The sequence below is a fragment of the Argiope bruennichi genome, chromosome X2 (genome assembly GCF_947563725.1).
Source record: "Argiope bruennichi chromosome X2, qqArgBrue1.1, whole genome shotgun sequence".
Classification (NCBI taxonomy): Eukaryota; Metazoa; Arthropoda; class Arachnida; order Araneae; family Araneidae; genus Argiope; species Argiope bruennichi.
In genome coordinates, this window is record NC_079163.1 from 115,945,915 (window position 1) to 116,065,655 (window position 119,741).

Genomic DNA, 119,741 nt, shown 5'->3' on the forward strand with positions numbered 1-119,741 from the left:
GATCGAAGCAGGTGGGAAACTCAGATAACTGCTTTCGCAAATATTTTATCAATGCAATCCAGTTGTTTTGATGGTCACTGGCGGCAAAATATTCGGATATGGTTGGTAATGTAAAGAAAATGCGCCCCGACCATTTCTAATTGTAATTATAACTGGATATCCAATGATTAAGAATGATTTTCGGCAGAAACTCTGAGTGGACGAATGTTCAGAGAAAACTGTGATATGAATTTTTCTATACATTCAAATCCTTGAATACGATAGACCCATATCGGGGAATTTTAAATAGTATTCGTGTTTTTCATGTAAATATATCTTTGTTCTTGGTTGAATAGCTAAGCATGCTTAATAATTTCCAAATTACTTTAGTACTCTGCATCGTGAGCAGTCCTCCTATAAAGAAGAAAGTTTGATCAGAAGTTGTGAGTATTGGCAAATCAATTTACTCTTTTTCTTTTTTCCCAAATAATATCTTTTATTAAAGTTCAATTCTACCCTTGTTTTACATACGGAAAAAAAACGATAGAAGGTAGTGGCAACAATCAAAGATATTATAAACAAATACTTTTATGTCGGCAATTGCATTACCAGTATGCATTTATTCTATGACCTCTTGATAAAAAAAATGGGAAAACCACAAATTTATTTCCATTATTCCACCATTTATTGTAATAAATTTCTGAGACTATGTCCCAGATAGGCTCCAAAATTTTCTCGATAAAGTTGATCAAGCTTCATTAAAGTTCTTTTCTGAAACCATGCAAGGACTATATTGGAACATATTGCTTTATTTTGAGATTTTTCAGATAACGATGTCAGTAAGTGAGCAAGAAAGTGATTTTCAAGATAAACTGTTGTTTATTTTGTGCAATTAATGAAATCAAGAAAATTGTGTAGAGTTCCAAAAAATTCTTAATGATTTTTCTCTAAATTTTTCTAAAGGACTAATAATATATGACATAAACTTTAGCTGGAAATATTATACAATATCTGTATTGTTTCAAAAGGCTTTATTTTGCGAAATGGCATGTCCATATTTTTATGTTTCCACAATTTTCTTTATTGAAATTATAAAAGGAAGCAAAGCTAAAATAATCTATGTTTTTAAAGGAATCTATATAAATTCCTTTTTCAATAAAATGTAGTGTTTCTTTAAATGTAGTATTAGTCTTGATATAAAGATGTCTGGACAGATAAAAATCTGCAAAATTTCGACAAAAGTATTTTTAAATATACGTATGAAATTCAATAGACTAAACGCTGAAAGAGAATATAAAATAAAAAGAAACAGTAGAATCGTCTGAAGAATTTCTTTTTTACTCCAAAAGTTTACTCTTATCATTAACTTCCAAAACGTTATACATTATAAACAATTATATTTGTAATCTCTTATTAGAATTATTAAATGAAGAATATTAAGATTATTAGATAATTTAATGAAATAAGATTCTGAAAATTAAAGTTACATCATAATTTTAAAACTCATTATCTAATAACCGTTATCTAATTCGTGAATTTTGAGGGGGGGAAGGGAACTACAGGATAGAGAAAATAGAAATCCATTGAGAGAAGCATTATATGCATTAAATTACAAGTGCAATTCAAAAGAAATTTCAACATGCTTTTTATGAAAATTTTTACAATGAATTTCTTAACAGCCACTATCATTTGTAAAAATTATATAACAAAGCAAAATCAGAAAGAAATATTACGAGCTCATTAAAAAAGTAGATTGTGTTGAAAATTTCTCACGGGTTAAGTTTTCGAAACCAAATTCAGTTCAAAGCCTAAATAATTTTTTTTAACATTTTATTACAGTGATCTCAACCACTCCAATTTAATTTTCAATAATATTCTATCAGGCTTAGCGGTCAAAGTGAAATTTATGGAAATAAAACTAACAAATTTCAATAAACATCGATTGGCTAGAACTAAGTTATGTGTCTGAGTCTCATTTTCACAAGCGCAAAAGCAGAAAGATCGAGAAACACGTTGAGCAGATTTGACCCATCTTTTGATACATATCTTCAGTTCAAAGGTGTCCATTTGCCGAATTTCATGTCTAGCTCACTGGGTTTTCGAGTTTTCATACTCACGTTCACGTAAATGAGCAAACAATCATTCTGTTCTAATTCAAAATGTTATACAGATGTTTGTGTAATTTGTTGCGTTTTTAGTTTTGCATTAATTTTACAGACCTTACAGATTTTACAGACCTTAGAATTACAGATTTATCAAAATATCAAGGTTAAGTTTTTAATAATAATAATATTTTCTTCCTGTACTTCATAAAGTAAAGAATATTTCGTAAGAAAATTTTTTAAATTCATAACTTTCGTCAGATATATCTTTTTAACTTTTCTCTTTGCGTCATCTATCTTCCCAATGTCCTAAAATAAATATCATTGAAATTTGATGCTCTCGTTGATACAGTTGTATGTTTGCTTAAAATGCATTGAATAGGAAAGAATAAATCTAAACTTGTACTAAAAAATTTATTTTAAAGTCGATTTTCTGATATTTCTTATGCAATTAAAATTCTTTTTTGTAATTTATTGATAATTTTTTAAATCATCTAATTCTGGTTTAGAAATATTAACAATCAGCACTCAGAAGCTGTTACATTTAGGGCCCCACATTCATATTATAATCCTTAGAAAATTCCCAATTTTGTTTAACTTCATTTTCAATTAAAACTCCCATTTATTACATAAATTAATGGTTCCATGAAGATTAATCATCCATATCATAAGTTATTATAAACAAGCGTATGAATTACAGAGATAAAATAACGGTAAAATATTGCCATATTCATCTATCCACTTCAAACAAATCATTGAGGATGATTACACAAATAAGACGAAACAAAAGAAATAATTAACGATAAAGGAAATCCAAAAGCGTGCTGTGAAACCAAACAACTTTTTAAAAATGCGTGGCAATGCACTTAACCCAGTTTTAAAATTCAACAGGGTAAGAAATTTATTTATTCTGACTTTTAATGAAGGACACTCAGACAATTTAATTGCATCTGTTTTCGAAAACATATTTGATACAAAACAAAATTGTAAAAAAACTCGCAGTTTTTCTTAACTGATGGAAGTTACTTTGGGTTTACTTTTTGGAATAACTTTGACTATGTATTTATTTTAAGGTGAAAAAGAAACATTTACTCAAACTCTAAATCACGTATAGTAACTAAAGGATAAAATTACCCCTAAATTACCTCGCATTCTCTCTAATCAATCTCTTTGTGTATTATCAAACCGAACCATTGCCGAACATCAATAACGAAAGAGTGTGTCATAGTGCGATCATTGGCGGATTTTTTACTTTCTCGGATACGAAATATAGAGGAAGTATTCTAATCGTCAAAAAATTCGAACTCGAGATTTTGTCTAATTTCCTTGTTTTAGACTCCCTGAGCTCAAGAAACACATTTTTGGCATTATGTCTTTCTGTCTGTCTGTGAACACGATAACTCAAATTTTTTTTTAATTACAAGGATGAAATTTGGTATACAGATTTTAGACCAAATTTGTAGATTTCAATCAAAATTTGAACAAAGTAGATTTAGAGCAAGTTTTTCTGTCTGGCCGTTCAAGTGCAAATGTACTCGATAACTACAAAGCTTAATGAGGCAGATTCATAAAAATTGGTATACAGATTTTAGATCAAATCTGTAGATTTCAATCAAAATTTGAACAAAATCCATTTTGAGCAAGTTTTTCTGTCTGGCCGTTCAAGTACAAATGAGCTCGATAACTACAAAGCGTAAAGAGGTAGATACATAAAATTTGGTACACAGTTTCAGAACCTAAAATATAGATTCTTGTCAAACTTTGCACCAAATCTGTCAAACAGATGTCCATCTGTTGATATATATTTTCGCGTGAATATAAACTCAACTTAAGTCAATGAAATTTCGTATGCGATCTTGTGACTACAACTGTAGCTCCGTGTAAAATTTTAATTTTATTCTATAGACAAAAACGAGTCCAAAATACATATTCGCACTATATATTCAGTAAAAATGTTAGATTCTTTTCTATGTTTCGTTACTATTGTTCTCTAATACCAATGCATACCATTTACCCAAGGTCTATATAATTTTATTGGAGTGTATGCGAGAAAATTTCAGGAAGACCACTCCCACTTTGGGATTTTTTCTTATTTTTTTTTCTGTGATTAATTGCTGGGATGCGGCTACATGAGAACCAAAACCACATATATATTTTGGACGCTTTTTTTCCAATCGAATAAAAACAAAATTTGACACAAAATGACAATTGTTGCAAAATCACATACAAAATTTCATATCTTTAAGTCATTGCCTTTTTTTTAGTTATCTCGTTTACATACTTGTGAAACTTCAAGCTGACAAACGATCAGTCCCTTCATGGATTTGTCTCCAAATTTGATAGGTATTTACAATTTAGATATTAACCCTTTGTACTCGGAAAAGTAATTCGGTGCATAATTATTCACCTAATACAAAGACTTATTTATTTCTCCGAAAAATAAATATATATGATTGTTTTAAGTTATTCTCCGGTTTAATTAATTCGCATCTTCTTACTACTCTGCTTGTATTTTTGGATTTTCTTACAAAAATGATTTCTTAATCCATTTGATATGTTATGATGACAGGAAATACAATCATGTCTCGTTTAACGAGCCTCTTCCGTAAACAGTGATTCGCATATCGAGCAAAACAAAGTGTAAAAACAAACTACTGTTTTAATGAAATACGAAATTACCAAAAATTATGAATTCAATTACGAAAAAATAACCAGACATTTGTGTACAATTTAATATATAATAAAATATTTGAAATCCCGGCAAACTATTTGACAGAAAAAAATAATCCGTATGTAAGAATGTATCAAATCAGCTCATTTTTACTTTAATAATTATGCTTTATTATTACAACTAGCCGCCTTTGGCGACCAGCCGGTTCGCCAATCTTAATGTTCGTTTAAATTTTAATAATTAAATAGGTTGAACCGGAGTTTAAGCCCCTTCTTCGCCAAGTTGCGATAACGCGCCAAAGCTGGCAATCTTTATTATGCACTATAATTGAACATCTGCTCCTTTGCTTTTGAACATTTCGCAAGGCCGTTGTTGGCAATTTTTAAAAATTGCGCCAAGCAGGGGGTTAAACTCCGGTCGTACTATTAAATATTTTACGCAATTCCAACTTTAATAGATTCTTCATCAAAACATTTTAAAACAAATTTTGATAGTCATATAATTTACTCATAATATTATAAAGGCCTTCAGTCATAACGTGATATGTATCTCTCTAATTTTCTGTTACCCCTCGTAGAATTTATGCTTTAAATTAAAGTGTAAATGATTAATCTGCAATTAATATAATAATATTTTTTACTGAAACAAAGCATTTTTTTAATAATATGATTACTGATAATAGAGTCACTGAGCTTTTAAACTTTATGGGCACTAAAGAATATCTTTCTTAATTTATGTAATATCTCAAGAATTTGTCAACAAAATTTTCTCAGATTCATCATGAACAGATCGATTCATTAACAATGTTTAATTTTAAATGCATCAAACACTAAGAAAATAAAATGAATCGTTTAAAATAATCGGTCGAAAACAGGTTTAAAAAAATTACTTAAAAAACGATGTACTTAAAACTATAATCATATACAAAAAATATATATAACTAACATAAATACAATTTAATTACAAAGCATGCAACTAACCTAAAAATAATTTAAATCATTGAAAACAGGTTTAAAAAAATTACTTAAAAAACGATGTACTTAAAACTATAAGCATATACAAAAAATATATAACTAACATAAATACAATTTACTTACAAAAGCATGCAACTAACCTAAAAATAATTTAAATCATCCGTTGATAATGGTTGTCATGTCAACAATCAGAACACAATGCGCATGCGTGAATTTTCTTCGCCAGTTACGGTAGCGCAAATGCGTGAATTTTTCTACGCTATGCAGATTATACATTTTTAATTTCCTTTATTCTGTGTTATTTAAATTCAAAAGTACTTCAGAATGAATCTGAAACATGGATTAATTAACAACGTTTAATTTTAAATGCATAAAACATTAAGAAAATAAACAGAATCGTTTGAAATAATCCGCCGAAAAATGTTAACCCTAGCCTCATTACTGTTGGGAGAAAAAAAAACTGAAGTCTTACTCATTTGTTGGTGGGGAAAATGGAAGATTTTTTTGGCGGAAAAGTTGGCAGTGGAGAAAATGGAAGATTTTTTTGGCGGGAAAGTTAATTTTTAATTAATAATTAAAATTCTAATTAAAATTTCAAAAAAGGGACCCCAGGTGCACATTCCCGACCTCTAAGGTATACATGTACCAAATTTGGTAGCTGTGTGTCAAATGACGTGGCCTGTAGAGCGCCAACACACACACACACATTCAGCTTTATTATAAGTATATAGATTACATCTATTGTAACGTGGATAATAAATAATTAATTTGCAGCATGTTTTATTATATTATCTTTAAATGAAACAAAAGTAAACTTGGGTGACAAAAAAAAAATTTGGCTCATTTTTCAAAAATGTATATTTTCTAATTCTAGTTATGAACTTGAGACTCTAACAGTTATTTTAAAAATATAATTCGAAATATAGCGTTTTATGAAAAACAAAAACTTTGTCGATCTCTAAATTAAACTAACGATTAATGTCAAAACTACTTGACGGTTATTTCGTGACAGATTAAAATCTATATATACAGTGGTGAAATGATGACGGTGACACCGCTATCGACGCCCTCCACCTCCACGCCAACGGGTTGGAGTTAAAGAAAGAGCAGTTAAAAGTAAAATTTTATAAGGGCTCATAAAGATTCTAAAATTAATGATTTTATTACAAACTAAATATAAATCGATCCTAAGCTAGTTTTATGCCTATCACCGATTTTCAACGAATTTGCCTTCACATATGTATAAATAATCATTATATGTTATAAAACGTCTCATCAAAATATATCCGTATTATGTGAAGAATAATCATGATGAACATAATTATTTGAAAATCTAGGATTCTTCCATTACGATTATAATTGTTAGGGTATTATATATATATTGACAAATCAATATCTTGAAATAACATTTACAAAGATAGATATTAAAAGGTTCAGAAAATTTCAAAGTTAATAAACAAAAACTTATTTTGTCCTCGCCCTTTGCCACCCTTTCTAAATTGCTTAAGTATTTAAAACATATCACCTTCCTTCAAAACCAATGTATCTCATCACTTATTAACAATAATTAAAGAATATTCAGTTAATAGAAACTGTGAGGATTTCATTATTAGATAAAAGCAGTGTTTTATCATTGATATAAATTTAATGATCTTTTTATAAAGAACTGATGTAACATAAGTTTATTAAATATACAATGATTACTAAATTATTGAGTAGTAATTATAAATTTACTTAATGCACATGTTAAGCATCTTTCCCCAAATTTTAATACAAACAGAAATTCTATTTTAATATAGGAAGTTTTATATGTTTTAAACGTTTTTGCATAAACCTGACCGAATTGTACCTTTTGATAAATCATTTATTGTTTTTGCCATGTGAATGCAGTAAAACTGCCGACTGAAATGTCCGAAAAATATATGGGGTAACTATATTGGCTCTGGCCGTGATAAAAATTTTTGTTCTTGAAGGAGTTTAAACATATAATAATGCTTATCGAAACTTATTTTCAACAACGTATTATATCAATATTTTTGCTTAACAATCGTAATATTATAATTGTAAGATAATAATTATATTTTAAATAAACAGCTATTATTTTGAAGAATGTGTTGCTATCTGTGTCTTGCTGATGATAGGGTAAATGTTCTCTTGTCTATAAGCTAATGTTCATTATCTTTGATTTCCAAAGCTGCTCATCATTGATGTATGTTAATAAAATAAACAGTTTAAAAATAATTCCTCTTTGATAAACATAACTCTTTATTGAAATTATCCCTCTAACATCGTTCTGCCAATGTTATTGTTTACTGCAACAGTGTTTAAAGTAACAACAAACACCTTCTCAACAAGACTTCTCTTTCAAGCGAAGAATCCACTCTAGTTACTCAGTTTACTCCCGAAGCGAAGTCACATTCTTTCGTACAGTATGCTCAGGATTGTTGCTGTCGAAACATATTAATAAATAAATGAAAAATAAATCAAATGAAACGAAAGAGAATTCCACCTCTCCGGATATTGGTTTGAGTCTTAGGACATCCGACAAACAGGGCCAATCACCCGCTTAGGTTGACTTGGAAGAGCCGCGGGCTAATCTCGAAAAGTTTCTTCCTACCGCAGAGTGATTAGCTTCGGAACAAGAAGCAAAACCCGATTCAGAATCAGTTGCTTACATCTTCACACTACTACTAGTGGCTTCTTCCACCTGCTCCGATTCAGTCTTCAGTGGTAGCTGCGCCGTGAAAGGTCCACTCAGGGATATCGCTCAACACGTGCTCGCCCGCTCTTGGGGACAGGAACTATGGAATAGACTGTCACAGCTAGGCGGTTTCCGTACGGTTTTAATCAGGTACGGTTCTCTCTGTTTGTTTATTTTTTATCGCACAAGACAAGAAGTAAATAAGTGACAAAATATTTCATAACTAATTAAATTTTAAATTCAAAAATTAATCTTACTTATCAATAGTGTGTCATTGGCTTTATTATATTTTGCTGCTATTATTTTATTAATTTTTATCAAAATATACAGTAAACCCTCGATTATCAATTTTGCGGATTAGCCAAGTCCGTGACTATTATTCCTAAATTTTGTTATGAAAATTTCAATTACAAATATAAAAGAATGTTTACTATAACAACATTTATTTATTTAGTGTAAAAACCAGCAACTTATAAATACAAAAATCTACTGTTTATCAAGACATAGTTGTATTCGTAAACCCTCAAATGTAAATAAAAAAATTCAAGAACATTTTCGCAATCATTTGCGAAATTTTTTTTCGGTCATTGTGCGGATAAAATTACAGTTAAGGTGCCAATTGAATCCTCTAATTCAATCAATGTAAAAAAATATAAAACTATAAAGTTGCATAAAGCGTTTGTTTAAAAATATTTTATAAGGCAATATCGGCATTGTGATTGAAGATAAGTTGCGGTTTTTACAACAAACGTATCCCACATTCAATCATATTTTTTTGTTTATGAAATATATTTTCAAGCAAAACAAAACAACAAATATAACAACATTTTACAATTCTTCATGACTCTTCTTTCTCATTACAGTGCTCCTTCGTTTATTTTTTCTATAGCTAAATCTATAGTCCGTATAGGTTTTATATCCAACCCAAGAAAGTTTGTAACCTCAATCCTAATTAATTACAACTCTATAGTATCCGAATAAAAATCATTTTTATTATCGACTATTGACGTATGTGTGTAAAGATTTCTTCCTAATGGGCGCATTAAATTTTTAAAATACTAAAATATGAGACAAAATTAGGTAAAAAGTTAGAAAAATTTACAACAATTTTATAGGATAATTTAAAACATTTATCAAAAGGCACTGCATAACCAAATCAATTCAAAAACGTCGTAACGAGAAAAAGGTAAAGTTGCCTGAAGAAACAAACTTAACCTCAACATTAGAAAAGGTGCATGATTGATGTGGACAATAGAGAAATTGAGAAAAATTATTAAATTAATTTGAATTTATTATTATTTGTTTAAATTAATTTGAAAAAATTGATTAAAAATTATAGAAAAACAGTACGATAATGAAATTGATATCACTATAAAGCTAATTTTTTTATGTTTTTAGATAGTGTAAAAATAATTTTTATTCATAGACTATCAGAAGTTAATGTGGAAAAACATTATATCTTCTAATCCCCAATTTCATCCCATCTAAAAGAACGTACCGCGGTTAATCTTTCTAAGTGCTAAGAAACGTGTGTCAAATTTTGTTTGAATCCATGAAGGGATGTAGAATTTTATATAGTTTAAATAAATAGACAAACATACGGAAAGTCAATTTTAAATATATAGTTTCGAAAATCGATAGACCGTAATCTTTTGGCTCTCATCTTTCTGCGGGGATTAAGGATTCCATTCAGAATGCCGCAGATTTGAAGCAAGAATAAAAGAAATTCACATAATATGATTCGAACAAATTATGTCCTAGACAATCAATACAAACTATTGTTAGTTTAAATTTACTTATTAGATTATTTCTGCATGATTTGTGCTGTGGAATATGACTAATTCAAAGAGACCAATATAAAAGTCGGTTCATCCAAGAATTTAATTTAAAAGAACCTGCCTTTAAAATTGTGCACAGTAAGAGAAATTTTTAAGCTCAAATCAGTAGTAAAGATTTATTTTTAATATTTAACAATTTTAATAGTTAATATCTGATGAGTATATAAATAGTAAGTACATTTAATAAATAATGTAATAATAACTACAAAAAATGTAATAATTTCAATAAATAAGTAATTTTAATAAATAAATAGAATACAGTTCTTCGAATACAGTAATTGAATGGTAAAACATAAAAATAAACAATGCAATTCACATCCAGGTTAATTTTTTTTTAATGGGAAGTCTTTGATTGCCCTTTTGATAGAATATATAGTAAGTACAGCAGTAACGTTCTGAACTGAATTAAAGATCTTAAAAAATTATTATTCAGACACAAGGTATGGCAGTAATCAACAAGGGACAGCAATTCAGAAACAAGAATAGATTTTAAATAGTTTAAAAAATAAAACAATTTATAATTTTAATTATGAATTCAAATTTCAGGATTTCCACGAATTGCGACCAAATTCTTTTTCTACTGATAAATCGTAATTCGGACTGGTCATATTTTTCAATGCTATTTTCTTTCAAACGCGCTATAAAAAACTGCTCGCAAATACAAAAATTCGACCTCTGTGCGTATAATTACTCTATATAATGCAAAAATGCATCTTTAAACGAAAATACAACCTGAAAACACGCTTTATTTTGATTTTGGTCGTAAATAAAATCAAGAATGTGATGATGATGATCATCATGTTAATAAGAAATTCAAGAGACAAGAAAAAACTCGAATCACCGACGAATTCGAATAAAAAGTTTCAATTGGCCAAATCCCCCTAAAGATGAAACACATTTCCTGCAACATTCTGCAGGAATGAATAATTACTTTCCTAAATTGAGGGAATTTTGCCAAATAAAATCCATGCTCTTTTTTTCAATACTAGGTCATAAAAGGATATGTTATCTTAATATTTAGCGCGATACGATGGGTTATTACGGTCAGCTGAATAATCTCTTTCTGTTAACTGGAATATTCATCTTTTTATAGCATTGCATGATGCAAAACGAAAACATCCATTAATCCCCAAGAACGACATTGCGAGCTCCGTTATTCAATTCCTATACTTTTTCTAGCAACCATTAAATAAAAACAGTGACGAAAGAAAACGTGCTTGACAATGAGATAAAACGTTGAAAACAAACATAGGCGTGTGACACATCGCGTGTGTATTACGTTTTCACGCAAAATCTTCTTGCCACAAAAGCCGTATTTAGTTCATCAGTCGTATTAATCCGGCAAGTTTTCTCCCCGAGGTCATGAAAAGTATATTTGATTTTACGGCCGAAGTGCAACTTTCCAAGGTACATCATCAGGGAACAATGGCTCTTCGAAAGATGTCATGTTTCGTTGAACAAGTGGGGGAAGGGGGGTAACTCCACCTTTTAATACTCAATGCACTTACTTCCCTGCAGGGCAGTTGCACGGCAGTTACAATAGGGGCTACGAAAAGGGATGGACGAAAAAAACTTCTTTTACACCCTCCAGACACAAATCGTTTTTTTAATTTTGTGTTGTGTTATAACATTGGATTTCAACAAGCGCAGATGAGTCTTTTTACTCGAAGTTGTCATATAAAAGAGATCGTAAAGCTGTAGTGAAAGATCGTGCTGACGGATTATTAGTGGTAAAAACCTGACATTCTTCTTTCTCAGTCACTTAAAAAAGATTGTTAAATTTTTATTCCGTGTTTTGGGCCTTTTCTTCTAAAAATACACTTATAAGTAAACTGCAAATGTTAACAAATAAAGTAATCATTATTATTTGAATGGGATTGTAAAGTTTGCATTTGATAGTCGGGGTGATTAAATAACGGTACCTTTAGGACTGTCGATGTATTCAAAATTTTAAATTATAATGAGATTCGTATATGTAATGATTTATCTATAAAATGTTTCTTAACAAGCGTTTTATTATAAAATTCAAGTAAGCTTTAAGAAAATGGCCCCTGTATATCCGAAGTCATTTTAATAAAATAACTTAACGCTGTTAAATGCAGATAAATGGAAATATGTTGAAAATAGTTTCGATATTTCCATAACAATATTCCGATGTTTTTCGTAACAATATTTCGATAAAAAAGGAATATTTTTATTTATTTATTTTAAGGCTAAGGTATTTACAATTATTATTATTATTTTTTAAACAAATTTTCGTGATTTATTCTTTGACAATCAAGCCTTTAATCTCTTGTCAACTGAAAGTTTTAGTCAGATACCAATGATTTCATAACAATAATGCCAAAAAAAATTTTGTATCATGCATCATCCAGTCAAATTATTGATTGTCAGATTTCTCTCAAATTATTAGGCGTTTTGAAATATTTGTAAATAATCCAAATCAACAATGTGCGTGTAATCAACTTCTATTAAAATATTTCTTACTTAAAATTTTTTTTCTAAACAGTTGTCTTTTTCTTTATTGCTACGAAAAGCAAAAATTTTGAATGAAAATTTTCCTTTTCTTTATATCCATTTGAATTCATATGATTAAATGAGTATCATATAGAAAGATGAGATGATATTTTATGACCAGTCGTTAATTTTTCATCCTTAAAAAATACTTGATCGGGTCATGTGAAAAATAGCAAGTTTTGATAAAATAATCGCATCTAAGAAAAAAATTCTCATCTGTCTCATATCTTTTAATGTATTGCAAATTATGTGTTAAAATCCGACGTCTGACATATCAATGAAAAAATGCTTCATTTGGCAGCTAGACATCTGTACTAATCAAGAGAGGTCATAAACTGCGATTCAACCCATACGTGTTGAAAAGTTAGCTTCCAGTTTCAAAATATAACAGAAAACTAAAAACTTGCTCTCATGGGCTATCGAATCTTGAAGAAATCTTTTTGGATACAGTTAAAAACTAGGAGGATGGTTCTTAGTTACTCTCGTGTACTTGATGATTACTTGATACTGGTACTTTATACTGGCAAATTAAAAAGTAATTTAACAAATTAACCAAAAGAAAGAAAAAGCGTGGCATTCGACGTATTTACAAAATCTTTAACTGCCAATTCGCATTGTTCCATACATAACACTGTGATGTCTATGTCCCACCCCCACCCCCTGAATTTTGCGAACTCGTTGAAAGATCAAAACGAAATGTTGAGTTATCATTCCCAGGCTCACTGAAGAGTTAAACGAAAGCGTGAAAATATCTTCGCCTTTTCTATGAAGAATTTCAGTGAAGGAGAACAAATCCTACGCCTCACCCTTTCATTTTCATGCCGGTCGTCAGAAGTCTGTTATTAACACGTAACATACAGAACTCCGAAGGATATACTTTGTTGCGAGAACGAGGTACATTGACTTGAGAAATTTTGACTTCTCTTCTTTATTCGACAAATTATTTAAATTTTAACATATTATTTTCACATAATTTTATGAAGCGAAATATTTCACTAATTAATAATATTAGAAATACCATTATTAGAATGCTATTCTTTGGAAAAAATATGTTCAGAACCAAGTACGCAGAGGCATATAAAGCTAAAATAGAGACCGCTAATAGAAGAAATAAAAAAATTATTCAGTACAATTATTTTATACATTTTAACTAAAAGTTTTTAGTTAAAATCTGAAAAAAAGGATATCCCATTAAATATAATCGCTTTTCTTCAGTCCTTTGCACTATCCAGTTTAAGAAAAGACTTTCTAAAAAGAATTCATATTTATTTAGCTGTTATTTAAAATAAATTATTCAATAGCTGATTTGTTTTCTACCTATTCCTTGAAATATTCACTTTCTACAACTTACAAAATTTATAATACGATATTAAATAATTTTTAAAGCATGTTTTTAGGATAATGAATTTCAATGGATCACGTTTTAAAAACTACTTAATATCATATTTTATCAAATTTGGAGTATTTTCAAAATTTTATGGATCTAGTTAAAATACAAATCAATAAATACTTATTTAAGATTTGAAAAATCAGAGGAAAAATACTCCCCTAGACATTCTGATCTATTTACACAATATGACATGTTATGAACTTAACTTCGAAATATAGGGAAGAAATTCAAATATAAATTTTGGGTCTTTTCCAGAATGCATACTTGAGTAATAAGGCTCGAGTTTGGACTTGGGTTGTTCTGATAACTGATTCCAAACTTTCATACAAATTTATAATTTTATGTAAAGATGAGAAACCAAACTTCATTTATTTTTGGTCAGAGTGAATTAACACGTTCACAAATAGACGGGTCGGCATATATTTAACCAATTTATGATTCTGACCCAAAATTTGATACGGGACTTGAAATTTGGCCAAAATATCATATGTTTATAAATGTCACATGAAAAAAATTCCTCTTTCTAACCATTGCGATTTTTAATTATCTTATTCGCATGCATAAGAACAGACAGAAGGGGTTTACATTAACGAAATTTATCCTAAAATGGAAACATATCTACATATCCCAAAATTCATTTGTACATCTCTCCCTTTTTAATTATCATGTTATTAGACAAGAAAATTTAATTCCAAAAGTGTGTTTTCCGGATTTTGAAAGGTCTGAAAAATAGAAAATCATCGAATTTCTGATATTGAATTTTTAGACCACAACAACATTTTTTATACTTCGAGTACAATCAAGTAAAGAACACTAATTGTTATATTTTACTATTATTTGTCAAATTTTTGAAATTTAAAGGAACTATTTAAAAAATTGTAAAAATTGGTGAATACTTATTAAAGTTGAAATACCGAACAGAAATTGGAAAAAAATTTTCATTATTATTATATCTTTGAAGTGATACAAAAACCACATACCAAACTTCATTTATTTTAATTACTACCCACCTGCTTTTGCATTTCCTATGAAATAAAATTAGTTTTAAACGTACATTTTACACAGCTCCAAATTGAATTTAATTAACTTCGCAGCATTTTTAAAGTTGGTTTTTGCATCTTTTTCATCTTGTATAATAAAATTGCTTTTATCTCTGTGCATGCGCTTAATCATGCCTTCTTTACAAATTTTGCCAGAATTTTTCTTTACAAATTATACGTGCGTCGAAACTAAAATTGTTTCTCAATATCTTTTGCAATAAAACTACTAAAAAAACAACTAAATCAATAAATAGTATTTAGTTGATAGTATCTAGTATACAATTAAAATTTTTAAAAAAATCTTTTTGAGATATAATTATTTAGAAAATTAAAAAAAAAATGAAAGTACAGTTCTTATTTCATTAACTTTTTAAGTAAACAGAAATATATTGTCTTTTAGGAAGACTCCCTATCCCCATACACTGGAAATAAAGTCAGACTTCCGTACCAGATGACCCCTAGGGGCTCCTAAATCTCTCAGACCAGTAAAAGATATCATGAAATCACATTTCACCTTTATAGCGAGTTTATTGTTCATGGCTAGGCTGTACAAGATAGACCCATTGGAGTTAGTAAACAACAACAATTTTTAAGCTGTAACTTTAATAAATCGTTAATGGGAGAAACTGAAATCATGCTGTTAAGTGTGGATGTAAAAGGATGTAAAATTATTAATATTGATGTGAAAATGCTTTTTTTTTTGTTATGTAATATTATTCCGATACTGAAAAGCCCACATATTCAGTCTGATGGAAAAATTGAATTACTTATTGGTCTTCCTTTAGCAGAAATATTTCATTCTGAATCTTTGTTATCTGTACATAACATCGTTTTTCCCTTTCTTCAGTGTTTCTCCGTGAGATTTTCAGCAGATAATTTCCAACGATTAAATGATTTTTATGTTTAAACCGCTGCTCGATGAGGCATAAAACTGTTCTTTTATATTTCTTTGTGAATAATAAGAAGCTGTTTGTCTGGAAAAACTTTAATAGCTTTCCATATACAGTTTCACGTCTCAGGCTTAAAAAATTCATCGCTCTGTTTTATTTTAATTCACTGTTTGCATTTGTTATTAAGAAGTAAGAAAGAACAAATGCAACTTCAGAATTGTTTGCTTTCATAAGTTTGAAGAAATGTTGCGTTTTGCGGAAATGAAATATGCAACTTTTATAAGCATTATATTTTAAGTTTATTAATTTATATTTTGTTAAATCTGTATCTCTTGGAAAAAAGAAAAAAACTTTTTATTTTATATGCAGTTATAAGGAAAGTAAGATATATTTAAAATATTTTGTTATAAAGCATTAATCTGCATGTAGTTCGTCCTAAAAATTTTAAAACCTTAAGTATATTATTTTTTCAACTCAAAGATATCTTCTCGTTTCTTCGTTTCACAAAAGTAGGATAAATTTTGACATTTTCTTTCTTTTTTTTTTATAGTTGTATTTGTTGATGCATGAAAATAGTGCACATTAAATCTGCTTAGAAAAACTTATGCAGTATTAATCGATTTTTTTTTAATTCCTGGAGAATTTCACACAAATTTTTTCCATTAAAATACAGATTTCTGCTACTCTGTAGGCAGAAGTTAATTCATAAACAGTGGTTAAAACCTATGTTCATAAATCAAGCTGGTGTATTAATTCATTCCTATTAGTTTATTTTTAATGTATACGTAACTTTGTGCTTTATTTCATTATGTTATTTAGTGCGTTATAGTTAACTTTGAGATTGAATGCGCTATTACTATTGAGATTCCTTTTTGTGATTCATGATATTTTTTGCTTCTGAGCTAGTTTTTTCTGTGTCTCTCAGAAAATTACCAAGATCTCACAGCTCAAGACAACTTTTTCTTTCAGAATCCTCAAGATTTGCTAACAAAAATAGGTGTGGATAGAATCTTGAAGGATTTTATTTAATATTTTCAATTTTTGTTTTGTTAGATTAGCGTTCTACTTTGAAGATATTAGAGTATTATTTTGAGAAGGATCTCATAATTTTGAACAATGGTTAGATGACGAGGATCATACCTGCTCCCAAAACTGCCACATCACACCAGCAGTAGAATGTTTGAGCCAGGATAGCTCTAGTTTGCTCAAGGCTCATCGCATGGTTTTTCTGTTGAGATTCCGATATCGAGTTTGCGATCTTCCAACACCAAACTCAGCACAAAATATCCGCGACCTCTAAATTTTTAAATAATAGCATATAATTCAATTTTCTTTCAGTGATAATTAATTAATGCTTCATTTTTTTTTAAATTTATTTTTCAACTTTAGGTTGCACAAATACTCCTCATAGAAATGTGGCCATGAAAGTTTTTTTTTTTCGACAAAGAAAGAATTGCGAGTTATAAAAATAATAACTTAAGTAGCCCTGTTCTCCTTTAAGGTTTTGTATCTACAAACGTTTCGAATGCAGTAAATTAAAGTTACCTTTAGAACTAAATTATGGTTTGGTTTGGTTTGGTTAAATTTTATCTTTTTATTATAGAGTATTTTTTATAACAGTTGAAGATTTATTCAATAAACATGTTTTGTGTTTTCATCATGCTACTTGTAAAAAACGATACAAGACAATATAAACATACTTGTTCATTTCAATAAACTTCCTCTGACAGTGAAGAAATTGAAACTGTTATTGTCTACTATTAATAATTTTAAAGAATTTTCCTCCGCAAATGCGGTTAAAAAGTTCGAGGTCAATTCCTCTACTTTAAGTTATTGGAAAATCGTATAAAGGTCTAACCTATCCGGCATTTGAACATAATTCAAAAGTACCAGATCATTAGCATTTCTGTGATTTCAAAACAGCAATTTAATTCAATAAACACAAATATAAATGCAGAGTATTTCAAATTACTTAAAGAGGATCTCTTAAAACGCTTTAACTATTCCTTCAGTTAAGTGAATTAAGGAATCTAAAAGTGAATAAAAATTGTAGAATTTATATGAAAAAATGCACCAGTGTGGTGGAAGACTACACTATCACTTTTAGTGAAGAATTTCAAATCATAGCAAAATAAGGCAATTTGGATTGAGGACTAACTGTATTTTATAAAATATTTAAATTAAACCAATAGAAAAATACAACTGAAGAAAATGCTTCTACTTTATTTATGATTAAGTATTTTTTTTTCTTTTTAATGACATAGCTCTGTTTTTTGGAAACGAGAACACAATAATTTAGTTTAGTTGGATACATGAAATGCAATTCTCGAACTAGTAAATTATAACAAATAATTCTCTTAATTGCGACATAGTAAAAAATTATAAAAAGCTAGCTAAACTTTTGGATTTCTTAACATATTTTTAACATTAAACAATCATTTTCACTCGCTTTTGTAAAAAAAAGGGGGTACTGTTTAAACACTTTGATTTTACTTGACTTGCATCATATTTGTAAAGAGGGAATTTTGAGATCGACTTTTCATTCACTTCCTGGTGTACTAGAGTTTTGAAATTTTCTGTGCTTATGTATTCTCGATGGCAGTGCGCTGATTTAACAGTTTCAGAACCTAATTATCAATTAAAAGATTAATTATATTACATTATTATTCCTTATGAATCTTGACACTGTAGTCATTTTGAGGGGGAAATGATTCGAATCCATCACGGATCAAATTTTTTTCATTGATGTGGCATGGAAATTTGGAGCCAGATGAAGACGACGAAATGTGAGTCAACCTAACTATAGTTCAAAATTAGATAGAACCTAAAATGATTCTTCTATAATTTTAAAATAGGGCATTAATCTTATAGAACTAAGATAAAAAAAAATTACTATTTTCTTAGAAATCTTTACACGCATATTTTCAATTTGCATAAAATTGAGTCTAAAAAATGTATTGAAGTAAATTGCCTATTGATTTTTAACCTTCAAGTGTCTAAGAATAAGAATGCACCCTGAATACAAAATTTCGAAACACCTATTTGTTCCTAAAACAAATTCCTTTTATTTTTTTATATTTACACAACTTTCATAAATAAAAAAAAACATTTTAAGAAATTGATGTATTAATTCGATTTTTCTCTATAAGCACAGCTCAAAATGGGAAAACGTAATATTCATAACAGAATAATAAAATCAATAAAAGGGAGCTCAAAAATCAATGCTTTTTAGCCTTGAAATTGATAGGCGGAAATGAACTTGAATTCTAACTTTAAATTAATTAAGAAATCATTTATCGACATTTTCAAGGTAACATGCCTGAAATAGCTCCATTCATCAACTGGGAGATGATCTTCTAAGTCCTGAATACCTTTAACTACTTATGTAACAATGGACATCATAATAAGAGATAAGTGAACGGCAACTTCAAAAACTCCATACATCAAACCCAATAAATCATTAATATTCATTAGGTTAGCGTTTGTAAAATAATGATTACTTTGGAGTCGTCGAAAGAATCTATGCCAAAGAAAATCGACTTTTCAATTGGCTGTTGAAAGCAAAATATCTGAATAAAAGCTCATTATCAACATATTTTTCACTCATTTTTAACCTTTATTAGTACCGCTAAATTTAGATGCATTAGGCAATACTTTTTTTTTCTATAATTTACTAGAATTAAATTTGCAGTTAATTCAAACTTTTCCCTTAAATTTATTTTATTTCCAATTGAAAAATGAAATTTATGTATGAGGTCACCAATAAAAAAACTGCAGTTTTCGAAATGATTTACTAACCCTTTCTTTAATGGAATTCGTAACGCCTAATGGAACTTTGGCTAACTTGGAATAACTTTGTCGCAAGGTAGCTCGGAAAACGAATGTGGAGTTAACTTTAGAAATTATCATTCAGGTAATATATTAAAGATTAACAAATAGAAAACAATAAATGCAAACACTTCAATATAAGAGCAAATAATATATATTTTTTTTAAATCTAAAAATTAAAACAAAAATTTGTAAAAGCGTAAAATGCAGAAAATCATAGCAGAAGAATATAAGCTATAATGAGTATCAAAACCACTAAAGACTTATTAGATAAAAATTAAGGTACTTTATAAATGTGGTAGCAACTTAATTTTCTAAAATTTTAAGAATTTATGTCCACGCTTCACGCTTTTGTAATTCCTGCTTTGACTTCAGATCCTGGATAAAAATAATATTTTTCCATATATATTGATTATAGCGTTTTTTATGTTTTGTATTACTAGGCAAGATTTTATTATTTTATGACTCACACGCATTATTAGCGTCCATGCAAATAAAAGAATCATAAGAACATCCAAAAATATAAAATAATAAGAATAAATAAAATATGCATATGACCTTCCATTTGCAAGACATTCAAGTACCATTCATTCCTTTTTTAAGCAAATTTACTTGTAAATTTACTCAAATAATCCAAATTTAAGGAAAACGATATATTTTCAAGAGGATAAGTTTTTCTTAATAACTTATAGTAACATTTTTTAGGATTTAATACATATTCATCATTGATCTGTGTAAGATATACCATTTTAAATCATTTATGTTCAGAATACTAATAAAATGAACTCGTTGAAAGATTGTGTTTCTAGATCTATCAAGTTATTTTTAAGAGAAAATTTAAAAGCTGAATGATTTCCTTATCATTTTTTTCTGGTGATTTTGAAATTTACAATATTATTGACTTTCATTTTATAGAATTTTTAAAAAGAATTGAAGTAATTGCGCAATGTACTGATACATATATGCCCCATTAGGCTCGAAAAGATTAAATTTTTTCATGCGAACATAGTTAATTTAAGAAATTTCATGATGATAGCATTTTGATTTTAAAAGGCTCGTGTTAACATCTTTTATTATAATATGATGTTGTTGGAGTCATTACGTTATAATGCTTGATAGTGAAGGTTGCTTTGGACTCCAATCACATGGCGGTCAGGTAACACGCAATAATTAATATATATATAAAATATAACAATATTAAATTAAGGCCTTCAAGCTGCATCTAGACAAGTACAAAACGCATTGTGGTTACGAGCGAAAGAGGAGACAGAATGCGAAAATACAAAGCCAATTTTTATTCCCTGGATGGATAACAGTGCACCCTGGTTACGTCATACTCAACCACGGCATAACTTGCAAATAACAATTTCTGATGTGCATTCGAATTTTGATTAGTATTCACAATAACTAATTAGAAATCTATGCGCTACTTCAAAAACTTTAATGTAAGTGAACTGCTCAAGCAACATGCAAATAAGCGTTGGGATACTCCCAAAAAATAGACATAAAAGTGAAACCTAAATTGCAACTCTTTACAAGAGTTCATATACAGCAATTTGCATAATAAGTACTCAAAATTGCGTCCACTAAGATTGGAAGCGTCAATGAAGCATGGCGCAAACTATTTGAAGACCCAAAATATTTATCTCAAACATGCAGCCTCAACATATATTCGAGTGGTATACTCAACAACAGAATTCATTCATAAATGTACACCAAGCAATCCACTCATACTTCAAGACTGTTGTATTAATGGTACACGCAATTGAAATAATTACTGTCATTCCGTCCATACATTCATATATAAAAAATGTTTAATTAGCTGTATCCGATATCAAGTATTGTCCCATAATTTTAGTATTACACTGTATTTTCTTGCATTTTTTTTTTTTCGAATATCACTTAAAATTCCAACTATATGTTTTTATATTGTTGGTTTAAAATCTTGTAAAACACAAAGAAATGAACTATAACTGATGGTGCTGAGTTGCTTAGAATCCGAAGATCATTTAAGCCCCTTACAAAGAAGTAGGAACCTGAAAGTCAGGATATACGAAATAGACTTTTCTTCGGATAATCGGCACAAATTATCGTTGTCATAAAGGAACTAAATAAGTTGTTTAGCTGAACCAATTCATGAAAAAGTTATATATAAAGACATTATACGTAACACATGCATGTTAAATGTGTTACGTATATTCCAGATATTTTGAAATTTCTTGATCGTGTATAAATATTCAAGATTTTAATGATTGTCTCATAGTTCCGCTCACAAGCTGATTTTCAATCATTGAAAGGCTTGGTTCATGATAATGTAAGTTTAATTTGAAACTGTTTGTTTATCAAAGGCTTTTATAAAATTCCATATAAATGATATCTTTTTATTTTATTTACTTACTATAAATGCTGGATCCAAGTTAGTGGTTCACGCGCAAATTGTCAAAATGCTTGCAGATGTTCTAATAATTACAATCTTGAGAAAAAAAATAGACATAAAAAATATATCTTTCTATTTGTAGGAACAATATTTGCTAAGCAGTTTGGTTGCTGTTGAGCTAGTGAAAAAGTGGTTTATATTTTATATTCTTAATTTTATTTTTCTTGAATATTTTCAATAATATTGTAAGGATTTTTTTCTTCCTAAAACTTTTTACTATTCTATTTTTTTGTGGATATAGTAGTTGTCTATTATTTACAAAATGATTTTTTTACTAAGAAAAGTTTCATAGTTAATTTCTTAATTTAATTAAATTCAAGAATTTAAATTACATTCAAGATTCAAACTTAAGAGTCACACTACTACATCTGCTAGGATAATTCGATGGATAGGTAATTATTTCGTGATAGGAAGAAACGGGATGATGTATTAATTGCAACAAAAAAAATTAATTGTACTGGTGCTATAGTCATGACTAGCTTTAGCTCGCAATAAACATAAAGCTTTCGATGGCCGCATCGATTACGAATAGCGCAATAATCCTTACTTTAAGTCTTACTGCTATAGAGAAAGCTCTAGAAAATAAAACAATTTTTGTTTTAAATATAATGCATTATACATTGCCGATTTATTATTAGGCTCTAAACCTTAATATGACGGTACCGCAACAATAGAGCACTTTGTCATCAAATGAAATTGTCATTTTGACTCTCATAATGAGCTTTATGTTGCAATTTATATTAACTATAACTGTATTCATGGATACAAGTAAGCACCCTCCTCCCCCAATACTTTCTTGTCAATCAGGGTAATCTGAGCTGAGCTGAGCGGAGCGTCACGCTATGAACATGTAACCTGAAGTCTGGCCTCACCCTCCATGACCAGATCCCTCCAGGTTCATTTGGAATGGAGGTAGCTTGACCTCAAATCATTACTATACTCGCCAGAAGAGCGAACCCATTCATTTATCCGGTGGCATGTCTCCGCGTATTTTCAGTGCCTCCATGACGAAGCTAACTAGATGTTTAAGTATTTTGATAAATTATTAGTGTTAAAATGCAATTTAAGGAATATAAATAAAATTGCTTTACTGTTTTACTATGAAAAAAATTGTTCAAATGTTTTTAATTAAAGAAAACAATATATTTTTATGTCAAATATGTTTTTATTTGGCTTTGTTATTTTTAACTAAATGTGAATATGTAATTAAATTAGTAAGAGATACACAATTTTCTTTGCCCAGGGTAGCCTGATATCTTTGCATTAATCATAGTTATATATACACACAGAGAAAGAGAGAGAGAAAGAGAGAGAGAGAGAGAACATTGATTGTCTGTGTTCAAAATGGAATTCTCTTCCAATATAGAGATTAATTTGAATATAGCAGAAATGCATAGAACTTTTTAACTGGGTATAAGAATGCAAAACACTGACATTCTGGAATTATTAACACATTAAGAACCGCTCACGAGTTTTCTCGTGTTCCGCAAATAACAAAGTTAAAGTTCGTGATCAAAAGTTCAAAGTCAAAGTTTTGATCATTTTAGAACGTACAAGTATTGCTGTACGTTCAAATGTGAGGTGCTGTCCCAGGCGTATGCCTTACAGATTTCTTTGTGGTCCTTAATGTGTTAACCTGAGTTACATAAGCTCAGTTTGATAGTATAATCAGTTGAACAATTATGAAATGGTCAAATGACTCAATGCTAAGGTCATACAGAAATGTAGAAGGTACAGAGATTTTTTAAATCGATCTCGTCATTTCAACATTGTCCACGTTCACTTTTGCTAGGTTATTGAGCTGTACTTTCATTGTATAACGGCTCACTCAAGTATTATTCTAGAACACAAATTTCATCCAAGCTAATTAACCTCAAGGATTCCTTTCTGTTCTAAGCAGCAAGAAACAAAAATACCCTCTTCCGCTCAGACATCAGAGCATAAAAGTACTAAATTATAAATCAGCAATAAAGTATATAAAAATAAAAACTTCTAAAATTCCATTATATTTTAAATTTTACTGAAGAAAAGGTTAATCGCTATTAATGATTTAACTCATGAAATGTCACCATTGTGAAACCACATTAAAGGCAAACGACCTTATGGTTCAAATTGCATAACAGAATGTTCCTTGTTTTTCATGTATTCAAATCTGGATTATACTTTGAAAAACTATCAATTAAGAAAAAATAAATCGTAACCAAGGGTGACGCCGAAGCATCCTTGTTATACCATCCGTAGATAATTTTCACCCTTTCTGGTGCTTCCATAGGAATAACAGAGGGGAATGAATACGTTGGGTTCGGCATTAAATGGCAACAAATTTGTTGCCACGGTTGGGTTCACACCTCAGCAAGTGCCCACATTTTTATTGTGTCTCGCTCGGTCTTGCCGAGAATATTTCTGAAATGGCGTTTAATTACTTCAGGTTATGATACGCACCACTAGTGATGTTTAAGCTATTTCTCGCAGGGAAGGGTGAAAGCAGAATATGAAATTCGTTTTCCCATGTGATACTTGGGCTGGAATGGCTTTTGTGGAAATAAATGGAAGAAAACGTTTTCTTTCTTAAAGAGAAATCGGATTGAATTCCAACCTTACATCTAGAGAAATCGGAAACTTATATTTATGTAATTCCATCCAAATATTCGACCTTTTTGTTATGCTTCTTCCCTTATTCGGCGAAAAAAATACCTAAAAGTAAATTTTTATTGACAATAATTTGTAAGTGTTCGCTGGTTTACCTTAAAAGTAATTCATTTTAATGAAAAGATTTTTGGTCCAGGATATGCGAGACTACAATCAACATGATTGCAGTGTTATTATCGATTATGCTTTTGATATTTAGGATTTGAATTTCTGTTTCTTTCTTTTTTTTTTTTTTTTCTTTTTTTTCGTAGAACACGATTTAAAAGCCAAATAGTAAATACTTATTATTCTTTCATAAAACATCGTCATGGTAAGAAATTGAGAGGTATTTTTATATTTTTACACTTCTAATGGATTGTATCTAGGGTGTTCAAAGTTTTAGAGTTTGGCAAAGTTTGAAAATTTGCGGAAATAAAAAAAAATCTTTCTATGCAAAGATTTAAAAATTGAAACTCCTTCAGAAGGAAAAATCAATCATAAAACTGTAATTAATGTCATTGTATTTCCTTATTCCTACATGGATATGTTTTCAGTCTGATTTTTACTATTATTAATAAGCATAGCTTATAAATAGTAATCAATGTTGTAGATAGTTATCTTGCTAATAAGAAATAGTATTCAAATTGGGCTCGAAAACTTTCTTTTAGGATTTAAACCGCATTCCATATATTTTTCTTGAAACTTATAACTTCAGATTAAATCCACACTTAAATCCAGTTCTTATAAATTGCACTCGAGACAAATGCTTATACTGTTTCGGGAATATATTATTAAATACCGATTTTAGTAATTTTGTAAAATGATATGTAATGTTTGTTTTTTGAAAAGATGTAAAAAATTGCTGTTTTCCAAACAAAATTCTTAATTTATGTTTATCTTGTTAATTTTCTTTACGATTATTAACACCAGTTACATTTCTGTCACAATGTATTTTTAACACTATGAACTTATAACGCTTAAAAATGAAGTGATTTAATCACTATTACCAACGCAAACCTAGTAGTTTTAGTTTTCTAGAATTGAAACCCTTTTTGAAGCAACGCGAGGGCTATTTAAGGTCGGTCCTAATGATTTTTAACCATAATCGGATGGCGTGAACCATATCCGAGGCGTCACTTCTAACTCTAGTCTATCATTTCACATTAGTGAAAGGATGTTTGACCTTATACATCAGAGTTAATTTGCACTAGACGTATAAACATAGCTTCGATAAAATCAAGTTAAATTTGAAACTCAGTGGTCCTAGCATAAAGACATTATGATCAAGTAATTGGTGGCTCTGTACAACCTGGTAATAGTGATAAGACAATCCATTATTCCATATGATAACGCAGTATTTAATTTCCAATTTAATGACTTTTTACTGATTTCATATACTTACAAAACAAGAAAAAATACACTTAAATTAGATATATATCTAGAAAGATTCTCTACCTCAAGAATCACTTATATTTTTAATTTTTCAGAATTATTTGAACCTTAAAATATTAGATACCGATATTTGAAATCTATGATAAGCAAATTTAATTTAACCAAAATACAAAATAAAAAGTAAAAAAAGAATATAAAAAGTACAAAATAAAAAGTAACTTATCTAGGTATTAATAAGCAAATAAATGTGTTTCGAAAGGAAAGTAATCCAATTTACTAAAGACAGAACATTTTTTTTTAAATTCGTCGTATTCTCAAGAATACAAAAAAAGGTATTAACTTTTTGTGTATCGACCTAGAAAACGCATTGTCTTTTGTTTGCGCGAAGAACTTTTAACAACTTGAAATAGGTTTGTTTAATTGCTGCCCAAAATTAACAAGTATCCATTTCTGAATGATCTAAATCATCAAAAGTACGATCACTTCTGTATCTAACCTATTTTTTACAGTCCATTTGTTGCCCAATTATTTTCTACTTTCAAACCTTCTCTTGTTAGGATAAGATACCCCTGAATAACCTTTGAAGGTGATAAGTGTCAAATCTAGAAACACTGTTTCATGTTTAGCAGAATAGTCGTTTAGAATTCTAATCATAAATCTGTTATTGCTTAAAAGAGAACACAGATTTCATATCAAGTGAGGAAGATATGGCCACAGTGTCGTCAGAAAAACTATAGTTAAAATGATTTTTGAGAAGGATGTATTTTTAATGGTCACTTTTTTTTTAACTTGGAAGTGCAAAACAATTAGTTAGTTTTATTCCATTTACAGCTCTCAAAGAAAACCATTTATTAGAACTCACAAAGAGATAAAAATGCTTAAAATGTTTTCATATAATAGAAAAAAACATTGACGAAATGTTTTTTTTTCTTTTAATGACATTAAACCAATTATTTGATTTGTTATTTTTAATAAGTTATTGAAATATTAAAATAGAACTATATCTTTCTTTGCGTTTTTTAGAAGATCTGTTACATTTTATCAGCAATGAAAAAAAAGGAAAAAAATGTATTGTTCCGAAATTGGTATATAATATTATTTTTGCACTCTCTACTGCGATAACCGAAGCTTAAAAACTTGATCAATGTGTAAACTTTCATACAAAACTGTAACGCATCCTAAAAGCATTACAATAGACATAAAAATTGTTTTTATGCTTCAATTTGGAAATTTTAGGTTATATTAAATAAATAATAAAAGTCGTAAGTGCTTTGGTGAATTCCATGCATTTTAAGTTGATATTTAGAAATACGGTTTTTCAATTAATGTGCGTTAGATACAAACACTGAATACGGACTGCATCGTCTCTTCTATCAAATTGCCTGAATTAAATACCAAAAATTATTATTGTAATTTATTGATTATTGTGCTTTACTTTATTATAATGAATATATATAATGTATTTTTGAATACATCAGAATCTATAATTATCTATAAAGATTTTTGGCAGCATTGGCATATAAAATTGAATATTGAACATTCAAATTTATATATATATATATATATATATATATATATATATATATATATATATATATTAAATGATACTTTTTCAATAAAATTAAAACAGCTAATTTTCCTAATTCATCACTCCTTTTTATAATGATGCCAGCTTGAAACATATTATGCTTTAGAAAAACCATTCTTAAAACTGACTTTACATTTGATTTCAGTATAATACATACTGAAAAATCTAAGCAAGTATTCTGTCAACATTTTAATGAATATTTTTTTATATTTATGCTGAACAATATGTTTTATCTCAAACTTACCATTTACCTTTCTTGACATGGACACCTATCGGATTTATAGGATTCAGATTCCCTTTACTTTATACAACACAATATAGAAATTATGGACTTGCTCTATGAACGCTGAGCAAATATCCTCAAATTATTTAGCATGTTTGACCTCTGACTTACCAAGACTCTTTTGGGATTAAAATTTTTGTATACCTCCAAAGTTTTTGGGGCTCAAACTGCCCTCGCTTTGTATAGTATATAAAATGCAAAATTGTGCTGCGATTTATGAACAAACATTATCAGATTATTGAATATATTTGATATTGACTTACCATGTATCGTTCATGACCAAGATACTTGTATGCTTGCAGAGTTTCTTGAGTTCCGGTTGTCCTCTCTTTGTATTCTATAATAAAGAAGATGTGAAATGCAGTGAACAAGTAATCTCATGTTACTGAAAATGAAGCAAGTGTTGTTTCCCTTTATATTTGTGGGAAAATTCTCAATAAAAGCGGAAAAGCAGTAAAATTATCAGTGAAATTTTAAGGAAATAGAGTGAAAAGTTATTTTAACAATGAAGAGTATCATGAATCTAAATTAACTGTTAAAATTTTGGCTTGACAGACTGATTGTAAATTCAGTTGTCGTGCAACTCATCTAATAATCCAGACGAAATAAATTGGTTTAATTATCTCGAAATTTCACTTCAAAGAACTTTCAGACATAAATAGATCTCTGTTCATAAAAACTGAAATTATTTATTTTCAGTAAGACTATGACATAATGAATATAATAGACTGAAAAAGTACTAATGCCAAAAAATTTATTTGGATAAAATTTTATTGAGGGAAAAAAAAAACAAGAAACTACTTCCCTAGCTTGAAAAGTGTAAAACTTATGCCCTGTTAAATACATTACATTAGCATTCTAACTGGAGCACATTTGAATATCTTTATTCAAAAATTGAGTGGGTTTTTAAGCTATAAATTCATATTTAGCTGAAAGATAAATATTTTATACTCTTTCCATTGTCTTCCTGTAAATGTTTAGGACATCTGCCGTTTTATTGGGTGTTTAATAAAAAGAATTTAACTTTCTACTGAAAATGAAACTATGATCTCTGAATGTTTCGAAACAAATGATGGTATTGAGTATACACTCTTCGACATATTTTGCTATTCGTGACTGTTTTTAGATGCATTTAGATCATTCAGTCACCATGATAGTCACACGCAAATACAAAATATTCGCCTTAATCTCAAGTCAAAGAAACTATTCTGCATTATTATCATTCAACTTACGAAAAACATGAATGTTTCGTGTTAATGTTCATAGTATATTAGCAACATTTAACAGTAAGTATAAGGAAATAGTAGTAAGAAATATAAGGATATCGTCTAATGATTTACTTGTTCAACTAATTATTAATAAAATATAATTTTAATATTATTCAGAAGTGTGAGTAAATTGAATAAATATCAATCATAACTTCACAATCATATCTTCACATTCAATCGCGTGGATTAATTCAATCAAGCACCATTTATTTGACTAAAATTAAACTTTAAAAGCTCAATACCATTCGTTTCTAAGGTTAAGATGGTACAAAAAATTTTCCAATAAATAAATCACCGAAATACAACAGTCCGACAAAAAAATATGCCACCTAAAAACGACATATTATTATTAATATAAAAATTAGTATTTTATTCCATTTGCCGATTAGAAGGGAGTTAACTATATGAAATTCGTAACGAGAAATTTTCACTTACAAGAAATATTTATGTAAAATTGATAGAAAAAATAAGACAAAAATCACAGCAATAATTTACTTAGATGTAAAGTTTAAAAGAAGGCAATAAACAAATTGTCATTAAATTCCATTTTAAAATTCACCAATATATAATTAACTAAAAAAATATCCTGAAAAATTTAAAAAGTAGAATTTTTTTTATTTCAAGGATTGCATGTAAAACTAATACCAAAAAAAGAGAGAGAGAGAGAGAGAGAAAGAAGAAGAAAAAAAAATCTAGACATCGTGACAGAAAATTCCCAACTTCATTTAACAGGACTTCATAGAATAAAGATAGAGCACAATTGTGTCGACAATAAGTCACAGGCCGTTAGATAAAGAAGTTTCTGTATCAGTTTCTTTCTTTTGACATCTCTACAATAAAAAATTTTCGAAAGTTAAATTTCTTTAGATAACAGCAATCTTTTACAAGAAAGGACATTAATCTTGTCCATCTTTAAAATTTAAATTCGTCAGAAGGATATTATTAATGGAAATTTTACAAATACTAGTTTACATAACGACATCATTTCATGGGATACAAAAGCAATTGAAACCATGTATAAACATTTAAATCTGTAGAAACTCAATAAATTTCTTCACGCTAGATGATTCAGCATCCGTTCCTTTAGGGTATGCAGACATGGAAATTGTTCAAATCGGTGTGCGTGAGAACATTGTTTTCCGTTCCATATGGTTAAGAATGGATAACTAGTTTCTAACTACACTAGGATTTATTTTAGTTTATTTTTAAGGCGACTTCTGAACAACTATTCATGAAGCAATAAAAATAAAAACAGAATCTTTAAAATCACGAAGTTCTTATATATTAAAAGTAATATTTACAAGCTTATTCCTTAAAAATTCCTTCTTTTTTTTTAAGTGTCATTATCAAAGATTTTTTTTTTAATTTGAAAGATATATTGAAGCTTTTGATATACAAATTTTACAAATCATTCACAAGTCAGAATTCAAGCAAACTGAATTGTCCAGCACTGACATAACTTTCATTAATAAGATTTCGAAACAAACTGAAAAAATGGCATTAGGTTTTCAAACAAATTGTAAAGTATCGTTACATTTTCAAGCAATTTGAAAAGCGTCATTATATTTTCAAACAAATAGAAAAATATCAACACTTTTTCAAACAAAATTATGAAATTTATATTTGTGCTCATTTGAGATGAATTCGCGAAATTCCTTAGAAAAGCACAGTGTCATTCGTGAAACAAGCTCCGAGATTCGTGTGACAAATTTTATGGTAATCATTTATTTTTCTTCAAACTAAAAGACACCATTTTAAGATTTTTGATTAGTATTTAAAGAATTATATTTCAGTCATTAAACTAATTAAATAATTATATTAACTAAATAGTGATTAAAGAAGTTTTGTGATTAAAGATATTTCCTAGCGTGCGAAATAAGATCTATTATTTTTATAGAATAGTGATCACTCGGAAGCTTAAGCGAAGCACCTGTGATAGAAATCAATAACAGATTTTGAAAAGAATGCAGTGATCTGTGATTATGGTATAGCACGTCAACTACTAAATGGTCAATGATATAAGGTTGCGTGAGTTTTCTCAACCTTGAAACCAAACGTGTGCTAAATGGCACTTAGTATTTACAAGGCGTTATTAAAGATCGACGTTTCCCATTGTCTAAAAAAAAAGAAAGAACAATTTCTACATACCCTAAGATGGGGTGCCCAGATAGAAACAAAGGGGAGTAAACTTAAGGATCTTGGAAACATAGAATTTGTTGACTAAAGTGGTCATTGTACTTGCGTGAGGAAACATCCAAAGCGTATGAAGTAAAAAGCTCACTATTTTATCACTTTGTTTCGACATCTTTTCAAATTTTTACTTACATAAATGAAAGTGATTTCAGCTTTCAGATTTGATGTCATAGCGAATATATATATAATTGGAAAAATAGATCCTAGTAAATTATTGACTTTTACTTTGGAACTAGGGTTTGCAATACCGGGATACCGAATACCGGTATTTTGAGCCATTTGTACAATTTTGTAATACCGGTATTCACAAGTTTAAATACCGGTTTTTCGGTATTTACTAGAAATTTTTAAAATTGTCTCCACTGTATGTTCAGAGATCACCAACATAGCAAAATAGTATCCGTTTTTGTTTTTATGTCTCCCTAACGGGCGAAATTAATTTGCTAATTAATGGCTTAATTAATTGCTTAAATCTAAATTAGCGAAACATGGATTATCCCTGAAAGAAAATATTGAATCCATAACGACGGATGGAGCAACAATTGTGAAAAAAGTTGGAAAGTTGATTGGTGCAAATCAGTAGTTGTGCTATACGCATGGAATTCAATTAGGAGTAATAGATGTATTATACCAAAAAAATAAAGAACAGAAGAATCCAAATACTATGGATATAGAAACTTCGGAATCCAACTTCGAAGAGAGTAAGTGTGAGAGTGATATTGACAATGGAGATAATAACAATGTAATTGTTGAAGAAGATATTGCTAATGAGGATGAAATATTAACCTATCAAGAATTGCTTCCTATAATTTATAAAATTGTTAAGATAAATTGTTAAGATATTTAAACGTTCCTCTATAAAAAATTACATATTACTAAAATATATACTAACTGAAAATAAAACAGAATATATGTTAATATTAGATTCTAAAACACGTTGGAACAGTTTACTCCTAATGATGGAATGATTTTTGAAACTGAGAAATCCAATCCAAAAAGCAATAATCGACTTAAACTTGTAAATTATTTTTTCAGATAGTGAATTTGACTTAATATCCAGAACTATATCAGCTCTACTTCCAATAAAACTGACTATTGATGCATTATGTCTGAGAGATTCTAATTTATTAACAGCTAATGCAACAATAAATTTCTTGTTGCAGTCACTGAAAGAACAGCACACATCACTTCTGAAGAAATATATATTACATTGAAAAATCGCACAGAAGAAAGGCATACCGAAATAGAAAATGTCTTATGGTATTTACATAATTATAATGATTTTAAAAATGAAAATGAAAAAGAAGAAAAGAAAATAACCAATTCAAATCTGATTAAGTTTAAAATAAATTTTCTTAAAATTTTTTACCCACAAACCTATCCACATTCAGAAGAATTCGGTTCAATTATCGAAGATTAGGATGTCACTACTGTCGATAGTGAAAAGGAATTGTCTCTTGAACAAAAATTAGAATTAACGATAAATAAAAAAAATTTCAACGAACTAAAATGCAATACAGAAATCAGCTATATCCAAAACCATCCGACGAGAAATCGATTTATTTGAAGATGAGGGATTTAGAGGTAAATACTTGAAAAAAATATATCGCGCATTGCTAACAGTACCACCAGCTAGCGTAGATGTCGAAAGAGCATTTTCGACTGCTGGTAATTTTTACACAAAATTACTTTTCTGGCTTAATGACAGTACAATTGATGCATTATGTTTTTTAAGATCACTTTTCAAAAATTTGTAATAGTACCACAGACTGAATAGTGATATTTACACTTTTTTGGGATTTAAATAAATAAGATGTTCCTTTACTTTTTTGTGATTATATACTGTAATAATTTATAAGTTACAAATTATTTTTTGTGATATTTGCACTCTCTAACAAAACTTGCAAATAAAACAAAGAAACACCTGTGTTTTCTTTCTTTTTTTAAATTTCTAACACCGGTATTAAAACCGGTATCAAGAATTAAAAAATACCGAATACCGGTATTGAAATTTTGGTCCGGTATTGCAATCCCTATTTGGAACTGCATCTTATAGTCGAATTCCATAAATACCGGAACATTTTTTAAACTTTTTCGATATGATTTCAAAAGGAAGGCCGATTTCTTTAAATAATAATGATGATTCGTTAGAATCTTTTCGTATTTTATATTATTACATTATATTATTTTTTACATATCCGAATAAAACTGGTTTCGTTAAATACCAGCTTTTATATTTAATGCAATATTTAAAAAAATTTAGCCGTATGAATAAATACAAATATACTTGTTCTTCAGAGATAAGAAAATCTTGCAGTCCAATCCATGATTATCGAAACATTTCCAACACTTTAATTAGACTTTGTTATCAAAAGATATCTCAAATCTAGCAAATCATTATTATTCAGTTCATCCTTAATCTCATAATATTGTGTACTCAATACCTGTTCTTAATATATGTTATCATAATCTAAGCATCATTTAAGAATTTCAACCTCGTCTAATGTAAAGTAGTAGCTGAGATTCCTCACCTCATAATCGTATGTCAGTAGTTCCTGCTACTGATAACGATGTAGTATTTTTAATCTCTTCCAATTCCTTGAACTACTCTTTTTTTAGATACATTTCTGATAAATTTCTCCGGAGGGATTATATATTCAAAACAACTGTCAGAGTGATTATTAGAATACATAGCAGTTTGAAATTTAGAAATGATAACCAAATAATAAACAGTTTTAAAAAAACTTACAGGAAATGTGTTGTTCGAAAGCAATGCGTACCAATCTAAATATTTCATAAAAAAATGAATTCCAGGATAACATATTTAATAAAAGTGAACTTTATAAGAAAATGGATTGTCTTAGCGTTTTCGAAAATTATGAAAGAAATGCCTGATGTAATAGACTCATAGTCCAAACTAACTCTTAGTCCATGGTTACTTTACTTTATTTTTTTAACTCAATTGCTTCAAATTCATATATTAGGCATCTATATTAATATTCTAGGAATAATTAAGTAATTTTAGTAGGTATTTAGTGAAAATAAAAACTATTAATTGCATTTCACTTTCTTAAATTTATCAACTGCTTGCATTAATATCCTTCTTATAATGAAGTAGATGTAATTAGCACCAAATGCAAATGAGAACTTTTTATTTGTAATTATTTTTCATTAATCAGTTGCATTTGCTTCCCTTTGAATAGTATGCACAGTTCATAGCGATACCTAAAAAATTCAAAAATAAGCGTTAAATGGTGAGATTGGGCCATTTTGAGAATCAGACTGACTAGATCGCCGCGATTAGTAGCATGGTCACTTTTATTTTTTTCCCCCGCTTAAAAAAAATCTCGGGAAATGCACTGTTGGCACTCTTGCAGTGAAAGATTTTTACATTCATTCTTTCATCAGAGATGATACACGCTTGAGTTAAAATGAGAATCTCATCGAATGAATCAAGGGAGAATTGTCATTGTACAAACAAACAATTTTTTGTTCGCTGTCTGCGCTTTCGTATACTTATTCAAGTAAATCAATCCTTTTTTATTGTTATAAGTGCTTTGAAGAGTTTTAAAATTTTATGTTAGGTTTCGAGTGAAAAACTGTTGATTTTTATGGAATTCTGAAATTAGCCTATAGCTCTGAAATAATTCCTATATCTAGTATACAAAATAATACAATTGTTGATGATACTGAAGAGAGATTCTACATTTCTAACGAAAATAAAATTCTATACAGATAAAACTAAGAATAATGAAACGTTATAACACTAACATTTTTTAAAAAAAGTCCTCGTATTTTTCTGTGCACAGAATAAAACAGTATTTCTATTATCTTATTTGAGCATACGAAATCATACTTTCACTAAGTATCTGATCTTGTAGAAGAAAATTTGTTCCTCGTGTCTTTAAAAGTGGATGATTTTTAAGAAATTTCCTCAGCAATTTTCTTTGATATTTTGTGAAGAAAATCATTTCGAGAAAATATGCACTTGACTATTTTTAAAGGGAAACCAAAATTTTCTTTTTTTCTTGGTGTTAAAGATGAATTATCAAGTCTAATTTAAAAAACAAGAATTGAAGTTTGATTTTTTGAAGGTATACGAATTCTTCACAAACACGTATTTCAAATATCTTATTCAAGAGTGGATAAGTAAAACAAACAAAACCATTTAAAAATCTAGTTGTACTATCTCAAAGTGAGTTTGAAAGTTCCGACTAGGAAATAAAAGGACCAATTTGATATCCCCTCCCCTCTAAACTGATTTAAAGAATACGAATTTTTGAAAAGTTTATACCAAGAAACATGTTGCTCAGAAATTCATGAAATAGGTTTTTTTTCCCTGAAAATTGAAATTTTTTAGGTTTGTAATCCTTTGTTTGAAATCTTCAATAATCATCTTAAAATATGTTATTTGATATTTAACTACCATACTTATTGTAGTTGCACATTTGAGTTTGATGAGCAGTTGCTTTTTATACCAGAAAAATTCAAAATTTTTTCACATATTGGTCAAAACATGTGTTTAAAGATATCGTCTGAATACAACTAAAGTAATTATTTTGGTAGTCTCTAATCAAAGTACTACTTTCTAATAATTTGATAGAAAGAAATTTTGATGAATTTGGACTCCCAGTTAATAATTCTTAAACTAACATATCATTATTATTTTGATTTCATTTGTCTTCTATTGAACATGCTTAAGAGCATTTTCACTTAGTTTTTTACTAGTTCCAACATATTTAAAAACTCGTCTTTTAAAAATAGCAGTTTTCAGATACTTCTGTGCAGTTGAATAAAATAATTTTCGAAATGAAATTTTGATTAAAAGAAATTAATACACTTGACTTCTAAGAAAAGTTATTACTCTTAGTATAGAATTATGGAAGAAAACGATTTTTAACGATCAACATTTAGACAAGAGAAATGAAAATAAATTTGATAGAAACAGTTTAGTGATGAACAAATATTAGTGAACTAAAAGATAGACTTTTTTTAATTTTAATCTATTTAGTCTTTATTTTTTTTTAATTCTTTGTTATAAATTTTCTCCAATACCTTATCAAGAATGGATTACTCGTATGGAGTCATAATGAAACGAAATTAATCGCATAACGGATTTCTAATATGTTCTAACATGTGAAAAGTTCTGAAAATATTAAAATAGTGTACGGCCGTCGAGTATTAATTAACTACTCAATTACACAAAATTCCATAATTCTAACACATCTGGAAATTAGCAAAAAATCTATTTCAGGATTCCTTTATAATTATGAAATAAGCTGAATTAAATAAAAATGTATAACAATCAGCATGTGTATTGGCATTGTGTTCTATTATAAACATATCTTTTCACTTACGGTAAAAACTGAATTATATACAATAAGATTCAGAAAGAAAAGATCAAATCAAACAATGAAAGGAAACATCTTAATATACTATCCTATAAAAACAAGAATGAATTATGATGCTCCAGAATCCAAGATTGTGTGAGAAAAGATTTCTTTTTCTAAGACCACACACTGATTCCGAGAGTCAAGTTGAAGGAAACTAGACTTTCTTTGAAACCTTTTGAAACGGATAAACGAGCACAAACAAGTTCCTATACTAAAGCTGTGTATTGAGATGATAATTAACCTTGCAACTCTGACTGCCGATCGGTGTACCCAGTAGTGTTACAAGTTCACAAAAATCCCTGCAGGAGTTCTCCGACAACTGGTGGATAGGTCACGATTTAATTCGCGTTTGTGGGGAAATTTCATAAAACCGGTTCTATTTCGCCAGAGAATTTTATGAATTCGGATGCTCATTTACTCTGCCCCCATGGCCCTTCTAAATGAAATAAACAAAAGGCTTGCTTCCATAAAAACAACATCTTTCTCTTTTTAAATGCTTAAAAAAAGGATTTATTTTTGTTTGGACGAAAGTTCATTATTGAAATACAGGATGACTATGAAATCTTTCCCTGATTACGATATATGTATATATTACGAAAGAACCACTGAATATAATACTATACAATTTGAAATATGGAATGGTTGTGTTTCTATTTTTTTTTCCAGCAGATAGAGCAACGAATGCAGAAATTGTGATTTGACATTCAATTTTTATCAAAATATTGCAGCGAAGGAAAAAATTCGAAGCGTTCTTTGGTTCTAAGAAAATTTAATTATTCAGCCACTACTGTTCAATACCTATTTTGGGATTATATAAGAGACAGAATGTTTGCAAGACAGTTGAAGATGTTCAAAATTAGGATCACAGATATTGTCTACTGCGACAGTCGGAATATTGAATACTTGCCGAGAATCAGAATACAACCTTGACATTCTTCGATTTACCAAGGGTGTTCACATAGAAATTTACTGACATAAGTGACATTAAAAACTTTATAAACGTCTTTACAATATAACAAACAATCATATGCAAAATTATAATAGAATTTTACTTTTTTTTTTTTTTTTTTTTTTTTTTTGTAATTAGGGAAAGACTTTGCGACCATCCTGTATTTAAACTTACTTTTCAAAAAAAAAAAAAAAAAAACATGAAATGCTTTCTGAAATGAATGATTTAATGAGAAATACGACTCATATCATTGGGTATTATGTTATTTGCATTCTTTGCCTATGTTTAAGATTATTTTCCCTTCTCTTACGGCTTAGTATTATTAGAAATTTTTGCTTGGCATTATTCAGTTACTTCTTATCCAATTACTACTCTCTATTATTTATAGTATAGCTACTCATATAATTTTGCGTGTTTTGCCTATTCTATTCTTATTTTTCCGTCTAATACTATTTAATATTATTAAGTATAATTACTTAACATTATTCAATCATTTAGAATATTCGGTTGTTGCTGATCAGTTACTTAATTGTTATAATTCTATCAATTTTCATTTTTTTCTGTTATTTTTCAGTATTATTCTTTTACTTTGCAATATTATTCAATTATATCTCAGTATTGTTGAACACATATTCATTACATCTCTTTATTTTGCATTCATTGTCTCATTTCCTTACTATTATTTTTTGTTTATTATTACTTCTCATTTCTATATCTTCAGGCATCAGACTGTCTTTCAATTAACTCCTTTGGCACAGCTTAGCCATTTTATCTCCAAGAGCTCACAGTAAAAATTTGTGAAGAGACAACTATACATCGAAGCGATTGCCTCATAATTAGCTATTACCCTCTTAATTTTCTACGTTATAATGAAGTGCTATGCACGCTTCTGCCAATTAATTTATAGCCCAAGAGGTTAGTTATGTCAGAAAAATGTAACAGAAAAAAAATCACTTTTTGCATCATGTGAGTTTTCAACAAATTCAGCTGATAATATCCTGCATTTGCATATAATGTTAAACTATGCCTTTTAATTTCTCATGTCTGCTATGAAAAAGTTATCTTTAAAATATTAAGTTTTTTATTATTCTATAATTCAATTACTAGAAAAGTAACTAAAAAATCTATCACGCATAGTTTTATCAGAAATCTCAGATCTAATATATGCTAGTTTTGTATATTTTAGAACAACATAATATTATTCGTATGAATTTATTAAACATATTTTTAGATTTTAAATAATTAGTTACTCTATATAAATTCTATCCAAGAAGAAAAGAAATCATAACTTATTTAGTATTTTCCTTTTTTAAATTTGTTATCCGTCAGTTAACGCAGCATTAAAGCCAGGGAAAAATTAAATTGGATCATAAACTTTTTGATTCATATATGTTCCTCCTCCACCGGCCGTTTTTCAGTAATTCTTGCTACACCTACTTTAATGCCTTCCTTATTGTTCATTTAAATTAGTGTTGTGAAAAACTTAAATTGATACTTAATAAAGTTTCATACCCAGGAAGTAAAAAGGTAGCTTACAGTGATAGAAAGCTATATTTCCGCTGTTTCTACGGAGTGTTTACTGTAAATTCCCATATTTTCTTTCTGAATAGAACGGCCTTGACAGTAAAAAATATTATATATAGAAAAAAAAATGCCAAAATGGAAACTATAAAAAATATTAAAAGGTAAAGTTTAATTAATCCAAAAAAGATTTTATTTTTCACCACCTCACGCAAAATTAAACCTATATTAAAATTTTATCAAAACAAGGAGATATTTCTGTGAATAGCCTTCTGTTTAATCAAAGCAGAATTGAAAGAAAGTTTATTTATAGAATTTGGCGTCAGTAAAAGGATCAGGAATGAAACTTTTAGCCCGAAATGGAAAACAAACGAAAGAAAAGCCGCAAAATCCTTCAAATTAGTATAATCTAATTTTCTGGGAAACCAGAGACCTCAGATACAAATCCATTGTAAAAGAAGATGTTTGCGAATTTCAAGATTTTAGGACGTAATATGGAATTATAAGTTCATTTTATATATTCCAGCAAAAACTATTCTCTTGAAGATACAGATAATACAGAAATTCAGCCAGTGATAACAAAGAGGAAAATTTCATCATGATATTAGGGAAACAAAGATAATTTCAAGAAAAGTGAGATATCATCATGATAACTGATGTAGATTGAAAAGGCATGCTTCTCATCAAATTCATCAAAATAAAAACTGATAAAGAAGTTTTAAGAAATAGGATAAATTCTACTATAAGATTTGCAACATATTTAACAAACTCATTCATCATTTAAACCACAGTAAAGCTAGGATATAAATATGTAACATTTAGGTAGATGGGATAAAATAAAAAAAGTCAAAAATTTTGATTTTAATTATTTCCCCTAAAAATAAAACCGTTTAGTGAAAAAAAAAAAACTTTGCGTGTTAGAAAAAAACATTTAATTTCATTTTTGGAATCAACATTGAATATATAAGAATTACTTACCAAAATACAAACAATTTTTAAAAAAGTATTTTTGTTTGGACCTGTGTATTTAACAAAATGAAGAAAAAAAATCGAAATCATAGCTTTCTTTCCTCCAAGATCAAAATTTTTTTTAAAAAAAGAATCAAAATTTACAACTATTTTTAAATTTCTGATCAAATCTGGAATCATTTTTTTCTTTCATTTAAAATTTATTATTTATACAAACTATAGGCATAATTGATTATTTAAAACTGAATAATTTGTTTCTGGCTTTACAACTTGCCACATCTCAACATTATTTTGCTTTTTAGAAATGTGATAGCACCCTATGTACCAATGAAGACCTTTTCTTCAGTAGTGAATCTGAAATTCGTATATGACAATGAGGAATTTCAAACTGATGATAAGAACATAACGTTTAAATTATCATCAATAAATAATATTGGCTTTACAATTTTTTATTGCCTTCACAGAATTTCACGAGTTAAAATGCGATAAATGTAATAATTATCTCATCTCTTGCGCATCTTATTATAAAGCTGTTTCGGTCATTTTAAAATGAATATTTAATAATAATATCTCAATTTAGTAATAATTATCTCATCTCTTGCGCATCTTATTATAAAGTTCTTTCGGTCATTTTAAAATGTTTACATTTTTTTCAAAGACTTAACGTATTTTAGTTTCTTTAATAGATTCTTACGAGCTCTCATTTTTGAAGAAATGTTACTAATAACTCTATATTTTTATTTGACAGAATTAACTTGACAGGATCTAGGGAAGTTTTAAAAAGCTTATGAGTATTTTTGAGGTTAAAGTGGAATTTATAATTTTATTTTACTTTATTTTTATATTTCCGAAATATGTGAAAACGTATATTTTGAAAATAAATAAACCGATTTATTAGATTACACCTAAGGTTATATTCTTAAAACCGCTTGGTTATGAATATTCCGTAGACCATCATTGTGTATACAAAACATGATGTTTTTATTAATCGACAAAAATTACAGCTCTTAATTTTTTTTCTTGTTGCTATTGTTTACTATAATTTTGATGTTAAAATTAACTTTCTAATGCAAAGGATTTATGTGTAACTCTTTTTCATTTCTAAAAAACGGAGTGGTAACTTTTAAAAAGAAAAAACATCGATTAAGCATGAATTTTCATAAACATTCTCTGCAAATGGTTTCAATGAGAAACTTGACGAATTAAAAAAAATCATTTATTCTATATTGTATTCAAAAACACTACATTTCGGCTTTTGTTTACCTAAAGTAATTATTTTTAGAATTAATTTTGGTTTGTATTCGTTGCCAAATTGTGAAAATTAAAGTTTCAAATAAAATCATTTTTATACGCCAATTTTTTTTCGTAAACAAAATTTCGTAAAGCAAATTAAAACAAGGCCGAAGTGCAAAAGCGATTGGGAAGGCAAAATTAAAAAAACAATAAATATTAATTATTCCGCTATTCGTATCAACACCCAGAAACGTGAGAAGGAAGTAGTGATCTTGAATTAAAATTTGGCCTTGACTTGCTCTTAGGTCGATCTCCGATTCTTCACAAGTAGACTGTGGTTCCTTGACATATATTGTTTTCGTTCCGTTTCCTTCATCTTGCTTCCGAGCAAAATCTATAGAAAGGAGCATTTATAATCCAGTTTTATCGGCTTTAGATTTGTATTTCATTCTCGATTTTTTTAATAATTCCTTATGTAATCATCGAAGTTGTATTTAAAACTTTTCTTGTTTAAAGAGATGCCAAATCCACGGCTTACATCGCATTTATAAAGTATGCTTTCTATAAAAATAATTACGTCTTTTTTTCTATTCTGTATTAGAATCAAACACTCGGATATTGGAATTATTAATGTATGTCCTATATTCTCGATCTGATAATCATCCTTTATGCGATCATGACGTCACATTGAAAGTTGCATCAAGAGACGCCAAATTTAGGTAAAAGCTGATACGTGCTTAAAACTGCAAAAAAATATGCTTATTCACCTAAAGTTCTGTTAACAGCTTCTTCCTATTCCTAGAGAGTACTATACAGAGGCCTTTAATTGCAAGAATTATAATTTGAACACAGTATTAACAAAAAGAAATGAATCGGTGATATGAAGCAGGAAGTTCGCTTTATTCTTTCAATTGCTAATTTTAATACAAACGGCTGACACAAACCAAATCTTTCCTATCTTAACCATGTTGACAGATCAAATTAGTGCAGTGAGATAAAATCATTGGAAAACAATATTTAGTTTAGCTTAGTTATATGAAAGCTCTCTTTTTGGAACGATACGGAGGTTATTTTGGGAGTACCCTCATTATCTAGAATTCTGATCAGATAACAAAGACTACACGTGAGTAGTATCCCCTCCACAAAATTCCACATCATACCAACAGAGGAACGTTTGATCCTCGGTGTCATATTCAGTATGCCACCAGACACCCCCACCCCATACACAGTGGGTTTTGGCGAAATTAGGTTTTGAATCTGGAGTCTTCTGATACCGAAGCTAAGATCTTACTATCAGCTAATGATAAAGATAACAGAGAAAAAAGATTTTCGCTTCATTTGCAAAATTCATAATCATTTAGGTATATATTATTGTATATTCTCACAAAATGTCCTATGTTCCCAATGATTCCAATTTGTACATCAAAATGTCTTATGTTTTGTCATGTTCGGTTTTTTACATGCATTTTGATACAACAGCAACGATACTAAAACTTGGGTCCTCTTAGCGCCCACGCAGCTTTAACCAGGTCAGTAAATTTTAATACTTCGTCAAAGAAAAAACCTGAAATATTTTTAATTCAATGAATTTCTAGAACATAATCTTGCATTGTATATGATTATACTCTCATTAATTATATCTTTAAAAGTTTTTTAGTGTAAACCAGAAATTTTAATAGCTTTTATTCACCTCATTATATTATTTTCAAGTTTTACTACCTCATCAAAGGTGTATATAAAAAATGAAACAGGTTCTATTTATTTTCGAAGGAACTTCTCCTTGCATTAAAATTTTTGGAATGATGATTCTAATGATTGGCTTTTGCCAATAACATAATTGACAAATATCAATTTTTGCAAATCTTTGGAAATTAAAATATTAATTTCTATTTATTCAGCAGATTATCGTCACTAGCAAGAGTCTAAATTGGAAAGGTTGCAGCCAAATTTTAGATTCAATATAACGACATTCAGTATTGAAACTACAGCTTACCATCGAGTTTGCGGAATAGCATAAGTGAAGTAGTAAATGAATGATTACTCATGTAAATTTATAAATGAACTTATATAAAGCGCAAGAAAAATCATAAGCTTAAAATCGCACTATTTTAATGCTCCTCAATTTTGTAACACCAATTTTTTTCGTGGAGAATACAAATGTCTTTAATTGAATACCACGTCATTAAATATTCAGCTGTTTAATATTTTTACCTCGTTGGCAGACAGCAAACGTATGGATAAGCTGAAAAATATAGGAAAACACTTAGTATAACTACGGAATACAAATTTTTTGAAAGTTTTACATTTTTGATTAAGGCTGTGCCATCTAACGGAAATTTTTAAATACACAAAAGAAAAAACAAAATGAAAATACCCAATGAACCAGTTAGCTATTACTCAAGTTATTTCATAAAAATTCTGAAATTGTATAAGTGATAGTGCAGCTTATAAATTTGAATGTTAAAGTATTCATGTCATTTTGAAATAGCATTCACGGCTGCGAACATATAAACTGATAATAAATGATCGGCTTATAGCTGAAGAAGCAGAAATATCTAGATTTTAACAATAACATTTAAATATACATTTCAAAATGTAGAGTTACATTGCTTTATTAAGTAATCAATATTTATTAATATTTATGGAATCATTTAAATCATTTCAAAGAAATTACCCTGTGTTTACAGTTAGACAACTTGTGTATACGTTTACATATATACAATTGAATATTTAAAATAACTAATAGTCCTTAATCAATTGTTTTTAAAGTAAATAGCAAAATATATTATATACATAAAGAAGAAACTTGCTTGGTAAGAATTTAATAATTTTATTAAAATAATTTGAATATAAGGTTAAGATATTTTTCTTGTTGACCAAAAGTGGCTCAGATTGGATCACAAACAATTGTCTAAATAGGAATACTTAAAGTGACTATTGTCCTGAATTATATGAATAGACCAGAAAGAAGCCATCCTCACTAGTAGCTCTCATAAATTAAAGTGGTACAAACCAAGGTAAAAAAAATGAAATTAAAGGGCATTAAAGACGTCAAAAAAGATCAAACATTAAGACTACGTGTTTTGTGTCACATGTGAGGAAACAAAGGATGGGGGAAAATAATATATCACCTTCAATGGCATATTTCGTTCAATATTTTATGAGCTCATGTGAATTTTAGAATCAAATAATTTTGCCTTAATTGGGTTTAAAGAAATTCGTGGTCCAATTTAGGAAACCTCCTTAACTGCGCTGATATCTTAATTTTTATCTGTATTAATATTTTCTTTTTAAAATTAATTGCATTGTTTTGAAAATATAATTATTTTTTATTAAAACTACTATTTTATCACTTACATTAAAAATGTTTAGATGCCCAAATTCTGTAATGTTTCACCACTATAAGGCGGAGACCGATGCATATTGTTTCTGTATCCATTTATATGTATTGCATCTAATTTTGAACAATATTGAGATACTTTGGATCGCTATTTACACCATATTACTACACATGTAATTTCTACAATCGTTTGATAAGACTGAAAACGATCAACAATGCTATATAAAAATCTTTTTATAAACTTTTATAATACAGAATAGATGGGTTATATAAATAAAAACTTTTTTTAAAAAAGATTTTTCAACTTTCAACTGATTGATCCCTTCACAACTTTCAACACGTTGACTGCTGCTGAGGTAATTTGACTTGCTCCTGTGATTCTCACCTACGCCTAATTAGATGACTTCTTCTCTATGTTAAAAGAATAGTGCTATTTTTGGAGTTAAATCTCTATTTTACCTAGGAGATAGAAGAGCAAGAATCATTTAAGTAAAAAGAAGATCCGAATCATAGGCGTGATTCCCTTCCAAAAATGCAGCTGAAATCCCTCCGAAATGACTCAATACACTTTTATAACAATGTTAGAGAATAAAAAATTATTATATTATAATTATAAAAGATATCTTATTCCTCTCTGATTTCATTCCAAGAGATATTTTTTAGTAAATTAAGAGCATAGAAAATTTATATATAATTTTCTATTTTATAGATGCTTGCTATGCATTCCCATCGAAACTTTGTGGAGAGAATTGATGTGATTTGCAGCAGATAAACTGCTTTATATATAAAATTAGTTTCCATTTCAATAATGAAAATCATTTTTTTTTTTTTTTAGATTTCATTTTTGCTTGCGCGTTTACATTTCTGACAATTTTATTGTTCAGTTACCTTCTAAAGAATTTTGATATTAAACTTTTATAAAATTTAATATGAAGCCATCGTGTGAGAATAGTTGCAGCAAATTTCAGAAGATATTAAAAGTTATAATATTGTCATAAGCTCTTTTATTAGCCCGAGTTTAAATGATTGTTCGATTTAAGGCTTAGTAATTTTTTTTTTTAAGTGCGAGGGCTCGTAGCCAAAATTATGTTAATACTTATTTGTAAAGAACAATTTTTGTCTTATTTATGAATATAATCCTAAAAAATTTTATGAACCATATACAAATAATTTTAAAGGTAGTTAATAAAGAAGTGACAAGTTTAGGAAAATATAACTAAAATCTGTTTGCAATACTACAATTATTTTCTTTGTATGGAAAATAATCACGATCATCCAATAGTGATGGGTGTGCAGATAGTAGTTAAATGACTGCTTAACATATTTCAGTTATGTGAAATGAATATATTAAAATTCTTTTTAACGCGGTAAATTTTTTAAAAATACGCTACATAGAATCTGGGAGATTGCAAAAAAAATTAAATCAATTTTTGCATACAATTTTTAATCAAAAACTAGAATGCATATTGTGTGTGTGTATGTGTGTGTAGTATAAATGTAATATATACGGAAAAATACCAACATATGCAATAATATGAGCACAATAAAAAATACATTAATAATTTTTAAAAATAACATTGAACACTTACACGTTAAAAAAGGCAATTAACGAGCTGTCGATTATTTTTGAAATTTTTAAATGAAAAATATTGGCTGAATACATTTTCAAAAGCTGAACGTCGATTGACTTATATTATACCATATATAAGTATGCTTATAGTTATATTATTTAAATTAGATTTTTACACAATAGTGTAATATCAAAATATATCCTACCTTTCTAAAACATATTTTTAAAAAATTTTCATTCCTTTAACATTTTAGGCCCTATTGAACATATACATTTCGAAGATCATTATTTGTTGGGAATTAAATCTTATATGGATTATCATAGAAAGAACCATTTTTAATTTAAAGTTTTAATCATGCCAAAAAAGGGGGTTTAATCATGTTGTTTGTTAGGTCGAAAGGGTTAAAAAACAAAAAAAAATATTTTGTAGTTAGTTTTACAAATTAGATGACTTCTGTATTGAATGCAAACTATTTCTGTGCATTTTAATCTCTTTTTAAGATAAATATTTCTTTATTTTAGGTGTATTTAATTCCTTCTATATAATGGACTTCAAATAAAATGCATCTAAAGGTTTTTCACGAAACTGGATATTTCAAGTTCTCATCAGTTTGAGGTAAGACATCTAACAAATTAAAACAGTTACGTAAAAAATACTTAAGATTTATTGTTTATCTAATATGAAATGAATACTATAAATAAAAATTGTACATAAAACTACAAAACTCTCAAGAATCAAACCATAAAACAATCGAGGTAAAATCGAAATGTACTTACCAAAATGTCGAAGATGCTTCAAAATATTACGAAATAATACAATGGCCTTACTTTCAAAAATCATCCGTGATATTTAATATTTCTTCAATAGTATTAAAGTCTTATTATGCTTTGAACCAGCCTAAATCTCCAATACGAGATCTCTTTTGGAAAAATAACTCAAAAACCGAGACCAGTGGAATCAATCTGTTTATTTATTTTACGCATGCTTTCTAGGTAGTGCAGGTAACTTGAAATCTGCGTTTTCAGATTCTCTCAATTCTGTTTTCTCAAATGCTTTAGTTTTTGTTACTCTTTTTCTGTTCCGTTGGAATCTAACAATTTTATTGGTATCTCTTATAATCACATCCATAAAAATAATTACAGCAAAAAAAACAATCTTGTACTGTAGATAATAAAATGTTAAAAAATAAAATAAAAATTCAATTAAATTTTGTTACATTAAATACCATTTTCAAGATTACACAAGAACAATTTTGGGACTGCGCTTGTCATTTTAAACCTTTGCTCTCGAATGTCTTTTCTCAATCACCATTCAAGATAGTGTATCATTTTGTAATTTTATTTATCTATTTTTTTTTATTTTAATTGTTAAAAATACCTACAGAATGGTAAAAAGATGTAGATTCATTTTTCAGGGGAACTCAACTTAAAACAACTGTATGTATTTATTCTTCGGAGCAATAAACAGTCAATGTATTAAGTGAATAATTATGCTTCGAATTACTTTTCCAAAGGGTTAAAATATGTTGAGGTGACGAAAGTAATTTGAATAACAAGAGTTCATATCATATTTTTAAAATATTATAAATCCTACTTATTTTTATTTTAATATTATATTACTATAACTGTAATAAGTAATAATTTTATCTTAATATACAATAGACAAAAGGATGCGATGAAAAAATTGTGAAACTCAAAATTCCACGATCTACTAAAGTGTAAATACCAAGTGTTTTCGTGATTGAAACCATCTATATAAATATATTATTAAAAGCAGAATTGGTCATTTAAACGTTAAGACGTTTATGATATAATCGTGTCTATACTGAAAATTCTACATTTCCTTCCTTTGTAAGACTAGGTAAAATCAAAATTTATTAAGTAAGAAAACCGATAAGATACAACTTTTTTTTATTTGTTAAAATACCTCTTTGCTTTGAAGAAAATAATTTTTCTTAAAAATCAATGTTCAGGATTTTAAAATTATAGTAAATCTAATATGTTGGGCGTCTATTTAAATCGGGGTTGAGAAGCTCATTTATAAATCATTAGAAATAGACTTTAGTGGGAAGAATATTCTAAATGATATAAAGAATCATGTTTTATACTGTCTAATAAATGTACTTTAGAATAATTGCGATCTAAATGTTTATTCAGTTCCCGGTCTGATAAACCCTTTGCTTTCCTAAATAAAAGATGCATGTATAATTATACATATATGAATGTCAGGATTCCTTTTAGTGCTTAGAAAATTCAAAAATATAATTATAGCTATAATTCCTAAAATTCAGTAAAAGAGTTTTTGCTATCATAAGACTTTTATTATTGCCATTATACTACAAGAATGTGAAAACAATGCTTCTTTCAGAATGGCGAATCAGACTACATAGAATTACAAAGAGTTAAGCACCCTGAAGCAAAGCAAGTTGATTGGTGAATATTCTTCGGTGGAACTATTTAAATTAGTGATATCCAAAACTTCATACCTCATACAGTTTTAGTTCCCGAAATGTGAAACTATTTTTATTTAAAATTTCAGTGTCTCAGGAATATTTTACTAAACATTAGTAATAAAATAGGAAGATTGCATAAAAATGTAAACTTCTTAATTTTTGAGAAATACATTTACTGACACAAATAACAAATATAATTCTTTATGCCATTTAAAGTCTTTTTCCAATTGCAAACAAATACCTATCTGTAACGACTTAGAAATAGCTATTGGGCCACGAGTAGAGGGGATACCTTGTATATCCTTATAAAAAGGTATAAAATACGGTTAACAGTTTTTGTCAAAGCGTCATAATTTCGTAACGTCTCTCTCTTTATTTCAATTTTAGAAAAATAAAGAACATTTTCGTTTAAAAAAAAGGTTTTAAGTTCAAGTAGAGAATTTACCACGCCTGTAATTTTGAAAGATTTTCGACTATTTAATATTCCGAAGAATCAAAGTCAAAAGAAACCAGTTGCGAAAAAAAGAATCTCTTCCTCTGTTTCTTTCCCGTGTTAACTATTTAGTCACTATCTTTCCATACGACACAACCCTTGTAAAGAATTTGTTAAAAATTAATTAGCTAACGTACATCTTCATTTTGAAATTGTTACCTTCTTAAAGAGAAAAGATCTTTGCAACCTCTTTAGATCATTATGATACGATCAATTATCAACCATAGTCAACGAATCTCGTCACGTATCGTCACCTTAAAAAGAAACAAAAGAGAAGACGTATGCGCCATTTTGAAACGCTGGCATTTTTTAAGTAAAGAGAAAAACAAAAAATGTGCTTTATTGTTGTTGCAACATCATTATACGTGCTGCAAATATTATATTACGCTACATTCATAACGTTTTGAGCATCGTTAGGAGGCATCTCTATTCAATGAGTGTTTTATGGAAATTAGCCATTACCCATTGTTCAGCATATTTCTTCCTAGTTGTAAAGCTTATGCGGTGTTGCTCGTTGAAACACGGAAGACAAATAAACCTCTTCAAGCAGCATATCTTTATATACAGAATGTTTGGTTTAACAACGTTTCTTTATTCAGTCTAATTTCATATTCTACATCTGTTTCATTTTTAAGCAATTTGGTGTCTTTGAAACAACTTCCCACTTAACCAGTGGAAGTATTCTCCCTCGACTTTTTCATATATTTACATAAAACGCTTGCGTCTATCTTCGTAGTATATTGAACAGGATCGAGCATGTATTTTCGACCTTTACCACTGAACTGACTAGATCGATATATTTTTTAATATAAATATAGAATTTCAAGGTCAAAACCACATACCTAATTTTATTTTCCTTTCTTGCTGTATTTTTATTTTCTTTAATACGAAAATAAAATATTATAATCGTAAAAAAATCGAAATCTAAATTTTGATGATTCTCCACGTTTCAGGTCTCCCCATAGCCAAAAAATATATTTTTGGGATTATGTCTGTCTGTCTGTGAACATGGTAACTCAAAAACGCTTTGAACTAGAACATTGCAACTTGGCATATAGTCAATACCAAATTTACAGATTTCTTTCAGATTTGGAGCTAAATCCATTCAAAGGAAATCTGTCTATCCGGGTGTCCAAATATAAGTTAACACGGTAACTACAGAACGAAGGAAGATGGATAAAATTTGGTACTCATATTTAATATATAAAGTATAGATATCTATCAAATTTAATACTAAATCTGTCAATGAGTTGACCGTTTATCGGTCTATACTTTCACAAGAATGTAGACTCGATGACTCAGAAACGCGAAGGCTTGAATATGTGAAATTTGGAATGTGATTTTGTGATTACAATTGTAGTTCTGGGGCAAATTTTGGTTTCAATCCGCTGGTGAAAAAGCGTTCCACATATTCGGTTTTCTGGTACTTGTATATTTACCGCATCCCAGCGATTAATTGTCAAACATCGCACTCTAATAGACTCTTTGGTAACTTTTTCGCAAATAGCAGGCTGTAAATAATACCCAAGAACATTTATTGATAGAATTCTGCAATTTTTGCATAAATACTTCATATTATACTTCATTCGTCTAACTTGAAGCCTTTTTGAGTTATCATGTTTATAGAAAGATAGGTATGGCCCAAAAAAATAATTATATAGTAATAAGAAATTCTTTGAAATATTGTTATTTAAATCACAGTTTTAAAATATTTTTAATTTTGAACAATCTTTTAGAATTTTTTCCCTTTTTTGTGATATTCACTGTAGTTTAATACCCGTATAGAATTATTCCCAGTTCTTCATCTTTTACGATTGATTTTGGTCTCCATATCTTTGATCAATGATTATTTTCTACTTCATAGTAAGATTATAAAGACATCTTTTAAAACCCCTTTTTATTTTATTATTTTCTACTTTTTAATCTTATCATATTTCATTGTAATAACTAATATGGAATTATGCAATCAGTTTTTTCTCAAAGTCGCAGTCAGATGCCGCCTCTCATTTCAAATCATTTCTAATCTTCTACTTCAATGGATTGACTGGTAATCGATTCAGAAAATATTAAAATATTAACAGTTGGAACACACAATCGAATAAAATATCAGGAAACGAGTGAAAAGTCGATTACGATGCTCCGTCTTTGGAAACGTGGAAAAAAAATAAAGGCTTGTAAAAATAAAAAGTGCGGGCATTTAAGAAACGGGTCTAACTTTCACTTCAATGAGTATCTGATAAAAAGCTCTGAAACAAGTTCCGATACAAGTCTAGGGCATATGTTATTTCCAGAAGTATAAAAGCGAGAAAGAGGCTTAAACGTTCCACTCGATCTAACGAAGTCGTTCACCCTAAAAAACGCTACGAATTATTCTCGTCTCGTACCATTCAGATCGAGCAGTGAACTGAATTACGAAAGAAACAATTACATCTTGCATATCTACGGCAAGGGTAACAGTCTTCAAATTTACCCTTCTTGCCAAACGTAAAGTTTCTTAAAAGTTTCAAAACATGAATCGCCTGCAGTCGCCAATCGCATTGGTTTTCTGTGTCTCAACTGATAAAAGTCGAGAAACATCCTTGCTCTAATAAATTGTCTTGTTAAACGCTATTAACTAAATTTGATGTTCTGTACATCGAAACTTGCTCGTAAAAAAAGTTTTTTTACCGACTGACGCTTCCAAAAAATCAAGCGCTCTTTTTAAGTTGCGCAGTTTATTTTCACTTCATATTGAAATTAATAAAGCTATAGTTGAACTCCAATTATACCAACTGATTAGAACTGAGCATGATCCAGGTTATCTAGTATCCGGATAATTGACGAAGAAGGTTATTTCTTAAGGCGGAAAGCGAGATTTCTTATTATATTCATTTAATAACCACAAAATCATAGTTTTTTATATTTTCTATAAGTACATACTGTATTAAGCTGTTACTGATTAACCAAAGAATGAGTTGTTTCACTATCTTTACCAGGGAGGATTTTATTCGAATTTTTTTTTTTTTCTCTTGCCTCAATGTGTTCGGAAGTTGGAGTCCGGATAGGTGGAATTCTATTGCTCCAATTTCCAAAATTTTATGTAAAGAAAAGACGAAAGAAGGGAGATTGGAGTTTTAATTTTTAAAAATTGCAATTTTGAAAAAAAAACTTGCTTAAATGTTTTCATTGTGAAATTTTTCCGAATATAAAATTATGAAATCATCTTTTTAAATTGGATAAATATTTCTTTATGAACTTTTTAAAAAAAATCTAAAAAAATAGTTCATTTATATATAGCAATAACAAATGTTGTTTCTGTATTTCGATTGATTAGATATCGTTACTTTATGTAAGTTCGAAACAGAGATAATTCATCAAATTGAATGATCCTAAATTGTAAAAGTTATTCAAATGTCAAAAAACTTGGAATTCCAATTAAATATTTTTTAAATGATTTTATAAAAAAAGCACAATTATCATGGTGCTATAAGCATTGTTCATTAATGAATTTGTATTAAAAATTACATATAGTTAACATAATATTATTTTGAATTCGGTATCTTTTCTGAAAATTACATGATGCATAAATCGTTATGCTCTGAATGCAATAGCTGATGCAATCAAGCACAAAAACAAGACTAGTTAATCAAGCCTAAAACATTATCATATTGCGATGTCTCGGATTAGAGGTTCAAAATCTAAAGAATTTTTTTTTCTTGCCAGTTTTTTGCATAAATGCAACGAATTTTATTAAAATACTAACTTCAAAATTAATACACTGCGTTTCGCATCAATAAATACAACAAAATTTTTCAAGAGAGCTTTTCTTGGAATTTTAATAAGAAAAGTAAATCTTTAAAGCGTTAGATTAAATTGTCTTAAAAATGACGAAATTTTCAAAAACTCTCTTTTACTAGTTGAAATCTTGAAATCGAAATCTTGTGTGTTTTCTCGAATTTTATAAGAGTATAAAAGCTACGCAAATTCATAACCTGCTTTCAAGAATGGAAAACGTCTTTCTGAAATCCATTTCAAAATATAAATTTTGCCCAAGTGAATTTAAGACTAAATATTATTTTTAGTGTGCCAGGATGTTATTTATTATTGTAAATTCATTTTTACTTTTACACGCATATTACACGCATTACTTACCTTTACACGCATATCAAAGAAAAATATTTGCTTTTATTGGTTAAAGATTTTTAACCAGATACATTTCGAAAAATTTGAAAAAATTTCAGTGCTTTATTAATTTTTTTTCAATCATTGCAAATGCCGTAAAAGTAACACTAAGAAGGATGTTAATGAAAATGCCTCCGGTGATGAAGTGAAATAAGAATGCAACAAAGGCTTGTTATTTAGTATTCCTTTTTTACTGACATCTTTTCTGACCCATTAAAAATATCTTTAAAATATATTTAAAAATTTCTATTATTATTTGGTGAGTGTCTAATATACTATTTGTTGGGTGTCAAGATCAAGTGGTTCATGACACCTGAGTGACCTTACACCTATTACATTCTCAAGCAGATTAGAGTGATGTTGTTTTATCTTAGTTTATATGTATTAACGCTCCATTTTAAGATATCATAATGGCTATTTTGGGACCAACTTAGTATTTTTGAATCAAGTACATGTGAAGAGGGCAACATATCAGATTGCACTCACTTCCCAAACTTGTATTCTATAGAGAAGACTTTGATCTTCCCCTAATAGTTGGCTATCCTCACATACATGGTGGATTTTTAGATAAATCTGGTTTCGAATCAAGAACCGTTCAATGTTACAGCCAAGACCACAACATGAGATATCCATTGCCGCGCTATAGAGTAATCCTTTGGAAGTCCTACCTTTTTGGTTAAAAAATTTCCAAACTGAGCCAGCTTATAAGACGAAGTTGCAATCCTGTCACATGCAGCTCTACGGTTTTATATCGATCAATGAAACTTACGTAGTATTCTTACTTTTACTTTATTAGTATTTAATATCTATCACTGAAAAATAAAACTTAACCCAAGCAGATCACAAAACAAGCCTCATAATATGTGCTTTTGTAATAAATGAAATAAAGCATTGACATTGTAGACTAATATGTGTAAATTAAAGAACTTGCGTAATATTTATAAATACGTAATGTATATTAAAAATTAAAGTTACAAATAGTTCACCCAATAAGTTAATTGTATTAATTTATAATATAGAGCAGTTTTAATATCATTATTTAACTTATTCAATTTTTGCTATGGAAACAGTAATTATGACAAAAAAAAAACATAAGAAATAAATTGGAAAATCAAAAAAAATCAATACTGCTTGAACTAAATTTTGATGCATAAACAAAATTAAAACGTACTGATTGTTTAGTAACTAATGTTTTAGGCCTATAATATTTAATTGTTGAAAAGTTGCTTGGAAGAATGTTTAGACTTTCTAAAAATATGAAATTTAATTAAGATTATTTATCATTTTGTTAAAGCATGAATTTTATTTAAATTCTATTAACTGCATAGTATTTATAAAAGAAACTGATCTCTCAGTGCACAAGAGCCATTATGTTGACTTAACTGCAGTGTGCTAAGCTAAATTGTAAAACTGTGTCAAAATATCATAAATAAACAAAAATTGTTGTAGTAATCTTTTTAGTAAAAATTGAATCATGTTTTCATGACAGAATAAAACAATATTATAATTGTAAATACGTATTTCGGCTAACTATGACATAGAAGTGAAGAACAAATTAATCATCACTCTGAAACTAATCAAAATGGCCATCTTATATAAAGCACAATTAAATATATCTAGAATAAAAAAAAATACTTAGAGTAACGATCTAAATCATTTATCTACATAAATAAAATACATTTCAGATCAATTATTATTTTGAAGTATAAATTATCATGCGATCACAATCACGCGCACAGGGAAAAACAAGCCTTTGCAACCATAAGTTGTAAATTATGTTAATAAGTTGTAATATTAATAAATTAAAATAAGAATAATTAAGTAAGTTGAAATTATTAATGTTAAGTTCAAATAAATAATCTGAACTATTATTAATTCGAAAATTTTCCCGAATTAATAATTCGGGAAAATAATTTTGATACATAATGATCTTTTATCCATTAAAGTCACACATGATTTTAAGGGTTATTTCAATAAATTGTATTTATTATGCATTTGAAAATTACATGTATAATATTGCATACATATATGTAATTTTATACATTATTACATATGGTTATATCGCATAAAAGAATTTATATTTCAAAATAATAGTTGATATAAAATGTATTTTTTATGCAGTTAAATGATTTAGAGGTTATATCGCATAAAAGAAATTGATAGCTGCAGATTTCTTAATTCGTAAAATAAGAGCTGTCATTTTCTTATAAAATGCACAGTTAAAAATATCTATAACTTTAGAAGCTTGTAAATCTCCTAAGTAGCTTATGTATTATACTTTATTAATAACACATGATAAATTTGGTCGTGAAATTAAAATTACCTTATGCTTAAGATTATATAGAAAGAGAAAAAGAAATCTATTGTTTGAAAGCTATAAAATCATTACTCCGCTTTAATTGTTTAAGAGTTTAAAAAAATTCTTGATTAAAATAGTTAACTGAGATAGAATGAATCTTTTTCAAAAAGAAAAAAAAAGCGATTTTGATATTTTATAACAATGAAGTGAATTTAACTAGAATTTCAATAATGAAAATTATTCTTGCGAAATATATTTAGGGGCATTTTTTAATTATCAAAACTGTGGAGATCACTGTGCATCAACTGAATATATCACTGAAATGATAACTTTTTTAATTTTAAGATGGTCTAAAAATAATTTTTGTGCTATATTTTCAGAAATTATCACTACAGTTTCCGAAATTTTGCTTCATTTTTTTATTAATTCTCTTCTTAAAATCATTTCCACATTCTCACCCTCCAAAGCATATTTGTGCCAAATTTAGTAGCACTGATGCAAATGGTTCAGCCCGTAATATGCCAACGGACAGGCACATATATTTTCACTTTTTGGTATTATAAAATACAATTGAACAACGGACATTCAATATGGGCTGCTCTTCCGTATAAAATGCATCCTAAGGACGTATCACAATAATTTATATAAAATATTTTCGAAATATAATAATATATATTTATAAAATATATTATAAAATTTTGCACTGGAATTTTTTGATACATTAATACTTTAACAAATTTGAATTAAAAAGAAATTTGACGAGTCATTTGTATGAAAATTTACTACAGTAGAAAGATGTAAAACAAGTTTGCAATCCAATTACCTTATCAGGGGAAGAATTCAAATATATTGGGTAGCGCTTTAAAATAATCACATATAATGTACATTTCGGCATTTTAATCAATATATTCCGAAATATAATTTTAAATGTTAACAATTTAACCATACTTTTATTAATAGTAATTGCCTCTATAATTGCTGTATATATTTTTTTATACTTAGTCTAATTTATCTGATAGTTTTGGGATGTATTCAGTGATCGGTGGCTAGATTAGATAACTTCAAAAACGTTTTGTATATAGTTATTTAGGTTTAATTTCTATCCCCTCGGCATGAAGTTTCGTGGCCTGTGAAATATGAGGATTGCATTTAAAAGAAGAGGGAGGATGGATGCTGTTTTAGTATTTGCCTTGAGCGCCATTTTATATAAGTATGCCTCTGATGGTATATCAGCAGGAATACAAGGAAACAATCTGTAACGGAGCAATTTACTATCATTACCTATTTTTAATAATTTTACATTTAAGTAGGTTATTTAAAAAGTTTGAATTCATTTAATGTTGCTTTATTTTCTTTCAGTGAGATAAATGATTAGTTTATTACTTATATAAACTCTCATATTATCTTGAAATGCAATTTATTATAAAAAGATTAAATTTAATGAATGGTATATAATGAAATAAAAAGCGTTTTTTATTATTCCGCATCGACATTTCCCGTTGTCGGACCCAACTGTACTGGTAACTGAAAAGGATGTAACATAATACCATCAGGCTGATCAGTCGATAAATCCTTACTGTACTAAGAGAAAATGACTCACCAAGAATGGTAAGACAGAATCGCCTGAAGAAGACTTATTATTATACAAAGATAATCAGGCTTCAGACACGCATGACCCCGAAACCGCAGGAATTACATTTTGTGATCTGAATTTTTAAACTTTTAAACGAAACTATTTAGAATTATTATCTTTATTCTTGTTTCTCTAGGTAACGGAACTTGATGATTTAGAAACTTTACAAATGTTCATTATTCCTTGGAAAAATGCAGTTTGTCATAGTCTTTCATTTTTAAATAGATTAAGAAGAATAGTATTAATTTTAAGTTAAAGGCTTTGGTAATTTTTAATAGTATTTAATCACGGTATCAGCCAATTTCTCTTTGTGTATCGTCTTACCTTAAAATAAATTTTTATTTCTTAGCTGCACTTTTGTATTATTATTTATAAAAGTTACAATTGGAACATAAAACTAACCAACATAGCCCTCCTATAGAATATCCAAAAATATTTCACTCAAAACATTATATGTTTTATTATGACCAAAATGTTTACCAACCTTTCCAAAATCATGTCAGTTAACAGGATATAGAAGCTATCCAGACCTTGATGCTTAAGGTCAAGGTGCAAGAAACACTTTCACTGTATGCACCTTTCAAAATCCGATTTTACCCAATCAACTTCATGGCGGAGTGGGGAGGGGCAGAAGAAAAATGTCAAAATAAACGAGAGTGCTTTAAGCTGGGTCAATGGCCAGATTTGGGTGAAGATCCTAATCCAAACTATATCATCTGAGGAATTTTCGCGGGATCTTGTATTGCGTCATGAAGTCACGCAGCACTGAGTTTCCTACTTAGTGTATAGAGATGCAGCCAGCTTGCGTAACTTACATTTTAGAGAAAATGCGGTAAAAGTTTTGTAGAAAATCTATGACACGTGGCGGAATGTATGCACCGCTGATTCATTCCGACCATATTATTAGTTTCGCTTTCAGGTGAGGCATTTTCTCACAAAAGATAAAGCATCTCAACTTTTTTTTCCTTCCGTTTTTGTCTTCAATTGCTAACAGCCTCAGAAGAAGTGTAAGGGGATAAGAAGGTTGAAAGGTTGAAATGAAAATAGAAGTGCGTTGTAAATATGCAACTTTTGGCATTTATAAATAAAAATAAGGAAAAACAATTCAATTGTATAGTTTCGTAATATATATTGCAATAAAAATAATGTTAAAGTCTAGAACATAGAAAATAGTAAATAAAAACTTTTGAAAACTGCGCTTTTATTCACAAAGTAGAAAATAGGACATAATTCTTTATCAAAGGCAAATAACCTGAAAATTGAAAAGAAATGTGAATATATTAAAACCATATTACCAAGAAATTAAATTAATCACAAAAAATTAAGTCATAATCACAAAAAAGATACATTTGCCCTTCCATAACCCCTGGGTGATCTGAATGACCATCATTGTGATAGTAGGAGGCTCGAAATTAAAGTTAGAGTCCTATCCTCAGCCATGGCGAAACTCCCTCATGGACAGGTTCGTCCCTTCATTGGAAAGGAGCTATGTCGACCCACAGCATTGCTACTCCCACCGGGGAAGTAAGAACCTCTTTGCTCATCCGATGGGGCCGCACGAATTCGTGTGACCCCATGGTGTGATCAAATAATAGTATACGAAAAAAATTAGATATATATTATAAATGTGATTAAAATTTTAATCTATATTTGAATATTTCAATTAACATCTAGTATTTTTATGATTTAATTTTTATGTTCATGTTCTTGATTAAAAAAATCCATTATATTAGCCTAAAACTCATGTTATATTTCCAGAAATCGTTTTATACGGGACATGAATTATTTGACAAATTTATGCTTTTTTTTTCAAAGCTGTGAACTTTGCTGTTTACATATAAGCAAATATATATTTGAATTTCTGAACTAAAAAAATAAAAAAAAACTGTACGAAGATGTTAAAAGTATTACACGTAATATACAGGATGAGTACACATTTTTGCCATAATTACAAAACATTAGTATGAAATACCCATTGAAGATAATTGTAGAAAAAATTTGCTATTCTTAACGGAATTTTTTCGTCATCAAACAAATGAGGTAGCTTATTCATACGTGTAAGTTTCAATGAAATTTAAATTTTTAACGGGCTGAGAGAAAAGGGGCAATTTTCTTCGTGATTTCAAGAAATCAGACCAGCCACTTCTGTTCATTCGGAATTTAGCTGTTGCTATGGATATTTGTCATACCATTCCTAATAATTAATAATTTAAGGATTCAACAACAGAAGCGGTAGATGCAAGTGAGAAGTTTTATATAACAAATGTTGGACAACAAGATGAAAATTACAATAATACCTTTATAGTTTTCGAGCTGCAAAAGGAGGATACATTAAAAGTTAATTTGTCTAATTACAAATTTAATTGAGTAATTAGCAATTTTAAAAAGAAACAAGTATTTAAATATTAGAATTTTTGAGTAATAAAGTTTTATATCACTTTTCTTCCCTGGTATGATTGATTATTGGGCTGGATGAGTACTCATCGTAATTTTTACGCTTTCTCACGTTATACAGGAGTGCACTATATTTTTTAATTTTTTTAATAAAAGCATGATTTGAAAAAAAATTTTTCGTTTTCATTATTTTTATGGTTAAAGAGATAAATTCATTTCTTCAAATCCTCGTTTGACATCCCATTGAGCGAAAATTTCCTATTTCATTAAATAAATAATTGCTAAAAATCTTCTAGGAAACCAGGAATATTGAAAAAAGGATTAAACCATTCTTTCAAAAATCAAACGTGAAATAACATTTGAAATTCCTATTATGTCAAGAATTATAAGTATTGCATCCACTCACTCGTTCAGTTGTTAATAAATTCAAAAAAAAAAAACATATTAAGTCAATGTTTGCCTTCTTTTGGCATCTGGAAGCACAAACGGGGCGTAACTGAGCTGTAAGTTCCGAATTCATCAAAACGTTACGCGCGAATTATGAAGATAACAGTTCCTTTTCTTTGAAAAAAGACCCCCCTGCTGTTCCAATTGGAAATAGGGAAGCTCTGAAAGCTCGCACTGTTCTTTCTTCCTCATCTATTGCCATCTCGGAAAGTTCAAGTGCATGTCAGTTCAAGACGATATGAATAGATGGTGTGAAAATCAACTATCTCAAAAGGTCAAAGTGAAGAATAAAAAAATATGTTTAAATGAATGAGCTGTTTAATTGAAGGAGGAAGAATTAAAATGAAATGGAAATGCAGGTTGTTAAGCTTTGGCTTGTAGATTGATGGTAAGAAACTATATTCACGTTCTTGATATTTTTCAGAATTTTCGCGAAGGTCATAATAGAAAATCTCTCATTTATTATGATACTCATCAAAAAAATATTTCTTAAAACTCAGAGTAAATTCCAGTATTGTCAAACTGTCAGATAGTTGAAGGATTTGCTCTAAATTTTGACACAAATAAACAAATATAATATTTGAGTACTTGATTTGATGAATTCTGCGACATAATTGACTATCATGTAGATTCCAGCAATTTTTTATATCTACAAATCGGTATCACATGTTATAAGAAAGAAAGAGCAGTGAATGAATCGATTAACTGTTTTACATTTGCTACTATTTAATTAGATGTTAAATTCGGATTACATTATATTATGGAATGTGCTAAGAATCTATATAACACTTGCGGAATTTGTGGATTATAAGTAATTTTTGTATTGAACTATAGCGCTTTTGAATGATTTAATTTTTGCTTATAATCCGATGCAAGTATGACGGATGGAACGACACTAATGGTGTCAAAAAAAGACCATCGTAAAATATCGAAGTTTGGTCAAAGTAATCCCAAGTCTTTTCCCTTGATAAAATTCATAACTAATACGACTCGCATGAAAGAAAAAGTAAATATAGCCTATCATGTTTAAAAGATCCACTACTCAACAGACACAGTTTTAATTAGCTGGTTAATATTTCTCTTTGGATCTTATAGAAATGGTAAGAGGCAGTTGGATTTGGTGTCATTTGTTCTAACTCCTTCTCATGCTATAGAATCATTATGAGCGCGGTGTCTTTGCGTGATCTCCCAGAAACCTTCACGTAATTCGGTAGCATTAGATCATTTTAACGTAAGCAAAGTACTATATTTTTCTGTAAGATGTTTTTTCTCAAATTTCTACAGGATGCTATTCGAAAACTCATTTTGATGTTAATTTAATCATGATGAATATGCTAGAGTTATTGTACAAATAAAAAAAAAATCTGCGGTGATCTTCTATGCTTCAGGAATTGCCTATATTTTTCAAAGAGCCTTTTAGAATTTGCGAATTTTGTGGAACCCCAACTATCCAGCATAGGTTCTTCTGACTTCTGTTGAGATCAAGCCGCTTCACCAAATTTAAATCCCATCTTTCATAATAAGAAATAGGAAATTTGAAATTTTTATTAATATTCAATTTTATTAGGTTAAAAATATTATTATTAATAATAATTACAAATAAAGTAATTTTAGATTAAACTCCATATTTTTTCATTTTTTTCTTTAAAATCTCCTATTGAGATCTTTATACTCTTGCCAAATTGATAACGATCTACAATTTTGGTGTCAAGATCGCTTACCGAATTTCATTTATGCGACTATTATGTGTTTATCAAAAGTGTTTTTTGCTATTTTTTTACATCTACACGATTAGATAGACCTACAGACAGTCCAACCTTACAACAAATCTCGCGATATAGCCATACACCAAATCGCATCCATCTAGTTTCTTTCGTTTTTGGAATCGTTTTCACATAAACAGAATGGGTGGACAGATTTCTCTTTGATAATTGAATACTTAACACAAAAGTACACTGTTGGTGTAAAGAGCACATAAAAAATTTCATTATTCGATCTTATGGAGAGTTTGAGTTATGGTGTTCATAGAAGGCAGACATGCTTCTAAAAATGGGTTATTTAGTTTTTGAGTAATCATTTATTTTTTTTCAAAATTTGGAGACGTTCTACCATGTGGGTTTTAAGTCTGCATACGAAATTTTTTTTTCACGCCTGTTCCCTTTTTCAGTTATCGTGTTCGTATATCTACACACAAAGAGACATAATACCAAGCACTGATATTTTTAAAATCATTTTAAACCCTTTTATCAATGTGTTGAGTAAAAAATATTTAATCTGGAGGACAAAATAAAAATCACAAAAGTGTAAGACTTTATAGAACAAAAAATTTTAAATAAACTGGAATCGTAATCATATTTAATTTTTATAAAATGTATGTTTGGTTTTTACGTGTAATATTCAGCGTGGTATTGATACTGTATTTTGTATCGCATGCTTTTAGGACTTTTGTTTTGAACTCCAAAATGATCGATAAAAAAAAATTTACTTTTAAATGCATTTCTAAAAGCGAATATATATATATATTATTTTGTAGTTTTTAGCATTTATTTCTTATAGCATTCATGGTGGATGAAGAAAGAAGTAAAGTATCTAAAAATTCTTAATTATTCCCATTAATTAAATTTTATTAAAAAAATTGGTGTTGAAACAAATCCATCAAAGTATGAAATTCATTTAGAAATACTTTAAGTAAACTGGAATATTTTTCACGTTTAATTTCTTTTCGAACAAATCTGATCCAAGAAATCCTTTATATTTACCCTGTGTATTAATTTATTTATAATACTTATAGATTTTCGATCAGCGAATATTAATTCCAACACCACTACACTAGAAAAACGGTGTTGAAAATCTTTTTGTCATTTTATATATTATAATCTTGAACGTACTTCAAAATTCATAGATACAAATACTGCAGAATCCAAAACTTAATATTTCTCAACTTTCATTCTAGATGGTCCCAACTCTGTTAAACCAATTTTTAGCTTAGATATTATATTATTTGAAAATAAAAGGCTGTAAAGTAATTGAAGTATTCCATATTTATAGAGGCCCAATGACAGTATAAAGTTTCAAAATACTAGTACATGAGGATGTGAATGAAAAATCTATAACAAAATTCCAATTCTACAAACACTTCCTTATGAGAATTTGAGTAAAAGCGTCTAAGAAAAAGACTTTTTTCGATTTCAGGATCTAAAAAGTAGAGATTTCCAAATTCCTGAAATCCATTTTTTTTTCTGGGAGCATTACTTTCCGATTATTCATATGCGAAACAACAAAAATGAATTATATAAAAAAAAGTGAAAAAATACTGAATTTAAGAGAGAAAAAAGCAATAACTTTCGCTTTACTTCCAACGCAATTTTGGTTTTAGCGTTCAAGCATCTTTATCTCAAAAGTTCTCTTCAAGAAAGATGTCGAGCGGAAAGAAAGTTGAAACTTTTTGTTTATTTCACTTTCACTCACTCTCGGCGGATTTAATCGACAGAAATGAAATTCTGGAGTGAATTTATTCCCCGGCGTACTCTCTGAAGGGTGAAATGAGAGAATTATATGATTGAATACTCTCTATAATAGCAGGTAAACGGCCGAGTTGTTTCTCATGGGGTGAAACATGATATTAACTTGAACCACGATTCATAGTATTTGAATAGGGGAGCGGAAATAAAACAATAGGAACGGCGCATACTGAAGTGCAAAGATGAAAAGAAAAAAGCAGTGAGAAAAAGAGCAAGAGTTTTATATTTAAAAAAAAAAAATCTTTTTTCAGCAAAGCTTTTACTATTTTTCTGCAAAAATTCATTCCTTTTGTCTGTATTTGTTTAGCCGCTGTCTTTCTGGATCTTTTTCTTTAAAGCCTAACGGTTTACAAATTTTAAACGCAAAGGTAATCTTCAAGTGTCTATGAAACCGTTACAGTAACAGGCTAATTGTAGAAACCTTCCAAATGAATATCTTCATAAAAGTTATTCTAATGTTGATTTTTTCAAGTAATAAATAATGAATTTGATGCATTCTTTAGATCTAATTAGACGGAGTATTTGAGATCAGCAATGCTAAAAGTTTTCATGAAATTTCAAAAATGAGATTTAAGAAAAAAAAATCGTCATTGTCACATCAAAATGTCAAATTTTACAAGACATATTATTGACGCAAAACCATCGTATAGGTAATTACATTTTCCCTCAAATTGTTGTATTTGGTATGTAACACAGCAATTTCAGGATTGCATATGCCACGAAAAACTGTTTGTCACTAGTGGTACCAGATATTATATTAAATTTTTATATCCTTTGCTTATGAAATTTCGTCATCGCAGCAATGAAATAAGTTCTTTCAACTATGTTACAAACATTTATTAATTAAAAGCACAGAAATGAAAGACTATTAATGAGCATACAACAGTTTTATTAAAATTACTCAAGTTAATAAATTAAATCGTCCTTCTTATATCAAAATGTCGCATGCCAAAATTTACATTTTATTGAAAATGAAATGCTTTGTACTGCTATCACTTTGAATGTTACAAAGCAATGATATTTGATTGCTTAATGAAATGAAGCTTGTTTTAGAACAAGTCCCATTATTTCAAACCGTGGGCAGATAACTAATGAAAAGGTTGAACTAATACCCGACACTTTTAAGCTTTCAATCTACACCGGCGTGTGATTATTTGATTTAAGGTAAACTTGACTTGCACAAAAGCCCACATATACGCTAGAATATTGTGATTTGCACCTGAAATCCTTCAATTCTGTTACCGAGATATTACCATTTGTCGATCCGATCAGCAGATCAACATTAACATAGATAAACATTTCTAATTTAAGATTATAATGAATGCCAGTAATTGTATTAATAGTATCCCAAGTGAACACATTTCCCACATAAAATAGTATTCTTATATGCGGTGTATCCCTAAAGGTTATTCACGAGATTTAAGACTATATCAGATATAAAGAAACAAAGTTATTTTTTTTTTCAAATAGAATTTAGTGTCGGAAATGCAGAGGGTGGCGGGAGGAGAGAAAAGAATACTCCAGTTAAAGTATAAAAATTTAAATTTAAGGGAAAATAAACTTACAATAACAAAACAACCCAGTTGCATGAATAACAACATGCAAAGCGCGTATCACTTCAGATGACAAACCCTTTAAACAATTAATTACTTCGACGATTTCTTCTGCTTCCCATGATTGTATCTGTCTTGCTGCATACGATTTGGATACTGTTACTCATGAAATTAAATTATTACGCTAATTTAAATTTGAATTCCATTCCATCTTGGTACATTTGTATCAGATGCATCCTCTTCTTTTATTTAATTCACAAACAAAGAGCTCCCGATAGTGGCCTTCTCTCTGTTATAGAATCCATATTCTGTAGCTAATTTGATTTGTCTCTATATGACTGACTGACCTGTAAGTTTGTAAAAGATCTTCTAGGACTCCTTGTATCTATATTCTAAAAAATTATATTAATAAATAATCTGTGCTTAGCCAGATATAAAATGAGTGGAAGGCTCATAAATTAATTGGCAAACGTGACACGTCTGTATGATTTCCATATTGTTGCAATCAATGTGTTGGCAAAAAATCTTCTTTAATAGACCATTTCAGATCTGAATCTTTACCTTAGTGTCACTTATATGTGGAGTCAATTTGATTTATGCTGACAATTTGAATCACATTTCCATTTGAAAATCAATCTAATTAAAGGAGATAGTAGACTCTTCACGAATAACGCTTGCTTCTCTAGCGATCTAAGTTGCTAGATAGTATAACTAGAACGAATAATTTTTTCCACTTATTGTTGCGACTTATTGTAGTTTATTTATATTCTTTTCCACTTATTGTAGTTTAAGTGGAATCACCCCAACTCCATATTTCCATGTCAGGATTTAGAAGTATTATAGAACTTCCTGAAATGTAGGATAGCAATCTTACATTTGTGACATTTTAGTATCCTTTAAATATTCTTTTACTGTTTGTTAAATTTGTCAATACAGGGTGAGTTTTGACTATTTTCATATTTCTGAAGTAAGAACTATTATAATATTCTTTTACATAGCATGGCGAAATCTTCCTCCTGCAATACAAAGTTCCAAACATCTACATAACTAAAAAGGGGAAAAAATTAAAAGTAGGGAACAAAAGATGATTGCTTTTAGTCACACCCAAAATCAAAACCACTGAACTATAAAGTTTATGTACACATGCAAAGCTGACTGATATTTATTTACCGTGAAGCAGTTTGTGTATGCATTAATCACAGTCTTCAATACAATTTTTTTTTATTGAAAAATCAAGCAGAAGTCTATGCACGATACGATTTTCACGGTTTCTTCGTGGATTGATTTATGTTTTAACTCTACACTTCACTTCATTGATCCGTGAAAATCTGAAAATCGGCTTGTTCTTGTGCGTTGCCGATTGTATCTAAGAACCACAAAATGTACCTCTAATCTAAAAATAAATATGACAGCAAGCAAAAGTGATCTTCCCTTATGTTTCTTCAATACGGTGTGTTCAGCTTCACCATATAAGAAGAGAATGAAGTATGCATCTTGAATTTCTTCTTTTTGACAAAATGTGTCCAAAAACTGATACAAATCTACAATTACTGTGTCTAGACTACATATTAAATTTCATTCTGCTACCTCATGGCATTTCTGAGTTATCGTGTTCATTTATGCAAAGCAGACCGACAGTCTATCCGCCAATTAATTCGATCTAGAATTTCAAACAGATCAACAATTTTGAGAATGTTCAACTATGTGTCCTTGGAAACAATAAACGATTTATCCTCGCCTTGCCTAATCATCCGATGCGAAGTTGCATAGCCTGGTCGTTGCCTAATTTTGGCCTTTTGGGTACAATAGTTCCCCTCCCATTAAAAGAATCCTGAAATCAAGACCCTACTCATCTACTTAATGCAATATCCTGTTTAAGTACCCTCTTGGGAAACCGGAAACTTCTCTCTTGTACGACAGCTTATCCCTATATTTGAGGTGCCCCATAGTAATTGCATCCATAGTAAAAATAAAGAATTAACTAGCACTGCCGAAAATACCAGACTGACTGAATGGCCAAGTCACCACTAATTTCAAGAATATTTTGGGATCCACGCAATAATCTCCATTTCGAAAAGCACGTGAGCTGATACCTCATACAGAAGTGAAACCCATCATTGACATGAATCCAGAAGAGCTATCAATCACTATCATTATTATACCAGTAGGGGAAGCGTCAACTTCTCATTCCCTTATATGAAGTGTTCCCACCCGATGGGTCTTTCGTCCTGGAAACCACAACGACTTGCCGAAATAACTAGGAGTTTGAGTGACTATCTTCACAATTGCAGTATTACCGACCACGTTACAACCTCTCTCGTAGGGGGTATTTTTTGTCACTGCAACGGAAGTAATTCACTCTACAATATTCCTATGCCTACCAGGGAGGCAAATATAGTGCCAATGAGCCGGCAGCATCTCATTCACGTAGAAAACAGTAGATTTGTATCAAATTTTGGATCAAATAGGATAAAAAGGAAGATGCATTGTTTCAAAAAGCACTTGATTCTCTTTACAATAATACAAGCCTGAAAACAAGATGCGCCATATTACGAAAGTGCAAGAAAAGTCGAATGAATACATTTCCTTTTTTTATTAATTAGAAAAATGTATAATGGATGAAAAGCATTTGCATCTGTTGACCTTCGTTACAGAGGCGGCGGTAGCAGGGGGGCAAGGGGGCAATTGCCCCCCCCCCGTCGGCGAGAATTTTAGAGTTTCGTCTTTAAGTGTTTACCACTTCAGGATAGTTGTAGAGAGATGCGAATGATTATTAAAATGATTATGATTATGAATGATTATGATTATTTAAAATAGCCTTGAAGTTAATATATTGTAAACAGTCGAAATATCCAAATAACGATTAAGGTGTTTTGACTATACTTGGCAAAATAATCGATAGAGCGATAGGTCGATAATATGATGCATTTTGCGGACAATTTTTGATAGGCCAACTAAGAATTGAATGCAATGGATGTCGAAGATGTTAAGTTCGCAGATTTTCAGACATCTGTTTCAAATGACGTTCATTCAGCTTATAATTTGCACTACTTTTGACATATAACCGATAAGCTAACAAGTGAATACGATATCGACAAGGTGATAGGCTCATTTTGTTGGCAATTTTTGATCGGCCGACTATGAATTCAATGCGGTGATTGCCGAAGACGTTAAGTCTGCAGATTTTCAGACATTTAATTGAAATGTCGTGCATTTAACTTATAATTTGCACTAGATCTGGCAATATATCTGAATGAATAAGATATCGCATTCTGCCGATAATTTTAAAGCAGCCGACTGTGAACTGAATGTGATGAATATCAAAGACTATACCTGCAGATTTTCAGACATTTGATTCAAATGTCATTTATCAAGCTTTTAATTTTCACTACTTTTGGCAATATAACCGACAAGATGACATGTGAATAAGACATAAAATCTATCACATTTTACCAAAAAGTTTTGATCGGTCGACCAAGACTTCAATGCGATAGATGTCCACGACGTGAAGTCCAAATTCTCAGTCAACTGATTTAAATGTTAAAATGTTCATTCAGCATATACTTTACATTATATTTAGCAGAATAATCAATAAGCTGGCAAGTGAATAAGACGTCACATTTTTCTCAACAAATCTTTTTCCCTTCGGCTAAGATTTTATCATAGATTATAGGAAAAAAATTATTTTCATCGAGCACTTCGATTACCTGCCAGCGGAATTATTAGAGAAATTGAAGCTTTTATATTATTCATGAATAGGACGATAGAGTTGTTTTACATAATTCATCATTCAAATTCAAGTTCTAAAGTTAATCGTTATCTTATTCATGTAATTGTTACTTCCTCGATAACGAATTGGTAAATTTATTTTATTAATTTTACTATGAGAATTGCCTGACTAAAATCTAATTAATGGTTGCATCAACACTCTTTTTTTTTTTACACGATTGCGCAAATACATGCTAAAAAAAGTTACTGTACTGTAGCGAAATTATGTGGCGTCATTATAAATTATTGAAGTAAGTAAATTGCAAGATTGCAAATTAAGTTTATTTACAGTAAAATATCTGTTTTCTTTTGTATTATCAAACTACAAGTATTACACTAAAGAGGTATTAGCGACTACAATTGACGACAAAAAAAAATATTGTGGTATGACAGCTTTTTAGTTACACTAAAAGAGTTTAATCAAGTATGCACTAAATTTGTTAAATAAATTACTTCCTAAATGATTCAAACTTTGCATTCAAAATTATGACTATATAATCGGGGAACATATTGTTTTTTCTTTCAATTACTATTCGCAGCAAAAACTATATGATTTCAGATGTTTCTAAATTTTTAATAGACTTTATATAAAGATATCTTGATAAAAGGATGATTAAAATTGTTATTCATAGAATATTCATATATAACACATTTACCCCTTGGCATACGAATTTTCTTTACTTCCGAATTCGATAGCAGATCTTACTTGGGATAATTATTGTTATTTTAATCCCTAGAATAATATAAGCGCATTTGAGGTTATGATGCGTTTTCAAGTAATTTTTGCATTTTAAATTACTTAATACTTTCCCTTAATTACAGATTTGAAGTTAAAAATTTAGTAATTCTATAGCGAATCTGACTCGTCATTGCATACGAAGATGTTAAGAAAAACCAATGCATGCAACTGAGGGGATAAATCTCACTCTTTGGGAGGGAAATATTAACTTGCAATAACTTTGAATTAAAAAAGTAAACCATAAGAACGCATGCCTAAAAATGTAGATAGGGGAATTCATATTCAAGATCTAATTGCTTCTTAATAAAATTCACTAGTTTTTTAAGCCTAAATATATATTGAAAAATAAATACATGGGAGATCTAATGTTTAATTAGAGCATTTTTCAAGAGAATATTTTTCATATCTTACATAAAATAGTAAGTTTGTACATATATTTACAAAATATTTTCCCCAGTATTCTTAAGAAAAAACATCATTGTATCTTTTACGCATTCTATAGTGATCGTGTCAGAACTATAGTAATTTTTTTTTGTATTAAATGTAATTTGTTGTATTTTTGTTGCGCACTAAAATCCTTGGATTCGAAACATATCTGAATTCCTGCTCTTTGCCGCAAATATTTTAGGTAGGGGGAAGTACGCTGAAAAATCGATTTTTGGTTAAAACATCGAATATTTTTTATTTATTATTTTAGATTTCTGAAAAAGTTTCTTTTATAAAACTTTTTCTTTGAAAATTTATTTTATATAGCTTCTGATATAAAATAAGAGCATGCACTTGTTCATTTAGCATGACACTTCATTCTGGTGCAATCTGTTTTTCTATCTATAAACTACAATCTAGAAAGGAATATAACATATTTTTTCTAATTTTATATCTCAGAGAAATTAAATCTCAACAGTCTCATAAAGACATCGACTCAAATATTGACAATTTTTTATGGTCATTAAAAGAAACTGAGAAAATCTTTTACAAATTCCTTTGTAAAGTTTTAACAATGAAAGAAAGGATCAGCATTTGAATAAAAAAAGAAATTAAATAATACTTGATTTTCTTTAATTAAATGTAAAATTAATTTTTATGAGTTATTTTGAAGCCAAATTAGAGATACTGTGTTTGCCCCCCTGTCAGCTTTGACTTGCCTCCCCGTCGGCAAATCTCTGCCGCCGTCTCTGCTTCGTTAATCTAAAAGAAAATTAAAAGGTATATAAAAGAAAATTTTAAAAAGAAAGACAATTAAAATGTATATCTATAGTAGCTATAATTGTCAGACAGTTACGCTTATTGATATCCGTTTGTTGCCAATTATACAAAATCCCAGTGAACAACGCCAAAAACCTTACAAATAACGATACTGTCCCCAGGTCATGAAATCAGTATTGAATTTATAATTTTAAAAAAATTAAGAATTATGAGGCATACAACTATGAGAAAAATTTTGAGGATGATTTTGGCATAATTTTGAGCAGGAGAATAGATTTTCATTTTAGAAGGTGGCTTTTTATAGTTTTTAAGAATTGGTGCTTTTCAATGGTTGCCCACAAAAATAAAAATCACTAAATAATAAAATTAGCCATTGATCTGCTGCGAGTAATTAGCGTCATGGTTCACCGCACTTCTCTACCAACTTAATTTCTATTTGATGAAGTCATTATTTAAATGACATCCGGTGTAATTCACCTCATGTTATTTGAAAATTGGTGAATTGTTTGAGGAAATAACCTCTTAGAAAAAGGCATTTTACATTTATGATAATACATTGCTCTTGGTTTTTGAATAACTCAATAAACAAAGTTTTGTCTTTTATTTATTTTATTTTTTTTTTTTCAATCGGATCAAATCTTCGGAAATGACGTTATGATAAATTAATTCTGAAATCAAAGGATTTATGAATAAAGCTGAATTGTATTAAGTAAATTATTTATCTTTGAATCTTCATTTTTTATTTTTCTGTTTTGATGGAATCTTTTTAAGAGAATCTCTTGAAAGAGAACAGATATCTTTAGTTACTTAACCTATTCGCTTATATGCAGGATAGCATTTCTATAAGGTGTCCCAAAGTCTTTTGAGTAGATCAAATATATAGAAACAAGTTATTTTTATAATGAGATATCGGTTCAGAAACGCAAAGGCGACCCCTACAATAGACTCTTTGTCTATTGTAATAGAAGTATAAAATATACATAGGGTTTAATGAAATACAAATTTATCATAGAGTAAAAAACTAGCTGTATTTCAAGTTGCTCACAGCATATCAGATCCGATAAGCAATTTTGAATTACTTGCATTATGAAGTTACACGTATTGTTATTTTTTCACATTTGATATGAACACGAGATCATATGTTTATGTCTGATATAAAAAAAAATCAGAAAATTCGTTACTGCCTGAGAAAAATTTAGTTTCTTCTGAGATATGTGATGTTGCTTATTAAGAAACGATTCACTTTTATGATAGATCTTTCTAGTATACCGAACGATTTTGACCTTGCAAAATTCATTTTTAATAATGAACACTTTCAAACGCGAAGCTGCAAATCTCAGGACCAATACTAGAATGCAATTATTACTTAATTCTTCAATAATTTATTTATACTAATGAAAATATTTTATCCATAAATCAATGAAAAAATTCTAAATTTTTTTTCGACAAACTAAAATACTGGAATGGATTGCTTAGGGCATTTTCTTAATTTTAGGCTTTTATATCTAGGCATGAATTAGAGATGGGGTTCCCTGAAGTTTTAAATTTTTTGTACTTAAACACGTATGTTAAAATTGATTAATAAATGTTAAATTATATTAAATTCCAAAAATATGTGAAAATTGCTTCTGTTAAAAGAATAAAGTTCTGTGTAGATAGCAAAAATGTTTGCTTTCGTACGTTTTCAATTACTGTATGATTAGACTATTTTTTGGAATTTAACGGGAACTAATAAATGCATTATTATTTTCTCCTACAACCCTTTTAATAATGTACTACAACAATATGTGTGCTATTACTGAAATGCTCATTTTAAGACTCATGTAAGTGTCATTTCCATTTCTATTTGAAATATGAAAAAGTGGTATAAGTCAATAAATTCATCATAACATTTTGCAGATATTTTGCGTCTTATAATATTTTTATAGATAGAAGCATGAAACTGGATGATTGTAAGAAAAATATTTCACTTGTTGACACTTTTACACTATAAGGGCTGTGTAATAAAGTTAATTTTTAAAAATTTTTAATATTAATATCCTTAGAATTCAAAATATATTCATATAACTGCCTATCTTATTTAATGAATCTTTGTAATTGGAAATATATGTTTAGAAACAATATTTAAGGAAATAAGAGCTTGCTCCATTTTTTCCCGGCACCTTGCACCTCTGGTAGTGCATTTTTATTTCTTTTATATCCAGACTTTTAAATTTAAAACGACAATACTTTCACGTGATTGAGCATAATTTTCATCAAATTTAGATTATTTCTTTCCTAAAATCTCGGCACTTGAAGCGATTTCAAAATTTTATTAATTTTCTTTGTCCATATATTATAAAGGAAATACAACATGAAACAGTAAAATATGAATTTATAAGTTCAAAGAATTTATTAGATTACAAATTCGCACCCAATTCCAACAAAACAGTACAGTAAATAGATTATTAATGATTATAATTTTCTCTATTTTGGCGCGTAATATTAAAATAAAATTAAATACTCCTTTTTCAAAATGTGCGAAGTAATCTTCTTTGCCCTTCCAGTAACTGAAAAAGGCATCAAATCCTCTGTGAACAGGAAGATCATCTTTGTGATGAAATTCTAAATGTCACTTAAATTGAATAAAGCATAAATTAACAAATTATTTAAGACAATTAGGTATGGAAATAGAACTAAATCTTATTTTTTTCTATTAAATATACACATAGAAATTTAAGCACATTTTTTGAAGTCTATACATTTGTATATAACAGTATGTAATACAAGAGAATCTCAGTTTTACGAAATAAATGAAAATTCTTGATAACGGATAACAGGAAGAGAAAAAGATTTAACACTTTTCATGTAAATTACTCTGCACTATGTAATGAATAAAATTTTTATGATACCCTGTATTTTAAGGCAAAAAGAGAAGTTATATGCCCCATAAAATAATTATCTTGACCTGCCTTAATTAACAAAAAATAATAATACATCCATAAAATGAATGTACAGATTATATTTTGAAAAATCGCATCAAAAAATTCAATCATACATAATTTTCAATCAAATTGTGAGAATTATATAAAAAAATTATATTAATTATATTAAGAATATTAATAAATGTCTTTTATTTTTTCAGGAATTCGCTGACAGAAGCTTCAAACATTCAATCTAAAAGAATACAACTGTCAAGATTAATCATGGTCTTCAGTTTCATCACCCTCGTGTCAAATTACCATCACAGAGTATTGCTTAACAATCAGTTAAGGAATAAGCCTCCATCATTTATTAAAACCTTTTTTCTTTGATTTTTTAATGTGCCACGAACATAATAACAGGCTAGTTTCATAGCAGTTATCCTTCTTTTTTCTCTCTCTTTATATCAGACAAACAAATTCTCCCCCCCTCATCTTTTCGTACAAATATAATAGCTAATTTTATTCCTAATATAACTGCAAAATTCTGGAAAAAAATTCTTATGATGATCTAAATTCCCACATACTTTTAAATGCTTAAATAAGCATTAAATCGATAAAAGTGAAGAAAAAATACATACAATTAGTTGCACACTTTTAAATACAGTTAAAAAAAATAAGTAATAATATATCATGAAAGTGTAGAAATCATTGAAACGAAATTTCAAGTGAAAATAAGCATAATACAAGAAACATTATTTATAATACTTTTCAATTTGTGGTTAAGAATGTTCGATGAAAAGTTCAATTCAGCATGATTTGCATTTATTTTCTACTTCACAAACAAAGCAACATACCTCAATTAGCAAATTATTGTCGTAATTTTGCACTTTCAACATGCATGATATGTATTTGATAGTTTTAATTTTGGCCTATGCCGCTTTGGTGTCACCAGAAACCATTGGTCATGTGACTAGAGATTATTTTGGCGATATTTTCACTCTTGAAGACTGTGACCCTAATGATTCTTGCAACAGAGATGGGCGGAGAGCTGCAATGATTCCAGGAGAGGCATGTCGTTGTCAGTGTGCACCATCCCATTATGTGTTCCGGGAAGATATCAACGAATGCATCAAAGATATCGGAGGTAAATTTGCTATTTCGCTTTGAAACGTTTTATTCAAATTAATCGCATTCGAAGCTTTTTTTTTTTTTTTTTTTTTGGTAAAATGTATGAGAGAAGTCACTCCTTATCCAGAAACTAATTACAAATACAATTTTTTTTGCTAATTTATTTTATTAGATTCTTTAAACACATAAAAGTTTAAGTTTTGAATGAGTAATTTTAAATGTGCAATTGTAATATTCTTTCCACATACAAAGAAAAAAACAATGCATCATAAAATAATGAAAAGAAAAAAATCACAAATATCCATGAGTACATTTGCCATATATTCACAAACTTTGAATAGTTTTAGAAATTCGCTAGAATCGTGAAAAAATAATAAAGTGAAAAATCATAAAACTGTATTGGCACAATTATCCATAAAATCCATAAACACTGGGATCCACAATTATCCACATTATCCATAAACATTGGGATTAAGCGCAAACAGAAATTTTAAACTATTATTCAATAAAAAGACAAGATTAGCGAGACTATTACAAAGATAATGAAAAGAAAATTCATAAATATTCATGAGCCTATTTACCATATATTCACAAACAAAAGGATTCAGGAAATACTGCCAATATATATAATAAAGCTAAAAATCGTTAAATGGTAAAAGCATCATTATTGACGACAACAGAAACACTGGTATTAAACACAGCCAGAAATTTTTCAGCAATTAATCCATAAAACGACAAGAATTAATGTGTCGTTCTTCTTTATCATTCAAGTCATTACTTGCACTGTGAAAAACCGATGTGATAAGGAAAATTGCCCCAAAAATATATTGGAATGAAGAATGAAACTAGAAACTGCGCTTTTCTCACCTTTCGGCCAAATTTGATGTGAACGTAGCAATACAAGCAAAACAAGTTGTAATTCAATTTATCATGTCACGAAAAAATAGTTTGTCGTGTATATCATTGATCTTATCTATAGAGATCGCTGACCTTAAAATTCTTATAACAAGAAAGTGGAAATTCCTTTCTGATGTTCGCTTAATTGCATGTTTCGGTAGATGTTCTATTAATTGCAAGGAAAGGGTTTGGAAACATTTATTTTATGAGCTAATTCTTGAGAAAAACCGTCTTGATTATATGCTGCTACGAGTTTTTCCCCTCAGCGGAGAATTTCAGAAAAATAAAATAAATAAATAAAAACGAAAGACTGACACTGTCTCATTTTATACGAAATCAAAATTGAAATATTGATCTCAAAGAAATATGTCAACTGTAAAAACATTAGTGTTGTCATAAAACGTTTAATTATTTATCACAATACAAATGTGGCTTTTATGTAGTTGTTCTTTTTGCACTTTTAATGTGGCTGCAATATTGTTTTAAATGCTCTTTTTATATAAACAGTCCAAAAACTTTTCTATTAAAAATGATTACTTCAAGCGATAATAACATTTAAATGGTTTCTGGAAATAAATGTTTACCAACAACATATAAACGCCGCGTCTGTCAATATTTTTATAATCGTTTACATATACGTTTAATCGCATTTGGCAATTCATTTTCATTTATTTCATTCCATACTTGAAATGTTACTCAAGAATGAAACGAAATATCTTGAAAATTCTATAGATGAAATGCTTGAAATGTAGTTATATTTATTTCAAAAAAGAACTAATTACTTTTTTTGTTTTAAATTAAAGTATAAATCATTATATACTTAAGTAAATTTTTCATGAGAAAATAAAATATTTTTTCTTGTTGATGAACAAGAACACCTATGTACAACTATTGTCAGAATAGAAAACTTTAGAAGCTGAGACAATTAACAATTTTTATCAAAAATATACTAATTTAATTTACTTTCAATTTTTTTTATTTATGAAAAATTAATTGAAGCGAGAATCTGCTTATTTATACGGTAAATTTTTCATTTCCATATCTAAGGTACTCCCAGTAGGATTTTTATCATAAGGCTAACACTAAAAAAAGTACGGGAATGAAATATATCATAACACAAATAATTTATTTGTATTTTTAAAAATAAAACGTTTTGTTACAAATTGTTTTTAAAATTAAGTTAAAAATATTTACTAAAATTGAAGAAATAAATTTTTGGAGAAAAAAGGGGAAATTAATATTTCTGAAAAGCCCATTTTCTTTTTTTTTTTTTCTTTTTTCCTTCTGATTTTAAGATGTTGCTAAAATAGCTTTGGTGCAATAAAAATATGCCAAATTTCGAAGTTCCGAACCCGAAACTTTTTTACGTACTCTCTAATAAATATACTTTTGTATTATTTACCGTATAGCATTGGAGAACAATAGTTACGAAAGAGCCCATTAGAATGCATTTTTTATCGATTTTTTTTACTTTCTCGTATACGAACTATAAAGTATTGTGATCATCCAGAAAATCGAATTCCAAATTTTGATGCATCTCCATCCACGTTTCAGACCTCTCTGAATTCGAAAATCACATTTTTAGCCTTATATCTGTTTGTCTGGGAACATGATTACTCAAAAACTGTTTGAGCTAAAAGAATGAAATTTGGTGGAGGGATTTTAGATGAAATTTATAGATTTCTATCCAATTTTGAATGATAAGTATCAAAAACGTAAATTCTTATCATATTTTGAACCAAATCTGTCAATAAGTTGTACATTTGTCAATCTGTACTTTCGCATGTATATAAAAGCAAAAAAAAAAAAAATCAGTGAAATTCGGTATGTGATCATGTGACTACAATTGTAGTTTCTTGTCAAATTTTTATACCAATCGATCGGGAGAAATACGTCCAAAACATATTCTGAGAGGTCAAATTATTACGACCACATCCTCAATTCAATGTTGGACTACATTTTTCCCTTAATACTTCGTAGTTTCCTCTTTGTATAGACTCTATGATGTTAGTATATGGTGTGAAGAATTGGAGACCATATATGATGAACTGTACTTTCCATTTCCTTAAAATTTGTTAATATTGGATCCAGCTGCCTGATGCCCTTTTCGATCTCACCACACAGATTCTTAATTGAATTGAGATTTGGTGATTATATAAGCCAAATTAACCAGATAAAGTCTATGCCATGCTCTTCAAACCATCTGCAGACAATATCAGTTTTATGACAGAACATTGTTCTGCTGGAAGCATCCATCCCCGACAGGGTACATCATTAATAGAACAGAATGTACTTGATCTGCGATAACACTTAAATACCCTTGGGCATTCAGACATGAAAAAATCATACAATGCCAAGAGAACATAACCCGAAACCATAATATTGCCTCCACCACCTTGAAGTGTTGCGGCAATGCTATTGAGGTCTATGCTTTCGTGTTGTTTTTTCCATATTCGCACCCTACTGTCTACATAACGCAATTGAAAACATTATTCATCAAACCATCCTTTCCAGTCATATACTGTCCTATCCTTGTGCTTCTTTGCGAATTGGAGACATCTACTCTTGTTCAAGGAAGACAGTACTGGCTTTTGAACAAGTAATCTTCCATAACCTATATGGTCTAATGTGCGGGGAACAGATCGTTCGGTGACTTTCGCAGTTGCTCCCTGATTAAGATTCCCCGCAATTTGACGTACTGTATCTCTCCTATTGGATTGGTCAACCCTGGCTAGTCTCTTTTCAAAATAAGCATTTCAGTAGCCTGACCACCACAAGCCTAATATTGAGACTCAGTTTTCTACTTAATAGTCCACTCTCTGGAAATACTAATAACTGCTGCTTTCGAACTCTTCAGAAGTGCAGTCATTTTGGTGATACTGATTCCGATGCTTCGAGCGCCTACAATCATCCCGCGTTGAAACTCAATCTAATCTTGTCTTGTGTCCGTTTCTTATCAAGCGACATACTGCAATGGATGTTTCACTTGTTCTGCATTTTAGTCATATCGTTATCTCGCCCCCCCTAATGGCAACAATGTGCAATTATGACCGATCTGCGTATAAGTGTCATGTGCTTATAATAATTTAGCCACGCAGAGTATATTCACACGATAGATTCAGTTTGATCACGCCAAAGATTCATATTTCGTAACTATTGTTCGCCGATACTATGCAAGACATTCACGACCTTACCCAAGTTTCACGATTCGGGATTTCATACGGGAAGACGTGGATAAGATCTTTATTGGGCAATATGCCAGAAAAGAGAGTAAGCCACTCCTGCTGGTCTTTGGCTATTAATCGCTGGCATAGGTACCAAAAAATTGGAAAGTATTTTGTACGCCTTTTTTCTGACCAATTTAAACCAACATTTAGCATAGAACTACAATTGTGGTCAGAAAATCAGATATGCAATTTCATATATTTTAGTCAATTCGTTTTTGAGTCATTGCTTTCACATATTTGAGAAAATAAAAACGAGCAGATGGTAAACTCCTCGATGGATTTGGTTTCAAATTTAATAAATATCTACACTTTATACATAAAATCTGTGTACCAAATTTTATTCCTTTTAACACTGTTCGTTTTGTAGTTATGTTAAATTATATTCGGACAGAAGAACAAATAGACACTCTCTGAATGGATTTCGTTCACAATTTAATAGAAATTTGCAAATTTGGAATAGAGATCGTATACCAGATTTCATCCATCTCGCTGAAAAGTTTTTTTGAGTTATGCTCGCAGACAGACATAATTCCAAAAATGTGTTTTTCGGATTCAGGGTGGTTTGAATCATGAAAACGTGTCAAAATCACGAATTCGAATTTTTTTTTTTTTTTTCAATACTTTCTCTTTATGTACTTAGTTATAAGGAAATAAAAAATTATTAGAAATCCTGTATGAGATTATGTATGATTCCTGTATGTTTTCATATACAAAATTGTATACTTTATTTAAAACACATTTCAGTAAGATAGAATATCTTGTGTTTTTCTTTTAAGCATTTTTGTGGTTTGCTTTAAATCTTTCTACATAAAGATTTTTTTTCAGAATGTCCATTATTCATGTTTGCGAGGCCTTATGCCGTCGAAAAAATACCTTTGGTCTTCCTGCCAATGACAGGTCAACTCGTATACCCAGGAGCTCACCTGACAGTCTCTGGTAAAGTTTCTATTACTAAAAATGCGTCTATTGATTATGTTTCGTCAAATTATCTCATCATTTGTTACATCATTAAATTATCGTTACGTTCTTAATATCTCGTTATTAATTGCACCAAAATATCTTACATATCAAACGGATTTCTATATGACACCCTTTAGATTGTGAGATATTCTAAAAGATATTCTTATTAATGAATCAATATTAGCATGTTGAAAATGATTTTAAAACAGTCGATCTAAGAGAGTTTTTAAATGTATGTGTGCACAAATTTCTCTTCAGAGATCTGATGCACTAAGCAAATTCTGAAAGAAAATTTGAAACTCACAAAAAAAAAAAAAAAAAAAAAAAAAACCTTAGAAAGTTTATAAAATATGGATGAATATATAAATATGCGTTTTGATCAATTCTATAATCATGTACCTAGAATTTGGATTAAGTATTTTGTTTTAAAACTAAAGTACTTTTTCATTTCAAAGGCTATAATATTTTATATATATATTATATATATAATTCAAAATAAAACTAATAAATACTTTTCGACGAAATTATTTAAATAAGCACCTACTATGCCCTAAAAAGTAATTTCTGTTTACTTAAGAAAATTCCTGAAACTTTTCCAAAAAAAGTTTAATTTGTAATTTTTTGTCTTTAGTAATTATAGTTTAAAACTTTAAAAGCTGTATAATTTAATAAATGCTCTGTATTTTATATATTAAGCCTAAGACTTTTGGGCTCTTCGCATTTTAAACATCAAATTCCCTTAACTTAATCTTGGATAATCAACGAAAATATTTGTTTGTTTATCTCTCAAGTTCTAAAACTTGGTTCAAATTTAAACAGCATGTCCTTTTAAACTCCATTGCCGTTTTTTCCTTCAAATTATAAAACAACAATAGATTCAATTCATGGCCACGCGAAATGTATAGAATGTACTGTGCTAATATAATTTTGGAATACAGTTCAGAACAAAAAAACAAGCGACATAAAACATTGCAATGAACATTTAGATGTTCGATAGCATGCGTTGCTACGATTATGTGGTGACTGTGACTAAAAGGAATTTTTGAAGCAGCGACGTCTATTTATGACTATAAAAGAACTCATTAATCCTCATTTTGTGTCTGTATACATTATTCATTCAGTATTATACAGATTTTGATAAATGATTTAGCAAACCTGATTTAATGCTAGGACTGTTAAATCAAAAGCATTTCAAAATTTTCTTTGAAATTTCCAAAAGGTTTGTATCATTTTATTCCTTTTATTATTATAAAACATCTCAAATTAGCCTCATTCTAAAAGGTAAGTAAACTCTTTCTAATATATATGACAGAATGAAACACATGTCAAATAACATTATTCAGGTAAGTGGTGAATGTGTCGCTTTGTAATACAAACAAGAATTACGAATATAAATTTAATTAGCTTAAATTTGAGCGACATAAAATTATTATAAAGAATAGTTATAAGATACGAAATTATCATACTATTGTATACAAATGAAAAAATAACCAGAAATGTTATTTGCAGGTATCGCTAGACTTTCATCATCAAAATTAGCCTGCAATGTCAAATCATCGCTGCTCATGACGTCACATGGTTTCCAACCAATAAGAACTCCGAGTGAAATATTTGGCGTTTATTACGATGGCAATAAAACTTTTCTGCAAGTAAGTTAAAATGAAATGAAATTAATTTAATTTCAAAGAAGCATCAGAGTATGAACATTAAAATATTTAAAAATATTAATAGTTATCAAATACATAGATATCGAAACACATAATGGAAACCGCAAAAAAAATTAATCTCTAATACTTATGAGGATATGTTTGAACAAAGCTCAGTTAAAAAAACGATCCATAATTGCGGTCAAAACTACTTTTACTGCAGATTTCTTTTTTACCAATAATAACAGACTGAAATACTATCACGAATGTTAAGAATAAAATAAGCACGCTTACCTCTTTTCTCTTTTACAATTGTATTTATTAAAATGTATATTCAAAGTATATATACCAAATTATTGGCTGGAAAATAAAACTCCGTAGTTTATAGAATGCAGCAATTTCTAGGACTGAATCATTCGAAGAACTACCAAAAGGTCGAATGATATTCAATGTTTCTATCAAATCTTTTTTCCGAATAGAAATTCTAATTCCTCAATTTTTCCCTTTTTTTAAAGTTCTCCGTTTCCACTTTTGAATGGGGCTGCGATGGCTTCGTAGTAGAATTTTGGTTCAACGACCGGAGAATCGCTGGTTCGAAACCAGATTTTTAGGAAAAAACGCTATGTATGGGGTTCTAGTGCACATTAAATCCTTCGAGAGTCAAACGCTCTCCCACTGGTATGGTGCCAAAATTCGATAAGACGATTTTGATTCAGATGTCTTGCAAAATTTTTCCGTTTCATAATATCCTTTATGTAGCTCCAAAACGAGACGTTAATATTAATTGGCTAATCTCTTCTGTCCAAATTCTCTTTTCAAATTCAACAATACCTTCCCATCTGCCTTGTCACTCCAGAGTATACAGGCTTAGATATTCTATTTTACCATGATACAAAATTAAGGTCCCATTTTATAAAAGCCCTTGAATAGTTTCAAAATGGGACGATAGTATAAATAAATTATTTTTTCTGTCTAAGTCACTTTGTCAAGTTCAACAGATCTACATCTGTCTTGTCACTCTAGAGTACCACATCTTGACCAGCATTTACATATTCTAAAATGGAAATAAATTCAAATCTTTTTGATATAACGTTACAGCTATTATAACCTTATGACCTCTGATAATTGTAAATTTGAAGTAGATCTTCAACTTAATTCTCGTTAAAAATCCTATTTGCTTAATCCATACCATTTGTGCCCCAAGAAATTACATTCTATACAGCATGGAAATTTCATAGCTTCAACAATATTCAACTTATATTTTGTCTTTTGATATCATACTTCTGATAATTTCATTGGTTAGGAGATATTTTGTTTCACCAATTTTAAAGTCCACATTATGGCGAACACTTATTTAATCTCTATTCGCTATAAATATACTTTTTGTATCTTTAATGTTGGATTTTGTATCAATAACATTGCTGTCGATGCACAATGCAAATTACTCGTTAGAGCGGGACACTAAGTCATATTCGCCATCATAATAAAAGTGGATTGCATACTGCTGTTGAAAAGCAGCAGCACCACCTTCTTTTTCATTGTATAAGTTTAAACATTATTCATTCAATTTTACAAGTAATATTTAGTTTCTTAAAAAAACCAAACGTTATTTTAATTGTAGAGCTTTCACTCTTCAAGGAAAACTTGGTGATGAAGGTATGGCTTTTTTCGGAGAAGAAAATTTTTTGAATGACTATATTTCAGCTCAGTTTCGATTTCTTTTTTACTAAAAACGATTAAAAATTCTTAATTACTTGACAACTTATTATTAAAACTCGAAATGATTGATGAAAAACTGAAAAGATTGATTTCTGCCTCTCAGATCCTTTTGTGTAGACCTTTTGGCTTGTCACGTTTTGGACAAGTCTCACGATAGATGTTACTTTTTTTTTTTGGGGAAAATGATTAATTGATAAACATTGCTTTTAATGTAACTTCCATTTCATTTATTCACGCTCAGCTTTTTAGTCCTATTTTCTACAGAATATTGGAAAATATTGTGCTGAACAAGGTTATTTCTTAACATTCAGAATAAGCGAAATATCGACTTTGTAAGCTAATAAATTGGTGGAAATATCAATATCCTCATACCTTTTAGCCTGTCTTTTTATATACTGGATCGGTGAAAGCTTATGTTTAGTACGTCTTTTTAAATGATCATTAAAACTAAAGAAAAATTTCGTCACATGGCTAAATTGATAATTTCTCATCAATACTATTCCAATTCTTTGTAAATGGAAACATTCTTTTCACAGTATTTCTTGTTTGGTTTGCCTAGATTCATATTTAAAGCAATTTATATAAGTATCTACTGAATCTAGGCATTTTCTGTATTTTTAAGGGAATAAAAATCCATATTTCTGTCATTATCAGATAATTTTAAAATATTTACTAGAAATCTGTGTATTTTTAGTAAAATAAAAAATAATTACTAATAAAACAACAAAGATCTCAACGTCATGGGAAAAAAATTTTATCTATTGGGAAGGGGGAGGGGATGGGATTTCAAAGAAGATCCTGTTAAATAAAAGTAAAGTTAGTCGCAATCAAGAGAAACTTTAAAAAAATAAGATTATCACCTTCATCGAAACCAGAATCTCTAAGTTTTCAAATTTAACTGATATTATATCAGTCTTCAAAAGATGATTGTTTACAAATAGGCGAGAGTAATTAAATTACATTTTAAAACTGTCGTCAATTAGTATACTAAAAAGTAGAAAATTCTTTTTGGTCAAAAATAGGTATATCAAAACAAAATCGTAAAATCTTGAAGTGCCGATAGGAATATTCTAATAAAATTTGAGATTTAATCACATTAATGATATATTTTATTTAATAAACATGGAATTTTTTTATTCAATGTGGCTTAATTTTTACAGTACTATTTTCTGCATCGCACTCTTTTTACATCTTTGTTTTGAGGACCATATTTTGGTTAAAAATTATAATTTTAATGCTATGTAGCAAGCTAAAATTTTACTATACATTTTCTTAATTTCTTATTTATTTCTACCTTTTAGTCCATTATTCATTATTATAATCATTTTGGATCTCAAAATCAATACCAGAAGATGCTACGCATATGGAATTAGAATTTAATTAAAATGCATTAATCATCTAATAAATTCTTAAATGTTATTTATTAAATTTAAATATTGTACTGTAAATGGTTACACATGATGGTACAAAATTTCAGAATTCTAGTGCATTAGAAAAAGAATTAAAAATTGGTTATAAAATTCCATCTTTAGAAACATGGCACAAGTCATGCGAAATAAAAGCGAGTAAATGAAATATCAATAACAATTAAAAGAAATTTAAATATATCCTTGTTGGCATCCTCTATCCAAAACTCTAAGTCAACTTTCAAATATGTTTTAGCCTATATGCGTCATTCGGCTAAAGGGAACTATATACAAATCATAATTTTCGAAGAAAAAGCTAACTTCAACTTATAATTCCAAGGGGGGGGTCTGAAAAGACGGATTTAGTTTCACTAATGTTTGTAATTGTTGTGCATATAATTTTTTTCCTACATATAATAATAAAATAATAAAATTGAAAAAATAATTGATATTTCTGCTCAAAATAAAATAGGAAGGATAAATTCGATTTTTAGTTGAATTTTCAATTTTTTCTAATAAATATTATTCAGTAATGCTTATTTCCATTTTAATTGTGCTTTAAAATTGTTCTTGTAAATAAATATAAAAATAATACGCCTACATTCAGTTTATTTTTACAAGTGATACAAATAGAATCACAATACACGAAACAGAACTACTTACAAATTATGGGAAATCTACTTTCAAACTATCGCAGTTATTTTCGTAAACACTCCAAATTGCAATTTTTGATATTTCACAACTTTTTTTGTAACTGAGATAAAAAAGGAAATGTATAGTAAATTACAAGAGTTAGGCATATTACTGTAATGTAAATTTTTAAGCAGAAAAAAATACGATGGTAAAAATAAATCACAAACCCAAACACTTTTTATGCCCTATTTTTCAGTCTTGAGTGTTTTTCATAATTCTATTCATATTCACATATATATAATTGTATTGTGGAACATTCATTCATTATTTCTCAAATTCATCACTATATTGAATAGCGCTATTGATATGAGACAAATACTACAAATATAAAATGCAATGGTACTTGAAATCAAGAAAAAATAATTTGATATCTCTTTTATTGATGATAACAAAACAGTCAAATTTTTTCAAAACATTCAATTTATTTTTTATTTTCTCTCTGTCTTCAAAACATGGCGATAACAGTTTTTGCTGCTATAAATCCCAAACTCGTTTGTTTCAAGTTTTCAAAATAAAACCTGTAACCTCCTTCTGTTAGGCATAACTTCAGAGAAATAGCCTAATTTTATATTCACGTGGTTGTTTAAATTCATTTTGCTGTTCTTTTTCTCGCAAAAAAAAAAATTTAATAATAATAATAAGTTTACGACGTAGAGTTTGAAATTTAAAGAAGTTATAATAACGTGCGAATAAAACTTCGGATAAAATGATTCAGAGATCAATTAGAAATGAAACAGACGAGCTTACGCACTCCAGAATACGTTCAAATTAATATCAAGACTCAGTAAAGGTTTTTACACATTATGAAATCATTTCATATGCGCTATATAATCGTTTCAAAAAAATTTGCCTTTATTTGTCGAAACGAATTTTTTACATTATTTTTTACATTTTAATGTATGTGTTTACATCCTTTTAAATTTCAAAGAGTGTTCCAATAACTTTGTCGAGAAATTTTAAAGAGATTTGATAATGAAATCCATAATTATGTTTTTACTATTGTTAGCATTGTAAAACCTTACAATGTAACGTTATAACAATGGGTAAATATAACGAACGATAGGTAAACGGTTTTTGTCTTGTAGATTCTTCAAAGAACTTAAAAAAAGTCAGCAAGTTCGTGTCACGACTATTGGAGACAAATGCGGCACAGTTTAGCCGCTAAGAATATGAAGTAAAAACGGTGCGAGAAAACAAATTCGCGGCATTTTAAATGTTCAGAAAGGGAATTTCCTGTTGTTTGGAGTGACGCTGGAACCCAAATCGAAGAACTGTTTGAGCAGCAGACAGTTAAGTTATAGTTATTCCATACCCATAAGTATGGGAAATCCGCGCAACTGAGAAGTTAGTATGTTTTTAACTTTGAATTTAAGTTGGTAAGAAATAATTTTATGAAAGAAAATAAAACAAAATTATATATTATATATATAATTTCGACGCCCAGATACTACAACGCAGTTGCTCTATGTCCAGTCAGTTTAATTAATTAACTGATACTTAAGGTCTGAAAATATTAAAATATTGCATTACCTTCGGGAGCAAGCAACAACGCAGAATTTCAGCACTTTTAATCCATCAGGAAATAAGTAAAAAATACTATAAAATTCTATTTTTTTTTATTATTATTATTATTATTTGAAATTAAAAAAAAAAGATCTGGACGAATCTCAAGGCAAGTTCAATAAAAGTGTGTAAAAAAATATTATTACTCGATCTTTTAACTAAACGGATAAGTAAAGCCAAAAATCATAATTCTTCCTTTTTCAAGTAGATGTAATTTTCCAAACAATTTTATTTCATCAATTTTTCACCATCTTTAAAACCTTTCACATCCACAAAATATGAAGATAACCGAAAGTAAGCAAACTAAAAAGAATTATTTATCAATGATTTAACGTTCTTTAATAATTAGTTGGAAGCATTTCATGTTTTGTATTATCAAATTTTTGGATTGCCCAATTTTTAACCAAATAAAGTATCAGAAAATAAATGTGCGATATCAAAATATGAATCTTATTTGAATCTTTGGAAGCCTTTCTGAAGAATATAAAATTTTAAAAATTGTTCTTCGAATGAATCATTGGATTTGTTATACATTTTAAACATTCTAAGAATACAGCGCGTTGTGTTCCTTTTTTCTTCACAAGAGTTTGTATACCCGGGACATTTTAAAGAGAGAGAGCTGAAACCTTCTAGTAAATCGTGTACCGGGATGACGATAAACAGATGTAGCGTCATCCCGGTACACGATTGGTCACAGAAAGTGGCGTATTCTTTTTAAGTTTTCCAAAGTTAAGTCTGAAGATCACAGACAAAATTTCATTTATCTACATTATTGCATTTTTCGGTTGTCACATGCATATACAAACGAATCGGTAGATCAACAAACGGTCAATCTTTTGATGGATTTGATCCAAAATTTGATGTGCATTTACAATCCCACATGGAGATACCATAATCGTATATGCCAAATAAGTAAGCAAGTTATCTTCCCCCGGTGAGTGCAATAATGGGTTTTTTTTGGGGGGTGGAGGGGGTACCGCCATTGAAAGAGCATACTTTTATCTGAGGAATAGTGGTGTGACTTGTTTGTAAGCTATTTTGTGACGACCACAGAACCCCATGTTATTCGTCATAACGACTCAGTCATGCAGTTCACCTCGGGCTTTACAGCAGGTTGGAGGTAATTCTTAACGATACACATTAACAAGTTTGATGTTAAAACAACATGCTAAATTTATCCATCCAGCTCATTGCGCTTTTGAGTTATTGCATCACAAAGTGATCGACAAACAAACATAATTCCAAAAATGCTTTTTCAATTTCAGATGTGTGTAAATGGTAAAAAATTTTGACGATTTCAGTACATTTCTTTCGTCTTCGAGCTGGTAAAAAGACAACAGATGCTCACATGGAAAAAAACTGAAACGACTGTTTTAAAAGGACTTGAGCTATATCTGACAGCATTAGTCGCATTTGCTAAAAAATTCGAACGGATTCAATTTATTTATTCAAAGCATCTGATGAAAAGAGGGGGGGGGGGAATTAAAATCATTTACATCAAAAATAAGATTACACAGCAATCTAAAAATGAAAAAATATCGAAAATTTAATTTTGCATTATTCGTTGGTCCATATGGTTGGAAAGCTTGACTCCAAATTTTAGATTTCATAACTAACTAGTTTTAAAGGTATTTGAAGTTTTTCGAATATTATCGGAATTTAACATTTGAGGGGACGTGGTTAGATTAGCTATCATTATAAAGCATTTTTCATTCTTAAAAATAAATTAAAAATATTTTTGAATAAATAAATTTCTTATGTCGAATAGGTGTTAATTTATCGACTTTCAATACAAAAATCGTTTCCGTTTACTTATTATCTGTGGGCTTATTTTTTTTATGAGTCTTCATTATTACCACATAATATTCACAAAAAGGACTTTTCAGGCTAATATAAGTTTTTACACACATTCTAATTTTCACTTAGAAGCTTTTCAGTTCAGTATTTTGTTATTTATCATTCATTCTTCTGTTAAGAATATGCCATAATCAAATCGTTTTGACAATTACTAAGATTATAATGTTTTAAAGATAGTACTTGGCAGACTTCTGAAAACAATTTTTGAAAAATCAGTCCTCTTCAGATGCTAGTGTTTCAAACACAGGTATTGCGAATGAAACTGACGATATCCCTGCTACATCAAACTACATTATTGTGGATATTAAAAATAAAACCAGTGAAGTATAAAGTCGTGATACGAAAAAAAAAAAATCAAACTAGCTAAATTGCGTCAATTTAAAGCTGAGAAGAAATTGGAAGATGATATATATAAAGCTGCTTTTTATTTTAATTTGTTTTATTACTATTATTATTTTTGTGAGTGTATTGAGATAAAAAAAAATTTACGAAAATATTAAGTTTCAATTGTCAAATAATATGCCGTTGTCGCAACCGATGTTATTCCTGCACTACTAAGATAATTTTTTTGAATAAGAAAAAATATATATGATTATATCAAGTTAAAATAGTGTTTTTCTATATTCTTTTAGTTGGAAGGTAACATATTAAAAAATTAGATATCTCCACAAACATTATTAGTTTTTGTTTTATACCTTCACAAAATTTAAGGTTTCTCAGACCTTAACTTTCTTTTTTTAATGTAAGTGTTGATATTCCCTAAGGCTTTTTTTCTATCCACGAATTTATGCCTTAAAATTTTTGCAGGTACTTTCATATACATATACCTATATTTAGGTATGAGAGCTTGATTATTTTTTTGAGTGCCAAAGTTAAAATGTTTAGAATTTTTATGTTTTTTTCGGGTTTAACAACAAAAATAACTGTCTTAAAATTTAATAAAGAGTCAAATCTTCAATTTTATATTATTTTTTGTAATCAATAATCCAAGAAAAATAAATCACTCAAAATGACTCACAAATATCAAAAATTAAGTATTTTATAAAAGTTTTAAAAATTGCAGAAATTTCATTTCTTTTAATTTCAAAGTAATGATGTTCCTTAAATTGACTTTTTTATGAAAAAATTTAACAAAGTATTCTACAAAGAAGGCATTAATTACCTTTATTACTATCTCAAAAGAAAAGTTATAAAAAGGGTTAAGTGTGACCTTTATTTGTTGGCCGATACTAAATGTTAACTAAATTTTAATCTTAACCAACTTATATTTTTAAGATGCTGCACTTTAAATTGATCATTTACATTTTCCCATTTGATCTTAAAATTACTAAAAAAAAACTTTGTTTTATTTTAAGTATTGCAAGATAATTCTTGTAATTTTGGTTTATATTTCTATTTTTCCTCGACTATTATCTCATTTTTAAAATCATCAAATTTTAAATCAGGTTTTACGAATCTCGTCCATCTATCATTTACGAATCTGGTCTGGCTTGGTTGAAATTTTTATTTACGCTCAAGTATTTTCTCATTTTTAAAGAGATTTTTGAAATCATCAGATTTAAATTTGATAATTCCAATTACAAATCGGGCTATATTTGATTTTCTAGTCCACTTTTAAAATTTATTGTAAGCTATTTATGAATCTTATAGAGAGGCGTTTTATTGAATTCTTTTCTATCCGAAGGAGTTTCGATAAGAATTTTTCGACAAATCTTCTAAAATTGGTATTTTTATATACTTTTGTTTAACTTGTCTTGTTTCAAGTTTGTAAAGATGGAATTCTTCAGTCAACTTTTCAGTTACTTGAGTTTTGATATTTTGTTAAGTTGGATATTCTAGACAACAATACAATGATTTAATACTTTCTGAAATTAACTATCAAATGATTGACTTTAATTAGCTTTTGATTCAATATAAGTAGTTTCATCTGGTAATAAATTTGAAAAAAAAATGAGTTCGAGATTTTGTTATATTTCTAATGAGTTATGAAATACGTTGAAGATAAAAAAAAGTGAAAAGTTCTAAAAAATTAAAAATAATTTTTAAAACTTCCTTTTTATTAGTGTACTAAAAAGTAGGAAATTATTTATTTTTACAATTGAAAATATGGACGTCAAATCAAAATCTTAAAAGCATCAGACCACTGAAAAAATAATATAAAGACACAAAATGCGTATAAAAAGAAAAACATTCAATATAAGGTATAATGTATTATAAATATGATTAAATTTTCAGTTTACTTAATGTATTTCTATTAGTGCTTAGTGCTTTTACAAATTTCTTTTGGCATGCATATTTTTGTTCATAAAATAATTTTCTGATTTTCAGAACACTAATAAATGACTAATCTTAAAAGCCTTTTTATTTCTCGCTTGTTTTCCCGAATATTGATAAGAATAGGAACTTTGAAATACCATAACCATATAAGCTAAACAACACTTTCAAGATTTAAATTACGACCCAATGAATTTCTTTTCTAATCAATCTACTGATTTTTTTTTCAGTGGCTCGGAAATGATGAGGATCGGAGAAGATTACAGCACCATTTGGTGTTAATAAGATTATTTTGCGAGTCTGAATCATCCCCTGGTGGTACGTTCGAACCTTGCGCTGCTTTGCGTATAGGCTGGGCTCCTGGTAAAGTATATTTCCTTATTATTTCTTTACATCTTTTTTTTTTTAGCTTTACAATACTAGGAAGTTTGTACATTAAAATTTTAGCTGTATCATTCATAGATAAATGATTTCAAAACACCTCAAATGATAATAACAAAGTGATTATTTATCGCTAAAATTAGTAAGTATGCGTGTCCTAAAAGGTCAACGATAGAAAATAAAAATATATTTGTTTAAAATGTTTATTTCATTTCTTTTTTATAATCACAGTATATTTGTTTTGCTTTTTGTAAAATACGAACATTTCAATACCGTCAGCAGTATGGTTTCTGTTGCGAATCATGCTGCCTACTTTTAAGGATGCTAAAATTGATGTCCGGGAGGAGTTTCTTCAATTCAGACAACAGATCAAGCAATGTATATCTCGGTAAAATAAGCTAAAAGTTCCCAAACCAATGCTTCCTTAAGGGTCAATAAATGACCTTTTTTGCAACAACACTATTTGAAACTTTCTTAATTAATCAAGATAAGGAATTCACAGAATATTTATTGAAAAAAAAAACCACTACTTTCTTCTTCAAATATTCTGCACTATTTCATAACATATCCACCATTTAATCTTTTATAAGACCGTGTTAAGTATACTTACCAACAAGTTCATCAATTTTTAAATATCCATAGTAGCTATTTTATCCTTTCTAAATATAGCAGCTATCTTTTAAGCCGTTTATGTAAATGCCTCTATAACCATCCCATGCTCAAACATGTGGATGTACATGACAGTAATTCTCTCATATTTTAGTATTATTAATAAATGATTAAAATGTGTATCCAATTTTCTGTTGCGTTTTTTTCTAATTTTTTTCCAAGAATAAATGATGGAACATTTATGATTAAGTGGTACTATTATTTTATTTCAATTATTCCCAGAATTGGAAACAGTTTAAGCAAGCGTGTTCATAGAATTTAACGACGTGTATAGCCGCACAAATTTCATCTCTTTTAAAATGTGATTGTGGAAGCTTCAAAAAATTTATTTGAAATTATTACTGGAAAACTTTTTTAAAATTTTCTGTTCTTTTTCTTCTTTTTTTTATGATTTTTGAAATATAAGGGGGAGTTGTAATTGTAGACCGCCACGGGAAAAAAATAATTGCAGCGAGAAGATTAATATGAAAGTGTTGAGCTAAAAGGCTAAAAAACAAAATTGTTGTCTTAGGCATTTCGCATTTGGCATGTATTTTGGATCGCTTATTGTGTATTGTTTAGAAGAAGGTTTGACCTTTGCTGACATTTCGGTTAGAAAAAGATACAGTTGTATACGTTCAATTTAATCATGATCAGGATTTGTATGTTTTGAGTATTTCATTTTCCTTATTATGAATAGCTTTATCAAATGGATTATTGGATACTAAACCATCCAATACATTTGAGATCAGAGGGCTTCTGGTTCGAGAACATATTACAGTGACGAAACATCGTGTACATATACCTGCTGCACTGTCCATATACACCATGAACAAATGTCCTTCCACTGGTTAGTTGTTCAGGTTTAAGAAGGGGATTTAGATTCAGGTGACGTCCTCGTCATTAAATCACGATATTCAAAATGAGGAGGTCCGTTTCTAAATAGCAGTCAGTTAATTTCAAAACGCATTTAATCTAATTTCAGTTTCGTCAGATTAGCGTATTTCAACGGGAAAAATATTATATATATAATTCAACTTATTTTACTTAATTAAAAGATAATTTAACCGTCTTCAAAAAGAAACGAATTTAAAATACAAAAAATATCTATAAAAATTTAAAAATACTTAAGCTAATGAATTTTTCATAGCAGTACATATATCAAATACCGATAAAACAATCCCTAATTTTAAAAACTTACTACTTTTTTTTCTTCTTGACATCGCGGACAGCGTTATCTGTGAAGAACATAAAAACACAATGGTTTTAGAACACACTTTATATCATTTATGGGTTACCATCTGTTAATAACAAATTAAAGCAAAAGTATAAAAATATATTAGTATAATTTTAAAGTTTAAATGTTTATCTATGTAAAATTGAAGCGCATTTTTGGAACCGTCACTAAAAAGGGACGCTAGTCATTATTAGGTTAAAAGTGTACCTGAACCATGTACACAGCAGATCTTTAGTAGAAACAGGTTTCGAACCTGGAAGTCTCCGGTCCCGAAGGTAAGAGTTTGCCACCAGACCACAGTAACCTCTAATTTAATATAACAAAACTATATTCTTGGCGAAATCGTTAAATTTTACATTGTTTTCAATTCGATTTTCAACATCCCAAATGTGTTTTTAAACATAGTATCAGCATATAATTAAAATAATTCCTCATAAACTTTCTAATTAACGAAATCTGCAGTTTCTAATTTCCCTAAATGGCTCAGATAACCCTAAATAACATAAATTGTTGGTAATTCTCCCAAGCTTCAGAAGTATTAATTCTTTATCTTTTTGATTTCAAATTCACTGCAATAAGATAAACTTCATTAGACTCGTGTCAACTACATTTTCATTACCATAAAAAGATGTTTTATACAAACGTATGTTTAAGGGGGTAAAATTGAAGGAATAAACAAGAAAGGGACATATTTAGCCCTGTAATAGAAATATCCTTTGAATATCGAGTTAATATGCACTTTAGCTAATTTTCCAGTCAGAAGATATATTTAGATTCCACACTATCTTTTGGGGTCTTGATAGACTGATGGTAGAATCTCAGTTTCGGGACCAAAGAATCGTAAGTTCAACCACCAAATGTCCGCAGTACATTCATATTTTGCACTCCCAAATTGACTTGTGCTTATGTTTGAACAGGAATATGATGATCCTCATCATATGATCTCAGTTCAACATTACAATGTTCATCCCGAAACAGATCCCCTAGGACTGAAATCTAGAAACTGGAAAACCTTTGTCATAAAAGGATGCCAGTGACATACGAAATACGCAGCGGATAAAGCATTTTAACTTGAAAAACGTCCTAGAACTTCGCTAGCCGGTACAGCGAGCATCTAGTAGCTTTCTGTCGACTGATATTAAACTTTATATTCTTTAAGTAGGTTGAGTAGCGTGGAAAATTTAAAAAAAAAAACTAGCAGTTTAACTGGCGAATTGAAATAAAGATTTTGAGAAAATTGGAAGAGATCAAGTATAAAAATGGAAGAAACTAGTGCTATTTTCTCCTAACTACATCAACTGGTTAAAACTCTTATTCAGGCCCGATAGCTAATTTCAAACCATTAGAGTTAGGGGTATATTTCCAGTTAGAAAAATGCTTTAAATGAAACAAAGAATTATATTTTATGTTGTTTGAATCAATAAATATAATGATGAAAAAATTATTAAATTTAAATTCATATATAGTTTCCCGTTTCTATTTCTCATATTTAACAAAAAAAAATCTTGACAACCTAACACATATAATTAAAATTTCATCTTTTATGATTAAAAGTGATCAAATAATAACTATTTGCAGTAAATGGAGTATTTTTGCAGTAAATGGAGTATTATGCAGTAAATTTGCAGTAAAATACAAATTTCTTTTAAGGACCAAAGGCAATTAAGGCAAAATAAAATGTTTAAACGAAGATAAAAAAAAATATCTTCAATATATTTTATTGGATTAAATATTCAACAGACAAAGACAAAATAGATGTCCAGATTGCAAGCAAAAGTAATAACACAGCCTGTGTAACAAACAACATAATAATAAGAAATAAATCATCTCATCACAAAATGAAATGTTATCTAAAATATGTTTATAATAAATAATTTTATAAATTCTAAATAAAATTAATTTACCAATATATTTGATTGAAATGATTTCCATCGGCTGATATACAGAAACCCATCCATGAAACAAATTCTTCTGGCAGATTATTATGCGAAATTTATTGTTACTGTAACAGATTTACGTGCCGTAATAATTCGATTTATCAAATCCGCTGTTGGTGAACAATCGATATGAAAACGCATGCTAGAATGAAATCTTTTGCGATTAATTACTGGGGTGTTGTTAACACTAAAAGTAGCAAAAAAACGAATGTGTATTTTAGATGCTTTTTCAGACGAATCAAAACCAAACCTTGGAAACGAACTACAAAATCACATACCAGATTTCATTTATTTGAGACATTGCGTTTTTTTGAGTTTTACATATGAAAATACAGACCGATAGGCGATCAACCCTTTGATAGATTTTTTCATAATTTCATAAGAATCTATACTTTAGATGCTAAACCTGAATACCAAATGTTATCTATCTAGCTCTGTGCATTTTGTGGTTATCCATTTCACTTATACACGAACAGCCAGACAAACAGACTTACTTTGAATGGATTTTGCTCAAAATTTGATAGAAATCTATGAATTTGGTGTTATGTCCATGTACCAGATTTCATCTGTCTAACTCAAAGCGTTTTTGAGTTATCATGTTTACAGACAGATGAACAGACAAAAACACATAATGCTAAAAATGTGTTTCTCGAATTCAAGGAGGTCTGAAACCTGGAGCTTCCTCAAAATCGCGAGTTCGAAATGTTCGATGGTTGCAATACTTTTTCTCTGTATATTTTGTATGTGAGAAAATAAAAATTTATGTGCTGGAGCCCCATCATTCTGCAACAAGTATATTCGTGCCAAATTTGGTAGCAACAGAACCCCTCCAAAAAATCAGATAATAGACCGGATAAAATAGCCGTATATTTAGCAATTATTAAAACATTTTCGAAGAAGAATGTCTCATCTAAAGTACTCGTCCATATTCCTCATCAAACCTGCACAGACCAATGCATTTGGTTCCTATTTTGTCAGGTGTTACGAAAAATTACTAGCGATCAAAACTGACTATTGAATGTCTTTAAATTTCAACTCTTAAAAATTTTCTGAATAAAAATCCAAAATTTTTCATTGTCTGAAATATTCTTATATCAAATTGTCAGTATTATGACATGAATATATTTAATTTAATTCAATTTCAGTTTTAGAAACACGATAAGAACTCTTGATGCAGTAGGCTTTCCTTCAAATTCTAGATATTCCTGTCAATAATATTTCTCATATTTCGACTTCTTTTCAAATATTTTGAATACTTAGGGGTTGTGGTTCTTGTTTTCTTAATTTTTCTCAATAAAACAAATGGATAAAATTTTATTAATTACAGTACAATAAGTCACAACAGTTTTAATTTGTTATAATGTAACTCTTCATGTTGCCACGAAAACTGGAGATTAAAATTTAGTTCAATCAAACATTTATTTTCATTTCTCGGAAATTCATTATTTTGAACTTCAAAATGCCAGCAAATTGTTTTAATTTGATTAAAATTAAGTGATAAGTATACTTAGCAGGGAACATTCAAAGATAATTTTAATCTTATTGCTGAGCGGTCAGTTACTGTTTGGTCTGAATGATAACTGGTAAATGCATTTACCGCCCTTAATGTCAGTAATAAATTAGCTAAAAAACTAAACTCAGTGGCACGACAGCCCATGTAGGTCAAGGTCTACAGTGCCCATATCTGCTTTCATGACCGAGGGCCCTGGGGTGCAAGACATATGTCCCGATTAGGTGGTCAGCCTAACGCGGAACCCCCAGTGTTTAGTTCCCAAGCCTGCTTAGTCCTCAGTTTATCGACTCACTGAAGATGCGAAAGGCTGATCTAGTTAGTAATATTTTGATATTTTGTTATTTTACAGAATCAGTTTAACCAAATAAAACCCCTTTTTTAAAAAAATATATACTGGTATTTTGCCCTATAATGGGTGAATTGAAGTGAGCAAAGAGTAAGATATTAAATATCTTCTAAGAAGGTTTTTTTGTTGTTGTTGTTTTTTTCCTTAAAATTTAATGTGACAAGAATATTTTATTAAATATTACAAATAGATAAATATTACAAAATATTTTAAATAAATTCATATTTCACAATTTTTTCAGCACTGTATTTTTTTTATTCAATCAATATAAAATGTGATTACTTGCTTCATATAAAGTGTTTTTCCAAGTATACGCCTACTTCTAATGTTTGAGAAATTAGTTATTAAACCACGATTAAATTGATATATTTCACTCACCTTTCATCCTTTCCTAAAAAATAAAATAATTCTGCTAACCAGGCAATGACTATTAAAATAACGAAAGAAATCCAAAGAACACCGAAAAGTTACAGCAAAAGTTTTTAATAAATTTAGAAAACAATAAAAAATCCTTCATTTACGTGCAAAGAAAAATAAAAGGAATACAGAATTGAGATTTTTTTCAGAAATCTCACTAAAATGATTTATTTTTATTATTTGAAATCATCATTCGCAAAATAAATTATTCATTAAATAATTATTCGCTAATTATTTCAATTTTCTTAAAATCCTTGTAGCAGTAATTCAATTCAAAAGCAAAAAAACAATAGCAATTATTTCAACGAAGAAAAGGTTGATACCTTAATTATTCAATTTGACTGGGTTTTTTTTACTGTTGTTGTTGTTTAATTGTTTCTTTTTTGCCGTTTAGGCAACGAATTTGGGCATTGCTATTTATAAATAATCATCTAGAATTCGGGTAGCTTCAAAGTGGGACGTTAATCTAAACAAACCAAATGAGAGCCATTTTTTTTTTTTTTTTTTTCAATTTTCCAGATTAATATTTTCTTAACACCAAAAGAAGTCTTATTTATTTTTCTAAACTTCCCACTAAAAGCTATATTCTATCACATTACCAATAATTATCCATTAATTATGTCGATTTCTATTTTATATTTTCATGTTCGTTTTTTCTTTCTTTTGGCTGGAATGCATTTTAGCACTGAACCTCATAAAATATTTATTCAAATAGGTCTTGAGCCTGAATTTTTGGATTCATCCCCGAACAAGAACAACTTCATTATAATTGGCTTCAGTATCGGTATATTAGGCTTGATTTATGTTGGTGCCATTCTAATCTATTTGAAAGTCAGAAAAAGCAGGCGAGAAGCAGCTAGACAAGGTCTTGCCCCTTCTCACAGTTCAATTGAAGTTGCTGATGAAGAAACAAGCCCCAATACACAAGTATGTGTGTGCCATGCATCTTTTTTCTATCAATTTAGAATAAAACAATTTCAATATAAATGAAATCAATGAATAAAAATTAATAAATAATAAATAATTAAATAAATAAAGCAATTTAATCTAATATTAATTAATTACTAAGAATTTAAATTAATTAATTAAAAGCAATTTATATTTAATCTTTCTTATTTCACTGCTAAAAATGACAAGAAATAAGAAAATTCCTACGCTGTATTCATTGAGGTACTACTATATTAAGATTATTGTTTTTTTCTGAATGACATTTATTTATGTAACCGTAAGTTCGCTATGTAAGATGCAAGTTATTTGCATACTTAAAAATAGAGCTTAAAATTATACATATAAGCATAAATTATAAAAATTATTTCACATAGATTTTTAAAATATAAAATTTATCATGCGCAAAACAATTTCATTTATAGATTCATTAACTATGAAGTAATTCTATAATAAACCAATAACAATTTAAAATAACTTGTGATCATGTGAAAATCAGGTATAGATTAAAAACATCATTTCGTTTTAAAATGCATTCAATATACTCTACATCTTTTACAACAAAAAACTTACTAAAAATGACTATACTGAATTTCAAAATGATCCTTAGTGATACACATTTTGAAACAATCTATGATGCATGTAAAAAAAAATTTTTTTTAAATACAAAAAAAAAATTACAATAAATGCAAAAACACAGTAATTTTAATAATTTCTAACATACAATTTTTTAACATCTAATTGTCTCAAGGAAAAACATTATATATAAGGAGAAAAAAAATCTATCTTATTTAAGGTATAGTTTAAAGATCGTTACCATCCTTGTATTTTTGTGCCCTTTCATTTATCTTATAATCCTAAAAGCTCTTTCGAGAAAGTGCTAAAAAATATATCAATAACTTTAAAAAGCTAATATTTTGAAAGTTAACAATAAAAATTTTAAAAATTTGAGGGCAATATTAGGAAATGGTGGAAGTTGATGTACGTAATAAACAGAATAGGTTAAATTCAAACTTCAAAGCTGTCTACATTGTCAATTAAGTACACCACAATACTAAATTTCAATTAAATGCCTGTTGATAAATATAGAACTATTTTGGAAATTAATGGTATAAAATTTTCGGTAGCAACTACGAAATTAGTACCAACTTTTAAACTTTAAGTGAGCACAAGATCTACGTATTTATAAAATTACCTAAACATTTTTCAGTAGCCCTATTTTTCTCCCTGATTTTTATGCATAAAACAAAAATTTGTCATTGGATATTGTCTACTAAAAATTTCATTGCTTTTATAGCTGAGAACTGCTTATATTAATAATTTGGTACAAGAGGCTGAATTCACAACCAAAAGTTCCTTAAAAGTAAGTACACAACATTTAAAAAATATTAATACATTTCTTTGCATAACTATTTCTACTTTTAAAGAATTATTTGCATAGTGGAACAGATGTATTAGATATAATATACAGAATGAGTCAAAATGAATGCTCTGATTTCAAAACTTTATTCTGAAAAAGGTAGTAGTTGCATTTATTTGAAAGATTCATATACCAAAAAGTAATGTATTCACGTTTCAAATGCAATTTATTGGTTAAAAATTATGAATGATGCATGTATTAAGCAAGTATCGACAGTTGGTTTGGCAAAAAAATGTATAACAACTTAATGTATACCGTGTAACATCTGGAGTCCATATAGTATATGTGTAATGCTTAAATTCAAAACTTGAATATATTATCTCATGAAGGACGTATCTTTAAAATAAATACAGAAATTACCAGTTGCACTATAAAGCTGAAATTAGAAAATTCATCTTGACTCATTCATATTAATATTCATTCATTGACTCATTCATATTAATATTTAATTCATTTTCGATTAGGGTTCCTCCAGCCACACTCATTCATCTTCAGAACATGATTTGACCTCACAGGAAAATAACTACAGGCAATTGGATAATTCTTCGACTTCGTTTGATGGAAAACATACAAAAAGTAGCTCTTCAGCCGAAGAAGGCGCCTCCGACATTATATCACCTCCCTCACAGGACTTTTTTATCCGTATAAGAGGAATGATTACTGCAGCTAAGAATAGGCTGAACAGTTTTCGATACAAGCCAACATTATTGGTAATACCTGAAGATGATTACTTTTACCAGGACTTTAAAGAGAGAGACATTGAAGGATCAAGTAATCGAAAATCCTCTTTCAGGAAATTTTCTGTTAAAGCAAACACCAATACACCAGCAGTAGCTAAAAAGAAAATCGAGTCGTTCCACGGATCGAATCTTGGAGCGGCTATGCTAGAAGCAAAACTGGCACCACCGTTGCCTCCACCACGGAATGGAAAAACAAAAAGCAAAAAAAGAGCACCTTCACCACCAAATGGAGAAAAAGAATTCTGCCGAGAATCTCCATCTCCTGTAAGCTTGAAAGATTTAGGTGGAAGTCTCGACAGGAAAAAAAGAAAAATATCATCAGCTGGTGAGAACTATTCTAAATTCGACTTATTTCGTTTGGATCTGTACGAAAAAATCAATAAAATCAGTAAAAACGAGATGAACTGTGTGCTAGAAATGAAAAGTCCAAAGAAATTTAAAGACGGTAAGAATTTTAGTAGTGTGATTCTTCAATGTGTTTCAGCAAATCTCCCCTTTCTGCTTAAACTGAAATTACAGAAGAACTTGGCTAATTCGAATGTTTATTCTGATCTCTTAAATTTCTTTTAAACATAAAATCTCGTCTATTCTTTAAGTTTGTTTTGGTTATTCACAGTCTAAATTTAAAAATATATATAATATATTGTTTTATTTCTGGTTTGTTTTCACTAGCTAAATAAGTCCGTACTTTGCATCTTCTAATTTTTAACGATTTTATTCATTCGATGATTTTATTGCTGTACAGTAATATACTTAACCAAAAAAATAAAAAATAAATAAAACATTAAACATTTTTCACTTTAAAAAAGATTTTGAAAACATTAATGTTATACATAAAAAAGTCTTTACTGTTATTGATAGTTGTAAAAATATTTTATCTTGCAGTTCTCATTTTTAAACTGTTTTTCTTTATTCGAATTTTTGAATAAATTGAATTTTTATTGTGTGTATGTGACCCTTCATGCTCGAATTAGCCAAGTTTCATATATATATATACAGGGTTTCTCAAAACCCATGACAGCGGCTTTTATTCCTTAATTATTGATCATAGACATATATTGTAAATTACAAAGTTGCGTAAAAAAAAGGCGTAAAATGATATGAAATCGATTAAAATTTTCAGGGGATTAATTTCAGGGGGAGAATGGGGCACATTTTGCTCACTGGGAACTTTTTGTACGAGGTCCGTATAAAAATTTAAATTTTGTATTTTTTAAAGTTTATTACCCTGAAAATTTTAATCGATTTTATAACATTTTGCACCTTTTTTTACGCAACTTTGTAATTTACAGTATATGTTTGGGATCAATATTTAAGGAATAAAAGCCGCGGTCAAGGGTTTTGAGACTCCTGTACATATATATATATTACTTATATATCCTGTATATATTATTTCAAGTATATTTACTTTTGAATCATAATCTTCATTTATTTATTGATATTTTGTGAAATGTATCACGAATTGAGAGTAAAACATGATAAATACTATGCAGCGTCATTTTAGATTACAAAATGTATTGATAAGCATTCTTCATTTTTTGGAATTTCTACATATTCATATAGTTTACAAACATTTTCTCACATATTAATTTAGTTTAAAAGCATTTTCTTATATATCAGATTAGTTTATAAGCCTCATTTAAAGCTAAGAATCTTGTTCATGTAGATCAAATAAGTTTCATTAGCTCTATATTATTCCATTAAGATTAGCATAGTTTTTGATTTTCAGATCGCAAAGAATAATAATAATTAATTTAACTTAAATTGAACAAAAGAGTGTGAGCATATTCATTCCTCAAATGTTCAAGGAATATAGTCTTTTTTTATATCAAAATGCCATGTGTCAAATACCGCAACTTACAAAACATAGAAAATTTTGATGTAGCAGTAATAGATGAAACCATTAGAGACATATGATATTTTGTAATAATAACAATTTGATGTAGATGTAGCTAACCTATGATAGTAATTTGCGTTTATCAAATATTTTGACAGGTTTTATATTTGATATTTGGATATAGAAGTGGCGATATACTGGATACTCTTCGTGCAGCATATAAGAGAGTATTTTATAATAAGGATGTTCTTTTGTAGAGGACTTTGATGTATTGGGCAGTAGAGAGAGTTCCAGCCAAGACAGGACTTCAAAGGAGAGTTGCTGCAGTACACTGGAATATCCGTCTGGGCATCAAGATGCCAAAATTTCCCGTCGCCAGCTTCTATACAAATTGCAAGAAACGGAAGTGATAGATGATTCAGAGGAAGAAAAATCTGAAAAGAGAGAAAGGGCGAAATCAAAGAGGAGGAAATCGAAAGGCGATAGATCGACAGACGAAGAAGGCAATTTGTCATCCCGTTCAGGTATTAAAAGATTTCTTTAATGCAGATGGTCCACAGCCCATTTTACTAAAATTTCTAATCTCCAATGTTAGAAGTAATGATTATTTATTCTCTCCAGTTTTTTATATTTTTCATCAATCTAGGCAATAGGTCTGATTTCTTTCCTAAAAAAACAGTTGGAAACTTTGCCAATCGATTTTCTCGTATATTAACACAATATGGAGCACTTTGCGTTAAATTTTGAGTTTTAATAAAGAAAATTGAGTACTCAATATGTGCATTTTCCCTAATACTGAATGGAAATAAAATTTGATACACGTTCAAAGTTTTAATATTAAGACCATGTAGGAATTTCTTATGCGTTGCTTGATGCTTTTGTGAATTAACGTACTCACCAACTCATGAATAGACAGACCGACAGACAATCAATCCCTTAGTGGATTTGGTCTAAGCTTTAATATATAATAACAATTTTGATGATAAAATTGTATTCAAAATTTATTCATCCAGTTCGCGTTTTTGAGTTATTGTGTTCGTATAGACACGGTTTGAGCACCATAAAGACTTTCTGTCTAGAAATTTCGTCTAAAATTTATTCAAATCCACAACCAGACAAATATTTTTATTATATTCGATTTGAGCCAGCACCCATGTTGTAAAACTTAGTATAATCGGTAACTGTATCTGATCGTAATAACTAGTGAGGTGCTTGCGTCGTGTATGGATACAGATTCAACATTCTGTTTAGAATGATGATTCTGGAATCCCCGTTATTCTCCCAGTTTCACGAGTACTGCTACTCTCCGTTGATGCCACGGCCGCCAGTTCTTCCATGACACTTTTTTATAGCATGGACACGGTCAGTCCTCAAAACTGGTCTGCCACTTCGACTTTCTTAAGACATCCAGTTTCCTGAAAATGTACTAAATTCAATATCCCATTCAATGAAAAAGAGCTTCTTGGCGTTTTCACTGCTTTCTCCATCCTAAACTTTTGCAATGCAATAGCAGTGGATTCCTCATTCTTGTAAAAATATTTAACCACCAACGCTTGATCTGGTAACAATAGCATATTGCCAGGATCGAATAACGAATCCATTTCCAGCCAGATATTTATTGCTAACCTGGTTTGCATAAAACGTCTCAATATGACTTGTAAGTGCCCTCTTTCAAATAAGTTTTAAAATCATTTTTTTTATACATGGGGAAAAAATCTTATATTCCTGTAATTATATTAGAGTAAACCGAAATATTTTTCTGGAGATTACTTCTTTTATTATGAATTTTGAAATTTGCATGAATTTATGACACACCCTGTACTTGGAATGTTTATATCAGTATCCCACATTTCTATTAATTTTTTCCTTGATCTTTTTGCTTAAAAAATTTATTTGCTATATTTTAATGCATTAATAAAAGAATGCTTTCAGAAACTTTTTTAAATTTTAATTATTTAACAAAACGCTCATGCCACGCAGAAACACTATTACAAGTAATAAACTCTAGACGAACAGCAATGACATTTATAAGAAAATATTCGAATAAATTTGACTGGGCAATCAATATATTATCGATCTTTTTTTTTTGTTGTTGTTAAATGAATCGCTAATAAACCCAACAGACTTGTCACCTGATATCTCACCAAAATATAACATGTAGTTCAAATATCTTTTTATTGATTAAAACCTCCCTTTAAGCAGCATAATTACAGCTAATGCAAATGAATAAAGAAAACAACTAATGAAAAAATTTCCTAGTCTATTCAGAACTTTAAGCTATTTAAACGATATGAAGCAACTAATAATTGATGTTATTGAGAGTGCATTAACTTTGAATATAAAATCATACAGAAGTAAAAAAATACATGTTCTACAATTTAAAAAAAAAAAAATTTATATATTTTCTGAAAGTTTTGTTTTACATAAGTTTCATTTCAAAAAAACTTTCGTTCATTTTTCATAAAATTTAAATACCACATGCTTCTTAAGAATTAAAAAATATTTATTCTTTATTATACACACAGTATTAGCAAGAATGCTGACTCAAAGGAATTTCAAAATATGCAGTATTAATGAAAAAAATTATGAATAGATCACTGTAAATATCACTGAGTGGGATTTAGTAAATCTCATTTGGTCTAGCTGCATATATCTATTCAAACCATTTGCCAAAAATTCAAGATAAAGGAGAAATATGACCGCTTCAGATGGTCACAGCGACCTTACAGTATCTCAGAATCACTTGAGATAGAAGTCTTTTAGCTCCAATACTTGTGGATAGATTGCTTTCCAGAAAGACTGACGGGAATAAATAGACCACATTTAGGTTTCATTTGAGGAAAATCAGGAAACCCTCCAGCGAGCAATTCACTAATAAAGCGTAACTCAGCCTGTCAGTTTTTGATTAATGCTTTTAAGAGTGCATCCAGATAAAAACCATTGCTTTCTTCTGATTCAAACTCCTCTGTCATGTTGTGCGTTAACCCACTAAATCATTGACGAGCTTCATAAGAGACAAATATTGAAGGGGGAGGGGGGGTTATGAAATATTCGGCATTCTTTCGAATATTTTAGGGATTCCGAACAGTATGAATTTAGTGGAAAAATTTCACTCATATAGCCTGCGATGCTGATGTGATCGGTGCTTCTTGCTCGTTAAATCTCATATTGGATTAAACATCACCATGTTGATAAAGGGTGGAAGTTTCAAAACAGGCTGTCATCTAAAATATTATTCTCTTACTCTGACTTACTGCACAATTTCGTGGTCTCAGATTACGGGCCACACAGCCCATAACGAAACTTTACAAAAAGGCAATAATTATTTCAGTGTTGATATTTTAGAGCTATAGCAACAATATAGATATTTCATGCAAACTTTCTGGGTAATCTCTATCTATATAGGAATTAATTTAAATCTTAGTAATTTTTAGATGAATTTGATAGTGTATTAACTTCGCACGTAAATTTATTTACAAATAAAAGCAATGCGTATTCTCATTTACCAAAAAATATGATACACAATAGATATTTTTATTCAAATATATTTAAAAATACTTTCAAATTCATACTTTTGCTCTAAGATCAATCAATCAATAAGATTTAAAGAGCTGAATTTCAATGAAATACTAGGAGATCCTCTTATGAATTCTCAAATAACCATTTAAGATTTATTTTAGCAAATATAACTTTATTATCCTTATTGAAATAAATATTTAGTCACTATATACCTGTTTAAAATCATCTTTAGTCATTATAACTATCAAGTAATTCATAATATTATATTATTTCAGATTTATCCTTCAAATTTAATCAAATTCTTCTCGTATTAATAAATTTTAGATTTAAATTTAATAAAGTTGTTTAAAAGTTCTTTATTTTAATATTTAGATAGCAGAGTTGATGATCTGAGTGAGGTTAATGGTGCATACAGTTCAAGGCCAGGAACAGCAATGAGCAACTCTTCTGGTCACACAACAAGCAGTCAACCATCAACTATGAAGGAAAAATTGAAAAATGAAGAGGCTACACTTCTTGAAGCAGACAAAGATTACTTAAGTGAAGGTTCAGAAACTTCAGAAGCTTCTCTTTCAGGTGATTCACTGAATTCAAGTTTCAGGAAACCTGTGAAACCTACACCATCAGTAAAATCTAAAAACTCACTGAGAAGTTCAGAAGATCTCTCAGTAATTTCTGGTTCTAGTGTCATTACTTCCTCTACAGGCCTAAAAGACATGGAAAATTATGAAGAAGAAGATGACGATGACATGGACGACGAAATGGATGAAATTACGACACAAGATGACGATAGCCGACTCAGCACTGACCTTGATGTCGAAATGTACAGCTTGGATGAAAGTGAGCATCCATCTCTGGAAGAATATCTTCAATTATCATCTCAAGTTGCTAAAAAGTTATCTGAACGCACAGTACCAGCATTCAGTACTGAATCTCCAAAAGAAAAAAATGTAATTAGTCAATTCATGAAGGAGTTTAAAACCACAATTGGAAGATTAAAAGACGATAATAAGCCTATATCAGCAAGAACATCATCCTCACCAGGGGCAGATAACTGGACGTTAAAAAAGGAAGAAAAGAAAACCAAAGTTGCGCGGAAGGTTAGCATCTTTAAGCGTAATCCATTGAAAGGTCGCAAAAATGAGGAGCCTCTGGTGACAGAAGAAAGTGACAAAACTTACTTTGACAATACAAATGTGAGCGAAACTGATGATGCTGAAAGCAGTCGGTCTTCCACATCATCCGTAAGTGGTAGGAAAGGGCAAAGGTACAAGAACAAGACTCCTGAAATCGTGCCTGCAACTAAGGAAAGAGATAGAGTGGGTGAAAAAACTATCATCTCAATTACAAACAGCGAAAATGGTGTAGATTCAAGGTAAAAATTTTAATATTTCTTGATATATAATACAATGAGTTTTAATCTTTCAAAGAACTTTAAACTTTTCTCTATTAGTTTCACATGAAATTTAAAAATAATGAATCTGAGAGTTAGAAGTAATAGAACACGGTTGTCGTCATTGTTGTCTTATCTTATTTTCATTATCTTCCTTTATAATAACTATCTAACATACATTACCACACAAATTTGTATATTTTTTATTTAATCTTTCTAAGACACATAAATAGACCAAGCTATCTGAAAGGATAAAGTAATATTTTATTTATAAATGAGAAAGCAAAATGTACAAGTAGATGAAGGGCTTGAGACGAATTAATGACCGTTTTGCCTCAGACAAACATTTCTTTCTTAACAGCCCACATGTAGGCTACTGGGAGTTGATTTCGATATGTGGCCAGCCATCGGAACAGTTTTACATTTGTTTGGTATGTAAGCAGATATTTTCATGATCATGTTTCTTTTGTACAAGCTGATCATAAAGAAATACCACGCTCACTTATCCGTATAAGCGGAATGTACGCTGAATGAGCATATGCATTGGACTCAAAAATAGAATACGACGGTCGCATTCTAGAAGTTTTTATACACCAAAAAAATGTAACATCAATTATATAATTCCCCAAAACAGACATTTTTATCTAGGTATCAGTTCCATGATATAGACAGATATAATTAGAAACGACTGTATGTGTTTGTATATCCAAATGTTACCTCAACATAAAAGTTTTCTAGACAGCAATATCAGACCTAACATAAAATTATTTGAAGATGCTGATTAGCAAAATTTCATTTTCATATAGGTTAATAGCTAAATCCACACATTTAAATTTTTTTTTAAAGAATGCGTCTAACTCAAGAATTTTCTTAAGTTAGTGAATTCAAAATCTGAATATATCTTTCTAAACAATTTTAACCATTCTAAGAAAATAGTCTAACATTTTTCAAATACTTTTTCTTTCTTTGAAGTACCTTCTTAAAACAACCAGCCCTACGAATGATAAATTTCTCTTTTAGACAACTAGACACACTTTGAACTTTTCATATATTCAGTAAAAAAGTTGAAAGTATGCCATATTGAACCAACTTTATATTTTTCTTCATATTAGTTTCACTTCAATACTAACAATTTTCTCAACCAATGTCATTTATTTGATGCTTGATCAATGATTTCACTTTGTGCATTAATATACAGAGATTACATATTAAAATTTTACTTAATTTATTAAAATTCTTATAAATGAAAACTATTGAAACAAAATTTAGAAAATTTGGAAATAATATAAAGGAGGTAAGGATATTTATCTTGAAAATATATTTAGAACGTCAACAAGAAATAGAAACGCACGGCATATTAATGACAGTGACATCATAATAAATTTTGTAAATAGCAGTAAGACAGCACATCTTCAACATGCTGCCCACCATTTTTTATAATCAGGTGAAAGTGCTGTATCTTTCTCTCTACGATAGCTCGAGAGTATGAATTGAAATGATACGAATATGTTCGGGAATGGAATCTTTCAATTCTAAAACATTTCTTATGTATTAAAATAACTATGAATAGTATCTTCGATATAGCCTCAAGTCCAAAAATTACAGGAGTTGTCCAAAATAATGGAAAACCCAAACAAAAGGAAGTGTTTAGGAAAGTCCAATAGCATTTCAAACCAAATTGTTCCTTTTATTTGTAACGCATTAATAATAGCATTATATGAGTAAAGCCCAATCTTTCAAAAATAAAAACATCATTGATTTCCATGAAATACTTAGTTTTATAAATAAATAAATATATATATATTATACAAATGTGCGAAGTTAAAGCTTTTTTTTTATTGATAGCCATTGACGAACCACTAAAAATTTTTGCAAATACAAAGATATTCATAAAGCCAAACTCCTGGTCTTGAATGCAACATATAACGGCATTTTTCCCTGGCGGTAACTTTCCTTAAAGATATAAAATTCCAGGACATTCTATAATATTTCCAAGCTTAAAAACTTTTGACCCAGAAGTTTCCAATCTTAATTATATATCCCTAACAATATTCGGTATTATGAAACTGTGAGCTACAAATGAGCATTTTTAATAATTTATAAAAAAAAATACTTCTCACAGCGCATTACAGCTTTTAAAGAAGAACTTTTAAGTAAATAGCTAACTATATTAAATAATTCATTTTATTCATTCATTTATTCCAGAGAAAATAATCGGTATGCTCCTATAATGAAGGTTCCAGTTCCAAGAGGAAAAGCAGTTACCCCTCCTTTACCACCTCCCAAACCTCATCTGGATCAGCTGAAGTTCAAAAATATGTCATCTTTCAAGCAAAAACATCACAGTAAAGTAGATTCAAGTCACTGTAAGCCACCTCCATCCGTCACAGAAGATGAAGCAACCGATGACACTGAAACAGCTGATGAACTAAAAACTAAAACTGGAGGGAGATTTGTTAGAACACCATCAATCGAATCGGATTCGATATCTGTTGCTAACTCGGACATGACAGAAGATTCCTTAAATACCCCAGTTTCTCAAAGAGAGAGTGAAGATGAGACGAGAGAAGATATTAGTGAGGATGAAAACGGGCCAATTGATAGGTGTTTAGCACAATTAGCGGATTCAGTCATACAACCTACTGATGACTGCTCATTAAATCGGTACTTAAGTCAACTTGGAAATGTTTTGGCAACTAGAGAGGACTGTCAGTTGGACCAGTGTCTCAACAAACTAGCAAATAATATGAATGGTAACAGAGCAACAAAAGGCTTTAACTTATCTCAGCATTTGACTTTATGCTCATATGAACACGTTTGTGTGGATAAAGGAAGTGATCGAAGTACTCCAACATCAGATCGCTCATCTACCACATCAAGAGGATCAAGAAGTTCACAGGAAAACCTACGGAAAAAAACTTTAACTAAGTCTAAACATCACCATCATCATCATCATCGTACAACAGAATGCAAACATAACAGTGGTGATAATACACAAATAAGTAGTCCCGTAGAAAATGGGAATCACACAACAAACGGAAGAGTACTTGCCAATGGAAACAATGTATTTTCCACACACGTGCTAATGGAAAAGGCAGCACAAAAAGGACTATTTATAGGTAAGCATCCAATACCAAGTACTTCAGAAGAAGATGAATGTGGTCGCGCAAGTTCTCTTGGTTCTACAAGAGAATTAGAGACTCCTATACCAGAAACAACTTCTGATCCTGGATCAGCTGATTTAGAAAGACCACGGAAAAAACGACCACTTTTTCGGAGAAGCAAAAAAGGATTGAATGGAACCTGTCGCCAACACATCCAAAGTAATAAACTTGGCAAAAAAGACAGTAATGCACAGAAAAAGGCGGGATTTCAAACACGTAATTCAAGCACACCACGATCTAGCAGCAGTGATGTCACGGTAATCCAGTTAGAAGGAAACCCTAACGAACATATAACAAATGTAGATAGTTCAAACACATTTGTAACCCTCATTAATGTTGACAGTTCAGATTGTTCTAATAGTGCTGAAGAAAAGTAAAAGATCTATGTGCTTAAAGACGAATTTCAAGGTGTTAGTTGACAATCTTCTTTAAAATTTTTCTGACATTCTTCAAAGTGATAATCGAACAGAAAGTGTATTTTCTAATGCATTTACAACACTCATGTGCAATTTTAAAGAGCAAAATCCAAAAAAATGCAAGACTTGACAGTATGATTCTGCAATACAAGACTGCTTTTGAGTTGCTTCTCTTAGGCTTCTCATTTATTTCAGAATGTGTAACCTATGTGAAAAACTAACTCTATTTATTAAATTATTATTAAAGTTATATTACTGTTTATTTTAAATTATTTATTAATCACGTTCACAAAATTAATTTTGTCGCCGCTGATAGCAAGAAAGACACACTGAAAGGCTAAAAAACAGTTACTCATACAAGTGTTAAAAGTAAAAACTAGAACAAAGCATGCAAAGTAGCCCCACTCGTTTAAATTTCTTTTGAAATGGCTATGTACATATACTTTCAAAAAACCTTTGTAGAAAACTAATATAATCTTTCATAAATCAAGCTCCATACAACCTCAAAAAAAAAAAGAATAAATCAAACAGTATTGTAATATCAAATCATTTATCACAATAAAACTGATTCTAGCAACGGACCACTATAAACATAATGCAACGGATATTTTTACACAAAAAAATAGATGAAAAATTTTCTCTAAAAATATCAGTTTTCAGCGTCTGATTTCGTCTTTATTAAAATCTATGAATTTTTAAATATGCTATGAAATAAATCTTACAAATGCCATTGAATTACTTTATACTTACCTCGTGGAATGCCATAACTATATCAATTATTAAAACGAAGTGATTATTTCAATTTCTCTTCACAATCTATCCTATTAAATATTTCAAAAAAATGTAAATATATTAAAGACTCCAAAATTTGCAATTTAATTACTCGTGAAATAATTAAATGCAGTCTGTAATAATTAAAACAATCTGAGAAGGAAAAGAACTGCAAAGAATTCTCTAATCATATTGAGGTATACGATTTATCAAAATCCAGAAGATAAATTTTCAATTATATATTCAATTACCTTGATCAGAAGATTAAAATTTCTAAAGATGAAATTCAATCAACTATTTAGAAAAATTAATTTTACCATTATCTTAACAATTATTTGCATTAAGTAATAATTTTAATATCTTTTCACAATTGATTTCAATAAATATTTCGAAAAAAATTCACTGAAGCTACAAATTTATTTATATTATAAAGAAAAATTGAGCAAACCTTCTACAATAAATACAGATGCTTCAAAATGATGCAACCAGAAATCCAACTTTGAAAAATCGATTAAACTTTACTTATTTTCATTACACGTGATATATAGGTTTTCATAAAGACTTTTTGGTCTGAGATTGTATTTTATTGACTGATATTTGTAGAATTTTGCATGTTTTGTTTCCTATACTGTTCACTACAATCAAATAAATATCAATCGAAAATTGCAAATACTTTCCAGAAAAAACATGCAAAGGAGCATTTAATCTGTTATAATTAAGATCAGTGATTTTAATCGCTTAATGTGCTCAACCGGCTAACTTGGATTCTAGCATAGAATTAGACTAAATCGATGAGTTAAGAGGTTATATAACTGCTTCTGAAATGCGTTCATTCGACGAAAGTGTATTGATAAATGACAATTCTACACTTACCGTGTTAAGCGACATGAGTTATATTTGATAACATTATTCATTAAAAAGAATGTTCATAAATGATCATCAATGCAGCGTTGGCAAAGTTTTAATCAAAACAGTTGGCAAAAGGTTGTAGACTAAATTAAACCATTTTTATCAATGCTTTTTAAAATTACATTATATCAACTTTTTTAAGGGAGTGAGAGATAATTAGGATCATTAATAAAAAAGAAAAAAGTTGAATGAAACGTTCAGAAATTTAAGAAAAAAGCACAAAGTTTCAAATACATTGGTGTCCAAAATTAATATCACAAAAAGTTTTCACAATAATTCAAAACAGCTCAAAGTAAAGTTAATAAAATTTGTATTGCATGCACCTTGAAAAACTGATAGCACAATGTTAGGATCTAGTTTTGAATAAATAGTACTTTGCATAAGTTTTATAGCAGAACGTGGAAGTTGACTGTCTAAGTATCTGAGAATTTTGGCAGCAGATAGTGAATAGTGAATTAAAACCTCACAAGTTTCACTAAGTGTAGTTAAAAATGAATTCTCGAATTCGTTTAGACGATTTAGGGAGATGAACAGCTGTCGGCAGACTTGAAGCTGGACAGTATCAAACGGAGGTGTGCGTTAGTTACAAGTGGTAAAAAATGTAATATACAGATTGTATAGTAAATTCTAAAAAAGTGATGCTATCACCAAGAGGACAGGTCAAAGCCACGCAAGAACGACAATAATTGCACAGAATAGATACTTGGCATTAATTGCACGACAATATAGGTAGAGAACGTCTACAGAGTTTTCTCAACCTTGTTGCTGCATCTGGAAAAAAAAAATATCCAGGCAAACATTATATAGACGTTTAACAGAGAGAGCCTTTTATGCCGGGCATCCAAAAGTGTCTCCCTCTAAGCATACCACAAAGAAGAGCCTGTTTGGTGGAGTCAAGCGTTGGGCATATACCCCATTCTTGGGCACACCAAGAATAGGGGTATATACTTTTCGCTAATGAATCGTAAATAAGCGCGCAGTGATTCTCAGAGAATTCATCTGGAGAAAACCTCGAGCTCGCTATCATCCATTAAAGTAAGAGAAATCGACCATTTTGGTAGCAAATGAATTATCGTCTAAGGCGGCATCATTTTGGGCAGTCGAACACCGCCTCACAACGCTACAAGGATTAAATCATTCAAGACAGTATGAGGTTTCCTCGATAATGTGAGACAACATAGAGCTCCCAATGTTGATAATTTTCTTAAAGAACAGAATATTCGATGTATGGACTGAACCGTGAAGTTTCATGATCTCAATTCCGTAGAAATTGTTTGGGATGATCTAGGAAGATTCATTACACGATGTAACGTCCTTCCGAGGACCCCCCAGATATTAAAAGTCACGCTTTTAGAAGAATGGGATTTATTGTCTCAAGCATTCATCGACACCTACATTTACAATATCAAGGTTCGTTGTGAGGCTTGTATAGCAATGCATAGTGCCCACACTTCATATTAGACAGATATTTCACGAGATATAATGTGTCATGACTCGACCATTTTTAATATAATATGTATCTTAACTAACAATTCACCTCTTTTCCATACAAGATTCTACTCTGGCAATATAACAAAATAAATAAAATTATTCATAAGAATTACTTCATTTAATCTTGAAATCCAATGTGCTTCTTTTATTTGTTGCCTTTCGCATATAAAAAGCTCATCAGGTTTTAGTCTGAAATTATATCATCGCACACGCTAAGATATTCTGCTTAAGATGATATTTTTATCACCACCGTTAATAAGAAATATTTTAATTAATAATAGGAAACGGTTACATATTATAAACGATTATCAAATAATAGTTGTTGAGCGACGTCATACTGTGACCTGATACAACTAGTACCGTCCTTTAATTCATCTCTTCGACACATTTAATAACTTGAAAATCATAATTTTTAACTTGGACTTGCAACTATTTTTCGTAACTATATTATAATCTGTGAAAAATAAATTTCTTGAATTATGCGAAAATGGGGATAAGAATGATGAATAACATCTCACATGGCATTCTTTTTCAACATCGAAATGGTCTGGCAGAAGAATACTCTTACGAATCACACCACCAAAAATGAGCTTTGATAAAACAATTTTCCCATATTTGTAAAGATTTTTAGTGTGATGTACACTGAATGAAGAGGTTTGTTATCAGACCGTCGTTTTAGTTTCTTCAAGAATGAAAGGGACATAATATACTCTAGAACTTCCTTAATAAAATGATGTAGAATTTGATGTTGCTAGCTCTCCTTCATCATACCTTCTATCAGCTAATCATTTTAGGGTTGCAATAGAACAACACTGTTTTTTCAGGTTAATTATTTTATACCAATTTCATAATTGCAAAATTTACATCCGCCCCTCCAAAAGGCATTCGGAGTTTCGTGAATGATCTGGAACCCGCGATATTAATGAGGCATTAAATACATTAAATCCTAATGTCCGGTGGCTGACCATAACCTGTCACGGTATAACATTTCCCGTAAGAGAGATGTCCCCACATTGGCTGAGGGAGAGGGTAACTCAGCGTCACACCGTTACTATATCCACCATGGAGGCGAGAACCAACCACCACCATACCAAAACGCTTTATCCCCATATCTAGGATGCCCCACAATGGAGTTGCCCTATTTCATTATTCGGCTCTTTTCTTCTCGTAATAAATGTCTTACATTTTCTTAGAAAACAAATTAACTCATCATAAAGGCTTAGAATTCAAACAATCAAATTTATAAAGTTCAGATAATTAAAATAGGCTTTAGGATCACAATTCAAAGGAATATTAAAACGCTCATGGACAGTAAATATTTTAATGAGCTGCAAAAAGAGGCGAACTGGATCAGAAAATATAATGAATTTGGAACTAAGGTGGCTCACTCATATCGACATTGCATATTTTTAGTTTTCATAAAGAATTGATAGTTTCAAAAAATACACGAGTTAAAACAAAAAGGCACTTATGTACGGCACTTGTATGAACTAAAAACTTAACTATATATTGTAAATGAAAGTGAAACTCATAAATAGTTTGAAGGCAACGGAAATTCACAGAATTTCCTCAAACTTTGCTCATAAATAATATTAAATATGAGGAAGGTTTTAGTGAAGGCTTCCAGACAATTAACGAAATAGTTAAGTGTTTTTAATTAAAAACTGTATTTCCACAGGTAGAGTAAATTAATTTATCTTTAGTCTGTCTTTCCAATTTTTCTATTTGTCCATCGATATTTTAAATAATTTCGTCATTTTTCTTATTCGCCTTCATCTATTACACAATTCCATAATTTTATATATTTGTCCCCAAGAGGCTGCGCACAGTGCCTAATTAGATTTTGCATCATTCTTTAAAAATTATTAACTTATGGGGAAAATGAGCTTTCTGCAGTTTTTAAAAACCGTTTGATACTGTATAATTTTTCTAAGAAGCTATGAGATTTGAGTTTTGCGCATGTAAAATTAATATTTTAAATTAAAATAATGCATACGATAAAAACATTTTGTAAGTAATTATTTTACTTAAAATTATTATAATTTTGAATATTAGTGATTTTTACATAAAAATTACATACATTTTTTAAAAGATTGCATTTATTTTTTGTGCACTGTATTCTATTAGCAGCTATTATCAAATATATATTTAATTTCTTGTGAAGACATTTACTCTTCATAACAGGGGAGAAACAATTGATCTGATGCGACAACTATTTTATAATGCAACTATTGCTATTTTATAAGTACTTATAAAATAGTAAAGGCCACAAAGCAAAAAGGCTATAGGAAAATTTCGTTCACAAATATAGAATTAGAGAGGCTAAAGTGAAAATTTTTGACAATTATATACTATACATTTTTTTAATAAATTAGACGCCTTTGGCGATCAGCAGATTCGCCAGGAACATGGGCTGCGTTTAATTTCAATTAAAATTCTTGCGCATAACTTCATGTACATGATTTCTACAACAAAATATTTTTTAAACCATAAAATTGTGACAAATATTTAAACAGAGATGTTTTAATAGCTTTATATCTTGTCTGTCTATTGAGTTCTTGAATCTTTCTAATGGAGTTGAGTTCCATAATATCATAGTGCTATTAAAACGTAATTGTCAGGATCATGTATCTTCAAAATGCGCGTTGCCCTTCCTGGCACTGTAACCTTTCTTATTCAGATAAACGGAACAGATTATGAAGTCTTTCTTCCTTAGCCTTCAATAATGAAAGAAAAACATGTGATAAAATATTTGATGAAACAAAGAATTTAATGAAGAATGAATTTCACGATAATAATGAAATCTATAGCTGAAAATTATGCCAAAAAATATTTTTTAAAAACTGGAAAAACTAAGGAACATTTTACACGGAAGCTAAGTTGGTATCATCAAGAAAATAATTTTTGTAAATTTTAAAATATTAAATCATGGTGCTCAAAATCAATTTTGTATGTTTTTGCGCTTTGACTTAATAGTTACTAAATTTGGTACAAATATTCTTTGGAAAATATTTGTGGAGTGTGGGATGGGGATGCATATATAAATATATATTAAGAATTTAGAGACGTCCTGGCACTTTCCCATGATAATTTCCAGGAAAATATAACTACAAAAAATTTATTTTTACACCATCTTAAAATTACTTTTTTAACGATACCATTTTAAATATTGTGTAGATATTTCCGGAATTTTTTACTTTTTTTCTAAATTTCAGCAATAGATTTCATTGTTCAATGAAATTAAAACCGCTTTCATTATTTCATCAAATATATATTCACATGACGGGTTTTTTTTTTTTAATGTTGAAAATTAAGGAAAAAAATATTCTGTTAATTATTAATGCAATTTATATGAGAAATAAAGTGTAATTACAGTACCTTGAAAGTTAGATTAATGGAATTATTAGCGCCATGATGTCAAGGAATTTGGCTTCATTAGGATCATTAATATACACAAAATGAACTGAAAAAAATTATTAACATAAAAATGTTGAACAGCTGTATTTAAAAATTACAGATTTAATGTCTTTCACAATTTGATATTTAAAAATATCTAGTTGAGAGAATCATTAACATCAACTCATGGACAAGAAATTTAATTGAAATAAAGTATAATCCATTTTCCCCGGCTAACCAGATGGTTGCAGAAAGTATCTAGTATAATATACTAAACAAAACCCAACAGCTACTAAATTGCACAAAAAAAAATTATTTGTTGTTTCTAATGGTACTTGTCCTAGACAAGCCCACTGACTATTAAGAAGTCATTGTGGATTAAGCCAAAGGTACGTCTCTTGTTTTTTTACAGTAACGCCATCAAGGGCCAAGAGAACGATTTAGCTACACACACGTCACAACCCTTTTTACGGGGCGAACTTCATTCATGCATTTCATTTACTCAACCACAGATCGTAATTTAGACCTGAATCAGAGAACGATCACCCCTGATCCAGTACCCTCAGTGGTATTACTCTAGACATGGAGGACTTTGTAACCACGACAGATTTATACGCGCGTCAGTCACCCACACGCGGGGAGTCTTCGGCCGGGGATCAAACTCGCAACCCAAGGGACGCGAATCCAACGTCCTACCAACCAGGCTATGCCGGCTTACATAAAAATATAAATAAGATGATTAAAAGACAAAGAATATGAAATTTAGGAACTACTCCCGTACATCATTAAAAAAATATTGAACGTTGATTCATTGATATTATTAAAACTCAAAAATGAATTTTAAATTCTTTGTAGACAAAAGAATTTTTATTTTGATTGTCTGAACTGATATAGGCTTTATTAAAATCTACCGGTAGGGAAAAATGGAATGTGTAAAAGAGCAAAAGCGAGTATAATAATTGAATTACACAATAAATAGTTGAAGTATAGTTAAGAATAAATCCTCCCGAATATGAAAGAATACACTATCAAGGAAAAATAGCCATAAATTGCTAAATAGTAATTTTATTTTTATCTATGGTAACATAACCCACCACAGATTTTTTAAGAAAAGAATGTACTCAGCATTCATTTAATTTCTGATGAATATATTGCTTACATATCGTTACATATAAAAGAATAGTGGACTGGACTTTTTAATACTTGATCATATTCAGTGGTAATCTCATCAAAATGGTTCAGACTTACAAGATTTTAGACTCAAAAATTTTACTAAGCCATCGATATCCAATACAAATTAGGATTCAATTGAAACAAATTTTAATAATTGTATTGTAGATTAACTGACTGTGAAGATTTTGATGTTAATCTTTATTCTCCGAGGTTAATTTTGCTACAAAATGAATTTCTAATACTTCGGCCTGGAGAAATATTGAGTAAAGAGCGAAACATCTGTTTCCGTCCTTCTACAAGTTTGTAGCAATGGTCAAATAAGCACCTTTAAATGCACAAATCTAAAAGAAAGTCTGATATACGAGTTCCCTCTTTCACAGCCTTTACTTTCGGTCAAATTGCACTATTTATTTCGTCTTGCTTCATTTGCTTTACCCCTCAATCAGAAAACAAG

At 29.3% G+C, this 119,741-nt stretch overlaps 1 protein-coding gene across 1 annotated transcript; it reads left to right on the forward strand.

Moving 5' to 3' along the window:
- The first annotated feature begins 8,409 nt into the window (after positions 1 to 8,409).
- Positions 8,410 to 111,797, forward strand: LOC129959852 (dentin sialophosphoprotein-like). The gene is made up of 12 exons (XM_056072745.1): positions 8,410 to 8,577; positions 47,217 to 47,310; positions 74,486 to 75,408; positions 80,342 to 80,452; positions 81,986 to 82,125; positions 91,865 to 91,997; positions 98,829 to 99,040; positions 100,356 to 100,421; positions 100,943 to 101,663; positions 103,313 to 103,579; positions 106,947 to 107,949; positions 110,173 to 111,797. The coding sequence occupies exons 3-12, from the start codon at positions 75,159 to 75,161 to the stop codon at positions 111,506 to 111,508; spliced, it is 4,239 nt and encodes a 1,412-aa protein (XP_055928720.1). The 5' UTR covers positions 8,410 to 8,577; positions 47,217 to 47,310; positions 74,486 to 75,158; the 3' UTR covers positions 111,509 to 111,797.
- Positions 111,798 to 119,741: the final 7,944 nt, after the last annotated feature.

Bases quoted from the DNA above. Each gene is read 5' to 3' on its own strand.
- LOC129959852 (XM_056072745.1), top strand. From the start codon at position 75,159: ATGCATGATATGTATTTGATAGTTTTAATTTTGGCCTATGCCGCTTTG. The intron at 103,580-106,946 runs GTATTAAAAGAT...TTTAATATTTAG, and splicing joins CAATTTGTCATCCCGTTCAG to ATAGCAGAGTTGATGATCTG. The intron at 107,950-110,172 runs GTAAAAATTTTA...CATTTATTCCAG, and splicing joins GAAAATGGTGTAGATTCAAG to AGAAAATAATCGGTATGCTC.